Raw genomic sequence first — 117619 nt, forward strand, 5'->3', positions numbered from 1 at the left:
GCAGCTGCCCTCCACTTCAGTGAGACTCCTGAAGAATCCTGGATCAGATTATCATAGAATCATAGAATGGTTAGAGTTGGAAGGGACCTTAAAGATCATCGAGTTCCAACTCCCCTGCCATGGGCAGGGACACCTCCCACCAGACCAGGTTGCTCAAAGCCCCATCCAGCCTGGCCTTGAACACCTCCAGGGATGGGGCATCCACAGCTTCTCTGGGCAACCTGTTCCAGTGCCTCACCACCTTCCCAGGAAAGAATTTCTTCCTAATATCTAATCTAAATCTCCCCTCTTCCAATTTAAAACCATTACCCCTGGTCCTGTCACTACACCTCCTGACAAAGAGTCCCTCTCTGGCTCTCCTGTAGGCTCCCTTCAGATATTGGAAGGCTGCTATGAGGTCTCCCCGGAGCCTTCTCTTCTCCAGGCTGAACAACCCCAGCTCTCTCAGCCTGTCTTCATAGGGGAGGTGCTCCATCCCTCTGATCATCTTCATGGCCCTCCGCTGGACCCATTCCAACAGGTCCATGTCCTTCCTGTGTTGAGGACTCCAAAGCTGGACACACTATTGCAGGTGGGGTCTCACGAGCGCGGAGTAGAGGGGTAGAATCACCTCCTGTGACCTGCTGGCCACACTTCTCTTGATGCAGCCCAGAATCCGGTTGGCTTTCTGGGCTGCCAGTGGCTTTCTGGGCTGCCAGTTATTATCAACAAGGTTAATGAAATTATATGTTATGGTATTTAGGTGGTGCAGGTGGTGATCAGCTTTCACCATAGGCATTTTGCCCTTTCCAAGGAAGTTGTGTAATGGAGAAACAATGTGTATCACTCCAGGGAATGGTTCAGTTAAACAAAAACTAGTTTTCTGCTCTGTTCTCAAAAGCAGTTCAGAAGTCTCTCGTTTCAGTCAAGATTCGCTCAGAGAGAAGGACAGTTCTAAAATATTTAAGAAGAAAGATTCAGAGCTTTAAAGCTGTTTAAAGACATGACTTCCCATGCAGTGTAAGCCAGAATCCCTTTTGATGTCAGAGAGAATTGGGCTCTACCTATCTTCAAGTATCTTGGCTGAGTCACCTAAATGCACTCAGAAACCTGGCCTGAGCAGCTTTCATTAGTGTATTGGCAGGTCTCTGAGCACGGAGAACACATTGTCCCCCACATTGCAAATATTTGTTCGCAATGCACCTATTATGTTCCATTAGTTACAGCACGAAGCTTATTCTAACCATGTCTTGCACTCAGCCACTCCGTCCTCCCTGGAGGCACCTACCAGCCCAGTGCAGCCGCCATCCAAGTTTCACAACCTGCAAGTACAGCCCCAGGGCAAAACAGTGCCTCTGCCTGCATCAAAACAACAAAATCTTTTCCCTCCATCACAGCAGGCAGAAAGAAGGTCTGTGCCTGCTCCTCCTCGGCACTGCAGCAGCGGCAGTGAAGTCCCCTATGAAGTAATACCCACGGGCAAGAAGCGGAACGTCCTGTGCGCTGTTTGGAGAGGCAGCCATGCCAACTGACTGCCCGGTGCCTGCAGCCTGACTGTCTGCCTTTGGCCAGGACAGGCTAAGAATCAGCTGAAGCCTCCCAGATTTCCTTGACGTGGCATGCTCGCAGTGTGGTCTTGCGCTCTGTCCTCTCCCTCCTCCTCCTTAGCCCCAACACAGTCTGCTGTTGCCTTTCACCAAATCCACAGAAATACAATTATCATGGAGATGTCTGCCTCTAGCGATTTTTTCCTTTGGAAATAATTATAATTGGCTGTGGCAGTTAAAAACTTATCAGCGTAGACAGATGACAGACAGCACAATCACATAAGCTTGCCTCTGAGAAAATGAAGCTAAAACCCATTTATCATCCTAGTTGGGAACAAAAGGCCTTCCTCTGAAAAGCCAGGCTGTGAAAACAGAGAGAGAAGACTGTTATGCTCAGGGATTAAATCTGTGGTAGGTAACCAAGCACAAGCAGTCCACTTGGAGCAGGACGGTACTGTAGTAATTATAATAATATCACTTCTTTCGTCTGAGGAATACCTACCTGGCTAGGGACATACGACCCCGTTCAGAGGCAGTGACCAAGGTCCCAAGAGGTTAATTAAGTGGCTGGAAAACCCGTGGGCCTGAAGAGTGACTGCAGCATTGACACAGAAGAATGTAAGCATATCCCCATAGTGTCTATAAAGGGCTACTTGCATTGGAGTGCAAAGCTGGACATGGATCACTTATTCCTGGAGTAATCATTAATTGCCCTCTTTCAGAGAGCGGAAAAGTTTTGATTTCTAGGTGTGTCTCCAAGGCACAAAGTCTCCTGGAGACATCTTTCACGTGACAGCTTGCCTGCCATCCCCAGGAGGAGCCTGCGCCCTCTCCAGTCTGCTTCCCAGTGGAGCCTGGGCAAGGATTGTGCCCTCCCTTCCTCTTGGTTTAGCAGCTCTCATTCTCCAGCGGGCCAGGATAATCCAGCCACCCTGCCCACAGTCCAAATATACATTTTTTTTTCCAGATGATTTTTAACATCTGGCCACTCTTTGGGGTGAATGGGTTTCTGATGGCACATGGGCTGGGGGCGGTTGGGGAGGTGAGTGGGAGGGCTTCTCTTGGTACTAATTTAAAACATTTGAACAATTCATAACCATTCCTGAGGTATTTTAAGAAAATGAAAGCCAGGTGAGGAGAACGGTTGTCCCGTGGAAGTTGTTGACTACCCAGTATGTCCGAACAGATCATAGCCCTCAAATTCTGTGAGATATGCTTGGATCTAATGGTATTTGCACAGGCACAAAGAGAAATATTGTTAGCATGCAACCAGTTGTTGTACGGGGGAGGGCTGAGAGGGGACCCAGAGAGGGGGGAGGATGGGAGAGATAAGGAGAGAGGAACACCAGAAACAGAACTGCACAAGATGTTTTCTGTAGCTCTAGTTCCCGGGATTACAAACAACCCTCCAACAAATTCACTAATTGGCATGCCTCACGTGCAGCCATATTAATGTCGCCACTATTTCACTTGGCTCAGTGCATGCATTTCACTGACAAACTCTTCTGCCTTTGGATGAAATTGTGGATGGTTTCTACTTTTTTTTCACTTTTTTTTTTTTTTTTTTTTTTTTAATAGCCTTCTTGGCTCCCAACAGCTTTGCCTGGTTAGATTTCCCCTTCTAGCTAAAAAAAGAAATTAGTCTGATCTCTTTTGGCAGCTGTGAAATGGTTGCATATTGTGTATGTTTTCTTGATGAGCTTGCATGAAATGGAATTTGGTTTTCTTTTGATGGATACACCACTTTTAGCACAATGTCCCCACAAGATTAGCAAGTGTTTACTTTTTTTAGAGGAATTTTTATGTGCATGTAATGTCATGTATGCCATTTCTATACAGCATTATGAATAGCGGATAAAGCTGCTTGAACAGGGGAACGGAACTGACTGAGGAATGTTTCCCCAGTGAATGTGCAATATGATTACACACCAATGTGATGATGTGTAATTTGCTAATCACAAAGCTTCAGTCGATGGCAAAAACTCCATGAGATTCCGTTTTTTACTCTTACCGCTTCCCAGAGCCAAATTCAGGTGCTGTGTAAAATATGAAACTGGCTGTGCTGGGTCTGCCCTAAGAGCAGTTTAGCCCCCTGTCCTGTAATGCCAGTGCCCAGATGTGGATGCCTGGGGAAGAGGATAGATGTACACAGTAGTTCATTCTTTCTTGCTTCCTCAGCCTCCAGTCTTTTTTAGCTCAGACTCCCTGAGCTCCCAGTTTCTGCGTACTTTAGAGCTCACAATGAAGAAAGAGAGGAGGTGCAACTTCCACTGAAGACAACAGATACTACACTGAAAAGCACCGTGGGTGAATGTGATTGCTCTGTCATCTTGCATGGTTATGTGCACGAGCCTCAGTCTAGTCTGTGTTTCAGGGTAATGCTCTTACTAAGAATAATATCAATGAATGACAAAGGAGATGTTCCAAGACAACAGGGAAAAGGCCAAAATGAGTATAAAAGGGTAATAATATTATACGGGATCTTTATTATTATAATATTATGAAATAAAGTGGCTGGCATTCTGCCATACTCTTGTCCAATGTTTAATTTAGCCATGAAGGTCTTTTTTGAAATTAGATTCAAGAGAGTCTGGAGGGGAGCGGTGGGCAAGGAATCTATTCTCCCTTGAAATGAAAAGCTTTTGTGAGGTGGAGGTGGGATCACTTAATTGTTTCTCTGACAGGACTTCTCGAGGTCAAATTCAAATGTAAGAAACACTAAGTACCGGAATAATTAGCAAAGTGTTTTGATTTCAGTTATTATGTACTGTTGGTCTACCTGCTTGGTTAAACTCTTCAGTACTGGTAGGAGCCCATAATGGGGAATCACTGATTCTGGCCTTGTAGGCTGCAGCTAGACCACTGGCTGAAGCTGTTTTAACTGTGGATTGCCAACAAAAGACTCCCCCATGCCTTTCTTTCCTCTCTTTCCCATTCTGTGCCTTCCCAAGGGGCTGCTGAGCCGACTGCATGGGGTGGGCAGTGGTGCCTCCCACAGGATTAGTTTCCATCTGTGAGCTGTTCACAATGTGAACATTGCACTGCTTCACTTTGGAAACTTGTGCGGGGCAAGTGGCAGAAAGGTGCAGATGAGGAAACAAAACAGGGAACTGAACCTACCCGCAGCAGCTTCTTGTTAGATCACCTTAAGCCACACTAAAGCTGAAGTCCCAGGGCTGTATGTTTGGGTTTTTCCAACCCTGACTGCCGGCAGAGCGCTGCAGCTCCGGGCAGGCTTCATCAGCCTAGCGGCTGCCAAAGCTGGGACTTACGAGGCTTTGGATGCCAGTGTAGGCAGTCCACCAGGCATTGCTTTTTCCAGCTTGGTGGATCTCTGTGGAGCCAGGAGTCTTCCCAGGCAGACTGGCCCAGGCCCAGGGCATGGAGACATATGGTTGGTCTGTGGCTCTGGGGCAGGATGCCAGGGATGCAGGCAGCACTCCAGCTGAACCTAGCTTGAATTCTGCAACTGGCTTGTTTCAAGTAAAGCACTTTGGCCTCATCATGTGGGCATTTTTCCACCTGAATCTAGTTACACAGCTTGTAATCACAAGTCTTCAGCTTGGTGTAGGGACAAAAAAGAAACAAGGAAGAAGTTATTTTCTGAGTTAATGAGGCACTTTAAATTTAGCTTATGGCTCTCCTCAAGGAGCAGGTCTCCAATGGATGTTTTTCCAACTAAATTTTATTTAAATATAACTGCCTTTGAACCTGCCTGAAGTTATAATTGTGTGTTCTGCCCTTTGACATCCAATTTGAACTTGGAAACAGGAAAAAAGGAAGTGTTCAAGAGGAACTTCACTGGAGTTACCACTGGTGAACTGAAAAAACTGTAAAAGGGCTTCAGTTTTGTTTGAAATTTCCCTATTTCTTGTAAAAATTATGATGGACATAAAACATTAAAGAATGAATTTCTGTTTATCTACTGAGTAACAGTGGATAAATGCACTTCATCTCCAAAGAGGGAGGGAAAAAAAGCAAGAGGGGAAACATAGTGCCCTGGAAAGGGTTACTATAAGAATTTTTTTACCCTTTCCCCTCAGGGTAGTAGCCAAACTGTGACGATTTTATTAACTTGTAGCTGTTACAAGTAGGGTCTTACTTATACTCTTGCAGCAGTTTACACTGCTCTTAACTGTTTGTGGCTGCAGCAGATGATAATGTAGTATCTGCCTGCATAACAGCTGGAACAGCTCCAGCTATTCAGAGACTAAAACTGGAATAGCTGATAACAAAGGAGGTCTATGTGAAAACCAGCATTATTCCAGCGCATTTAGCATCCTGGGCTCTGCCTTCCACCTCCTCCCTCCTCCCTCCTTTTCTGCTTCCGTTTACAATTTCCTTTCCTCGTGTATCTGTTTCTGAAGTTGCCTAGCCTCTGTCCTCACCTAACCTTTTGACTTCCCCCTGTTTTTTCACCTCTCCTTATTTCCTTTGATTTCTCCTTGTGGCTTTTGGAACCAAAGGCAGATCTGGTAAATATAAGGTTGGTTGGTTGGTTGGTTGGTTGGTTTGTCTGGGGTGTTTGTGTGTGCACAAACGCTGGGGAAAGTGTACTGTGACTTATATTAAGGCTGTAGTGAACTCCAATTTCATACCAGTCTGTTCTCCCTGCCCTCAATGCCTCTTTTTCCCCTCTTCTTTTAAGCGAGCTGCTCCTTTTTCCTCTATCAATTGTCCTTTGCTCTTGCTGTTGGCTCTTGTAGCAAATACACTTGCTCCGGTGCTTCTGCTTCCTTGCTGGCTTCCTCTGCAGTTGCAGCTACCTTCTCCCCCTTTACATTGCAGAAACAGCTCATCTACATGATGACTTTTCCCATGCTGCAGCCTTCCTGTTTCTTTTCTGGGATTCTTTGCATGGGCACGTCCAATTGTTTCCCCGTGTTCACCAGCTTTTGTCCTCCAAGTCTGTCCTCTGTGGGAGGGATCACAACTACCATGTCCTTAACCTTGCCTTTCTTCACCCTGCACGCTGATACCGCTGCAGATGCCTGTAGGCTCTCGGTTCTGTTTTCAGCTCTCTCCAAGGCACTGGGTATGCGGTCTGTGATTTGGGCTGGCGACGAATGGCAGTGCCCTCTTTTGCCTGAAGCAACTTTTCATAGAAACCCACCGTCACTTCCTCCGGGCAGGGTGAAGCGCACGCCCAGGAATATGCTTTCTGGGGAAGAGCAACGTGCAGCTCAGTGATATGAGTGATATAACTGTCCTAGCTGGTCATGTGGTGGGAAGGGAGATCAGCAGGAAAGCTTAAACACTGTTCGTTGGTTCCTGGGTGTCCTGGTAAGTGTAATGCAAAACAGTCACTCAAAATAGCAATTGTCACTTGAAAAATATGACTCATTTTGACACTCTTGGCTGCTCTAACTGTATAAACCATTTGTAGGGCTCTAATGATTCAGTGTGAAAACTTGCCCGCACAGCTTGTGAAAGGCGAGGTCAGTGCTCGAATTAGCCCCAAACCGAGTCCACCACGACACTTCTTCTAGGGAGGTGGTCCTGAATGAAAGGGGACCCTGAGCGCTGGCAGCTGTATTCCAACGTGGGGTGAAAAGCACCAAGAAGTGACTTCCAGTACTAACCTGACCAGCCACTGAAAACAGACGCCTGTTTGTCTGGCTTTTGTTTTCAAATGGCCAATAAGAACAGATCAGCACTGGCACCATTGTCTATAATAAATGTGTTTTCACCCAGTGGAAGAGTGTAGTGTGTTGTAAACAATTATGGCACTGAATATAGCATAATTGATCACAGAAGTGCCACAAAGCATACATGACAAAGCATGGTTTAAAGATCAGGATCTGTATAATGAAGCTAGCACGCTTAAGACAGTGAAAAGGAGGTATCAGCATTCTTTGGAATGAAATATAAAATGGAGTGACATAAAAAGATTTGATAGCCCTTTACTGTTTCATTTTCTGCCTCACAGCAAAGCTCAATCTTCTGCTTGTCAGAAGGTCCCTCACTCTGGTAAAGTGGTATTTTATATTTTGAGTGACTAAAAAATAAATGCTGCGATTCTTCTCAGATGCAGACTTAGTTTACTGTTGCACAGTGAGAGATCTTTTTGTATGCTATGGGTCCTCTTCATTGCTATATTCTTGAAGCTTTATGTTGGGGTCACTCTGCTAGAATCAGGAATGGCAAATTGGGGTGTTCAGAGACACTTCACAATATGTGGCCACAGGATAAAAATCTGGGTCCTACGAGGAATATTATAGCTTTCTAGAGGCTACGTCCTGTGGCCATCTTCTCCATTTCTCCTTGTCTTCCACCCCTGCACAGAACATCCTTTTTCCACAAATGAAAGGTTCCCTCCTCCTAGTCAAACCTTATGCTGATACAGGTCAAGTTAAGCTGCTTTGAAACTCTGGGTAGCAATACAGCTCTTCAAGACGCAGGCAAGAAGGAAGTTTCCTTGCAGAAACAGATGTTTAAAATATAAGAGGTTTTGAAAGCTGCAACACAAAGATGTCTCTCCTCCAGACAAAGAGATAAGTGGATCCATCCAGAGTTCTGAAGCTTAAGGCATAAAGGTCACAGTGTATGAAGAGAGTAGGTGGTGAAGACCTGAAAGAAACAAGTGAGGTAGGAAAGCTAATCCTGACTTGGAAGAACATTTAGCCTGACCCCAAGAACAAGCCAAGAGATCAAGTCTACCAGAAGACTTGAATTTGGGAGCAGCTCATGTGTTTTACTTTCGGTTTTTTGTTTGATTCATTCTGGGCAAAGCAGTTACCACCTGGCTTCACCAATGTTTTCTCCTCCCCCTGATTAGAGATGAGTTTTGATTAACTGCTTTTTAGCGGTAGGGTGACAAGCACCATGGTGTTCACTTTCCTCTTGTATGTAGCTGTAATAGCAAATTCAGTCTGTCTGGCTTTCTAGTCTCCTACAGAGTTTACTTAAATACCCTGTAGAGAAGCTAAGGTTTATATGACAGGATAGGTGGGGACGCTTCCTGCTTCTGATCTCCTCTTCACACCCACGCTGAATCGATGTCAGCAGGGCTTCCCGGCAGTGACTGCTCACACATGGGACCCCACAGAGACACACCAGGTAGTTTCCACCCAGATTAGCAGAAGCTCAGACAGACTGACCGCATCATTTATATTCAGGTCATGTTGTCAAACTTTCAAGTATTTGGAGGGAAGCATCATCACAGAGGAGTAAACTATACACCTGAGAGGGGTGAGGACTAACCAGAAGCAATGAAGGGAATATGGCTAAGTGAGGCATGTTTTCTGTATTTAACCAAAGATAATATGGAAGAGCTTTTTAAAGGAAGCTTTTTCACTCTATCCGATTGAATTTGTTACCCATATATCAACCCTGTTCACAACTGAGAGAAAATGTAATTGACTTTCAATTGTTTATCTTCTGTGCCGTTACCTGCAATTCTGGTTTTCAATAGACATCTCACAAACCCAAACATAGTATTAAGTACATTCTTATTCAAACAGCAGGGTCAGAGTACTGGAGTACTTAGAGCAAAAAAACCTCTCCAAACCTGCCACACCTAGAGTATACCTTTCTGCCTCAGGAACAAAGTCTTCTCAGAACAGTATTTTTTATTCTTTATTGCCAGTATGATACAGCTGAAGATGATGAAAATCTTCAAGTATGTTTTACTCGAGCTTCTAACACAGGCACTCTGCAGAAGGCTGTAATGAAATGGCTGCTAGAGAGATTAGTACAAAATTAATGAATGACACTCTTAAGATCACAGTTTTCACTGGTTTTACTGTTGTTTGATAGCATTTGTGAAACTCGGCAGAAAGGGCCTGCCATCATACTGGGAACTTGTGTGCTTCCTGTAACAAAGGAAACTATAATCAACAGATGCTGTCAAACCCCTTGAAACCACCTGCACCATTTTCTGGCACTACTTTCCAGCAAAATTTCACAAAACGGCCTATTTCCCTTGGTCTGACTACTGGTTTGCATTCTTTCACAAATGGATTCTTTGAAAGGAGCTAAAATGCTCATAGACCAGCAATGCTGAGAGAAGGATAGAAAGAACTCTCTAAAACCTTACAAGAGCCCCCCTCTCAAGACACAGTGAGAAACTTCAGCCCTAAAACTGGCAGAGGGAGGGGAAAGTTTTGGTCCAGGGGATGCTTACAATCCACAGCTTAGTTCTTCCTGTTACTACTGAATAACACTAAGATGTCATTGCCATCCTTTGAAAGCCACAGAAACAGGAAAATATTTTGAATGAACAATTGCAATTAGTGAGTCATCAAGAGGAACATTATTGGAAATAATTATTCTGTACTTCTGACCTTAAAATATTAATCTTTGTTGATTTTTACAATAGGTAGGTAGGACATGTGACTAGCACGTCTCAGCCACTTCCAGAATGGAGTACTGAGATACAACCACTCTTAATTACTGAAGACCAGGAATGAAAAAGAACAGAGTAAAACTAACCAGTAAGTGAAAGACTAACATTATTCAAATTCCTACTTACTCTTAATAAAAAAAGCTCTCAACCCTGCTCATAACGGTGTTGCCTGGGAATAATTGCTAGGGATGCATCCCTGCATTTGCTACGGGAACATCCCAGCAAAATGCTAGGGATGTTACTAGGAGGCTGAAAGACAGACATTTCCAGCAACACCAAGCCCTGGAGCCATAGTTAAGTATTAGCTAATATCTGAGAAAGCCCTGGTAATGGTTTTTGCTGAAGGGAGAAATACATCGAAAGGAGGAAATGGCAGGCAAAAATAACTTTTGCAATCCCAGAGCCGCCTCCTTTGGAAACTCCCCACCTAGGAACGGTATTGACACAGAAAAGATAATGCTCATATCCTCTGTTTACTGTAGCTCACAGGCACTGATGTCATAGGGCGGGCTCTCCCCGAGTTTTATTCCAAGCCTTTGTCAGAAAACACCTAAACATTTCCTAAAGCGCTAATACATCAACGAGGAAGCGGAAAGCAGTGACGCTGTGGGAACTGGGACAGGGTATTCACAGGCAGGTTGTCACGTTGCCGAAGTGTACTGCTAGTTTCGGTCAAGCGGCGGGCGGGAGCGTGCGCACTGCGTGCGCGCATCCACGTGCGGCTGCCTCGTGGAGGCACACTGCGGCACTGACATTCAGGGAGCGGGCTGAGCGCCAGCGTGAAAAGAAACAGCCTCACACTAATTTCTTCTTTTTTTTTTTTTTTTTAATTAACATTTGTCAAACTTGGAGAGAAGCCCAGGCTGCAAAATTTGGATGCAAAATTCAAAGAGCTCAGAAGCTGGAAATGTTCACATACAGGCTCTTTATTTAAGCCTAGTCTTTTTCATAGGTCATGCAGAGATGACTTAATCGCTCTTACTGTACCTTACAATTAAAAATACAGTGATTTTTTTTTTGTATGTCATAGTGCACAGCAGAGCTATACTTCAAAAAAAAGTGGCAGTGTTTAAAAGTAGGCAGGAATTTGTTTTCCTTTTCAAGAAAGTATTTTCCCTGAAGTTCCTCTCTTCTGGGTGGAGGAAGAGGGGCGCTTAATGCCATCAGCAGAAAAGAGTGAGAATATTTTGTCCAGATCTGGGAGTTGCTTGTAACAGTGGTTTCTTGAATTCATGTGAACTTCCTGCACAGCACCCACTGATGCAAGTTCAAATGATTAACAATGATTAACTTGTGTCATTACTGAAATACTGAATTCTTGGCATATGACTGAAAGCCACTATTAAACTCTTGCAATTTCACTATTAAATCATTATCTCCGCAGAAGGTTCTCTATATGAGAATTGGATTAAAACGTAAAAATCCAGCCCTTCACACTTCCTACCAGCACAGCACATAATATTCAGCAAATTGTGCTGTCTGCTGACATTAGAAGAGAATGGGGACTGTAATATTATATTTGCATGTAACATCACTCTCAAACATCCTAAATGGCCTGAAAACAGGACCTATAATAGGGTACTAAGCACTAAGGCTACTTCCAGTTCCTAGCAGGGCACTTGCATCCATTAGATCCTAGCCTAGAGATAAGACAGCCCAGGGAAATAAGACATTGAGTCACATTACCAGGTTCAGAGGGATTTCAGAGCTGCAGGAACCCTAAGAAGTAGTATGCTGCCAGCGCTCCTTTTCTGGAGCTTTGCAGAGTACATGCAGGAGAGGTGAGCTGGCTACTGATGAGCCTTCCTCAGCCACACATTTCCAAGAGCCAAGTCTCAGCTCTCCCCGAGGCCACTATGAGACTGAACTATTGTAGTCCTCACCTCAAGGGCAAAACCCAGGGCTTCTCTGACCAGATTCAGCAAATGAAACTCCTTGTTTGTCCCTCTGTGCTACTTCTGGATCTGTCTACAGTGACTTTCCATTTGGCTTCTAGATGACATGTAACAGTGGCACTGTGCCTCCATGCTGATGTATTTCGGAGGACTGAAAATGTTAAGAGACCTTGCAAGAGGAGTGCTGTGTATGGAAGTTAACTCTTATGAATAGTCCTTCTGCCCCAAATGTTGTTCTTCAGAAGAGAGACTGTTCTATAGCACAGCACAGCTTCATGAGCATCCTACTAACTTAGGGACCTTTGTTTTGTAGGTCTTCAGTTCTGACGTTGCATTAGATAATAAGCAAAGTATGAAATCACGTGAATTGAGTGATTTAATTTTAATGTGGCTTCTGCTTCCTGCATTGATCCAGCAGTGCAATAATTACACAGATAATCGCTTTTTTTGAACTGCCTTTCAGGCTGCCCGTGACAGACCTCATTGCTCTCCTTGTGCTTTTAAGGCAGGTGGTGTGGCCACTTCCTAGATCAGTAAGATCACTTTCAGAGCAGGGTCAAGTAATTTTACTGTCTAAATGGGCAAATGGCTTTCTTTGCCAGATGACAATTAAGGGCCACGTATCACTCTTGAGACAACAGAAGTGTCCTGCTTAGATTAATGCAGTTTCAGACAGTGCCGTGAAAAATAATGTAGATTAATTACATATAATTAGCACACTATTTTAGAATTACTTTGGCATAAAGGAGGATAGCTTGTCTTCTGGAGATTTTTCTACCACATTAGAGGGCTTTTGGCCATGCTTGTCTCAACAGATTCACTTCTAATAGAATAAGAGGCTCTATTCTTAAGGGAGGATATTTGATTAATTGTGTTTGTTTTATTAGCATGAGGGAGGAGGAAAGTATTTACATAAACAGCATTTATACAGCACAACATTTGCAATCCAAAAGCGTCAGTGAGCTGCTCTGCAGGCAATGCAGAAGGGGATTGCTTTATCTTAAGTTGAAGTAAACCCACAGTTAAAGTAAATACGCAGTAGCAACACCACCTAACAAAGGGAACATGAATAACTTTTCTAATTTAAGATGAATGTGGGAGGATATAGGTAGGCAGCAAAAGAAGCTGGAAACCGATTTCCAGTGTGATTCATAGAGATTTTCAGCAGTTGCTTGCACAGGTAAATTATAATAGTTGACATTTACATACAGCTTTTCACTTATTAAAATCTGATGGGTTTAGGGCTGCTTCTTTTTGGCAAATGAAATACTGAAGAACAACAAAATTAAGAAACTGGCTCATGGTACTGACTGTGTCGAGTGTCTTGACTTTCAGACACAGAACCGATCCCCTGATTCTGCAGAATACTGCTCACCTTTAAGAGAGAAATTAATTGTAAGATGAATGGAGTTGCCGCCAGAAGTTAGGAGAGGATTTCACTGGAATTGTACCGATATTGTCCATGACTTATGAATAATTGTAACCAAAAGGATGTGCTAGTACTTTAATAAGGTTATTTCTTTGTTCCACGCTCCTTCATTACCAGTAACAGAATCACTCCCTACCTACGCATTTACCAAGACCAAGGGAGCTTCCTGTTGCCATTACATTTCCAGCCCCTTCCTCCTACATTTCGCTTCTCATTCCATATTACACAACTAGATTTGGTGACATTTTTCCTTAACACAAATCAAAATTAGGTGTTCTAACACAAGAACAGAAAACAAGAATAATCCAAATGATGTCCACAGAGCTCTACTACATACTATAAATTAAAGCAGCATTTGACCCAAAGCTAATATAAAGTGACTCTGAAACAGTGATGACACATGGAAAAAAAATTAGAAAGCCAACAGTAATTTCCAAACAGCACTTTCCACATTCTTTGGTCTTATGTATCATTGCTTCTGTTAGAGGCAATGTAAAAATAATTGCAAAAAATATCCATACCATCTAGAGGACCACCCTCCCTCCCCCCCTTTTCCCCTCCACCCCCCCAAAAAAGTGAGGAATAGGGTGGTTGTCCATTCACAAATTTGTGTAGGGATGCACTAGGAGCATGACAATATTACTGAAAGATTAGTTTATTGCTTAATTCATAAACTTCAGTTCAGAGCAACAATTTACTTTTACTTGCAGCTGATATTAATTTTGACCCAGCCTTTTAGAAGGGGTAATGCTGTATCATTTCAATATCAGCAATTAAATACTTCGTACTAAATGTATGTAAATGGCAATGACAGACATTAAATTCCTTTCAAGTCCTTCGCAAGCAATTTTCTTTCAGCACTGTAGCATATCAAGATTACAGGCTGTCAGCATCATTCTATAGACTTTCACAGTAAATAACATTCTCCAATGAAGTAGAGACATGTTCATTAATAACAATTTATTAGTACAATTGGAAGGGATCTGCAGTAAATCTTTACAGCAGAAAACTAAACGTGGCTCTATGTTGAGTCCAAAGTGTGCATGTTACTTCTTAAAAATGCACGACAAACATCTTGTTAAAAACAAACAAGAAAAAAGAACGTCCCCCTTTCCCAACAAAAAGGAAACCTCTAAACTAACAAAAAAGCAAATGGTAGAAAACTGTATTTTGGGCAAACCAAGTCAGCTCCAAATAATTTTAATAGGAACCTACTGTGGCTTCTGAAATCATCGTTGCATGCATATCTCTAGTCATATTGGATTTCTCTTTCAGCTTTGACTGGAGTAATGTGTGTTCCATTACACCAATTTGTATGTCCATCTGAATGGTTTCCTGCTTCAGTTTTGTTAAGGCCTGTTTAATCTTCACTAGAGGAGCTGTTCAAAAAAAAAAAAAAAAAGATAAACAGTGCAAGATAAACAGTGCAACTCTGTGTCAGCTACTTAACACAAAAGCATTATTTTCTATAATTCACTCCTTAAAATTGAACAGTTCAATGAACAAAAGGGCGTTCTAAAGACATGATTGTACTGATACATCATTTTTAATATGCAAGACACTTTAAAGATAGAAACAGGTGATGACAATTTTGCTGCCTTCTTGACATCTAAGATCTGCATCAACATTAAGATAGGTTTGTCAATGATGCATTTTGCTCAGCTGAAAGCCTCATCCCAATACCTGACTTTGGGTTTGGTAGAGAACTGAAGACACCTTCAGCAGGAGGTCATCTTTCCTGTGAAAAGCTAATAGTGTTTTGTGTTCTGTACTTTGTTTCTAATCCCTCACCTCCCACTAATATCACCCTAGTGATGCTGCTACTGCATCATACTGATCGTTATAATTCTGGGCTCCAGATTTTATCTTGACCCTTGGCCATGCTGTCATACAGAAAAGGTGCTGTGAGGCAGGTCAGTAGCTCCTTCACAGTGGAGCAAGGGTGCACAAAATTTCCCTGAACGATAACACTTAAAACTACTTGAGTAAATTAGCTGTAATGGTTACAGTTAAATATGGATACAGCTTGCATATTTAGCCCTACTGTAACATGCATCCATTTATTTCTGCATTCATACTCCTTATACATTTGCAACAGAATGCATTTATCAGCAAAAATCTCAAACAACCAGATCCCAAGTCTGAGACAAATTCAAATAGGAATGTACTTTTAAACATTAAAAAAAAGTCCAAACATCAAAACACCAAAATGAATTTTCTCACTGACTCCAGCCAGCGTTAGTCAGGGAATCTACCAGCTATTGCCAGCAACCATTTCAGAGTAAAAGGGGTTGAACCTGTAACGTGAATTTCTTCCAGTGAGTTGATAACTAGTGAAAGCAGAGACAAACCCACAAACACCGCCACCCCTTTTTTTTTTTTTTAATTTTACAGATAATTTACCAAAGGGGGAAATCCTGGAATCTCTACCTTCTGCAGACTTAAATAACCTTTTCAAAGAGGTTTAGACTCCTGATTTTCTTAGACACTTAAAAATTTTAATATTGGTATTTTAGACTAGTAACTCATTCTGGTCTTGTTTTATTTTTCTTTAATAAAGCACAAATTACGTGCCTGTCACTGAGGAAATGCAGGTGTGGTTTGAGGGAAAAACATACTTACCGCCATCAGTCATACTGCTTCCTTTCTCTTCTGTTTCCTGCTTTACTCTCTCCAATACTTCTGTAATCTTAAAATAGATATTTTTTTCTTAATGAAACCAGATGGATGTCAAGTTAAAAAAAAGAAAACAAACAAACAAACAAATCTGCTGAATACCTGCAGTACTTAAAAAAAAATGCACTAATCCTAGTTGCTGTATATGGAAGAACAATTTTTTTTCAAGCATTAAGAAAATTTTAATTTAACTAAATTAATGTTGTAAAAATTACAGCAAAAAGAGTAACAAGTTGGCCAAGCATCATGGTGTTACGGAGAATCTGCACATCCCAAACCAATAAAAACAACAGTGTAAGTGTTGCAGTATGATGGTGGATGGAAGGTAGGAACCAATGTCCCTGCAAACTAAGATTCGTCAAATGATCATGCCAGCTGCCCTCTGGGAGTGTCAGAATTTCAGCAGATGAAATCTGAGAAACAGCACTGGAGCAGAAGATGGTGCAGCAGTCAAGTCTGTTGGCACTGGCAGGGGCACAGGTGTGTAAAATGCATGTATGAAGAATAAAAGTGCATTTCAGCACTGACTATCGACAAGTTTGCCTTTGTAGACAATGAAGAAAAAGCAAAGACATGATTCTAAGGTGCAGTCTAGGTAATAATTTAGCATTTTTGTCTATATTATAAATATGGCCCTTCATTGAGGCTTCAATAAGCCTTTTCAGTAACAAAAAAGAAACACTGCTGCATTGTTATTGCATGCCTACAGTGGTACTGGTGTTGCCAAGTGGGCTAAGATTTGATTGCATGCCTCAAAGCAGATCAGTAGTAATATCCAATGTGTCGTTTATCTCAGATATGCACCACTGCATCTGCATCGTTTGAAGGCTGCCAACTACATGTTAATAATTACTAATCAGCCAATAATTTCCAAAGCACAAACACGTTATAAAACTGAAGTCATCATAAAGCACTCTTTTTTAAACTTACTTCCTTGAGAGCGAAATAGAAAGAAGCTCTAATTCTGCAAAATCCATATACTCAGAAATCTTTGTTAGAAAACTCTCGTTAAACTGCTGTGTTTATCACCTACTGCAGTTGGACTAGACGATCGTTCTGGTCCCTTCCAACTGAACTATTATATTCTATTCTAAAAAGACTCAAACCTGTTTTACAATTTCCAGCACATTCTTACTGTGTAATCTATTTTATGTGACTATTTCAGACACTTTATCATTTAATAAATAAAGTGGGTTTTTCAAACTTTAACAACAGAGGAGTTAAAAAAATTTCTGAATTGTAGCAAAGGTTGGAAATTTTGGAAATCAGGCAGTAATTATAAAAGAAATGCCATGAAACACTCAACATAATGAGGCAGTTAGGAGTCAGGGGATTTTTTTCTTTAAATTTGTCAGAACGCGGATTTAAAAAAAAAAAAAACACACCACAAAAAACCACCAAAAAAGCACAAACCCACCAAAAAACAGTTTTAGGTATTAACATAATTTGACTGGTATGGAAAGTTACTATTTAGTCAAATATTGTTTTTAAGTGCTTGGGAGATGAAAACTTCAAATTTTAATTTTAACTAAAATTAAGAGTTAAGCTTTTCTTCTTCCAAAGAATTTATGGACATAATTTGATTAGTCCTTAATAATTCTAGGACACAGGTTATAAAATACAGAACATTTACCCTCTTTTAGAAACAAAGGAAATTAGCTCACAATAGTTTGTCCAAATTCACAAGTTAAAAATAAATGGCAGCCTGGGTTTAAAATTTAGGGACTGGACTAGATCACCTCCACTAAACAAACAGATTAATCTTTAACAGGAGAACAAATTAGAAAGAACTGGCTTCGTAGAACCACAAACACTAAATGCCAACTCTCTGAATATTGTTTTAAAATAAGCAAAAGAAATTATGTGAAGATGTGTTTTACCTCAGAAAGCACTCTAATCCTTTCAGTTACTCCTCCACTCCCCTCCTGATACTTCTCTTTAGCCTGGAAAGAAACATGGTTTTTGCTGTAATGTCAAAGCTGAAGAGATGTATGCAGATAGCTCAGAGAGAACGTCAAAACTTGCTCTCACGTGTCCCAATTCCAGAAACACTCCCACAAAGTCCCAATTACGTTTATAGCACTACTCATATGAGGACAGGCTTGAAACATCAGCCCCTGTAATGACTATCATTCAAAAATTTAAAGCAGTTTTAAAAATTGTAATAGCCCTAATACATACACAATAAAAAGCATGTTTTCTAATTATTTACATGAGGAAAAAAACATAAAGAAAATTTACCAGAATGCAGACAGAATTGAATCCTGAAACCTAGACTATTTCTTTGTCAACAGTGAATTACTATCTTGCAGTTTCTTAAAGATTGATAGTAAACAGAAAGCACAGAGATCAAATCCTGTTAGTCTTATTTTAATGTCATGCCCACAAATAGGAGGACTAGCCAAATGGCAGCTGCTACAGGCCTCCTAACTAGGGGATCAAAAAGCTTCTCAAACAGCACTCTACTGGCATAAAAACTAAATGAAGTAAAGAATTAATCAGAGGCCTTCGTGCACGAGTTAGTCTTATATTAATCAATATAAGAGATTAGTGCTGGACTGAGACTGTAGCTTTTCCACTCATCACAGATGTGTGAACTTCACAGGGAAAGCAGAACTAGCGATTTACTAGCTGCTCAAGATTGGCAACAGATTTACATAATAGTCAGGCAAAAAACATTTACTTTCCTCTGTAGAACAGTTGAATAAAAATAGCTAGTTTAGCTTAAAAACTATGTAATTTGACAGCCAGTCAACATTTCCTCTGCTTTATCCATCAGCAGAATTCACAGATAACTCCTCTGAGTCTTCTTTGCTTTCATGCTCACTAAATAGCAAGTTAATATTAGAGAAGGCAACAACAAAAGATCAGTGCATTACCTCACTCAGCAAGGCTTGTGCTGAACGGTACTCTTGAACCAAGTGCTCCAACTGATTGTTGATGTACTTTTCCCTGCTATTGATCTTTTCCAATGTCCTGCTGATTTCATTATGGAGTTTGTCAAGGTAACCCTAGAAAATCATATTCTGTGGACTGATGGTATACCGGGAGTATGTAAAGAGTATTAAAATGGTGCTGTAATTAAGAAAGGATATGGAAGCCCACAAGTAAGAGAGAAAAATAGTACAGAAATGCTGTGTTTGGCCAACAAAAAATTATTCCTAATGTGTTCTGGTTTGCCCACCTCCAAAACACGTATTTCAAGCTTTACTGCTTCCATCACTCTCCCCTCCTAAATTAATTACAAACCTCAATGTCTGTAAGTTACTCTAGCAACAGTATTTGACGGTATTTTGGTTTTCAGATTGTATTATTGTATTATTCTATTTTGCCCTCTGTAGTCAGGATGTATTTATGGTAATATATACATTCATGAACCCTAATATCCCTGTTAATTCTCACATATACACCTCTTTCCCACAAGACATTTTACTAGTCCCACTGTCTCTAATCACTATTATCGTATATTTCCCTTTTTAGTTTTACAGCATTAGCACAAATAAAATTAAGGGAAAAAAATCAACTTGATTCTTAACGTATATCAAATAAAAGAGAAAATAAAAATGCTGACACATCAGTGAAATATTCTGTATATACAAGACATACCCTAGTTTCTTTCAAAGAAGATTCAATTCCGTCTTTATGTTGATGCATTTGATCTACATGAATCCTCCAATCCTAAAAAAGATGCCACAAAGTAAAACATAGGTAAGTACAACTTTTATCTTTCTCTGGTTACAAAGAACTGGTATGCAAGACAGGGTCAGTTCTCTTTTATACTATTATCATGTATCATTCTGTCACTGTCATGTTCATATCCAGAGGCACTTGCTTAACGTGACACAACTTGTAACTCCTAAATGTCACATGTGACACTCAGATCCATAAACAAACACTGACATCCTCACTGATACCACAGTAGCTAAAAAGTCTGCTTGATCTTCATGGAACTATTTCTGCTAGAAACCACTCTGGGCACAAATACTGAAAATATTGATTATAGCTGCACTAGCTCAGCTTATGCTTGGACAAAATGAGTGCTTCAAATGCCCAACACCTACCAGTTCCAGATTATCAGATCTTCCCTTTCTACTTAGTCCTTACCATTATCAGGAGAGGAACGGAAAGAAATGAAATAGGCAGAAATGCCTAAACTTGTTTTTGATAGTGGGACAAAATTAGAAGGGGGAAAAGTTATTGGCAGCTTCTAGGTCATAGGAAACGTATATGGACTCAGGGATGGGCGATGAGACAAGGTACTGTTTTAACTTGATAGGTAGGCATCTTTTACTTAGAAATCAATTCCAGTTCCCCGGCTTTATCACAGATTTTTCCTTATCAGTCCAAACTACTTACATCTCCCAGACCCAAAGCACAGCTGCAGACAGTGAGTTCAAAATGAAGCAGAGTAGCAGCACTGCATAATTATCGCTATTTCAGTACTGTGCTTTTGAACATGCTAAAAAATGTTTTTAAATAGTGGAGGCAGTAACAAGAAACAGACCTGGCCAGTTACACTAATGGATAAGAGCATGCAGAGTGAACGTTCACACGTTAGAATTATGTAATGGAGTACCTTGTCAAAATAGGATGATAAGGAAAAGGGGGAGGGAAACCCCGAAATCTATTGAGACACAGACCTGTCAGAAAAATGCTAATGGAGAAAAGGACAAGAAACAAAGCTCTGCTTCTGAACCTGCAGACAAGAAGCAGCAGCTGCATCCATCAGTCTGGGATGGGGACCCGCAGGTCCGCAGACACATGGGGCTGGGCTGCAGCACCTGAGCAAGAGGAATTCCCAATCCCAGAGCTCCTGGAGGATACAGTTACTTACAATGTCTCATAACAGGTACAGAACAAATCCTGGCTTAAAACAGCTGTACACTTAAACATGTGCCATCCTTTAATCACAGGCAGTGCCACTGATTTCAACTGAGGCTATCCCCCTGCATAGGACACGCACAGAGCTACCAATGGCCTGGTGCTTCTGTCCCACTATCTTGGAAGGGCACAGCCGAGTATCTGCAACAGCTGCTCAGCCCATGAGGTTCACCCGCTGTGTACAATTTTGCTGCTGCCCACTATTCCCTTCCAGAACAAAACAAAGGCTAGTAGAGAAAACATGCTTCTGTTGTATGTTGGGCTTTAAGTTTGCAGCAGACTCAAGGTTGGTCTGGTGACAAGTGTTCCCAATTTGTCAAACTTTGGAGTTTAAATAAAAAAAATTCCCACCCCTGCTCAGGATTTTACAAACAACTTGTAGTTTCTAATGCCACTGACCCTCTCCTAGTACTATGTATACATGTACTGCATAGAAAACAGAATATGACGCTTTTGTTGTAGAATGAAAAAACATCAAACACTTCTCTCCAGTTATTTAAGAAAGCATGATAGCACAGAAGCTAGAAGAATAATAATCCTCTTTTCACGTTCATTTTGACATATTCCTTAAAGCCAAGAAAGCATTAAACTGGAAGGTAGTAAACCCCAGTTCTTACAGTGGCTTTAATTTTCCATATATATATGTTTTAATTTCCTAGCGTGAGAATCAAGCATGATGTTCTCTGTAACAGATGGGCTTGCCAAGGATCGGAGAAAGGTGGCTCAAACCAGGCAATTCTTCACGTAGAAGAATGCAGTATAGCGTAAGACAGGCAAGCAATTTAACAGATAGTTTAGAGCTTATGCTATTTTTGGCAGGATAATTATCTTTCATTGAATTCTGTATCACTGCTACAGATTGCTCCAACAACCCAACTAGCTGGGTCACAACAAATGAGCAATTTCAATACTGCACTGATCTGTGAGTGCTATCCTAGAGAGGATGTTTATGGCAACTCCAGGAATACGTCCTAGGTTTGGACTTTGATTTGCCAAAGATAGACGTCTGTTTCTAAGCTGCTCATTCTAGACTCCTTGAAATAGATTATGGCGAGAGATACCCATGTCTAAGAAATGATGATTTTCATCTTGAGGTAGTTATCTGGATAGGTAAATAAAGTCAGTCAAAAAAGTACTCACTTCATTTTGGTAAACATAAGGAGAGCCTGTGGTGACTAGATCAGAGGTACAGACATACTTTATTGCCATTTAAAGTTCAGCAAGATGAATCCCATGCAAACAACCTTTCATGTGTTCGACAAATGGAACAGTTGAAAGACAAGAAGTTCCAGGAAGATGTTTTACTAGCTGCTAAACTGAGGGTATAATTTTTCAGAACTATGAATACATTGGAAACATTTAATGATTTAAGATGTTCTTAAGACGTCTGATTAAACATATAGAAATAAAAATATGGAAATAGGGTGCCTTGTAAGTAGCAGAAAAAAATTATTATTATTATATAATATTGGAAAAAAAACTACTGAAAATTATTGCTTCTAGGGTCAAAGTGACAAAGATTCATACAAGATAGTATTGGAGAGCCCATTATTCACAAATCTTGGCATGAAAAAAAGAAAAAAAGTTGTAAATTGAAAGTAAACAACACTGAAATGACACTTTAATCACCATGTGTACACATGCAAAGCCATTCTCACATACCTTATTGTCAGTCCTGACCGTAACTTTCAGCTGTGGAAGCACACGTTCCACTTCTAGATTCCACTCTGCTGCATCTATCGTGGACTGTAAAATTTCTTCTTGCTTTGCAGAGTCATTCATGTCCTGTGTAAAAATCACGAAGTTTGTATACGAAATATCATCATTATGCACAGTGAGAACTGTTAGAAATCATGTTACGATGGTTTACAAAGTTCATAGTCAGGAAAAAACTTATATCCAGAATGATCTAGACTACAGATATAGTAGATTTCTTTAATGGCTTTAATTCTTTGAATTCATAAAGACTAGGAATTAAAAAAAAAAAAAATATATCTACTCATCATACTTAGAATTGAAAAGAACAAAATGTGTATAATAAGAAATTATAATACATTCCAGAAATAGTAAGGGGCACAAAATTAAAATACATTCAAGAAACTAATACCATGTTTCCCTAAAAGTCTCTGCACAAATTTCTTGCAAATGTTTCCAGCAACCTTGCAGCGATAACAGTTTTAAAGCTGGATGCACGTTTTTGTTTTAAAATAAGCTGATTCATTTCTGGATCAAAACTGGGAGGGGTCGTTGACACGCCGGAGGGCTGTGCTGCCATCCAGCAAGACCTGGACAGGCTGAAGAGTTGGGCAGAGAGGAACCTGTCGTACATCAATAAAGGCAAGTGCAGGGTGCTGCACCTGGAGAGAAATAACCCCATGCACCAGTACAGGTTGGGGGCGGACTTGCTGGAGAGCACCTCTGAGGAGAAAGACCTAGGAATCCTGGTGGACAACAGGATGACCATGAGCTGCCAATGTGCCCTTGTGGCCAAGAAGGCCAATGGCATCCTGGGGTGCATCAAGAAGAGTGTGACCAGCAGGTCGAGAAAGGTTATCCTCCCCCTCTGCCCTGGTGAGGCCCCATCTGGAGTACTGTGTCCAGTTCTGGGCTCCCCAGTCCAAGAAGGACAGGCAACTGCTGGAGAGGGTACAGCAGAGGGCTACAAAGATGATTAGGGGCCTGGAGCATCTCCCTTATGAGGAAAGGCTGAGGGACTTGGGTCTTTTTAGTCTAGAGAAGAGAAGGCTGAAGGGGGATGTGATCAACACCTATAAATACTTAAGGGGTGGGTGTCAAGAGGAAGGCACCAGCCTTTTTTCAGTGGTGCCCAGGGACAGGACAAGAGGAAATGGGCACAAACTTGAATGTAAGAAGTTCCATCTAAACATGAGGAAGAACTTCTTTACTTTGAGGGCAGAAGAGCTCTGGAATAGGCTGCCCAGGGAGGTGGTGGAGTCTCCTTCTCTGGAGACATTCCAAACCCGCCTGGACAAATTCCTGTGCAACCTGCTCTAGGTGCACCTGCTTTGGCAGGGGGGGTTGGACTAGATGATCTTCAGAGGTCCTTTCCAATCCCATGTGATTCTGTGATTTCAGTTGGAACGTTTTTTCAAGTTTAGACTATAAAAGGACTTTCACACTTAAATCCAACAGAAATAAATGGCTGCTACAGATGTAAAAATATCTCAAGAGAGGACTGATGGGTAACAACTTACCGATCTGTACGTCTGTGCCTTTAGAACATTCAGGTCAATAAAATTTTCTTCATTGTCCGACTCTTCTTCCTTAAGGAAAGTTGCAAAGTAGGACTTCAGTAAGTATTGCACAATCTTTCTCCATAATTCTATTTTGCAGGAGCACAGGACAAGCAGTATTAAATTCAAAATTTCTGACATGGGAAGTTTATGATAATGGAGCTTGCATTTACTTAAAAATCTTATGAGGAGACACAATATCTGGGACAAGCTGAAAGATGAAATCTACTCCACATTTTCCTCAGGGTGCCGCAGTATTAAAAAACTAAACCAACCAGCCAAAAAAAACCCCCAAACCTAAGCCCCCTCGCATGAAATGGGCCATTATCAATAGCTGTACGGTAATTGTAATTTCTTACGTTTCCTAAAGCTTTGCATTAAAAGTAAAACCAAACCAAAACAAAAACCAAACCACAACCAGACCTGTACACAGTTTTCACGTTGTTCTTTGCACTACAGATTTGGAGCTGCACAATGATGCCACATTTTAAAAGTATGCAGAAAAATAGAATTCCAATTGAAGCAATTGATTTGTTTTCTTGCCCATGACACTACACAGTGGGCTGGTGGTTTTATAGAATTATCTATTACAGTCTCAAAATTGCACTTCTCAGTTACCATGAGCAGCTCAGAGCCCATCAATGCATAGGTCAAAGACGCTTTTGCCATATGTTACCCTCCATTTATCTACGCTAAATTTCACTTGCCATTTTATCACCATTTTATACACTTCATCCTTATACACCTTGTCATTCTGTCGCTTTTCTGTTAGCCATCATCTTTTCCACCAAAGTAAAATTTCATCATTTACCTCCTTTCTAGACAAATCATGAATGCTGCAATAACACGGGTCTCAGTGTAGAACCCTTCAAGACTTAGTGAAAACCTCTGGCCTTATTCCTGTACTTTACCTAGTTTTTAACTAATAGGGTCCACTTTATTTTATTCTGGCATGTTTGGCCCCTAGTCCCCTGAATACTTGCAAGAAATTAATGGTGACTATAGCGGGACTGTCTTTTGCTAGAAGGATAATATATATTTGTACAGCACTTAAAAGAACATACTACAACACTACTATGACAACAACATGCCTAGTTATCAGACCTGAGGAACCAAACTGTGCAGAATTCCTTGCACAGCCCGCCTTGCTGACTTCTATTCACCTAATTCCCCAAGATTTACAGAACTAGGCTTGCTTCTGTCTGCCTCATCAATTTTATTCAGAAGAATCAAAACCAGAAGAACGATCAATGAACCTCATCATTAGCATTTAACTACTGGAAATACCGCTAAATTCAATTATGGATACAGCTAATGCATACAAGACATATCAATACATTGGCAGCAACAATGGACTGGGGGAAAAAAACCAAAACCATAACATCAGCATATAGTTAATCCCTGTAGAACCATTAGGGGCTCTAAAAAGTGGTTATCCACTTGGTATAATCCTAGCTCAATGGTTTTATTAACACACAAACTCAGAATAGCTAATAAAACGTTAGTTGTGAAAATCATGGCCTCAGATACTACCTGAGAGCAAATCCAGAGGTTCTTTGAAGGGTTTCAACTGTGCTTTAGTTAAATGTTTCCTCCCCACTTCCCAATTTAACAGCTTAGACCTTAACGAGACACAGAAAAGAGCAGACAGCTGACTGTTTCCATATTTAAAGCTCTTAGCCAACAGCTTACATTTCTGAGGCTGGTCAAACATGCAATACAGAATGTCTCTTATTGTTCTCAGAATTATTCAAGACTTTTTCTGTGGTGACTTCAAAGCTGGTAAAAATGCAACCAGGCATCCACATCACAATAGCTGCATATTGTATGAAACTTGGGAATAAAAGTTTGGAATTTTTCTTGTCTAATAAAAATGAGAAAAATAATTCAATACTTAGGAAAACTATAAGAAGAGGTAGAAGAGAAACAAATTCTTCAACTATTACACTCTTATGGACTGTTATGGTATATAAATTGGGAGTATGATCAGAACCATATGACAACATTACTGGCACACTGTTTCAAACTTTTATGACCTTTAATTTTTCCCAAGCACTTGAAAAATGAGAAAACTAAAATGGGATAGTTGTGGCATTTTCTACCCAGTACTGCTGGGCTTTAACACTCCAGAAAATTGTTTTGTCCTCAAGTAATTTACTGACCCAGCAACTGAACGCTTCCATGCTCACAGCTTTCGATATTTTGGTTTTGATCTGCATTTATTTTGCACAGAATCATCAGTTTTTGGAGAAATCAGATGTGAAACTAACTTTTTGTAATTTTCATTTTGTCTTTACCTAACTTCCTTATCCAGAAAAATCTTGTTTAAGTCAGCAGTAAAAAGACTCACTTGAGGAGACTGACAGAGGCCTGTGAAAATGACAACATCTTATGATAACATTATGCTATTAGGTAACAGTGAGACTCCAACTCTCATAATCTTCTGAGAAAGTCAATCAGCAAGAAACAACTTCTGTTCAACATCCATCCATCAGTAAGTCCTAAAAGCATATTTGAACTTACAAGTGTATTTCATAGGCTGTTTCATAGACATGACACCTTCACCATAATTATTACAGTTAAAAAGCAGGATAAATAAACCAGTTTATCCTCAAACATTGCTGTCTTGTTGGTAAATGATATTTCAAAGCAGAAAGACTTCTGCAGTCAGAATGGATGACTGGATATTACCATTTCATTTGTAGAATATATAGCAATGAGCTGCCATGACCTTTCTCTACAGAAACAATTCTGCAACCTTTATTTAGGTCTTTGCTGGTGTTTTTAAACAAATGCTTGGTTTCCAGTTGTTCTTTTCCATCTACCCTGTTCCCAAATCTTAAGGTCAACTAAGTACCAAAGTTACTGTTCCTGATTTACAGTGAAATCCTAGTTACAATAGTAAGCCCTCTATTAATTAAGCACTGGGCAAATTTTAACCAAATATGAGCCAATTCCGTACATGGGGATTGAAGTTCCGTTTAAAATCAACAGCTTATATCAGCAGAAAACAAACAATTCTGAATCTATGCAATTTTAATGTATAGTTAAATTCCACTTCACTTTACATTGACTATAAACGCACGTAAGAACATAAGTTCTGTTGCAAAGAGTTAACAACCTTATCTGAAAGAAGACAAAAAACTCCACAGAGAAGCTGACGATGCAGGAAGCAGATGCAGGAAAAAAGGGCAATGGAACAGCTAGCAGAAAAGACTTCTTAAACAAAGCCAAATAAAATGAACAGTGAGAAAAATTTCCTCATAGCTGACCAATACTTATATAATCAAAACCAGTTAGGTAGATCTACCTCAACATCCTCTTCTAGTTTATTAAGCGTTAATTCTGCATCATCTTCTGTTATTTCTTCTTCTTCTAGCTCTTCTGTTGGATATGCTGGCCTGAAATTAGCACAAACAGCAGCAGAGCTTTTAAACACAGTAAATTGAAAATACATCTGTAAATTGTTCCTAAGCGAATGAAACAGTTCATGAGAAGTATGGATGATGTGGAATACGACTAGACAGTGTCTCACACACTTAAACAAATAAAAGTAACACTCAGCCTTAAAAGTCTTTGTTAAAGTCTGTCTTAAAAGTGAGAGTTAGTTATTATGCCAAGCAGTACAATACATTCATACTGCAAAGACATCTGGGGAATAAATTTGAGTCGTTTTCTGTTTTGGTCTACCCTCTTAAAATTTAAGTGCAAGTCACAACAGACTCATTTTCGGCTTATAGTGGAATTTGTGTACTAAATAGAAGTAACAGTAAAATAGTTCCAAGGTAGAAATTACTTCACTGTATCCATTTCAAAACCCATCAGAGGAAAGGAATGAAATAAAGAGTACTTTTAAACAAATTTTCATATTCTTGAAATTATCTGTCATCTAATTCCTCCTAAAATTTCCTTCGGATTAAATAGTTACTGTAGCCTACTTGTAACATTCTCACATACTATTCATACCTCCAACTGAAGAGACCAAGATTAATTGATAGGACCTAAAAGAATATTAGTATGTTTCAACTCACCTGTCAGACTAACAAGCAGTTATGCATAGGAAAACGACCAAAAAAAGGTCATCAGTCAAATCTTTACGAGTTAGCTACGTCTATTAATGGCCCAAACTCATCCTTGCTGGTAACAGACTAAATTGCATGAAATTGCATTAGGCATTAATTTGTCCCACTGCTTCAAGCCTAGTTGAATTTTGCATCCCATGAAACAGCAAGTAAAACATTTTTGGTAATTACTATGTTTTATCTTTACAAGTACAACTTACATTTGTTTGCTGGAAAACAAAGCATAAGGGAGGATGCCTAAGAGTATACTATACCTTTTCCAGCTAAAGCCAGTGTATTTCAAGGCTTCTTCAGCTAAACAATCAAGAACATAGCATGCTTGCTCTCCATAGCCTGCCTTTAATTTTGAGGGAGGAAAATCCACAGGCCTTCCCTAAAATAAAGAGATATACTGCTTATTAATGGCTACCCATCAATCAAGTTTCCTCTCAAGGAGGTAACAAGATTTACTACTCTAAAACCAAAGTGTCCACTGTGTATGAAGATTTTACCAATGTTAATTCATATTCTTCCCCTATGCAGCTCCAGTCAGGCAACAGAAGGGAAAACAGAACAACCCAAGGAACAGATGCAGTGTAGAAATCTGAAAGCACATGGTAATAGGATGCTCACAGGGAGCAGAAGAGTTGGAAGCTGCAAGGGAGCTAGATGGTCAAGCATACGGGTGACACACTGGCAAGGCAAGAACAGCTATGAAGGAACTCAGGTACTGAGACCTAACCACCAGCTTTTCACCATTGCCTTGTTTTTTCCAGATTTTATTTATAAAGTATTTTATTTTTATGTATTGCTGTCCTGCAGAATAAATATCTTAGTTTTTTTATCAAGTAACTCTTTCAGAGAACAGCGTTCTTAATATCATTCATAGCTGTACCACAGTATGATCCTCCATAAGTATGATCTTCCATAAGATCATACCTCCCATAAGCTGATACATTCTCCTGACCTTCAGAGGGGTGGGGTGTTAATATTGAAAAAAATCCCTGTAATTCCTGGCAGTTTATGCAACCTTTTAATCCTAAAAAAAAAAAAAAAAAAACCCAAAAAACCCCCAAGAACACAATTCTAAATCGTTTCCTTCACTGTGGATTATACTATTGACTTTGGCAGGAGCAGGATCACAAGCACTGTGTAAATTTTCAAGATAAAATCTTTGTAAATTCATAGAATGGTTTAGGTTGGAAGGGACCTTAAAGATCATCTTGTTCCAACCCTCCCACTAGACCAGGCTGCTCCAAGCCCCATCCAGCTGGTCTTGAACACATCCAGGGATAGGGCCCCAACAGCTTCTCTGGGGAACATGTTCCAGTGTCTCACCACCCTTATAGTGAAAATTTCTTCCTGATATCTAATCTAAATCTACCCTCTTCCAGTTTGAAGCCATTACCCTTCATCTTATCACTACGTGCTCTTGTAAAAAGTCCCTCTCCAGCTTTCTGAGAAGCCCCCTTTAGGTGCTGGAAGGCTGCTATAAGGTCTCCCCAGAGTCTTCTCCAAGCTAAAAAACCCCAACTCTCTCCGCCTGTCAAGAAATTATACTACTATAAATGAGCAACATATGTGGCACTATAAGAAGTAAGCCTCATTTAATCCATTTTAAAGATTGTGGAACAGACCTAAGTGGAATCATATATAATATTGTAAGACCATTTTCATAGTGCCAGAAAGTTAGCAAGTAGGTACACACAGTATAAACTTCCAATTAACTAATTAACATAGTACGAACTTATAGATAGGAAAAGTCTGTCCACTCCTTGGGGACATAATCAGACAGCAGAGAAAGTACGTCATTACTGTTATTTCTGAAGGTGATGCATGGGCTTGAAATACACGTGGGAAAACAGCATGTTCAACACTTACAAATGATCGCAGTTCTGAGAGTACATTTGATATTATTGCATTGGGGTCATCATATTCTTGTGGCTGTTCGAAGGGATGTCCCGCTTTAGTTATCAGCCAAGCAGCAAGTGTGCAAAACATAAAGAACTGCTCACCGGGATTAGTGGGCAGTGCAAAGTAGTGCCTGTTTAAAAAAGGGGAAAAAATGGTAAATATTTTGAGCTCCTGAAGCTCTTACTGCATTATAGGCCAGCATAGGCTAGAAAGCAGTTTCTTTAACTGACTTTCTCAATGTGTGATCAATCTCAACTAAATTCAGGATGTCTAGTTTCACACATAACCACAGTAGAGTAAGTTTTCTACGTGCAGCTCACCTGTTTCCCTCTTTGAGTAAGCTATTAATCAACACTGGGCTTCAAAGGAATCAAATGGGAACTGGATATTCCTCTCTCCTGCCAGCAGGATTATACAGTTTCAGTTAAACACCACCAAATTAACGTTTCCACATAAATCCAAGTTACTTCTCTTATTTCCCTGAGCAGTCTCAAATCATGATGAGCTCAATTCTGTTCCAAATTAATTTTAGGGATGGAGAATCCATCCCATCGCTTCATAAAATACCACCACTAACTAATTAAGAGCCTATGCGACAGATACGTTCAAATGTCCCTTGCATAACATAAAATACCTAAAAGCTCAAATGAATCAAAAGTCAAAGAGCAGAAATTACCAATAACTTGCAGGCCATGAATGAGCTCAGATTTTGCTAAATCTCAGGCATTTTTCACAGGACAAGTGATTTACAGTGCAAGACAAAATTTAAATTTGAAATCCATCCTCTGAATTGGTTAGTAAAAATGATTGGTAACTACTGTCAACATGATAAAGCAGTCTACTTCAAAAACAAAATTAAAATGATCTGTTGCTAAAGCTTTATACCTTTACCTATGACACTGGAAGCCAGGGTGTATATTTGTCTCATCTTTTATCTCCTTTAGAACACATTGAAAAATGCTTTAGAACCACATATTGCTCTCCATTAAAGACAGTTTAGACAAACAGCACAAAGAACGGTATCTGTATTCAGCTATATAATTATGCCTCTTTAAAAAAAGAGGCAGAAACCTCACCTTCTATTCACCTCTCAGAAACCTCACCTTTTGCTCCAAAGTTCCCCAAACCTCTTCCCTTTCCCGTATTCCTCAAGAGTGGCAAGAGGCTGGTGTAGTTAAATCAGTGCGCAAGCTCAGATCAGGAGCACATTTTTGAAGCCATCCTTCCAGCCATCCTCACCTACTGTGCTTTGGGTCACTTTAGAGAGCAAGGTACACAAACTGGCTCTATTTTAGATCATGCTGAATTGAAAGACGTGGCCCTAATGAGAATTTGGTCCGTAAAATCAGACCACAGTGAGTCCCTTGCAAAATCTAAATCGTGCACACTGGATACTCAGAACCAAGCACTTCCCCTTAGACACAGATGCTCGCTAAGGGGGACGAAGTTTTGCCCCCTTGCTCCAAATATACTGATGGTCAGACAGCTAGCTAAAACCAGCTTACAGCCACTGAGCTCATCTCAAGCCTCCTCCCCAATAAGAGAATAATACGGATAAGAGAATAACTACATTTTTCCCTCCCTATGAAATTGTTGCTTATAGAAAGCTCAACTGTGTGATACGCTACTGTGGAGCCTGGTTGAAACTGATGGATGGATTTGAAAGTTATTTGGGCAGGTGGATGTTGGGAACACGTTGGTCCCATTTCCCAAGTTTCCTGTCTCCCACCGAAATTAAAAAAAAAATATTGTTACATATTAAGCAAATAGGTATTAGATATGAAAAATTAGACTTAAAAACAATAGGTCCAAGCCCCCCTTACAAATACATTTCCTCCAACAAACAGTTACCCTGAACACCAGAAATTCATTTAGGGTGAAATTATTTTTTGCAGAGATAACTTGGGTTTGAACATCTGCAGGCCAGTGTATCTACTCCGGGGCAGGGAAGGTTAAGTGACTAGTGACTTAACACATCTCAGCCTTTAGAGGGACTTCTCATTTTGAAAGCTTCAGAATCACACGGGAAGTTAACTGTTTTTCACTTGACTCGGGCACCTCGTCATCCAAGAGCAAGCCAGCCTTCCTTCCCCAGTCCCCGACCGCAACGGCCTAACAGCCCGGCCGGAACTTCTCCCCGCCAGCACTCGGGGTTCGCACCGAGTTCGGCCCGTGTCCGGTGCCTCTCCCTGCAGCCGTGGCGGCTGCGGACCCCCACTTGTAGAGCTTCGTACCAGGCGGCGCGACCCTCCAGCCCCAGCCGCCCCTCCCCCCCCACCGCAGCCAGGCGAACGCCTCCCGGGCGAGGCCGCTACCGCCCTCCCCACAGCCTGCCGCGGCCCCCGCCGCCGCCATCCACCCGGCGGAGCGGGCGAGGGGCACCTGGAGAGCGGCCGCATGTTGTGGCGCCTCAGCGCCTCCTCCTCGTAGCTGAGCAGCTTCAGCTTGTCCAGCAGATCCTCCATCAGCACGAACATGTGATAGGCCGCGCCCGGGCCCCGCTCCGCCGCCGCCCCCTCCTCGTCCCGCTCCCCTGCTCCACGCCGGGTCCCGCCGCCGCCCCCAGCTTCATCCGCCATCTTGGAGCCCCGCCGCCGCCCGTAACCGAGGCAACCGAGCTCGACCAATCCCCGCCTGTCGCAGCCTTGAGACCCACCTCCTAACCCAATCACACGCCGAGAAGCCGCGCCTGCGGAGCGCGAGCCACCAATGGCGGTGAGGCATGCCGGGTCAACATCCAATCACCGGTTCATCGGCTTTGTCACTTCCGCTCGGTCACCATGGGGACGGCAGGCCGCGGGGAAGATGGCGCTGTTATTGTGCTCCGGGGGCTGTGCATGGGCCGGCAGGGTCCTGGCGAGCCCGGGACGGGCGACTTATAAACGGTGTGGGGCCTGGCCCGGCCTGCAATCACCCTTCAACCCGCGGGAGGTGTATTAAAGCTTTGCTGCTTCTCTCTGTCTGACGTGTGGCTCAACCTTGGGCTTGTGTGTGTAAGTTAAAAGTTTACGCGATTTAATACTAGCCTGTGAATGTTGTCCCAAAACTGGTGGGATCGTTTGCCTGGTGCACAAGCCAATAACACGCGGAGTCGAGGTGTTAGCTATTTATTAACAGTTCTGTGCAGAAAAGGGTGCTAGGGGGTATCTCTGCAAAGCTAGCACACCCAGTATTGAAACAGTTCATTAATTTATACATTGTAAATTAGCATGATTAACATAGTCATTGTTGATCAACCTTTTACTAGTGCTTATAATTCCTTATCTTTAAACTGACTGGTGTAAGATGTCCTCGCTTCAATTAAAGGTACAGCAGCTCTTAATTTTACTGCGCAGACTCAGTGGGTGAGGGTTTTCAAGTGGAGGCGGGTATCCTGACTTCTAGAGGAATGGTTTTCAGATTATAATTAGTCAAGCTCACCTAAAGGGCACATTTCCTGTGGTATAGCCAAGTTTGGGCAATCAGCCCACTAAAGTTTCCGGTACCTGGTTTTTGGTCCAATTGTTCCTTCTATCCCGTTGTCTTGTCAAGAATGATTTACAGAGTTACAATCATAGAGGTTTAGATGTCATGAATACGTTAAGCCATGTAGGCTGAGAGAAGGCAGCAGCTATACCTACCAGGAGCTGATAGTGTTACATGAAACAAAAGTTCTTGAAACCAGAAGCAGTTTAGAGAGGAGATACAGCTTTATTTGACGTCAGGTGCTAGGCGGAAATCCACAAATCTAGCACACCCTACCGGGGACATTCACCCATGGTATTTATACACAAAAGATTCTCATTATTCTGCCTATCCAATTCATAACTCCACCTAGTCTTACATATTCATTAGGATGACTGAATAGCCTTTTTGCACATGCGTATTAAATTTTGCAGTTTCTGCAAAACAGTTCTGCACTGGTGTGAGCTCCTTGGTGGTCATTTGGTTAAGGATACCCTTCCCCACATTATCCTTTTAAGGTATTGAGTCATCTCAGGGCAGTAAAAGTTTACTGTGAGTTTGCCAGCTTCTTGATGATGATAAGGATCTTCCTTGAAGTAGCCACAACTCTGTCCTAAACAGTATAGGAGTACATGTTTTGACATATGAGAGAACCTTGAAGTGACTAACTACTTCTTGTTACCCCATCCTTATCACTATCAGCTCAGCGACCAACTATTTTCTTACATAGTAAGAAGCTCAGTAATTAACTCATTTTAGTTAGCATATGCTTATAAACAAAGCAGAGCTCATGGCTTGAGGTGCAGTAGCTTACAGCTGGATGTATGGAAATATAAGTCTTGCGAGCAGTGGAGTTGTAGCTGGACATCAGTTGCAATTGCCAGTTTGAACTGCTGCAGGTGGAGAACAGTGTGTGGGAAAGCTGGTTCTCCCAGGAAAGCAGGAGGCGCAGGTCAGGTGTGTACTGCTAACACCACCTGGATCTTCTAGGACAGTCACTGTTTCCTTTCACTTCTTCCTGCATTTTGTTTGTTTTTTTCTAAGCTTTCTTCCCTAAAATACTTGAGTCATTCTATCAGTTTCTCCTGCTGGATAGCACATACACAGCTAGAACTGTTCAGTGAAAACTAAGCACTAGTGAAACACTGTTAAAGAGAAAATAGATTACCTAACCCCGCAGATAGCCCAAGGCTTCCACTATTCTTGTTTCAGGTCAGCAGCTTTCTGAGAAGAGTATCATGATAATTTGTATCTTAAATTATTTTTTTCCTGTGCCTGTACAGGATTTACCTTGCTTCTTGTGTCAGGTTTCTACAGTCTTGAGAATTGCCGGTCTCCACAGTGGCTGTGGTGCTTGTGCTCTTGTAATGCCCAAGCACAATCCCAAAGTGGCATTGCTGCTGCTGTAGAAATCATATTTCTGACAATAACTGATTTCTTCTGTTCCTCAGTTACAGTTTGCAGGAGTTATCAATAAAAAGTTTGTTCAACAAAGCCAGACAAAATAAATGGTTAAGAGAAAAGGCTTTTTAAGCCCAAAGAGAGAGCAGAGAACGCAAAAGGTGTGGAAGCTTCACTTGTATAGAAATGTGGTTCATGCTACAGAAACAAGCACTTTCATTTGTGGGACAGGAGTGAACTTGCAGGTCAAATAGTTAAGCTCTGTAGGTGTGGCTTGTGAAAGGAGAAGGAAAGGGAAAAAGTTCCATGGCTTCGGCAGAGCTGTATATTTGTTTTATTTTTATATATATAAACCCTGACTGCAAGAAACACGACGACTCTGAATTTTTTGGCTACTTGTGAAATCAGAACAGGTGAAAAAAACCCCAACATTCTTATAACTGCTCTATGGTTTTATAAATGTATGGGGTAGATGCCGGGGGGAGGAGGGGATATGTGGTATGTGTATATTGAGGTAAAACACAGTGGTTTTGGGCTATGTCCTGAGACAATTTTGCATGTTTAGAACGTGGCATCCTTCTTCCTTTTGGGGAGAGTATGGAGTTAGCATTTAAGTCGTAGGTGGTTTCACTGGGGGGAGGCGGAGAATTAATTATTTTCTACTACAGAAAACGCCTCCTGAAGATTCAGTGGGGAAATTCCGGAAAGCTAGTATCTTTGTGGCTAGTTTGGGATTTTAGCAGTATGTGATTAACATGGGGTTTTTTTGAACTTTACATATTTGGTTTTCTTGTTTGCTTGTTGATAAAACTTGAAATCCTCAGGCATTTCCAGTCCTTGTAGGTGGATGTGTCCTTGAAATGTGCTGTTGCTAAGTTACCTTGAAAAGGAATTAATCAGAATTGTTTTTACTAAGGAATAAATAACTTTTACTTTACAGCGTCAGAATAATATTTACAGGGTTAGGAGAATATCACAATACACATGGCTTCTCTCAGAATGGTTCACAGAGGAAAGTTCACTGAGCAGAGATCAATCCTGATGCCTGTGTGCTGGGGGAGTGCTCCAATGAGTGTTCAGATTGAATGGGAAGTTCCAAGGTGATTCAGGATGTAGTACATGTGATTTGGTCACTGACTAATAGAAGAAAAAGAAAGCATGTGCCTTTTGATGTTTGTTTAATATAGTGGCCAAAGCAAGTGCAGTGTTGTTCCTACTGCTATCTGAGCTGCAGTGCTTGACTTCTCTGTATGTCTTGGAAGATGCATTTTAGTGCTTTGCCTTGCTCTCAGAAACCCTGGCTGAGCTTCTGCTGCCCAATTGAGCCTGTGGTGGTTCTTTATGAAATAAGTGTTCTGCAAACTAGAGCGTCAGTAACTGACATAACTACAGTGATCTTAGTTCTAGTTGTATGCTGTGTAAATAATTTCGCAATGATATTTCACTATAAAGCCTTAGGGTGTAATTTCTTGGTTGTGCCACTTAGGTCTGTAACAACCAGGAGAAGCATGTTTCTTCAGTACTTTGCAGTGTGATTCTATCAGCGTACATATACTTTATGCCTTTAAGACCCCAGACCTGCTGAAAAGAAGACTGACCAGAGCCTGTACTCCTCAGGTTTTCCTACAGAACGTTTTTTTCAACACACTACGATGGGATGATCCAAAGGTAAGATTTATGCTGAACAGGAAAATTTTCAGCTAACTAGTTAATAGTTCTGTATTTCAGTACGGTGTTAATGGAGTACAGCTAGAAGAGGCGAGGCAGCCTGCACTGTCCAGGCTTCACTTGATGCAGCCCCCAAAGGCATTCAGAGGTACTGTTGGGACCATGTTACTCTCATAGCATCCCTGCCAAACTGCACAGGCTGTCTATTAAACATGACAGATCACCTGCTAAAGGAAATTTAGCATTGATTGCAGTTTCTGAAATTCAAACATTAAGCGCAATATATTATATTAATCAAGTTGGAAGTGATGGGCAAATGAGCAAAAAAATCCAATAAAAAATGATGCACACCACTTGCCAAGGCAAGGAGGAAAAGAAGGCAGATACTGCCAACATGGAACAAAACCATATATTGTGTTTGGTTTACTTTTGCATCACCTCTGTCTCAGGTCTAATGTTTTGGTGCCCCTCTGTTGTTCTTTTCCCAAATTGAAAAGTGAGAATACATATAATAATCACATCAGCTTTGCAAAATAAATAACATGCAAAAATCATTGGGACGTAAGATTTACATCCACCACAAATACAGTCATGCACACCAGTCAAAATTATTCACTAGTATTAAAAGAACTGGCTAGCAAGCCTGGCTAAACTTGTACCCTGTGTTTGTTAGGAATGGTACCAATAGCTGTCCTTTGGGGAGGGGAAAAGGACTAGAGGAAGCTTTTCAAACTCTTTTCAAGCTATTTGCTTCATGACATAATTTCTCCACCATGGTATGCTGTATTTTAGAGTACCATGCCTCGGTGGAGGAAGAGCGTGGTCTATGAGTTACAATAAGATTAGAGTTTTTTTCATTGTGCACAAGAGCTTCCAGTTCACTGTCATTTAACTGACAAACCAGAAGATATGATGGGACAACATCCTCCTCCTCCTTTGCATTCCTACCCTAGACTTCCATTCACACATTTTTGGAACATAAGCTGATGCCCTTTTGATCTAGTGAAGAGTAAAATGTGAAAAGTTCTTTATATCTCTAATATTTGCAAACACAGGCAAATTTCCCACCTCAGAAAGTCAAATGTTGCAGTAATCAGAAATGTATCTTAGGAAATAGAAAAATCTGGCTTGACAAGGGGCATCTTAGATCCTCTTGGAAATGGCACTTGACTATTTTTCCTGAGTGTCCTATTCATAAATGATGAAGATCAATGTTCCCTAGCCCTTTAAGAACACTGAAGGTAGGCACTTTCAATTCATTAAAAATAAAGTATCAATCTATGAAGGATTGCATGTTAATGAGAGGGCCTCAACCATTATGAAATGTGTAGTATTACATAATGACTTTAACACCAAAAATCTGGGCCAAGGCTATTGCAAACAAAAACCATGATATTAAGGCCTACAGTCCTTAATAAGCTATACAAAGGAGTAGAGTAAGTCTCTTACTGCGTTTAAACAGGTTTTTTTCTCCTCTTTTTATGTTGTCAGTTTGACATAAGTCTACTAAGAACCAAAGAAGACATGAAGAGACAGAAAATACCATCTCTTCTCATCTATTTATTTTACGTAGGTGCTACACTTTGGGGTAAGTTTTAGCTCTATTGTTTATTTAATATGATAAAGAAGACAATTATTACTAATTTTTTAATAGGGGGGAAATAATTAATTCAAACACTGCTTATTAATGGTGAAGAATTGATTTGGGGCAAGTAAGACACTCCTGAAGCACAAGATGACTGGAAGAGGGCTGCATGGGTGGCTGTGGCCATTGAGCATGTTGAGCACCCAAGCTATTACCTCCCAAATTTTCTGCTCTGCAGCTTGGCTGGTGGAGTGTGTCGTGTGACTGCTCAGCAGGCATTAATTGTCAGTTTGTACTAAAAATGGTTTGAAGTACATTGCTTGAATTTGCACTGGGATGGCTGAGGAAAAGTCATTGGATTACCCTGCTAGCTGAACTGGAGAGAGCATCAAAATTTCTGAGAAGATGGCTGCAGGTGGACACTGGCCACCAGCCTAACAGGTTGTGCTGCCTACCAGAGCATTTTTTTGTCAGGGATAAGGAGGGGCAGAAATATATGTGCAGACTAGATTTAATGTAACTTATTCATTTTTACTTACGGGCTTTAGGTTTTACAGAACAGGAAACGGTAACAGGGCTGTTTTCCAAGGATTGCATCCTCCCTTGTCTTTTCCCACCTGGGAATGATGTAGTAATTTACTGGAAGAAAGGGGACAAAAATGTGCACAGCTACTACTATCAGAGGGATCAGCTGGAAAGACAAGACCCAGATTATAGACACAGAACGCACCTTTTCCATGAGAACATTCCTGGTGGAAACGCCTCCTTGAAACTTAGTAACGTGACCTTGACTGATGAGGGCCCTTATAGTTGCTATGTGGGAACACAGCAAACTAAAACAGAAGTGGAAGTCACACTGCGTGTAAGAGGTCAGTAAGACATCAAAAGTGCTTGGATCATGACAGTGGAAATGGGATTATACCAACAGATTTTCTTGTGTTATTTCTCACATGAAAACAAAATCCTCAAACCCAGTAGACCACCTTTTGGGCCTGATGGTGTTATCAAGCAATTCATTTTTTCTGGTGAAACGTTTTAATGTGAGTTGAAAAATTACAGTGCAACACTTGTTCTCATAACCTACTGCACTGTGATTTCTAAGGGGTAATTAGGTAGTACTCTTGAGGTTTAAAACATTATGTGGCTTGTCAGAACAGTACAGATCCTGGCATTGCCAGTAAGTAATGCTATGTTTTCTTCTGAAATCAATCACAGATTAAATTTTGTTCTCAGTTATGTTTATTCTTTCCAATGTTATTTCAAAAGAATGATCACTGCAAGGCAAAAAGGATTTTGAAAGTCGTAGGATTGATTTTTTTAAATTTTTTTTTTTTTAAAATCTACAGTTTCCTCTTATTATGCCCTGGAATACCAAAAGACAGACACAGAAAGGATGCTGAAGTGCTATGCCTTTCTCACTTATCCAGCACCACGTATATCTTGGGTACAAGGCAATACATCCATCCAAGAAACAGATCAGGAGGAAGCCAGGGATGGACTTCTCTATTCTCTTAGAAGTGACCAGAGCATTACAAACACGGCTGATCCTTACTACTGTCATATTCATCTCCCTCATGAAGAGTGGTCTGCTGAATGGACGATGCAAGGTAGGAATGGATGGAAGTCTCTTCCTGTATCGTTACTGAATGTCACAGCTGGCTTCAGAGCCAAATTAAACACAGTATTTCTGCAGTGGGGTGACATGGATGAGTGATGCAAAAGGATGTGCCTTCCTCTTTGAAACTCATCTGTTACAATTACAAGGCAGCATAAGTGCAAGAACTAGGGATAAGAAGCTCACACTTGTGTAAGTTAACTTTACTCTGAACATTTTTTCCATATGAGTTTCAAGAGGTGCAAAATAATAAAACTTTACACTCTACCAAGAAAAGAATGAACTCAGACAAAATAAATGAAAACCTTAGTGAACCTGGGGTTATATGAGTGAGGGGTAGTTTGCCTGCTGCTCTGGATGTATATGCTCCTTACTCAGTCCATCCCCTATCTTTAGCAAGAGAGTTTTCAGTACTGTTTGAGGCTTTCGTTGTACTTCACTTCTCCTGTACTGGGTTGAGTGCTGGGACTGCATGGGAGTGGAGAGCAGCAAGCTGGCATTTGAGCAAACAGCAGCTTGTTTTGTCAGTTAAGGAAAAACGGGGCTACGAAATTTCAAATCTCCATTTTTTCCTCCTCCTGAATTTCACTAGAAAGTCAGTTCAAGTAAATAACTGGTACTTTTCAACCTCTCCTGTTTCTTAAGAAGTACTTTTTAATTAGATCAAGAGCAATGCAAGAGCAATTCCCTTGTGGGATGTACGTGGCTGCTTCCATTGCCCTGATTTTCTTCTAAAGTGGACCCAGACACTCTCAGTTCCTAATCCCCTGTATATGCTTCAGAATAAGAGTGCAGTTTCTAATTTACGTACAGTATGGAAGCTTTCAAGTATGGCATCATAGTAGGTAACAAGTACACTGTGTCTATTTTGTTAATCTGTCCTTCTGATTCACAAGAGAAAAAGGTGTATTTCATTACACTTTTGTTTGCATCCATCCATCCTCTCAGTGGAACATTTGGAAAATATACTGCTTTGATTTTCCTTTTGTAATAGCGGTGTGGGGTACAGTGTTGTTTTGTTTTGTCCTCATGGTTTTCAACCCCACACCTCTGTTCATTCAGCCCCACACAGAGAAACCAAGCATGGTGGTACCATGTCAAAATAACATATTAGTTGCCTCTCTGGCAGCCTGCCAGCCACCACAGCTTCCTCTGTTTTTCCTTCCTTTGCAGCAGATCCCTGCTGTCAAATTGATAGTTGTGCTATGATATAGTTTGTCTTATGTTAGTATTTTACACATTAGCTATTAGTTCCACTTACCTGCTCTTTCCTTCCCTTTCCTTTTTTTTAAAGCTATTTATTAATTGTAAATGTTCCGCACAGACAGGTAAAGTACTTAGGTCCACCATAGCTGAAAGCTATTTCTAACTAAATACGATCTTTTTATTCTTTTAATTAAATGATGTTGTAAGTTTTACCCTTTTGCTTTAAATGTGTAGGTATTCGGTTAGTTGCATTTTTTCTCGGTGCCAAACATGGAATTTCAAGCTACTTTACACAGTAACTTAGACTAGGTTGCGTCACTTTTATTAATGAGCCCTCCCAATTAGAGGAGAAATAGGCACATGAAAACAAAATAATTTTCATAAGTATAACTAAATACCAATTAGATATTTTTATTTTTTTAATGTAAGATAGGTTTGCTTTTAAAATCTTCAGATGCTTCTAGAAGCCTACTGTGGCATTTGAATATGATATCAAAATAGTGAGATATGTTTTTATTGTCCACAATAGTATCAAACTTCATAAAAAAAAATCAGAAAATTTCTAAATAACCTTCACAGTCTTTTCCAAAAAACTTGCAGAGGATTCTTCAATTATCTGTTTCAGACCAACTGTCTAATGTGGAAGGAAATAGCACTGCAATTCCCTGTGAATACAACAGTAACACTGCAAACACTGAAGGTTTCAATGTTGTCTGGACATTTAACAGAAATGCAGTGAGTTCAGTCCTGGCCTCCTTCAATGGTACATCTCGCTCTTACCAGCCTCGAGTCCAGATTAACCAAACTGACTTTTCACTGATGTTGCATGATCTTACTCCAAATGACAGTGGAGAATATCTGTGTAATATTTCAACACCTCACTACACAAAACTTACCGTGACAACTTTGCAAGTTGGTAAGTTGCTACTCTTTCCATTTTGGAGAATGGGGACCAGTGAGGGGAATGCAGAGCCAAAGGGTCAATCAAAAATGAAAAATATATTGAGAAAAATTATCTTGTATAATAAATACAGGTGAAGAGATATTTTATTATTTTTGTTCCAGAACTAAGATGTATTTATTTAAAGACTTGCAGTTTCTTTTTTTTTCAGTCAGCAGCTTGTGGCAAAGGTCTCAAAACTGGTGGCTGCCTCAGTTGCCACTGATGGCTCTCAGAGCTGAGGGCATAGGGAAACTCTCAGTCATGTCCTAAATGCTCCACTAATAGCCGACAGAGTAGGTCCTTAAAGGTAGCAGGGAGATGAAGGGAGCCCCAAAGACGTGGTATCAATTTGCCTGCAGAAGTAATCTTGTAGAGGAGGGTGCACAGTTGTTATTTTCAAAGCTTTAATTCTATACAGGAGGCCTTTTTTAGATCTGGGGATATATATGCTTATATGCATGTCTGCATTTTTATGAACTGTAGTAAATTTCCAGCTGCGAAGTCTTAGTTACAGTTATTCCCTTGTCTCCAGTTTCAAGCAGACTTACTGATTATCTTTTCTATCTGTTGAAAACTCCTACCAAAGGTTAAAAAAAAAATTTACTCCCATTTTCTAAAATAGTGCAAATGAATTACAGATTTGTTCAAAAATAGTATGCTGTTTGGGATGCAGCCTCCTTAAATCCCAGTCCAAAGGGAGGAGGAAGAAAAACAATTCAAACAGTAGCACAAAGGCATTTTATGCAATTAAATACAATATAAAAGACTGAAAACTAATATAAGGCACCTCATTTGTGGTTTTTGTTTATTTTTTTAAGAAAGAAGAGAACTTGAAAGAAGTGAAAAAAAGAGGCGGCATAGCAGAAAAGAGTCTAGAATAAGGGATATTAACTGCATATTCTTGTATTCCTTTGTCCCCCCTTCACCATGATAGCTTAGTTTCAGTCTGAAAACTGGATGCAGGGTGTGTGTAAAGTGGCAGTGGCTATATGCAATCTGAAGGAGGGGAGTTAGAGAAAACAGTTAAGTCAGACAAACACGCTTCCTTGCAGCTTGAATTCCAGCATGCTTTTCCTTATCCTGTAAACCTAATATCGTGCCTCCGAAGTGGAGAGCATTGAAAACCTCCAAGGAGTTACACACTTATGAGCATGAGTCCATCAGTCTCCCTGTACATTTACTGGAGACAGACACATGCACGTACCTATCCAGGCCAAATATGATCTGGATCATCCTCTACAAATGCCTTTCTCTAGCTGCTCTCTGCAGATGGATCTTACAATAGCCATAGGTGATACAAATCCCCTCTTTAGCAGCTAAATTACTGTGCCACTCACAGAATTTTCCTACTTGTGGACCAGAAATACATTATACAGAACAGAGAAGACACTTACCAGAGAGATTAGCATCTTTGTGGCAGCACAGGCTGAAAGCAGGTAAGCAGATAGAGACAGTAGGTCACAAGGGAGCAAGCTAGATCAGTATGTTGGATAGGGGTCATAGCACAGCAGCTGCTCAACCATCAAAAGATTTCCAAGCGCCACTGAATAGGAGACTTTAAAAGGGAAAAGTAAGATGAATTTGCAGTCATTTTGGAGGCCTTCTCCTGTGTAAAGAAAGGTTGCAGTTTAAAGCTGCTCTACCAGAGGAACAAAGATGTGAACATAGGTCGGCATGTGGGGACAGAGCTGAGCAAAAGGCAATGAGTAGATTAAATGCTCTGTTTTGGCAGTTCTCAGTTTTGAACTGTTTGCTAGCCATCCTGAGGAAGTTTCCAGTGGTGTGCAGATTTTTCAAATTCTTTGGATGAGACACAGCAGTGGAAAGGAAGCCTGAAGTAGAAAAATCATACTTAAAGGAATGAGTCCTCTGGGTCTGAGTGTTCTCATGTTGTTGAAATTGACTGGAGTAATGAGATGATTGGTGCCGTGCAGAGGTTTCTGTTAGATGGGCTTTTATCTCCTGTGGAATCTTGTTACCACCCACCTGAGTATCTGCTGCTTCTTGTGCCACCTGGATTGCATGGTTGCATCATGAAGTTGGGAAACATTTCAGATGAAAGTTGCAAAGTTTTCGCAACAGAAATCATGAAATCTGTGGTCTAGGCTGGGTTAACACTTACTGGGTTGTTCTGCTGGAGATCAGCAGTACCGTTAATGGCACCGAGCACTGCACCTGGAGACAGTGGTTACCATAGTGGGCAGTTGATTGTTTTTAAATGGGACTTATATTAAGAAGTCAACAAATCATATTACACCAGCATACATGGAATTTTATATCAGCACAGTTAAGTAAAATAGTCTGCTTTCAGCTATTCACACTTAAGTCATTAAAGTATCACTTTAAAAACTTATAGTATGGGTCAAGTAACTTGAACATTGTAGTATTAGTAACATCAAAGAGAAACTGAGACATTCTCCCAAAATCATAACTTTTAGATTATAAATAAGAGAAGAATCATAGCTTTGATATACTTATTGAACAATAGCGAACATTAATTTGCGATATAAAACACTTCTGTTAAACTTTTTGGAATTCGTATTTTTAAAGAACATTCAGGTAACACCACGCCCATTGTGCTAGGAGTGATCATTCCAGTGCTGGTAGCAGGAATCTGTTTGTGCATCTGGCTCAAGGTATGTACAATCAATAGGGGATTTATTTTTCAAGGTAATATTAAGCTTAAATCCAGATCTTGAATGTTTGACCAAAACATAAATCTTATTTTTATGGGTTAAAGCATGCAAAAAAGACTGAAAATGTAGGATTATAAGTCTCAGTGTAAATAAATTGTCTTCATTCTTCCTGTTTTCTATGCCCAGATGGCTCTTGTTGGTACATCTGTGCAATAGTGTTTTGGTTGTAACCATGTTAATATGACCTTCCCTTGACCAGATCCTCTCCTGTGCTCTGTAAAAGAATGAAAAAGTTGGTTACCCTTCACAAATACTTTCTGATAACTTGCTTTAAAAGCAATCAAACTGATTGGTTTTATCTCACTTGCGTTTAAGACCCAAAAAACCCCAAACCAAAACATGAAGTAAGTCCCTCAAACAATGCACATACCTAGTCTTAATTAGGGCTCAAATTACTATTCCAATCATATCCAATGTCAAAGCTCACCGAAACTTCAGTGTGAAAAGTTATACTACTTGCTTTGTTTAGGAGACTGTTGTAATTATATGGTGCCAGATCTGATCTCCCTACACATCACTCCTATTTACTAGCGTACAGCATCTTCTAAAGTGGATGCATTTTATTCTTGTACATTTGTAATAGGCTGGCTCTGTCTTACAGTATTCTGTTTCCTTCCTCTGCATTTGTGGGAGTATCCTTAAAAAATGAACTTTAGCTTATAGTCCTTGGGGTACATCTTTCTGTATCTGACAGTACATCCCTATCCATGGACCATACCTTCAAACTCCCTGAGCCTTAACGTTTTGTCATAGCCTGAATTTGATAGGCTTCAGGAGATGCTTTATGATGGTTACCATGAGGTTCAACAAGAACCCACCAGAACACAGCTCAATCTTTTTTCATTTTTCTCTCACTCAGACATTCACTTGCATGCTTCTTATTAGTCAATATTAATGCTAACATGCTTTAAAGATGATAACATACTTTTGAGGTGTGGCAGTTTAGTTTAAAGAATTTAAGCAAGATTCATTTATCTTGGGACCTGTTGAGACCTTCAACATATCATAATCAGAGGAAGTAGAACAGTTTACAGGTTAAGTCAGGTTACATTGATGGAGGACTAGATGGAAGAAACAGGAATGTTTCTGCCCTGTTATGTGAATGTTTATTTTACTCAGCTAATGTTAAAATCGAAAACACTGATTATCTTTACAGTCAATGATGTGTCCTGTTCTGTTCCCAATAGAGGATTAATTTTACACATCAGGAGCTCTTACAAACAGTTTTGTTTTCACTAGAAATGCAGAAGAAGAAGAAGAAGAAGAAGAAACCAACGAGCACCTTGACACACCGGAAATCCCTCTCTGCACAGACAGATGCTACTGAGATTGCTGCTGAAAAGAACAAAGAGTTCCTTCACCTCCTCTAATGAATCACACTAAGAGCCACATAGAACTATGACTATCTATCTGAGCAACAGTAACAAACAACTGAACTGATAGGAAAAAAACCCAAACAAGGCAATTGAGACTTGCATGTGAGGAGTCAGCATGAAAAAACTGGAACTTGAATATCCTAAAGGGACAATGAAGAAGTTTCCACAGAAGAAGATACAGTTTTGAGGGATTATTTTTTTTTCAGTATGAGGCAAAGAGAGAGCTTACTGTTTTGCACTTAATTTAGTGTTTTAAACAGAAACAACTTCCCTGTTTAAAAGTAGAAAAGATCTAAGAGAACATCCTTTTCTGAGCCACAGGCAGTCTTGATAGGACATGTCCCTCCACAGCATCTCCTATGTCTCTCCTGCAGCTGGTGAACAAAAGTCCTGGTAGTAGTAGTAGCTTCTAAACTGACTGTTCATATGAAAAAGTTTACTTTCTGCTCTCCTACAAAACTTGAGGGCTGTCCCCCTGCACAGGTTTCACTGAATTTCACTGAATTTTTTAGAGTTGGAAGGGACCATAAAGATCATCTAGTCCAACTCCCCTGCCGAAGCAGGATTGCCCAGAGCATGTCAGAGCATGTTACTCAGGACTGCATCCAGGCGGGTCTTGAAAATCTCCAAAGAAGGGGACTCCACAACCTCCCTGGGCAGCCTGTTCCAGGGCTCTGTCACCCTCACCGTAAAGAAGTTTCTTCTCATATTTGAGTGGAACCTCCTATGTTCCAGCTTGTGCCCGTTGCCCCTCATCCTCTCACTGACAACCACTGAAAAGAGTCTGGCTCCCTCCTCCTTCAACCCACCCTTCAGATACTTATAAGCATAGGTTTAATCTGTGCTGCTTTAACAATCTGCATATGAAATACATGAGGCTGTGAAGCATGACTGGATTTACCCTTGGTTTTGGTTTTGTCAGAGATCTGCCAATTAGGATTTGTTCCAACATAATGAAGTGGGCTGTTGGCAAATGTAATCTTTTATTGATCCCTGGGGCTTAGCAAAATAGAAATACAAAGAAATGAATGGAATACACTATACAGTCTTTTTGAATTTTCACTTGATGTTTATTTCTGTAAGTGCTTATTTTTTTCTACATCTGCTTTCAGTTGAGCCTGATTATATCAAGCATCTTCTTATGTCTGTCAGCTTGGACTGTACTTACTCCTCTTCATGAACCTGAAATGCAATTGAGAGAGTAAACAACTGTTAAAAATGGAACTGTTGAGGGAGTTTTAGAGTAAGTTCACAAGTAAATGACAAAAGCTTCTCTTCACTACTTCTTCTGCTCCCTGGTGTTTACTGGTGATACCAGTTTGTATCTGAAATAGACTAGCACCAGTCTAGCCAACCTTTGCCACCTTCAGCTAACAGTACAGGTTTCTTGTCCTTGTGCTAGAGAATATATCCCTTTGATAGCAGATGACTTTTATACAACCCTGTTTCAATAGGATGTGGTCATTTTGAATCACATACACTTCCCAGAGTTTCCAGGAACATGAGTACTAGTAGCAGTAGACAAGGTATTTCTAATGGTACACAATTAAAGTAGTATCTCCAGTGCCTTTCTCTCCACGAAGGAGATGTGTCATGACTTTTGGGACAGCACACGCTGCCTGGCCATGTTTCCTGACAGCTACTGCCATTACTGCCACAAGTTCCTTTTGGTGGAGATGACACCTCTGCGTGTACTGTTGAGCTTATCTTTTGACAGCACAATACTCTGCTTAAGCCAAAGCTGGAATTGGTGCTAGCAAACTAGCACCTGACTAACAAAAACAAGTATCTGCTTTTCTATTTGAGGCAGAAAGAGGGTACTCATAAGATACAGGGAATAAACAGCACTCTTAATAGCATTTAAAAAATAAATTACTCTTATGGTTTACCTATTTCAGTTGCTGTGTGATGCCATGGCTTTGTGAACTTATATATGAGTTTTTATTTTTTTTTGTAGGGCTGGAATAATTTAATGAACATTATGTGGAAATATTTTAAAAGCTGCAAAACTTTTTCTGAGCTCCAGTTACAGTACTGCTTCCATCATACATGTGAGAGACCAGATCTTCACGCAGTTTTAATGTAGCTCTGCTCTAGACAGTGGAGTTACAGCCATTTATATCAGTCAAAGGTGACTTTATTAGTCCAATATAAAAGCGGAAACTGGAGTGTTTCCTCCCACAGAACGGTGAATACAGATGAGAGAAGGAAGGTGTTGGGATCAAGTGTGATAAACAGAACAAAATTATACAGAAAGGTGGTTTTTTTTCCTTTTTCATGACTTGGGAGCTTCACCCCCATAAAACTTATATGGCATTAAGCATAGCAGTTTATGTTTGACTTGGAAATGAGATAGATAAAGCATTATCTTTCTATCATTGCTACAAGTAAAACAACCCCACTCTTACTTGCCCTGGTTGCCACAAGGCAAGCATAGACAAGCAAAGGTTTGCTTTCAGTGCCAGACCAAGTTCTTAGGCACCTTTTAGTTTCATCAATATTATTCTACTACCATTCTACTCAAGTGCAAAACACCACAAATATATTTCTAATGACTTCCCAGCACCTAAGTGACTAATCACTAATATTTTCTTTCCATCCAGCTCTTCAGATCAATACGAGTTCATTGAAAGAGCAATGTTAAAATGCCTGGCAATCTGCTAGTGCAGTAAACCCAAGGCTGTATTACATACATAGAAATCTACAACATCAAAGAGAGAAAAAGATAGAGCTTTTTAATATCCCTTGCAAAAAAAACCCCAAAATCACCAGTTCTGGACACCTCTGGCTGCTGAGCACAAAAGTTAAATGTTAACATCAAGAGGACAGAATTCATTTTGCCTAAACATCAGATTGCTGTTCTAAAGACTTACCTGAATGTTAAAATAAAGAGTAGATTAAAACTAAAAAATGTAGTAAACAAGAATTTATTCTAGTCCATGCTACTTTAAGAGATGTAACAGATCTTCCTGCACACATAGCATCCACTACTGTGTATTAAACAGTCACATGTATCTCATGTGGTGGAGCCATACCTTTTTCATGCCAATGTCTCTTGACTTGCTCCTCAGCTTATTAACTTGAGATTCAGCTATTTCAGCCCGTTCTTCAGCATCATCCAGATCATGTTGCTGTTTTCTGTACTTTGAAAGGTACAGGTTGGCTTGAGCTTCCTGGTAAGAGAAAGCAGTGCAGCTGATTTCCTCCTGTCCACATGAAACAAAGCTTTCCATTTCAAGTGGGATGGGAAGTGCTCAGCAAGACTATTTAACAGCTGTATGGGAACCAATTGCCTCCTGGAGAATTAAGATTGTTGTTTGCTACAGAGTAGATGTTTCCAGTGGCACTCTCCATGTTAGGTGATTTGGGAGGTTCTCAACATGCCGCCTGAGGGACTAGGAGGAAAAAATTCTTTCCTGTTCCTTCCCTTCCCCCCCTTCCCTTGCAAATTACACTGCAATCTTAAGATAAAATTGAATACCTTTTCTTAAATGTAATCCATACATATGCTACATATTTTATATAAATACATTTATACATACAGGGTTTATATGAATATAGCTATTAATACACACTCAAAATGTGTATTTGTAATAAAAGATTCTGTGGATTAAAGATTGTGGGTTTAGGACAATACATTTCTCAAAGGTAAAAGAACCCAAATAATTACTTACAGCTTCTTCTGCTTGGTGCTTGTAGCTCTTCACTTTTAATTGTAGCTTGTCAATCAGATCCTGCATCCTGGCCAGATTCTTCTTATCTTCCTCTGACTGCATCAAAACACCATTAATTGGGTTGAGAGTGTAAAAAGGCCTAATGCATCTTCCACAATGAAATAGGTATGGCTGCCATATATATAATATTAGAAACATATAGTTCAAAATACAAACAAGCCGTATTGTGATCATTCTGAGTATAGATGAGAAAACTTCTATAGTTTGATTGAAGATGTATGTAAGCTTGGAGGCTGAGGAATAAAGACAGTACCCTCCCCATTCATATGTATGTAAATACAGATACATATAAACACGGATATATACATGCACACACTTACAGAGGTATACACATAAATACACACAGAGTTCCTTACTCAGGGGTGAGGAGCACTCCTATTATTTAGTGAAACAGACTTATGGGCAGGCCTAAAAATATGTAATTTGCATACTGTAAAGTCTGTTTTGGAGGCATTTTTGGTAAAAGGAGCCAGGTTTAAGCTGTCACAATCCATAAGCAGAAGGACAACAATCTTCAGCCTCTCTCTGTTTTACTCTTAGTAAAACAACAGGTAGGAGGCTAAATGATCTCCTAAAGCAAAAGGATGGGATTATTTTAAGAATGCTGTTGAAAGCAAAATGATCAGTGCTCTGTGCTGAAGACCTTTTTTGGAAGATAAGCAGCAGCAGCAGCCGCCTTCAGGAAACCTGCGGGAGGCTCATGGCTGCTCAGCGATAGGTGACAGAGCCCTGGGACTGGGGAACCCTACACTGAGTGATGAATTAGAGTCAACCTAATCCTTCTGGCTCTTTTTAGCAACATCAGCACAGCTGAGAGACAGCTGGGCTCTTTCTTCTCTTGCAGTGTGAACAGTCATCTAATCCTGCTCCATATTAATACTGCACTAAAACTGTCCAGATCCCAGCAACAGAGGCTTTCTAACATTATTCACAGTGAGTCAGGCAAGATGATGGTTGCCCTAGGGAGAAGTTCCTCCTATCCCAAAAGCTTCCTGGGTAATATGCCATCCTTCATCCTTCACTGAAACACTGAGGCAATCTAAGACGCTGTTTGGGAGAACTCATTTCTTTCCAGTGACCTAGTGGTTACTTGAGTCCTCGGTGTACCTGGTAAGTCAGCTCTTTGATGCGTCTCTCAAACTTGCGGGCTCCTTTTTGGGCATCTGAATTGCGACGGAGTTCAGTCTCAAGTTCATTCTCCAGCTCACGAACCTGCAAACCAAGGAAAAGCCCTTGCTTTTATGCTACATATATATAAAGCAGCAGATAATTTAGTTGACAGTTCAAGAAATGCTCATTTTCTCAGCATCTCCAGAGTGTTGAATTTCAGGAAGAGATCAAAATGTAACCTTTCCATTCTGCTTTTCCATAAATGTATTTAAGCTGCACCAGCAGTCAAAGATGCAGACGTATGCAAAGGTCAAAAAAGTTTAACTGAAGCAAGCATTGCAGAGACTTCTGGTTTTAGATGTTGTGTCTTTTTTTGGTTTTCATGTTTTTTTTAAATCAAGGGCTTGGTCATCTGCTATGCTACAACAGCTCATTGTAACTGCATGCCTCCACTCTGCACTTTGTGAAACAGAGGAAAGCGATCATAGTATCCTTATTGGCCCCTGTGAACTTACCAGGCAGCCCTAGGGCAACTACTTGGTCTCAGTTCTACAAGGCAGGAGATAGGGGTCCATAGTTTGATCACAAACTTACCCTGGATTCCAGTTTCTGGATCTGCTTCTTGCCACCTTTCAGGGCTATTTGTTCTGCTTCATCCAGTCGCTTTTGGAGATCTTTAATGGTTTGCTCCATGTTCTTCTTCATTCTCTCCAAGTGAGCACTAGTATCTTGCTCCTTTTTAAGCTCCTCGGCCATCATTGCTGCCTGAAAAACAACCACATTTTACAGCAGCTGTCTTATACTATTTAGTTATGTCTCAGAAGAAATAATGGGAGATTGATCTTGGATTATCCATTACTTGGATCATTCACTGTATCCAAAGCTCTAGAGAGTATCTTGTATGTGCATATCTTGCTTGGACAGAGAAAACACAAAGACAGAATAGCCTTGGAATCCTTTTTTCCCCTCCATGTTCTAATGCTGTGATTTAAGATTTTTCCCCCCATCTTTTTTTCCTTTCCTTTCCTTTCCTTTCCTTTCCTTTCCTTTCCTTTCCTTTCCTTTCCTTTCCTTTCCTTTCCTTTCCTTTCCTTTCCTTTCCTTTCCTTTCCTTTCCTTTCCTTTCCTTTCCTTTCCTTTCCTTTCCTTTCCTTTCCTTTCCTTTCCTTTCCTTTCCTTTCCTTTCCTTTCCTTTCCTTTCCTTTCCTTTCCTTTCCTTTCCTTTCCTTTCCTTTCCTTTCCTTTCCTTTTCCTTTCCTTTCCTTTCCTTTCCTTTCCTTTCCTTTCCTTTCCTTTCCTTTCCTTTCCTTTCCTTTCCTTTCCTTTCCTTTCCTTTCCTTTCCTTTCCTTTCCTTTCCTTTCCTTTCCTTTCCTTTCCTTTCCTTTCCTTTCCTTTCCTTTCCTTTCCTTTCCTTTCCTTTCCTTTCCTTTCCTTTCCTTTCCTTTCCTTTCCTTTCCTTTCCTTTCCTTTCCTTTCCTTTCCTTTCTTCATTTATAAAGCCTACAAATAAGCCTGTGCCATTCACTAGAGACATTTTACCTAGAACTTGTTCAATATCTGGTGTTTGGAGCTCTGGAAGGTAGTAGATTAAAACATCTGGCAGACAAATTTCCCTGCACAGCCATAGGTGAGAACTGCCTGAGCAGCTGTAACAGCCGAGCAGTTCCTGCAGTCTGTGCTGGGATGGGAAGCTCAATTTCAACATCTTACATAGTCCCTGGCAGTTCTGTAAGACATGGTAACAGGGGTGCCAATTAGCTCATTGCTGCTTCAGCATTTGTCCCTGCCACCAAGAGCCGTTTACTGATATTGTTCCCATCACTGAGCAGCCATTGGAAGACAGCAGTCATTGCAATCCAGGCTGGAGCTGAATCAAGGACACTCAGCATCTTCTCGCTGGCAGGCAGTAATAGTGCTGTCAGCTGAGAAGCAGGAAAGACCATGGTACAGGAATAGCTTTGTTCAGGCACTCCAGACGTGTAACTCACAGAAACCTGCAGTTTTAGCTTCCATTTTATCTGTTGGTATGAAGTGATACATCAGCTGAACTCTGAGGACATGAATTTCTCCAGGTCTGTGGGAAATGAAACTATACCTGCCCAAATTGTGTCTTCCCTAGGGGAAGAATGCACTCCATCTCTCCTCCGAGGATTTTAGGTCTTGTGTTTTTCCAATAGACACCTAGTTTTAGAGTACCTCATTTGGTATGCAGTAATTTTATTTCTCACATCAGACTCTATGTACGTCGGGAGACTGGTTAGCGCTAGTTCAGTCTAAACTGGTTTCGCCTATCCAGGTGTATGATTTACCTGATTCAAAGATTACATGACCTGAGACTTTGAGGATCAGTGGAAACTTCATTCTTGGGGCAAAACCCCCCAAACAAAACAACCAAAACTCAAACATCAGGAAGAAGTTCTTCCTCTCTTTTTACCTCTAGCCTCTTTTATTTTGTAGTTTCATCAGTTACCTTCAGATAACTGTGGAGTGCTTTGGATGTGTGAGCTTTGAAACAAGCACGGAAACGGTGACTCAGGAATCACTTACTTGGTTGTCCTAAGATATTGCAGTGCTGAAAAGAAGTGAGCAAGGACCCAGCCTACTTACATCTGTGATTGCTTTCTTGGCTTTTTCCTCTGCATTCCGGCACTCCTGGATCGATTCCTCCACTTCATTCTGCATCTGGGAAATGTCACCCTCCAACTTCTTCTTTTGATTGATCAGGCTTGTGTTCTTTTATTAAGTTTTCCCCAAAGGAACAGTGGAAAAAGAGGAAAAGTAATGATTAGAGACATAACTTCTCTAAATACCATAGCACACCAAGGCTTACTGCTTTTTGCATCCTCTGTGTTACAGCAGTATTTGGGATGGGAGACCCAGGTATGTGGTAAGAGGTGGCCTTTACTATGTAGCTTACCTTCAGACTGAGGAAATATTGAAAATACTCTCAAAGCTGTAAATACTCAGCTTTTGATTCAGATAAAACAATAAGCCAGAGGTTGAAATAGAAGAATGAATAATGCAGTTCACCTTGGAAAACTAATGAGCCACAATAGGTTAGGTAGAGGTGATTAAGGCCCCATGTCATCAATGGGCTGGAGGAAACACTGCAAAACATTGCCAGCCTGTAGCACATTTTCATTTCCTTCTGACCATTATTTGTTGAAGAGAAGCTTTGGTTTTGCAGCAAAAATGCTGGTGTGTCAGGATATGCCCCTCCAAGACCATGCAAAAAATGCAGTGTGCATCGTGACAAAGTCCAAAGGCCTATCTTAATGAAGACCTGTAAGGTGATAGAGAGCACTTTGCTGCAGGGTAGTTTCCTGCCCTGCACAATACACCTATGGTTAGAACCCAGCCTCTGCAGTTTTTATTGCTGAGTAACATCAGCACCCTGCACAAGAACATGACCTGTGTCACTTATCCAAGGAAATGACTCACCATCCCAGCCACGGCTTAACTAAAGCAGAAAACTGGTTTTACAGCATGGAAGAAGGAAAAAAAAATAAAGTTTACTCTTGTTATCTTCCATCATCGCTCTTTCTGGAAACCATTTAAAGCAGTTGACTGAATGATCAATTCCAGATAACTCGAAGGGAATGAGGTGGCATATCTACAGAGTGACTTACTTCCTCCCCCTCATTTTCTGCCTTGAAGGAGAGGAAAGTGTGTCTGCCTTATGACAGCATGGAGAAACAGTGTCACTGCTTAATAGACAAAGCTCAGTTTAACCCAGTGAGTGAGAGAGCACAGAAAAAGCCAACCTGAGTATGAAGCAAGTTCACCCGTTCGGTGGCTTCCAGCAGCTCATGCTCTGCCAGCTTCCTTGCCCTTTCAGTCTGGTCCAGCAAAGCCCTCAGCTCATCCAGCTCCGACTGGAGAAGATTGTTCCTCCTATCAGAGACCGCCAGCTGCTCCTTCAGATCTTCATTAACATGTCCTGAGTCATCCAGCTGCACCTGAAGCTCCTATAACAAAACAGATGTTTGACTTTTTACCAATGCAGCTCCGTTTCAAGCTGCTCTGCTTACATAAGAGGACCCCGGATAGCATAGGTTGCATGGGACACACCTCAAGAATTTCAGTGCGTCTTTGTTGGAGGAAGGCTTCCTCCACACTGTAAGCTGAATAGCTTTGTGGTATGTGGTGCAACAGGGGAAAACCTGTGTGTTCAAATATGTCAGAGCTCACGGTTCTGCCCAAGGCAGAACTAGCTGCTTAGGCGTGGGAGAGGTGATGACTTAAAAGGTGTCTTAGCAAAGCACTTTTCTCTTTTCTTTTAAGCTATTATAAATGTTGAAGCAAACAACAAAGCTGAATATACACACACTCCTTGTACTCCAGCCAGCTGACTTGCTCTTCACTTTTAAAGGACTTGCAAGCTCACAAGAAAATCATAGGTTTTTAGTTCCTCATGCTGTAGCTCTCTGCCCCTTCAGGAGGCTGTAGCCAGCAAGGGTTTTATGACTGGATCTCATCCATCTTGTGTGCAAGTCTTGGAAGAAATCTGTATTTCAGTATTCTCTTATGCCAGACGTGATCACTAAGGGCTTTCCCCGCTCATCCTTGAGAGTAGTTTCTCTCTTAATTACCATCACCATGCTGTTTTGCTCTGCGCTAATGAAACCCAGCTTCCACCTACCACTGGGTGCTTGAGACTGACAGCTCTGAGTACCTTTATTTGTGTCTGCAAGACACGTGTTGACTTTGTTGCTTCTGCAGCATGCCTGTTAGCATGGCTGAGCTGGATTTCCATCTCGTTGAGGTCCCCTTCCATCTTCTTCTTCAGCCGGATGGCCTCATTTCTGCTCCGTGCTTCAGAATCAAGGGTGGACTGCAGTGAATCTATGGCGCGTTGCTGATTTCTCCTGAGAAGGACATAACCATTCTATGATTCTATGAATAGAGTCATTTTCCTTTCTGCACAGGAAATAGAACTACATGCAACAGTACTTCCTTTTCTGAAAGTGTCTCATTTCCAGAAATAGTATATTTCTGAATGACAAACGTAGTACAGGTTTCTAGTGCCTCGCTGCCATCTAAGTGGCTGGTGTGCTTCACACCCACAGCTAACTCCTGATCTGTAAGTCCCTATAGCATCCTTCTCCTGCATTTCCTTTGGCAACATTGGAGCAAGAAGTTCTCTCAGATCTCTTGTAAACTCAAGAAAGTACAGGTTGGAACCTAACAAGAAGCACTTCAAGCTTAGCAGTAACTCACCAAGATATTTACTGAAGCATTTACTGGGATGTTTTACATCTCAGCCATTTCATGAAGGCATTCGTGGAGAGGATTAATCAAACTGAAGGTAGGCAGCTGCATTCTAAGCTAACTACTCTGGTAGGTGTTCTTTATAGTAAATGGCATGTGTAAGCTACAATTTATTGTGTCTTAAAGTAGATGTTGAAAAACATTTTTTATGCTAATTATAAGGGGAATAATTCAGGAATAGAAATCTGTGTTATGGACATCTAAAGTCAGAAGAGATTAAGCCCACACAATTAGCAGCATGGTCACCCTGTGAAAGGCATCTTAGTGTCAATTTAAAGATGGCAAAACAGGTATAGCCAGGTGCTTAATTTTCTTGACTATAAAGTCAAATCCTACAATGAAAGATTTGCTCTCTTTCAACCAGAAGGTAACTCAAAGTACAGAATATGACTCACACAAGGAAACATTTATCTGGCCAAGTTTTGCTGATTGTGTAGTTCTGGGAAATCACCAAGTCAACAAGGAAAACCTTGAGGGCCTTATTGCTTCAGCAAGATACTGAACTGTGTCCCAGACTCCCAGGGAACACCACAGCATGTCTGCTAAACAACTTAGCAGCAAAACAGTCATAACAAAGCTGAGGCAGAAGACATGGATTAGGATAGTTTGTCCTGATATCTCTGTAATCCAGGCATCTGCAGGATATCAGAAAATAGTATCTGAAAGGGCTGAAACATTATTTGTTTTTGAAACAATTAAAATATCAATCCTTGTATCTACATTCACTAAAGTAAGCCTTGGACTTCCCCTTCCCTACACTTTACCAAGAAGCAATGACATAGGTCTTGGATTAATAGTGCTGCAACACTGACTAATTTAAGACCGGATTTTCTGAAGAACTGCATACACACATTGCTGAAAATCTGGCCCAGTGTAGCATCATTTTAAGAGTGTAAGTCTTCAGACTAGAGTTTGTGTTGGGTGGGAGGGGAGAGACAAAAGACATCATCCTCCTGTCATCTAATTGCTTGCCATTTTTCCTGTTTATCCCTTTCACCTGCAAGCTCCTCTTCTTTTTATAGTCATACTTTCTGTACCTCAGCAATTCTCACTGCTTACTCAAATGGTGTACACATAATGGTGAGCTCCTCACATCCTCCCACAATCAGTGTAGCTATAGCTGCATAAATTAACTAAATGCAGAGGTAAAGATTGTCTTCAGGTAACATAGGTTTGAGCACCACTGAGGTAGTACTGCTGATTTTGCCTGTGGTTCCCCTTGCAAGGGCAGCCATCCTAGAGGATTAGAAGAAGGCAGCTCACTAGACCTGCTTGTCTCCATACTGTAAACATATAAACTTGGCAGCCTTTGCTCTGCTGCGGCTTTGGTTATGCCAGTCAGTTGTGTTATGGCTGCTATGTGATATACGTGATAGACATGCATATGCTGGCAGAGGCTGAACTGACAGGAATATTTGAACTAAAAAATAGTAAGGTGGTAGGACTACCCTTTGGCAAATAATCAGGGCTGTCTTGGTTTCTAGTATGGACAGTATCTGCTTGTCCTGGTATTACTACCTGTGGTGCATTTGACTGGCTTGGGTCTTGAGAATATTTCTGGTCTTTTGAGATTTTCCCCTTAAAAATATGCTGCTTCCTGCACAGTACCTTATATTTTCCATTTCTTCCTCCTTTTCTGTCAGTTTCCTTTCAAACTCTGCTTTAAGCTGAGAAAGTTCAAGCTGAAAACGAAGGGTCTTACTTTCTTCATGCTCCAAAGCTCCCTGAAATAGAAAGCACCCAGAGCTTACAGTGCAAGAGTCCCTATTTTTTTATTTTTTCAAACCACAAACTGCTGCACAAAGACGATCCCTTCACACTTTTCTTCCCGTTCCCAATAGCACTGCTTCCTCCCTGCCTCTCCCTCTAGTCAAGGACATGAGTGGCTTACATAGCAAAACAATGCATTTATTTGCCTTCTAATGCAACTTGGCAGCTGGAAAACTCAGCAGCAAGCTCCTCAGAGGACAAATCGTCAAACAGGCTGCTGAGTAAAAAAAAACAAACCTTAGGCCCTGCCTGTGTGGTTTTGATATCAACAGACATTCCTCGCTCCACACCCTTGGAAATTCACCCACTTCCAAACACCCTCTGGAAATTCACGGGCTTGTAAGGGATAGGCAAAAGCTAAAGCAGGATTATTGTTGGGAGGGTGAAGGGGGCCACACTTTCCCCAGCTCACAGAGACGTCTCCAAATCATGAAGTGTTGAAAGCCTCCCAATTATACAACCTTATTAGGCAAAATGACTTCAAGGAAAGAAATAACAGACATCAGCTCTATATGACAAAATGTAAAAATACTCTGTCCGCTCTTTCCAATTAACATGAAGACAAGTCTATGAAACAAGGGAGATTTGTTCCTATGTCTTTGTTCTTACATTTCTCTCATATATGGAAGTCAAGAACTAAGCTGACAACAGCACGTAGTGAAATAACAGGGCCTCTGACTTCCAGGCTCAGTCATAAACCAGGCTCAGTGGCATTCTGTCTCCTTGTTGCTCACATCAAACAGGGAAGGAAAAACCAGAATTGAATACCATATATTTTGGAAGTGCTCTCTGAAGGGTAGAATTGTACAGGCTTAGCTATGCTTCTTGTGAGAGATGATGGAAACAGCATGGAGGTTCTGAAGACAAAGCTGTACAAAATCCTTGCTAATCTCTGGCCATCATGCAGCAGCTACAGGTCAGTCCAACACACACTTCATGCCAAGGAGTCACAATGTATAAAAGGGAACAGTACACAGAAGTACGGTGCCACCAGTCGTGACTGTCAGTGACCCAAATTCACAAGGAAGGGAGAAAATCTGCATTAAACCATTTCTTTCGCAATTAAAATAAGATACATCACCACTTTACTTTCGTTAGCTCCTAATATCACTGAGCTTTAGGAAGCCATTCCACACGGTCCAGGAAAGTAAAGTGTGCCCCTTAGATCCCACAAGTACTGATGTATTCTCTCTAGCAAGAGAAGTTTACTGACAGCATATAATCACTCTCCACATCTCAGAGCTGTGGAAGGCAGGCATGCTCTTTCCTCTGCTCTGATCACGACACCTGTTTGTTTGGCTGTGAAATCCCTGCAAAGTATAAAGCATCCTGTAACAGACAAAAGAAGTTGCACAGCAGTTAAGGTATTAACAGATCCGTGTCACTGGGTGATGCCCATTTTAGCAGATACTATTTGGAGTACAATTCAAAGGAAATGCAGCCTTCACTAAAAATCCCTTGCTATGTGCTGTGTTGCTTCTAGCCAGCAACGCCTACAACCCTTCTTAGCTCTGCAATGCACCACAGTTTCAAAAAAACTGACAACCAAGCCCTTTAAGTGAATAACCAGGATTTCCAGTTGGCTTGTTCCGTATTGTTGATCTGTTTCTGGAAACTGGGATGAGGCACCCCTCTTGGGTACATGCATACTTGTCACTGTAGAAATTAATGCAGTGATACTGAATGTCTTTGCCAAACTCCTATTGGGAGTCAAAGATTTTCTAAACGGCCTGTTTTCATTTGATTTCTGAGACTGCTACCATTTTTTTTTTTAAGCAGGTTGCAATATCCAACACAATATCTGAGACCTTATAAAATTTAAAGTCATCACAAGATTTGTTTTCTCTTATTCTCAAAAACAGGAAATGGTGAATTTGCTGTTGGAAACTAGACCCTAGAAATATCTGATAATGCTCAGCATAATGCTCAGAAGTTCCTGTTTCCTGTAAGACTGAAATATTCTATGCCGAAGTGAGCAAGGGCTGGATTTTCAGGAGGTGGGCAGAAGATTTCTGAGCTTCCTGAAAGGAAAAAACCCAAACCCAACAATAAAAAACCCAAACCTACAAGGCACCTCCTTTGAAAGGGCCTCCACTGATGATCTGAGACCTAACATCTCCAAAAGTCACCAGTCAGTCTTGAAAACACTGGCTAGCAAGGCCGGATGCAGAGACCTAACAATCAACACATTGGCTGTGTTGCTGAGAGGATGAAAAAGGAAGGAGAATAATGATAAAGACACCCTTTCCTCTTCCCTTGAGCTTTAGTTCCTTACTTCTGCTTCTTCCAGAGCCAGCTGAACTTCTGACTTCTCTTGTTCAACCTGTTTCTTGATTTTTTCTATTTCATGGAGGCTCTTGTTTCCTTCACTAATCTGATTGGTCAGATCAGAAATTTCCTCTGAAACAAAAAGGATGGACAGATTTAGTGACCAGAGTGCCCCAAACATACTGCAATTCACAGAGTATGAATACAGGACCCATACCTCAAACTGCTACCTCAAGGGCTCGTCTGTACACAAGTGCTGCCTTACTTTCAATTACAGCAACTTTTTTTACGTGACCAAGTTGAGGGCACACACTTTCTTGTAAATGCTTTTCGAAGTGGTCACGGCAGTTTAGTTTCTATCTGTTATCTGCAGGGTAGCAACACTACGCTCTGCTTTGGGAGCTATCTTGACTTCATCCACTGCACCTTTGTCAACTTTCTTGTTCCTCCCCTGAGACTGGCACCTCTGCCAGTGAGATTCATTGGCAGGTGAGCAAAGGGAAGCCTGCTCTCCTCTGGCCATAACAATTTCTGTGTTTAAAACTTTCATTGCCAGCATCAGTCAGTGTCTCCAAACAAATCAGAAAGTTAATCTCAAGGATGAGATAAATGCCTTTCCCCACAGCTGGTACAGGGCACCCGCATCCTGTCCAGTGGTGTGGATCTTGCACTGGACGTGGGTCCTGAATGTAGCCTACCTTGGAGGTTCTTGTTTTCCCGTTTCAACGTCTCCAGATGGTCCAGCGTCTCCTCATAGGCATTCTTCAGCTTGAAGAGCTCAGTGCTGAGGCCACGGGCCTCCTTCTGGGAAGCCTCCAGCTCAGCCTGTGATTCTTCGTACTTCTGCTTCCAGTCATTGATGATCTTGTCAAACCCACGCTGCTTCTTGTCCAGGGAGGCAGCTGCTGAGTTGGCCTTCTCCAGGTCAATCATCATGTCTTCCAGCTCATTCTGCAGCCTGTGCTTTGTCTTTTCCAGAGAAGAGCACTTGGCATTGGCCGCCTCGATTGCTTCCTCAGCTTCTTGCAGGCGAGCCGCAAGCTTCTTCCTACCAGGTAGGAAGAGACAGTGAAATGACGGAGTGCCACCACTGCCATGTTATCCAGAAAAACTGACACTAAAGCAGTACCCTCAATAAATCAGTTTTGAAATGGAAAATTGGGGGTGGGGTGGGGGGTGGGTGGACGGGACACAAGGGAAAGGGAGGGGAAAATCAAGCCTATAGAGAGAAGGGGCTATAATATGCAAAAAACTAGCTTAAATTATGAATGCTGACATACGGCAGATAATTTTGTGCATGTCTGCGTGTATGTGAATACTTGAAATTGAACTTTTGAACTCTCAAGCAGCAGCTTGCTACTTGCTAGTTGTAACCAGTATGAGCTGGTTGTAAATTTTGATAAGACCTGGTCTAAATGAAACCATCATGTTCCTCCAATTAAGAGACAGGAGACAGAACCACCAATTAGGAGGTTCATCACACCCTGGGCTTTTGTCATAGACTATTTAGATTGGGAAAACGGGGCTGGGAGTCCTGGCAAGAAGAGGTCCTGGAAAGAAAAGAGGGAACACAAAGAAGAATGTTAAAATGCTAGATAGAGAAAATACACTAGAAGTGGGGGAAGATCCTGCAGATCGGAGATGCACAAGGCAGATGCTGGAGATGCTCAGAGACCTTGCCCAACAACGCCTGAGACTGGTAACTGGGAGCAGCTGCACAGCATGAGCTAACATGACTTTCTGCCCTACCTTCCCAGGGCAGCCATCATCTCCCTGCTCGGAAGGGAAGTCAAGCCCAGGGAACGTAGCACTGGACTGGGACAAAGGAATTGAGTGTGTGAGATAAACAAGTCAGCTAATCTAATCTTCTTAGTTCTTAAACCCCAGAATCCACATCCACTACCCCATGGTCAAGGGCTCAACAGAAACATTGACATGCTCAAGCAATGAAAAGAACAGGACAGCCACAAATGACAGCAATGAACCAGAGGGATTTTTCCAACCGGATTGCCCTGTTTCCTTAGTGCTCTAACAAGTCCCAGGGAGGACAGTCTTGCCAGCCAAGGGCACGGAGCCCATGTAACCCACTTACTTGGCATCTTCTAGCTCCTCAGTTCTCTGAATGGCATCAGTCTCATACTTTGTTCTCCACTGTGCCACTTCAGCATTTCCCTTGGAGAGAGCCCGCTGCAGCTCTGCCTTGGCTTCTTGCTCCTCCTCATACTGCTCCCGCAAGAGATCACAGTCATGCCTGGCCGCTTGCAGGGCATGAGCCAGGGCATTTTTGGACTGCAGGGATAGAAAGGCCACAGCATTGCAGGGTTACCTCCAGTAAACCCAAACAAACAGCCCCTAGCAATTCAGACAGAGGCTTAAGCCTTTTTTCCTTCTTTCCTCTGGCCTTGATATTCCAGGTCAAGTGAGGTAAGAAGTGTTTGAAGTCATCCCTAACTGGTGATATGCTGAGGAAGCTATCAAGACCGAAGATAATCTAACACCTTTGGAGAAGCATCCAAACTTTTAAGACGCAAGATCTGAGATTTTGGCCATCCTACTGGCTAAGTTTTATTTAACAGTTATGGATGCTAATTATTTTCCCAAACTCTTCTCCTGTGATTTGCCTCAGTCAGGGGCAAGAACTTATATCCGTACAATTACCAGGAAGCATTCTCACTCCTATGTCTCCTTTCCTTTTTCCAGCCTTTTTTCCAGGCTACAAGTGAACATGAACAGTTTTCCCCTTCCATCTTAATGAATGGGACACAGTCAAAGCATTACCTTGGTTTCCTCTTCTAGCTGTCTCCTAAGTTCTTCAATCTGTTGTGTAAATGATGTTTTCCCCCGGGACAGCTGACTTATCAGTGACTCCTTCTCTTCAAGTTGTCTTACAAATTCACCTGTCACAGGATTTAACAAAAAAAAGTAAGATGATGACAAAGTCCCAGCCAAAATCAAAGTCCCACCTGGCCAATTCTGCTGAGGAAAAGAACTAACAGTGATTGTGGCTGACCTTTTGTGAAGCTGCTTATAAAGTTGTAACAATCAAACATTTCACTAGGATAGTTTTCCTTAGGGCTTTTGATTGTTTGTTGGGGGGGGTGTGTTTGGTGGGTTTTGTGGTTTTGGTTCGTTTTTTCAGTTTTTTGTTCTGCCAATACCTTGATTCATTAATTTTAGTTCAGCTCATGGATCAGACTAGACTGATGCTTACTTCCACGTGCAGTTGTAGCTGGTTTTATTTATACTTTTCTTCACTACTTTACATCATTTTTTCACAGACTTCTTTTCAGAGGGCTGCAAAGCACCCTGAGAACCTCCAAATGACCAGCATACGGAACAGACGGATACATAAGCAAAGCTTCATTTATCACAAGAAGGGCGTCACTGCAGGGTGGAAACTGCAGCCTTATAGGAGTACATAGAACTAACAAGAAAACATGCAGGAAATCAAACATATGTCTTTGAAAATACATAACTCAGTCGTATCTGATGAGGATGCAGATATTTAATACTACTACAGACATTTAACTACTCTGGCTAAAAACATAGCAAGCACTTAGAAGATATGTGGCATTTTTGGTTGGATGTGAGCATCTTCTAGAGTGCAATGCCCAAGGTCACGCTAAGGAAGATGGTATTCACACAGACAGCAGCAGTATGCCAACTCCTTCATCTTCCCTCCAGCATTACAAGATAGATGTGCATGTCCTTGTTCCTGAAACTGGGTACCTAGCCAGCACATACATTTCAGCTCACTAGATGGTATCACAGTATGCTGGAAAATATGGTTACACATTTGTTTTAAAAGCCAGTCAAAGGCAAGGTTGTAAAAATATTGAAAATAGGAAAGTCAAAAGACACAAAGTCACTGCTTCTTTCAGCAATCCTAGTCCAGCCACCTTCAAGCAGATGCCATTGCATAATACATCTCACTGACGTACTGCTGAGACACACTTGATGATAGACTGTTTCCAGGTAACTTATTTTAGGCTGAACACACACATACCATTCTCACTCTGGAGTTTTGTCTTCTGAGTAGTGAGGTCATTCATGAGGCGAGTCATTTCCTCCAGTTTAGTTTTTGTCTCATTCAGATGGTCTTCATAAGTGCGGCAAAGTTTCTCTGCATTTGCCTAACAGGAACCAGGAGACAAGACACACAAAGCTGTAGCCTCCAGGCAGCAGTTTGGAAGCAGTAGCCTTCCAAATGTATCCTTTTTTTTTGTTTGCCTTTCAGAGAAATGGCAGATAGCAAAGACACAAATAGCACTGCAGTAGAGCAGGGAATAGTAGCCCTGTGTCTACAGTCCCAGGGGTCTTCCCAACAGACCACTTTCCCCATTTGTTGTCCCTGAATTGTGTTCTGAACTGAAGCACCAGCATAAAAAGACTCTGCAAGAACTTTAGAAGCAATCACATGCCTATGAAGTTCAGGCATAAGCCTCCTCATAATTGCTAGATGGGAAAATCACCTCCAATGAAAATTGCTTTACTGATTCTGCTTTAATTGCCATTTATCATAAACTGAGTTTGATGACAGCTTTCTAACTCTCAGAACACTGAAATTTCTTTTCTTCACTTGCACAGAAAGAACTCTAAAGAGTGCTCTGAAAGCTACCAAGATTATCTACTCAAAAAACAAAAGCTATAATTCCGCCATAGGAAGTAAAAACACACATGATAGTCATGCAAGCCTTTGCTTTGCACTTCTTGCCAACATGGGTGAAAACTGAACCAAGGGCAGGATCTGAGAGGACTCTGCTTAGGATAGGAAATATCCAGCCTTGGATGGCATCACCCCAGTCATCACCAGCCTGGGGAAGAACAATTTAAGTGACACAGTTTTATGCTCCGAGATCTACGGATAAACAATATGCCTACAACTGGGGATACACTATACGTTTTAGACAGGCCATCTTAATTACTGTCCCATCTCCAGGTAAGAAGTGTTACACCACTTGGGAAGGGGGGATGCTATGCATATAAGCATCCTCAGAGTGCAAGACACCACCTTCTAAAACACTTCAGCCCTACCAGGTGTCCTGGGAAACCTTCAGACCAGCCTTATCTACATGTCCTTTGCAGGTTGGGGAAGCCTCAGCACCCTTACCTTTCCCTTAACCACCTGCTCCATGTTGGATGACAGATCATCGACTTCCATCTTCAGCTCACTTTTCTCCTTTTCCAGTTTCTGCTTGACCCGCTGCAGGTTGTCCAGTTGCTCCCCCATCTCAGCCACACTGTCTGCATGCTTCTTCCTCAGGGTGGCAGCTGTGGCTTCGTAGTGCAGTGTGGCCTCCTCAAGGTCCCGCCGCAGCTTCAGGAACTCCGCCTCACGTTTCTTGTTCATCTCCAGCTGGGCAGCTGTGGCTCCCCCAGCCTCCTCAAGTCGCTCACTTAATTCCTCCAGCTCTCGGGACAAATCGGATCTCTGCTTTTCCACCTTGGCTCGAGCAGCTCTTTCTGCTTCCAACTCCTCTTCTAGTTCTTCTATACGAGCCTAACAAAGAGACATGAGCACCTTTGGGTCACCTTCATGATGATTCCCATTGGAATACCTTGAAGCACCTTACAAATTCTTAAACCCTCTGCCAGCCCACACTTTACAACACAGGTGGAAGGACAGCAACTTGGCCATTTGTGCCAATAAATCAGCTCTTGAGCTAGAGTAAGAACGATGAGTCACATCTTTCTCACAGCAGATTTCTCTCCAAGTTTGAGTTTGAGACATTTAGGTCAGGTGCACTGACCTTATACTCATGTACTTGACATTCAGTTGAAGTACATGAGAGAAGTTACTTGATGTAGGAGTAGCAGCAACAAATTGTCATTGAAGAGGATGCACTCTTTGTTCCCATTTTAAGAGCTCTGTGCCTGAAGTAACCCCTCTCTAGGAGTGTTAAGACAGGATTTTAAATACAGCAGTGTGTAGAATTGCGTGAATAATGAATATTCATTGGGAGCAGTCTTTTTTATGAAACAGTTATGTTGACCAATCTACACTTCTTGTCCAAGGTCTGCAAATGCTTCATTTCCAAAAAAAGCAGAGCTGATGTTTTGGGTTAAGACATTTTTGTTTTGACTGTGCTGACTTTCTCTGGCCTTTTTGTTTCTGTTGAAAATTTCCTGTGCATTTGAGCCCTTCCCCTAAATTTCAAATCCGTGCTTATCACTGCTGAACTCCTCCCCAGCATCCACCCTCAGCTCCATGGTTTGGAACAATATTATTTGCTTAAAACAAAACACCAAAGCCTTCCTGCCTTGCCTGAAACCACTAGTATTCTGTGGTCATATGTCCTGATACTGTGAAGGAATCAGTATAGAACAAGCATCCTGAGGGGAAAAGGGATCAGTCTGGGAAGCTACAGATTGGCACTTTGGGTCTCAAAGCCGAACTGCTTATCCTAGGACACATGAGAAAAAAGCAAGCTAACCTGAAGCTCCTTGATCTTCTTCTGCAGCTGCATCACTATAGCTTGTTCATCTTCTATCTTGGAATTCAGCTGGCTCATTTCAAATTCTTTCCTGCCACGGAAAGGAAAATCCGACTGTTACAATTTTGCCCATAGCTTCAAGTTAGGCTTTTGCAATATTTAAAGAATTGTTCAATAAAACTTCTAACGTATCTAAAAATGAAAGCAATCCTCATGTACTGCTATTTGCATGAAAATACATCTTCCTCTGAGCAATGGTTTCCAAGTCAAGACTGCATGAATTTGTGCAATTACAATTCAGGTTCTTTGTATCATACAAAAGTAACATTATTTTCAGACTCAATGGAAAAATATATTTAAGAGTCAGGCCTTTCAACAATAGTGCCATAGCTAGCTAGGATGGACAACTTTTTAGAGACTTGTTTCAGCTTTCTCCTCTAAGCAGTGAAAAACATAAATAACTTTTTAAAAAAAAAATGCTGGAAAGTGTAATGATTTCTAATGTTTCAGGTATACCGTACACAAGTAAGAGTGATTTTCCCTCCCTCCTTGGCTACACACTCTCTCCTCATGGAATTTCCTTTTAGCCACAATTAGAGCAGGATAACACACTTGAAGGCTCTGAAATAACAGTGGTAATGGTGCTGCTTTATTTTGTACAACAGGATCAGTCTCTTACTTTTTTAGCTTTTCTTCCATCTGCAGCTTATCGTTTTCCAAGTCCATGACACTCTCTTGAGTCAGCTTCAAATCCCCTTCCAGTTTGCGTTTTGCCCTTTCCAGATCCATCCTCACTTTCTTCTCTTGTTCAAGTGAGCCCTCAAGCTTTAGGATCAAAGTCACTTATTAAATATATTGAACACAGATGGTTTACAAAGTCAGATGTATGCTGAGCTATAGCAAGTTGCAAAGCAGAAGTACTTAAGTACACGCATCCCATTTTACCTTTTTTTTTTCTAGAAGCCAGTGGGCGTATGGGCTAAAAAAATATAACGTAAGGGTTAGCCCATGTTTTACATTTGTGCAAGCATTACAGTTCTTGTAGTGGCAAAGTTCTGTTTGACTTCATGCCAGTTACCTTGTGAATTCAAACAGAGTGGATTTTCCTTTGTTAATGCACTCCTTTCAAAGGCTGAACGACACAGATAAAGTTTTATAGTGTTCCTGTAATTATACCTTTCTCAGACAGTACAAAGACTGTATTTCTAACTCCGTGATCATTTCTAAAATGACAGGAATACATTTCAAAGCTTTGCAACATTTCAGACTCATGAAAACTGTAAGTGGTGGACAAATAACCCTGGGGAAACATGAAGGCAGAGCCAGCTTACATCATCCACTTGCTGTTCCAGTTTCACTTTAGCTTTGCTCAGTGTGTTGACCTTGTCCTCCTCTGCTTGTAGGTCATCCAGAACTTGCTGATGAGCTTCCTGCAAGGACTTTTTCTCTTTAGTAAGTTTGCTGATATTCTCATCAAGAGTCGCCATTTCTTCTGTCAGATTTTTGACCTGTGTGAGAAAGGAAGATGTATTTGTAAGACTTTGAAGCAAGGGTTTATCATAATCTGGCTCAAATGGCTGTCTGTACCGAATTTTTATGCAGGAAGACAACGGAAAGAAAGGGATCTCTCCCCACCCCCGCCCCCATGTGGCTTTTTGAGTAAAATTGCCATCAAGGGAGCCAATGTGTGCCAGTTCTTGTGTGTGTTTAGTACATTCTTTCAAAGGTACTAAATTCTTTTCAACGGATGATGGTGGACTCCATCTTCTGATTCTGCCTGGGAGAAGTAGGAGATGGGCTTTACATTTACAGGCTCTAAGAAGAAGAGCTGGAAGAACTCATGGTTACAGCAGAAAAGTGTTTACTTAAAAATGCCCAAACTAGACATAATTCTTTAGCTGAAGTGCAGCAAAACTCACTTCAGAAAAAGGGAAACTTAGGCTCAGAGTTAAAATTTTTTCCCTCATAAAGCCAAATAACTCTGTATATACTGATCCTTTGGTGTGTAACAGACAGCGTAAAACCATCAGAAGGCCAGTAGCTCTTGTCATAAAGGTAATCCATGCCCAATCTCTTTTGAATATATGGTGAAGTTCTAAAAGTACCTTATTTTCCGTAGCATGCTTCTCTTTCTCTACTTTTGCAAGTGTTATTTCAAGATCATCAATGTCCTTCTTGAGTTCAGAGCACTCATCTTCCAATTTTCTCTTCTTAGAAGTAAGCTCAGAATTCATCTCCTCCTCGTCCTCAACCCGCTCTGTCAGTTCTTTGACTTTGGCCTCCAGCTGAATCTTGGATTTAATCAACAAGTCGCATCGTTCCTCAGCATCTGCCAGAGTGTCTTGCTCCTGGTGTGGCACAAGAAAGAGGACAGCAATGACTGCCTGGCCTTTTTAATTCCTCACTTGTCCCCTATCCTCTAAGTGGTCAGAGAGCCTGATCCTATTTCCTACTCCTGATTTCAGAAGACAAGACCAACAAGTAATTATCGGAGCAGGATGCGAAGTGGTGAGCATGATTAGTACCATATAAAACTACTTCCACATCTGACACGGACATTGCCTTTGACAGAACCTGCTAGGATTTGCATTGCTAGCCCATCTAGTTATATGCTAGAACATGAGAATTTATATCCACTCTCATTTTTTGCAAGACTGACAAGACCAACAGCTTATTTTAACTGAATTGCACTAACAGTCCAGTCTGTAAGTCCTTGAGTTTCAAAGAACATCTAACAAATATATGAATATATGTGTCTGCTCACAGCTTGGAGTTGGAGAAGCAAATCATTTTTTTCCTGAACTAGAGAGACTTGTTTTTCTTCGAGTTCCTTTCTCCTGGCTTCAGATTTTTCCAGGGCCTCCTTCAGTTTCAAGAACTCTTCCTTCATATTGGCCATCTCCTTTTCAGTTTCTGCAGACTTCAGAAGAGGTTTGATCTTAAAGAAAAGCTTCATCCAGGGCCAGTTCTTCACAGCCATAAAAGCACGGATGTTCCACTGAATTACAAGAAGGGCATCCCTGGTTTGAGAAGAAAACAAGCAAAATTCTCTAAAGCTTAGCCTGAATTGAGAAAGTGAGATTTATTTATTTTTTCATTCTCAGTCAGTTTTGTGGCTTTGTTCTCAGTAATATTAGGAACTTGTACTGGGTTCCAAGATATACAAGAAACTTCCTCCACATCCCTTGATTTTCATGGACATGAAAAATTTCCAAATCTGATTTTTACCAGAGCTGCAGGCAACTAATATACAGTTGCTACTATTTTTATCATACACCCACTTTAAACCTTACATTTAGGGTTAGCTATAGCCTTAGGGAATGTAATAATGGCTCTATTCAAGATATAATTAAATGGTAATGACTATTATCTGCTAAGATTTAAGGGAATGCCTTCATACCTGCGCTCCACTATCTTCTGAAACTCAATCCTCATCAGTCTTCCACGTGCTCTTGCCTGGATCATCGTTAAGATTTTCGCAAGTCTCTCATCCCTCATTTCTTCTAGATGGCCCAAGAGACCAGCCTTGAAGAACACCTGGTACATGCACAGATGTCATTTCACCATAACAAATTATTTTATTCCAGAGTTACACTGACCTTATTGAAATCGTTCAGAAGAATGGTATTTTTATTGACACATTATAAAGTAAAAGAGTATAGAGGGCCAAATACTACTTGCATCAGGGACTGCACTGCACAGTTCTGAAGTTGTTTTAAAATGGGGTCTCATCTCTCCAGTTTTGAATAGGCCAAACTATTTTATTGCCACATTTTTATTGCCACAGTACTTTTCAACTGCGGCAGGGTTCAAAGCAGGTCAGCTGAACCACAGCTCCCAACTCTCAGCGACCCCTGCTAATGGGATCATGTCATAATTGCACATGGCCTCATTTCAAAAGCTGCAGCTGATCCTGTGGTCCATATATGTTTGAGTGTACCTATATTATATTAAATAAGGTATTGTTTTACTGGGGGGCATAGAGCATCAGCTGCTGCTGTGTCCACTTCTAGTGTTGCTGTAATAAAAGCTTTGTGGGAGCTTGAGCCAGAGAAATAAAATTCCTCTAGCACAGCTTAAAAATTAATGTTACTTTGCTGCTATATTGCTGGTTCCTTGTATTATTAACTCTTCACTAATTGCCACCACCAGAAATTGCATAATGTCCTACTCTGCAAATCAGATATTAGATGCAATACTTTTCTCTTTATATGAGCAGTGATGGTCTTTTCTGGTTACCTTGGTGTGTCCAAAACGGTACTGGTTATGGTCAACATCTAAAGATGCCAGCAGTTTTTCAGCAGCTTTTCTGCTATCCACAAATGTATCCTCTGGGATTGCGCCTGGATTCAGAATGCGGTACCTGTTAATAACAGATGAGCAATGAGTAAAATTGACCTAGATTCTGCCTCCCCCCCCACCCCCAACTTAAAGAAACTAAAGTAAAAAGTCACCTAGGGTAATTTCTTACTTTGCCTCTACACAGACACAAGCAAGAGCAGAATTCTGCCTCCCATGTTCAGGCAGACTGAATGGAAAATAAACTTGAATGGAATAATGTACCTCAAATTAAAATGAGAAGACATACTTTGCTTATTTTGACTGATGGGTTAGGACAGGAGACAACACAGCTCTGCATTACCTTTGTTTAAAGTCAGCGTAAAGCACCCTGTTTGGGAAACCCTTACGGCAAATGCGGATGCCTTCCAGGACACCATTACAGCGGAGCTGATGCAAAACAAGGAAAGCATCCATTTCACCTATAAGGGAAAAACAAGACTAAATTAAAAGGAGGTTCTCTGTAGGGCTCAATCTTTGTTTCACCAAGGGAACTGGAAAATATGAGGTGTCGTGTCCTGAAAGAGCAACACCATTGGATAAGGTGAACAACACAGACAGTATTTAAGTACAATCCGGTGACTTGGAAGTAAGTATTGGAATGACATAGTTCAAATATACTAAAATTTTAAGACTGTTGTGTTTTCCATACCTGGAGTTTTTGATTCATTGGGGATAATGCATCGTACAAAGTGAGGGGCTGTAGATTTTAGGTTAGTCATCAGCTTATTTAAATTTTCCTAGAACAGACATATTGAAAAAACAATTAGTTTTAGCAGTTTAGTGGAATTCCCATCACTTATTTCTTTGGTTTGTCAGCTGTTAAGTTTATTAAAGTCATCTCTCTAAATAGTCTCCAACAAAATTATAAGCTTACCAAAAGTATTACAGAGAAATGTGTTCAAATAAACCAAAGTATGAATTAACTTTATTATAGGAATCCACATCAGTTTTAGCAAAGTCTTAAGAAGATACATGTTTTACTTACAACCCCAGAAATGTCAGAAACAAGATGAACAGCCAGCAAGATGCGGTATCATCCTGTGGAGCATTTCTGTAGAGCCAAATGCTTTTTTGCCTGGTCACTTTCCCGCTCAGTGAGGATAGTTCACCTTTCCCATCTGTTCCTCCTAAAAGTTAGGCTTTTGTCCTACTGGCCCCTGTCCTACTGGTTTTTCCTTTATTGATCTTAACGAGACATCTCCCAGGCAGGCAGCAAGCTAACTCAGAAGAAGCCAACCATTCAGTGCCTACCAATGATCACCAAGCTCTGCGGAAAGTGTTTTGTCTAGTAAGCAGAAAATGGAGACTGTTGGAGGTGGAATAATAACGTCATCAGCACAACTTTCAAACTGAAAATTTCTCTTGTGCCAGTCAGGACAAGAAGTGAGACAATCTGGTCTGAGTACTGAGCAGCTCCTTGTGTGCTGGAAAGTGGGCTTCTGTTTGTGGGTTATTAAAGTACTGTCTGAGTGATCCTTCAGCTATCTTTACACTTCTTCAGCAGGTAAGATACAGCTCATGATTTCCTTTCATGAGGAGTACTTCCAAACAAGATAAAATGACATGACTAGTGGCAGATAACTGTTTCTTTCCCTACCTGAAGTTTTCCTACATTACAGCTTCCTCAATGCTACCCAGGATAAATTGTACTAATGGTAAATTAAAGCTCCCATTTTTCCCCAGGGATGATCCTAGTGACAGCTTCCATCAGAAGCACATGCCAGTCCCAGTTGAAGGGAATTACTTCAGGAAAAAAGAGGCCATATGAGACTCCATTCAACAACTTTTGTTCTCCATGACTGCTCTAACCCTAGGATCCAATTACAAAGAGCAATCAGATCGGGACTAGCAAATTACTTGCAATCAGTTCCTGTTCCACAGACATGCATGAAGCAATAAGTGATAAAGGTTGGTCACAATATTTTGTGATACTTTCTCAAATAAAATTGAAAACACTTCATCTCCTGAATGTTCAAAGAAGATAAAATGGAGCAGCCCCTCACACGTGTAGTTTTAATAACAATATATTCACTTAGCCAAGGGCAACAACCCAAGCCCCGAATCAAATTCTGATGTTGGATTTCAATTCTTTTTGTCCAATCAATCATTAACATTCCTCTTCAATGTATTGTCTTAACTCAAACCATCACGTGAGGAGAGGCAAACAAACCTTGTGCAATGAGGACACCGTTTGAAAAGAAGCACCTTTCTTGCGTTTCTTTTCTCCACCCTGGTCAGCTAAGAAAAAAAAATAAAATAAAAAAATAAAAAATAACAATCTGTATCTTAGTAAGGGGTACAGGCAGGGCATGGGAGACAGACAAACTGTTTCAATAGTACAACTTCCTTTGAATGAAAGGCATAGCTAATGACTTGATGGCTCTGCTCAAATATTATACATTATAATATTATTCTAAACATCGTGTGATATATCACAAGTTGCAGCTCTCTGTCCATGCTTAGGATTTTTGTCAAAGATCACTGTAAGCTTTCTGGATTGCATTTGCATTTCAGATCTACACAACATCACTTGTTATGCAGAAAGTTCATAAATATGAAAAGGGCAGAAAAATAACTTTTAACAAAATAGAATCACTTGTAGTTCACTAAAAAGCCTATAGGCTTGGGTGAGACGATGAAGAAAAGTAATGCTTAGGGAAAATTTATACTTTACATTGTACTGTATAGACACCGATTCTTGTGTCTGCTATGCAGTCACTGAACTTGAGCAAGTAATATTTGTCCAGAATAGAGGGAAATTAATATTTATTTTGAAATTTTAGATATAGTAGCTTTGCACACCCTGAATCTTGCTTAAAGCTTCGGAGTCAAAATCATTCAGATCCTCCAAAGGAATGCTAGTTTCTGACATGACCTTTATGAAGTTTCACAAGCGCCAAACATGACCCAAAAATGTACGACAATAGCTGCAGCTTTCTAAACACCGGACCATTAGATCATTCCCAGGAGGTCTGGCATTCTGTCACCTGTCAACAACAGTCAACATAAAAGGAGAAGTGAAGAGTGCAATGTGCTTCATGCAATTATCCACAGCCTTTCCTTCTTTTGAAAGTGACACTGTTGAGACTGAAAGAATCTAATCTGGACAGACTGTTCTTTTCTACTGACACTGAGGAAAAGCAAGGTAGTATTCTGACTGACAGGAATATCCACAGGCAAATAGGCAGTTGGTAACTTGCAGGAATTTGCTAGTGGCAGAATTTTTGTTATTTACATTCAGCTCCATCTTTTATTCACATTATGAAGTCTGCAGCCTGCTTGCTTCCTCAGAAAGGGCCTTACGATTCATGACAACCACATCTATAGAAATAAGGTTACTAATAAATAGGCTGTAAGTGATTGCAACTTCAGGACATAAGAGCTACATCTTTGTAATGAATGCCAGTCTTATTTACTTAAGATCAACTTTCTGGATGCTTGCTACTTGCCTTCTCACAAATAAAACAATTCTGTGGAATGCATACAGCTTAAGTACGTCCTCAGACATACATTAGTCTTGCTAAACAAAAAACCCCCTCACAACCCAGCAAGCAAAAAAGGAAGATGTGTTGGCAAAATCATCTGCTTTGGACAATGTGGAATGGTCTTCAGGTGCATTCAGTGCCTATTTGCCACCAATCCAACAAAACATTCCCAAACTCTCTCTTAAGCTTTATATTTCTTATTTAATTCAGGATGGCTAGCAAGGAGGACTACAGTGTGGGTAACAAGAGCTGTTCTTGTTCATAGGTATTTATGTACCCAATTTTTTGCGCAACACTTGTGTGCATATCTGGACACTTGCATGCTCAAACTCCCACTGGAGTGTTCACAACATGCAGATTTCCTTGCCAAAACTGCTCAGAGGTATTAGGCATTCAACCTAGCTGAGTTAATGGCCTCTCTGTATAACTGGCAAACTCCTACAGATGCTGTGCACATCTAAATAATTAGTCACTGCCTCATTTAGCGTTGAGTCAATTGCAGTTGAGAGAATTGTTTTGTTTCTAAAATTCATTGCCAAGCACACATCCCAGAAATGAAAGAAAACCCATGTGAGCTGATTCTGCTTACCGCTGTCAGCACCGACGTAGCTTTCAAACAAGCTTGCCAGGAGTTTGTTGGATGATTTTTGGAAAATACCTACTACAGTTTCATTAAGTGGGTCTTTGTTCTTCTCAAGCCACCCAATGATGTTATAGGGAACCTACAGCAAGACATTGAAAACAAACCAGAGGTTGCAAATATTCCCCTTCAGAGCAGCCAGTAGTCCTTTATGGTTTGCCTTGAAACCAGTGACCTTTTGTAAAGTGCTGCTCTCAGAGCAGTACCAGCCACCCAGTTTTTCATCACTTCCCCTCCAATTCTCTGCTTCCTAATTCCCAAAACTCTCTTCCTAATAATTACCTTCTGATTCCTGCACACCCCGTCCAAACTATCTGGTCCCTACAGCTTCTCATGGACTCCATGTGGTTGACTGTAGAGATACCACATGTCACCGGTGTTCTAGGAAGCCTACTAATAAGTGCTGAACTACAAAATGTGCAAGTAATAATTTCACTTCACAATAGCAGGCTACACTGGAGTAATCAAGATTTTCTCACAGAAATTTAATCATTAAAATTAAATCTAACTCCTGGACTTTGCCACAGCTCTTAGTGGGAAAATATGTTTCATTATTAGTACCACGAGGGGACAGAAATTCTAATTTTCTTTGCTGAATACATTAACAACTACAGATAAAGAGCAAGTTGGGCATTATTTATCTTAATACATACAAAATTAGCTTAATGTTCAATTATAATTTGAAATTAACAGCATCAGGTAGGTTCCAGCTCAGCTGTGCTGAGGCTTCATATCAACTCTAGTTTGATAACAGATTTCCTATGTCCCTCTCAAATTCTTTTTGTCCATCTGGTCTGAAAACAGAGCTTTGAAATTGGGCATGTTTTGGCTGAGGTGTCACAGTACTGGATTGTATTCCCTTTCACCCCATCATCAGCAGACTTGTTAACTAAACCTTCACAGCAGAATTAGCCACATTTCTCTTGGCTACCTTGACACGTTGGTCCTAATGTGAGTAAAAAGTGATGCCAAATCTTTTTTTAAAAAAAAATCCCTGAAAGTTGGGCAGAAATTACTCAGTTCACTTGTACAGAGAACCAAGATAGAAAGTTAGATGCTGTTACTGTTTAATCACTAGTCTGAGTCCGATTGTTGGAAAAGTGATAAAGGCAAGGCATATTTTCAGCAAAAGCACTATTAACCTGCCTCAGCTTATTTCATTTTTTTTTTGTGTATCCAACAACCAGATGTTCTGGAGTCCGGTGGCATCTTACTGTATTACAATACTTGTGCAGAGAGGGTAGATATCTGCTTTTACTCCTCACTGTTCCTTTCTTCCCCTCTTCATCCTTCCTGCCCTCCCTTGTTGCGTGCTACAGGCTAAACCCCACCTGGAAGACCTCTAATACAAAGCCTACCCGCCAGCAGGGGAACTTACTGCACCAGCATAATGAAGAAGTTCAAAGTGAGCTTCATATTTCCTTTTCTTATCAGGCCTGGGCTTCTGTAAGTTAGGTGACTTGCCAAGATGATTATCGTAGAGTTTGGCTTTGAATGTCATATCTGTAGCTTTTGGGAACATACATTCCTCTTCAAGGATAGACAGAATTCCCAATGGCTGTGGATTTAAGAACATCTTTGTTGTAAAATGCATAGGCTGCTTGATTTCAGTGGCTGTGCCGCCTTTAAGTTTGATCTGATGGAATTTTAAACCTGCAGAATTTCTTCTCGTCCTGAGGAGGAAGCCTTTGACTATTCTGTTAAAATAGTAACCACACCTTTGACCATTCAGTATGTCACCTATGCCTTAGGAAGCTTTATAATGACTTCCAAAAAGGGTTTGATTTACCTTTCAAGGCAGGTGGACCAAGTAGCATTTTACTATTTGTGCCTCAGTAAAAGATGAACTAACATCCTAGCACTGGACAGATTGAGGGACTAGGATCATGTGCAGACATCCTACCCCATGCTGGGGAAGCAATAGCTCCAGGCTAGGAAGAGCATTAAGGACTTCACACATCAATGTGTAAAGTAAGAAACAGGAGCCTCATGGGGAGAGGTACAGGGCATGTGACTGAAACTTACTATTTGCCCCGAAAAGCTGACAAGTAAGTTTGATGTTAAGCATTTGTGGACCAAAGTAAATGGCAGAGCAGTAGGGATAGAGGAAGAATTAAAAACCAAGGAAAATTATGCAGTCATACAAGTTAACAGTTACAGCTTGTGGTTACTGTTGCCTCCATAAGGTAAACTTATGGAGGTCAAGCCAAGTAGCCACAAATGCTACAAATACTGATTTTCCTTTGATTCTGTATTGCATGTAGAAAGGCAAGAAACATGTCCTGCTGTTTGTCCTGTTCTGTTCGCTGGGACACGAGGACATATCCAAAGGACCATCATGAATAAAGCCAATTCAGTAAATACACCTTAGCACTCCTGTACATACCTTCTCAATTAAATCAATGCAGGCTTGCAAGTCCATGCCAAAATCAATGAATACCCAATCAATGCCTTCCTTCTTATACTCTTCTTGTTCCAGGACAAACATGTGATGATTGAAAAACTGTTGCAGTTTCTCATTAGTGTAATTGATGCAGAGTTGCTCAAAGCTGTTAAACTGCAAAAGGAGATAAAAAAGAAGCATTTGCACCACAGTTGGCTAGGGTAAGTCTTGGTGGAATAGCAAGAAGGAAACCGTTTACATCTAAAACCTTCTAAACAGTAACTGGTTGAGAAACTACTGAGCATAACACTGAAGGCAAAGGAGGGGGAAGTTCAGTAACAGGCTGCTGGCTGCCTCATGTGCCCTCCTCTGAAGTGTGAGGATGCCCAGATTTGTTCAAGTCTCTCAAGATGCATGAGAGACTTTCCTTCAGCAGCATGCCACACCAGTCCTGTAAAGCAGAGCCAATGTTCTCTTTGCTCTGCTGCATAGAGAGAGCAACACATAGCAGCAGCAGCATTAGGCACTTATTTTCAGGAATGGATTCTGAGAAACAGAAGTTGTGACGTGCTTTTCTTACATACACTTGTTGACAACCATGATAGAATCACAGAACAGGCCAGGTTGGAAGGCATCTTGAAAGATCCAACCTTTTGTGGGAGAGGGAGTCTGGATGAGATTGTCTAGCACCCCGTCCAATCGCATCTTGGAAGATCTCCAGTGATGGGGGCTCTACCACATCCCTGGGGAGGTTGTTCTAGTGAGTGATTTTTCTCACTGTGAAAAATTTCTTTCTTTTATTGAGATGAAGATATATCTCATATTGAGATATAAAGAGCAGGAAATATCATACCCTGTAAGTGATGCTTTCTCTAAAGAGAAAGAGTGGGAACAATGCATTCTCCTAAAACACAGCCCAAAGAATGTGAGATGTCTTTGCTAAAGATTGCCACCTTCTTCCTCCACAGGAACTATCAGCATGTCCAGCTGTGCTAAATGGTGAGCGTTTTCTACATCTATTAATGGAAAAACCTTGTAGAATCATGTATACTATTTGCTTTACAACTTTCTCAGCACTTTGCTTTCTGTTCCTTTAGAAAAAGAAATACCCACCCGAGAGCTATCACTTGTTATCTTTTATGTCCTTCCACCAAATCCTCACATATTAATACTCACATCAAAGATTTCAAACCCAGCAATATCCAGGACTCCGATGAAGAACTGTCTTGGCAGTTTAGTGTCCAAGGTCTTGTTGATACGGACCACCAGCCACTTGAACATTCGATCATACACTGCCTTAGATAAGGCTCCAACAGCATACAAAACCTAGAACACATGTTTCAAAATACCACTGTGTGGAACAGAATTCACTGTGGAACACAAGGATTTCAGTGCAGTAGCCAGTTTCAATCCCTACTCATGGTTTTTCATCATGGTTCTCAAATCATACTTAATACATCACCCAGCTTCTCCCATTATCTATGCTGAATTTTCTTCAAATTTTAGTCATGTATATGTGTGTATACTAACATGTACATAAAGTGCTAGTAAAGTGCCTCTTGGGAAACAGCTGGACAGTGAGTTGCAACTGTTTTAATCCCTTACGTTGCCGTGGAAGTTAAGTACCAGAAAGCTCACGGGCTGGATGCCAGCCATGATGTCCAGAGCTATTGCTGGAATATAGGAGGTCTGTGGTCAAGTTGCTCGTTGCCACTTGCTTCTAATTTTTGAGGGATGCTACAGCATCAGCAGGCGATAGGAAGTCTGTCAAAAGTCTCTTTAGTGTATGCGTGACTACACCACTAGGACAGACCTCTCTTCAGCAGTTTTCTAGTTTTTGAGACTGTACCACATCCTGTCTTTGAACAACAATTTTCATTGTAACCAAATTGCTTCAGTATCTTCTACAATACTACTACAATACTGCTAGCAGTGCTAACCCAAGGACTTTTGTTTCTTAAATTAAGACATACCTTTAAGTGGATATTGCCTTTAGCTGATTGAGGTCACACAGAGCTTAAAATTACATGAATAATGAATGAGTGAATAAATTATCCATGACTCAACTCTTCTAGGTAACTATTCTCATCCAGAATTACATATCAACCCCCCCTGTGGTTTTACTGCACCTGGTTTCCTTGAGTAGCTGCTACTAACACATCATAAAAACAATCCTATCAAAGGCAGTGACGGCCATCATTCCTTTGTCAGTCTCTAGCAATTCCCTGCACTTCACTGTCTATTCCCTCAAGTTTGGGGATATAAAATGAGAACAACTACTAGAGGTACATGTTAATATTTCTAGCAGCTGTCTGTCTCTCTGAGATGTTACAGATGAATGCTCAAGGCTTGCGGGACAGGTATCCGTATACCCTAAGAGCTTCTCCTTACCTGTTCAACACTTTGACCTTTGGTCACATACTCATTGCCAACCTTCACTCTAGGGTGCAATAAACCCTTAATCAAATCAGAGGAGTTGATTCCCATTAGGTAGGCAGCTTTGTCAGCACCTGATCAAAAGAAACAAGGTTTCAACTGGCTTTGAGCTTCTACATGGAAACATGCCTTGCCAATAAAAAAAATATTTAGTACATCCACTTCCAAAGAGAAACTGGATAAAGACTTTTTCTTTTGATGATTCGTGCTAGGGGTGTCTGTACTATGTCTTGTGGAAGAGAAGGCCATCTAGCTACCTTAGACACCAATTGCGGCAAGAATCACACTTGAGAAACTCTTCAGCTATAGGGAAAAGAACATATCTCCACACTGGTTATAGACAGTTTCAGGTGCAAGAGGAAGCATAGAAGCAAGACATGAAGACATGAAAGAGAAAGCTAAGGCAACAACTTTTTACAACCATTTTGTTCAAATGGTCACAAAAATGGAATGTCATTGGGTTACTCTGGCTGTGTCTATTCACCTTCTACTAAATAATGTTACCCACCACTGACCAAGCCACTGCTACAAATAAAGCACAGCACTCTTGGCTGAGCAGGAGCTACATTGCACAAGATCAAAGCAAACAGGTTGCTTCTTCCTCTACACAGTGCATGACGCATGCCAGACTTTTGAAGGTAAGGAATTATTCTTACTTTCAGTGCCATCAGCCTCTGCCTGCTCTTCTCTGGGTCTTTGTTTGAATTTCATATTCCCAAAGTGCATGATGGCACCTGTGAGCTTGTAGGAACCAGACTTCTCATCGGGCACAAATCCCAAGATGTCCATGGCTTGCTGTGAAAAGGAAACGCAGATATTTTGTCACTTCCCTATTCGAAAGCAATGGCATTTTGCAGCCCCACAATCACAATGCTTTGCATGGCTGCTATTACTAACCTGCTGAGGGTTACATCTCACAAAGCAGTGACTGGAAGACCATGAAGACCCAGCAGTGGCTGGGGAGCAGGAGGAGAGCTCCCTTTGTCTAGCATTTTATATATCAAAATTATAAGAACATTGTGCCTGTGGGCATTACATGGAGCAAGGCCAGATTCAAAAGTATAATAGTTTATCAGGCCTCGTGCTTCATAGTATGAATGCAATTTAGACCCATTTCTACTTTCACGTCAGTCCAATAGTTTCAGTGACAGAAGTTAGGCTCCTGCCAGCATTTTCTCTCCCCACATGCATCCAACCTATGCAGCACGAAATCAAATCAATACAGGCTTACATCTGTTGCCAACAATTCTTCTCCATCATCCAAGTTGTCCACTGTAACTACTCCTTGGGAGCAAAAGTGGTAGTCATATGGGTTGGTAGATACCAGTAGCATATCTGTAAAAGAACTGCCAAGGTCAAAACTGCCATCCATTCAGGATATAAAAAAAAAAATGGAGATCAAAAGATCAACTCTGACATAGATTTGTCTCTGCACAACTGTGTGTAAAGTTTTTTTCTGTTGTGTTTTGGTTTTTTTTTAACAACAACTGGGTGGCAACCAACTCTCTCATTCTACTATTCCAGTCTGAAGACCAAGATTTAGAGAGAGTATAACTAAAAAGAATGTAGGAATACTGCATAAACATCTATTAAGCATGAATTGCAGTACACTGAGTTCATAATTTCCTGTATAGCCCTACTTTCTGCCTTGCATACCTGTAGGGGTAAAAATCCCATCTAAGTACAGAGGAGAAAAAGAGTTTGGTATGATCCAAGACAGGGACAATGGGCATGGTTCCCCTCTCTTATAACAGACTCACAAAACAGCAACTTCCAGGACTCTTTGCAGGTGATACTTGACTCTTGATGAACAAGTCTGAATGTGTCTCTCACTTTCTCTCCTCTTTCCTTTTCCTTCACATCAAACCCCCCAAAATACAGAGTTGCTTTCTAAAAAGCTATCTGGCTCCAAAACTACAGGGAGAGTCCTGCTTCCCTAAAACAACACAAAAGTTTCACCCACATTCAGCAGACCAAGGTGTCGTCTAGATGTCAATCTTTTATATACATACACATATACCTACATGTTCTAAATATGTATGTAAATATATACATGTCTATCAATATATGTGTATATAAAATCATATTCTCTCTCTGTGGTACTTTGCTATGTAGGTACTATGTTATCTATTCATTTACCTACATTTATATTTTTCTATATTTATACTTATTTATATTTAGATATGTGTGTGTTTATATACAAACGCATACATGTCTTGTCTACAAAACAGAAGTCCCCATTGGTTTCAGCCTCTTCAAGAGCCTGCAGACATGCTCCTGCTGGCCAGAAAGGTGTGTGTTGTTGTAGAGTACACAGACAGACAGTTTATGAGAAAGGGCATATTTTTCCAGCACAAGGATTCACACAGGAATCTCAGTGCAATTCTTCCTTGAAATCTTTCCCGTAATTGTCATTAATTAGGCCACGTAAAAGCTAAGAGGGTTAAAGACTTTACCACGCACTATCAGGATAATAAGACTTCAAACCAGCTTATGATTGCTATGGCTTAGTGGCAGTTTAGTGCAGCAATAAAGTGACTCTTCAATGTATTTTATAAAGTGTGTTTCTTCAGAGCACAAATTAAAGTCAGCAAACCACATCACTTAAATAATTACTGAAGGTTTTATTCAAAGCATTTGGAGATGGGGGCAGAGAGACCTCATCTGCTCTCTGCTCTTCTCCGGCAGGTCTATGGGACCACGTTCAGCCAGGGAAAACTTGAAAGGGGTAAACACCACACAACCAGTGGCAGGCAGCTTTGAATATTCTGCCTTGCTACAGAACATGCCAGGATGTCAGTTTTGGCATTTGTGGCAGAAAGAGGAAACTAGCTTTTCTTCATGGACATATAAGCAAATCTCCTCATATGTGAAAATCTGGATAATTAAAGTTTTATCATCACAAATGCTCTTGGAGGTGTAGCATTTTCCAGATGTTTCGAGACCTTGGATTACACAAATTCATGGTGACATTTCTTGCCTTTATAACGTTATGTTTTAAAAGTCCTGTTTGAGTCTCATTTCCTTAATCTAATTGGTAATATCGCTTCACTTTATAGGGTACCTGCATCAGTATATCACAGAAAAATGGTCTCTGTTGCTGCATTGGAACAGCATCTTTAATAGAGAGTATTTGATAGTGGAAGCTCAGTTTTCTCAAGAGGAAGCATAGGGGCCTTTCTGAACACAGGTTTTCCCCCTGCCCCCTCCTCAACCACTGTCTATTCAGCTAATGGTTGGTTCTTAAAAGTTGTAGACCCATGTAATGCTTACCCAGTAACTCTGGTTTCTTTCCTGACAGGATTTGGTAGAAGATGTGATAGTCTCTTTCACCCGGTTGCTGGAAAATCACTCGGGATTTCTCCAGTAAATCTAGTTGCACAAAGACAAATTCAGTGAGAAAGGCTCTCCGAGCTTTCAGATGAGCAATTGTACTTTTTTAAAAAGGAGAGAGTTTGCTGCTTACAAATCTCAATATCAGCAGATGACAGCTTGCCTGTGGTTCCAAAATGGATTCGGATAAATTTACCCTAATTCACACAGAAGAATATTCTAATTAGTGCATATAGTATACACAGAGGGAAACAAAGGATACTGCTTGAAGGCAATCATTTGGCCCAAAGAATCAGTTTATGCTAACTCCTTGACTTTGGAGAGGCAGATTTTCAATGAGAAATACCAAACAATGATATTACAGTTTTCCAAGCCTAAATCTCTACATACCACTATGTAATCAGCTTGTGGGAGAAGGATAACTGTGTACTTATCTGCTAGGCTAAGATACGGGAATGCGTATGGCTTCCAGTTTCATGATGTGGGTTTAGTGTAATGCAGGACTTAGAGCAATAAGCCTGGGCATGAGACACACAAGCTCCTTTTTTGACGACTCCTTTATTTGCAGTCCTGTCTTACACGGACTACTTGTGTCAGACGGGTGCTGTGAGTTTACACTGCTTTGCCCATTTAACTTGCATATTCATCCCACCAAATTTCATAAAAATTGAGTAGGTTTAATTTAGTTTATTATATTCAAACACATTGGATTTTTTAAGTAATTAATTTCCATTCCAGCTGACAAACTCCTTATACAATTGTGTAGCTTTCCACAGTTGCTTACAACCTCTTACCCTCTCCACCCCTTCCAATTTAATTTCTAACTGGATATGTTAGGGAAGCATGGGCTACAAACTCAGGCTGTCATCCTCATGCTGTTCCTTTTGGACCTCGGAGCCAACATCAACCAGATGTGGCAGAGGCAGAGCTTCTGAGGGGATTGCTCTCCTGCAAGCCTAATGGAAATGAGGAGAGGCCCAAAGACATGTCAGCACTGAGGGACAACCAGGGACCGCTTACTCACCCCAAAAGGTAGATATGTTATAGATCAAAGGTAGGAGTACTGCTGCATGTGTGGATCTGAGAGGGGGAAGATGTGGGAGGGAGCAGGGACTGTGGTGTATTTCTGACACTTAGTGACAAAGCAGAGCTATTATAGGGAGGGGGAATGACTTAGGCTAGTGGAAAACATGGTAGGAAAATAAGGCTATGCGGCAGAGGCAGCCTGGGGAAAGATCTGCCATTGCTGTTCAAAGGGCTTCATAAAGCTAGGCTTTGCTTGTCTCCTGATCATATACAGTTTAAACAATTATTCAAGGTGGATCGTTCTTTGTTTCTTTTTATCTTTAATCCTTCCAGTAGTTTTTTCCTGGTTAGATCCTACTTTATTACTCTTCCACTGTGTGGAGGTCCAACCATTTTAATGGACAAAACGAGAAGCGATTTATGAAAGGATTATTATGCAGATGTTATTAACTGGCCATTGTTGAAAAGGACATCATTGTGTCATGTTACAGACTTACAAAACGTGAGGAGTTGTCGTTTCTCAGGGTTTTGGCATTTCCAAAAGCTTCTAGGGCTGGGTTTGCTTGAATGATTTGATCCTCCAAGGTTCCCTAGAAATCAAAGTTGAAATACTATTGAGAAACCTACGGGCCACAAACTCAGCTGTCAACTATAACTCGTTATGCATTCACTTATAGAGAGAAGCCTCTATAGCAAAGTGATTTAGCTCCACCCTAGGGGTGGCACTGCGTGAACAGCATAACAGCAAGATTGTGAGTCAAAAATCAGTGATTAAAGGGCCTAAAACATTCTGCTGCTCTCTACTGTTTTGCTTTGATATTTTATGCCGCCTGCATATGAAAGAAATCACCATATCTTCCCATGTACTGTGAAGCATGTGAGGGCATCCAAGTGGATGCGTGTAAGAGAGGGGCTATTGAAGACAGTGACAAGCAGGAAGATGCATTAGATTTGAAAGCACTCGGAGCTCGTAATATTTGGGATTTTTGTAGTTGAGAAAAGCATTAACTGTCACTCGCACCCACTTCAGTTTGCTGAAGCAAACTACTTTAACTGCTTGGGCTCCAGGGATCCTTCACTGGGAGAACCACACAAAGTGAAATGCTGAGGTTTGTGACACGGGCTGACAGAGCCCACTATCATTTTCACGTGGAAAAGATAAAATAGCAAAGCTGATGACTTACCCCAGTTTTGGTAGCTGGTTGCTGTCAAAAGAGGAACACGATGGAGTGAAAAAAAAAAAAAAAAAAAAAAAGAGAGAGAATGTGAATACTAATGTGAAAGACATCAAAAAAGATACAGATTAGAAAGGTTAGATGTCTAGTGGGCACCAACACACCAGAAGGACTTTTTGAAAAGTCCTTCAAAAAGCACATGACCGTTACTTTGCGTTCACCATACATCACAAAATACCTAAGTTCTGTTCCTCAGAACAGAACAGCCCATTGTTTTAACCCCTGCTCCAAACATCTACCTGATTTTGCTAAAAGACTAACTAACACGACAGAGAAAAGAGACTGGTGCCAGGTGGTAAGAATAAAAGGATGTAAATGCAAAGAGACAAGTTTTAGATAACTAGATCATGCTGCACTTCAACTGTTGGATTATTTGAAAAGAAAGGGTGATGATAATGAAGATAAAATGCCACCTGAGCTGATAAATTACATGGAATATCTTCCAACTGCAGTATCCATTATTTGCAGAATTGTTCCATGAGCAAACCAGGTTTCAGAGACCATTATGGGCACCAGTCTCATTGCACGTAGAGACCTGGCTCTGGACCATTCAGTCATTTGTTAAAAGAGCCTTGCAGGCCTCAGTTGAATCTATATTAGATTTTGGTGTTGTGAGTTATGTGTACAGAATCCAAGCCTGGCTGAAATTTCGGCCTCAGAAATAGTTCATAGGAATCAGTTAATTCACCACGAAGAGTGCTGAGCCTTCAAGTGCAATGAAGCTCATAGCAACACAAGATAAAAAGCAGCATGAATAGAGTATTCACTGTAACCTTAGAGAACACTTATAAGCAGAACAGCACTTATGAAAAGAGAAATACAGAAAAGCTGATTTAAAAAAAATCTTTTGTCAAAACATTCCTTTTTTGTGAACAAAAAAGCTTTCAACAAAACAGATATTTTGACGAGAAATGATAATCCTAGTCCTCTTGAAGACTATTTTCTAGACTAAAGAAGACTAAAGACTATTTTGAAGACTGAATCAAATTTCTTAATCTTCAGTCTCCCCGTCCTTTTACCAGCTTTAACACAATCAGAAACTTACTTAACACACATGAAAACTAAAACTCCTAGGAAAAAAGCAGAAGCAACAAAACTGCTCAGAACCAGGAGTGGTTTTGCTGCTCCATTTGGAGCATGGCAAGTTCAAATGAGCGTTGCCTTTCTACCTTCAGAACAGCATGCTTGTAGTAATGCCATGAAGAAGTGTCAGTATCTTTTCCCAACAGTTTCTTTTCTTAACCATGCCTGTTGAGGTCTAGCACATGGTTTAGTGTTCAGGATGTAGACTTGTGAGGTTGGTTGTACACAACAGAAAAACCCTGGGAGTCTGAAATGAAACAGACTTACGCTCTTTTTACCAGGTTCACCCAAGGCTGCCACTGTGGCAAAGTACTGGATGACACGTTTCGTGTTGACAGTCTTGCCAGCACCAGATTCTCCACTAAAGGAAAGAAGAAGATAACACAGGCATTGTTCAAACAGCTGTAACTCATCCTTTCACCCTCCTGTCCTGTCAGCTCCTCCTCACACACAGGCTGCTCTCAGAATCACTAACTCTGATTTCTGCAGCCTGTTTTTTGGCCATTTCAGTGGAAATCACATTAAAGTGACTGAATGAAGAGGTGAATGTCTATGATAGCACCAACTAATTCTTCACGTGACTGGGCTCAGAAATCTGGTACGCTACACTGAGCTTCCTTTGAGGGCATGAAGTTTTATTACAAATATCCAGACTGGGGATCTGAGGTATACCTATATACAACTAACGCGTTAGAAAATGTACAGAAAAGCTGCAGTAATTTGCTGGCATTATTCAGGAGCACGTGACCTGTGTAGAGAGACACCCAACTCTCCATCTTTCATACTTGTCAGTAAATGATGTGCCACTTTTCTGCCTTGGTTATCTCCTTCCGTTTAGATGTGTCTACACAACATTCATAAATATAATTTGCAGCAGGAGCAACCACATTGAAAAGACGGAGTTTTCCCTATCCAAAGTGGGCAGCCACAGCAAGGCTAACCCTGGAAGAAGCTTCTTTAACTGCCTGCTGAGTTGTTTTCATGCCTACTCGGAACAAATACCAGATGGGGATCAGAAATGGGTCAGCCTCCATCAAACCCTCAGCTACTCCTTTCCCATGGGGCTCAAGGCAGGCATCAGATGGCCTAATTGCCAGTTATGTGGCTTGGATCAAGTTCCAGACAATTTAGTTGAGTTTTCAACTTGTATTTCAGTAGGATCTTTTTCTTCTAAGTTTTTCACAGCAACAGAGTCTTAATTCAGTCAAAAAAGAAGCACTTACGTGATCAGCATAGACTGATTCTCCCGATCTGTGGAGGGGGAAAAAAAAAAAAGAGACAATTTTAGTAGGCTGTACAAATTGCTTATTATAATTGCAAATGTGTACCAACTATTCTAGAATGAGTCCTGAAAGGACAGGAGAGAATCACATGAAGCAGAGATGGAAAGATAAAATCTAGTATCATCTACTCCAACCTCCAGCAGTGAAAGATCCAGCCCTGCCCTGAATCCTCCTCTAGTGCTTTGTTCAAGTTGGTGTTAAAGACCTGTCAGTCATGCACTTTCTCCCTGTGTCTGGGAAACTATAATAAAGAATGTAATTTCCTGTCATCAAAATGTTTTTTTTTTCTTACGCCTGAGTACATCTTTGCCCACATCTGACCCTTCTGCTCCTGCAAGACGAGATCAGCCCAAGTAATTTTGCTGCTTGTTCACATGCCGTTCCTTACTATGCATACGTACTCTTCTTCAGTTGGCCATGCTGCTGGAATGAAGTTTTATGGTGTCCCTGCTATTAATGGCCTGACCATTTATTAGAAACACTTTCCATTTATAAGAACACTTTGCAACCTTAATATATTATTAACCAAGTTCAGCAAATGCTAAATCATAGCAGCTTCCCAAGCTATTGAGCCTAAAATCCTATTTTGCTTTTTAATTCCAGTCATCATAATAGGCTACATACTGGTCAGCCTGGCCATATTTCACCCAATCTGATAAAAGAGCATCTCTTCGCAGCCACACCCACACCTTCCCCCCGCCTTTTCTCAGCGCCCCTCTGCCCAGTGCCTTCTGTCCCCTCGCAGCTGTGGCACTTTCCATTTTATTAAAACCAGGTGACAGCAGGATGTGTTCCCACCGAGCCTCTTTGGGATTTACCCTGTTGCCTCGCAGGACCTGGTGTGAGTACATCACTGCTGCCCTCTGCTGATAAACTTTTTTTTTCTCCCAGTAACTTGAGAGTCAGGGTGAGAAAATTTCACAGGAAAATCAGGACCGTTGCCACAGGGTTGGTGCCCAGACCCACAGCAGACAGTGCAACACTGACCCACCGCAGGTTCACGCAAGCGATGTGCACGCAGCACCCGAGATAGCTGGCCTTCGCTACCCTTTGAGTGCACACATCTTATAAGCATTAGAATACTGAGCATAAACTGACAGTAAGTTTGTTTTTGGGGCTGGGAAAATGCTTAAAGACCTTTGGGGCATGGCCCTGGTTTTTGTTACAAACTGATGGATTCACCCAGTTCAGACAGCTAAATTTGTGCACCTTACAGATAGTTCATATACAGAGCTTACTGTTGCCAGAAGTACTGGGACAGTCAGGGAAGTTTAAAAAAATAAATTTTTTATATATATATATATGTAAATAAAAAAATTACACAGACTGCCAAGCCCCTGTTACTTGTAGAGTATTTGCACATTTGTTGCACACTGCAAAATCTCTCACAAACTTCCATCCAGTACCAATCACATCAGCTAAATAAAGCAAAATGAAATTTGAAAGCAAACAGTGCCACTTACTACGCAGCATGTCGTGGTACGCGTTATCAGCAATGGAGAAGATGTGGGGAGGAGCCTCCGAGCGCCTCTTGCCTTTGTATGCAGCAACAACCTCCGGCTTGTAGACAGGCAACCACTTGTAGGGATTTATAGTCACGCAGAATAAACCGGAATAGGTCTAGGGAGGAACACAAAAGAAGAGTGAAAAAAACCACTCAAGGAATAAAGAAAAAAGTCTTAGTTAACCAAGTAGTGTTGCCAGCTTCTGATTTGATTTTGAATTCTGACTTCAATTTCAGCCTTTGATCTGAATTTCTGAAGCTACTGGTCTGCTAAGTGATTTCCTACTGGTAATTGGTATCAAAACTAGAGATATTGAACAGTTTTCCAAAGGGGGGAACGTATTTTCAGGATGACAACCAGAAACAGCCCCTTCAGCAAAACGAAGTAGCAGCAAATAGACCTACATCTGACTTTTTGCCTTGCTGTCCCATGAGAGTTGGTTCCTTTTGGAAACAGTCATTGACAAGGAAAGAAAAGTTACAGCTTTCCTGTTTGAACTCCAGTATTAGGAGGAGAAACAATCTCCCACTATTAATTTGATGTGAGCACTTTGGGTGACTTCTGGTGGGTGTTCAAAGAGAAAACAACTTCATACTGTATTTCCAAAGCAATAGAGCTTTTTTTCAGCTTTGGGAGAAACACAGTTGGTAAAAAAAATCTATCTTTATAGTCACTCTTTGGGCTATCTACATCAGTTAGCTGGGGCCTGGTGGTTCTGAGGAAGAACAAGTTTTCAATTGTAACCCCAGGGAATCGGTGTTAGCTGGTAACTTTTCAGGTACTCAGTCCAGGTTGAAGCAAAAACTTTCGAAGAAACCCAGTTATTCTATGGACATGAGCACTATGCACACATAGATTTAATGAGCTCAATTTCATGTGAAGTTTCCTATGTTTCATGTGAAATCCAGGTGTCTTCCCCTAAAAGTAGCATTAAGACGTGCTCCAGAATGGCCTTGGCATGAGTCATCAGTCCTATTTTCTACAACGAGAAGAAAAACCCCAACCAATAAATAGATTAAGGCAAGATGACAGATTTCATTTTCTACCTATACTGATCTGCAGGCAAAGCCATGGTTTAGGCCATACATGTCCGTACAGAGGTTATTAGAGAAATGCATAAAATGCTTAACAATCAGAATTTAAACGGGAAAAAGTTGGATTCACTCTTCTGATGAACACCAAAAACCAGAACAGGGACTGGCTAGAAAAATCTATAGGTTCCCCTGACTGCTTTCAGACAAAATTGAATGCAACAAACAGAGCAAAAGTTTGGCCTCATAAAATTAGATGCTACTGAAGCTTGTTCTAGTGCTCACAGAAATTATGTTCATGATGTCATGGGGAAGATATAGAGCAAGGGAGAAAGCCAAGTCTGATGTCATCACTGAAAATGAAGGGAATAAAATTACTGAACTAAAGATAGAAAGGCTTATGCTTAAAAATGTTATATGTGGGCTTTAAGCCTGAGGCATTGTTTCTTAACAAGGAAATCTCCATGGCTGGTATTGACATGGATTAATATTAGGAGAGGAGAAATAAAGTAGGTCTCCCCAATGCCTTGATTGCTGAAAATATGTCCCATGACACCCCAACTAGACACCATCTCATTCATTCGGCTTTGTCTGTCTGTATTGAGACACAAGCCAGCTCCAAGCAACCTCTTTCCTGAAAAGATGAGCAAGACCCTCAGTTTTGTGGCTTATCAAAGTTGTAAACTGCATATGAAGAGCACAACATGTTCAAACATGAAATCTGCACTTGAAACTCAGATTTCTAAATGTACCCGTATAATGACCCTTACATAGATCATCCAGTTCTTGTAGCGCTTTCTCAGATTGTACAACACAGACGCCTCGTTCAGATGGGTCAGCATAGCCATGTCCTCGATCATGTCAAATTTGGGAGGGTTCATTGACTGCACATCGTCTTCTTTTATAGTCATGGTCTGCAAAGACAAATCAGTATGGCACCACTGGAAAGCACTGGCATTTTCTGTTGCTTCACACATCTTACAGGAGAACATATTTTTCCCTCCCCCTATTGATAGAAGTCCTTAAGCTCAAAACAAATACCGTTTGTTTTCACAGTGGTCAGAAGAATGGGGGAAGGCTGAGATGTTAAAAGCAAGGAGCGTGGTGGCGTGGCTGTGAAAAAAACCGTAGGATTTAGCTGCAGCCTGGGCTTTGACCTCTGGGGGCCAATGCAGACCTGGCTGGTTGCACACCTCTGCTCACAGACCGCCTGCTGCTGTGCGGTGGGGCTGGTGCTCGCTTACCCACCACCACATTTTCCCCTTGGTGGGTTTTTGTGTGTCATTCTGATACGGCATCAGTTACCGGAGCTTCCTGTTCGCAGCCCATTTCACGCAACGGGCAACTGAGCTTAAACCGGGACAGGTAATTTCTGGAGCTTGCTGCTCTGGCCTTGCTAGTCACGGGGTGAGACAAAACCAGTTTTGTACCCTCCCATCTGTCGTCTCCACGGTCACTTTGCCACCGCTGGTTTCTGTAATTTCAGCTTCAACGTAGGCGAGCTTCTCATCGGGAACCCAACATTTCTTCTTCCCTGTGAAATTAAGGAGACCGAGGGCTCACCGCCTTGCGTCAAACTTAGATGATCTTAAAGGGTCCCTTCCAACCTAGGTGATTCTGTGATTCTGTAAAAACAGTAACACCGTGCCTCGCTAAGGGAGACGGCTGCGGCTGCTTTTTCCACACAAGTGACACAAAACCTCTGGGACGGCAGCAGATCGGCAGCGCCGGGGAGCTGCCTGCCAAAGCAGGAGGCATAGGGCTCCCAAGTGTTGTCTCCCCTTTGAAGATACCACTTTGGCTTCCTCTAGATCCTTCCAGCACAAGGTGTCAAAATATTGCACAAATGCTGGCTAAGCCTCAGCCTCCACAGGAAATCCATAATCATTATTGCCAGGGTGCAGATGGAGGAACTGAGATCCAAGCCCAAATTAAGGCGTTTGCTAAAAAGTCACACAGAAAATTGCACTCTGAGTGAGGAATTCAGCCCACAGTGCTTGCCTGCCAGTGATCAGATTTAATCTTACCCCTGCATATTCTTCTGATGTTTGTCTTGAAAAACAAATTGAAAAACTCATTGAGGGATGTATGTGGCTTTTTAGAAGTTTGGAGTAGCTGCACTAGACTTTAGGTCTTCAGTTACAGCAACTAATCTGAATAGCATATTGGTATGGTTATTGGCATATGTATATTTACTGCTGCACCTCAGGACTCGTGTAAATCGATTTAATGAAAAATAAATTATGGGAAACTAAAAGCTAACATCAGATTGTCACGCAGCCTGCAAATCAAACAGATGTACAAGTACAACATAAAGAGACATCTTGTCAGGCTGCAGAATCTCTCTCATTACAGGAACATCAATGTGTGGTGTTTTTCTTTCAAATGGACAAAGTGATCCCCCCTTTAGCAGAGCAGTACAAAAAAGCCCTACTTCTAAATCTAGTTAATTACTTACTTAATATAAGTTGATAGATTATTTCTATTTAGTACTACCTGGAGGCTTCTTATAGCTTTGCAGAATAAAGAAACTAAAATGTGGTTGAACCAGCTACCTCAAAGAGCAGCAGCAGCAAGGGAAGCTTTGCCTCCTGCTTTGCTCTGCATTCCCACAGCTACACTTGGATACAACCCTCATCCCACTTACTCGGCCACTGGCAGCATAAAGGGTCCCACAACTCACCATCAAAGGCAACGGTCTGTGCCATCATCAGCTCCTTCTCGCTCTTTCGGAGGAAGGGAGCAGCCTCCCCGAATTCCGACATGTCCATCATCTTGGCAAAGGTTTAAGGTGGCACAGCTCAAAGAGGAGAAAAGAAAGGGACCTGGTCTACCAAAGAGAAGGGGGAAAAGAATTCTATTTCTTGGACAATCTGAGACAATATAAAACACTCAGCACAATGTGGCAGGTAGCTGATCAAAGTGATGATTAATTTGAAACACAAATATCTAACACAGACTTGGGGCTATACTGCCCCCTTAGTTAAATCCTTCCCTGGCTCAGCTTATTTAAAGCCAGCCAGATCCTGTGTGGTTCAAAACCTCAACTTGGGCCACAGTTATCTCCACAGGAGAATTTAATCTCTTCTTTGTGGCACAAATGGTGCTTAAGAGCTGGAGATAAAACGGACCACTTGAAACTGTGATTTTAAAAACCACTTAGTGGGCGCCTCCTCTGGCCCTGTCAAATTCACTTGGATTTCTCCAGCACACCTCCCTGGCGCCATGCCACTCAGCCACTCCAAGCATGGTCCCAGGCAGACATTTTCTGGGAACCATGGAGCAAGACGCCGCTGCTGCAAACTGAGAACTGCTGCAAGGCTGTGCGTTACACACACCCCCGGTGCGCCTCCAGGGACGCATGCCCATGCTCCTGCTGGAGAAAGCCAGCACTGGAGCTGGACACAGCTCTGCTACCTGCAGCACACTCCTCTCATCGCACAAATTAGCATGTCGGAAAAAACAGGACTAACGTGGCTTGGGGAGGTCCTGTGCTGGTGCCCCTTCCCAAGTTGCTGGTAACTCCAAATTCACCAGCTTGGGTATCCCCCTGCAGCAAGGCACGGCAGTGTACCTTCGGTATTGGTGCAAGGGAGTAATAGATTTTTAGGTGGATTTGAGCTTATTAGTCCATCTGAATACCTACATTTTTTTCTCAAATGACAAGGCCACGGTGTTTAGGAGCCTTTCATCATGAAAGAGAGGGCAGGGGACATGGGTGTAAGAACAATTTGTTGGGTTTGTGCTGCCAAGCAATTAAGTTTATTGTTATGTACTCTCTAAAGTGATCGTACAGATATGGTTTTATTTATTAATTTTTTTTATACACACCACATACATACTTCCACACACATAGTATATAAAATACACAGGGTGCTGTCCAGAGAATGTCTAAAAGAAGTTCTGCTGCAGGGTGTTCACACACACACACTTTAAGAATTTCAGATTTTTTTTTTCCTTTGAAGTCGAGACACCATTTAATTACTATTTGAAGTTGTACAAGTGACCCTCAGATATTACCTCTTCCCTTATTTTATTTACCGTGCAATATCCAGAGCAGCTAGACAAATTTTCAAGAGCCCTATCAAGACAGACACTGTAGTCTTTCAAAATTTAACTCAATTTCTTTCTAGCAAAATCCTGATAGGGATAAAAACTCTTCATCAGCCAAGGCAGGTTTTTTTGAACACATTCCTCTTGGGGAATGTAAAGCCCTAAGAGAGCAGAGCTGCCAAACGTTTTACATTCAGCCCTCTCCCACTGCTGCAGTACAACTCGAGACCTTCTGTCTTATTGCTGTAGAGCAAAAAGTTTCTTCCTCAGAACTAGCCTTAACTTTTTTCCTTTTTAAAGATTAAGGGCCTACATAAGCACAACTATCGCTAATTATTTTAACATCATCTGAGCTGACCAAAATTCCCAACTGGAGACCCAACTTCCAACTAGCATGGCAAAGTCTCTGTCCCATGAGGAGCATGTCTTAGATCCGGTGGAACAATGAGATTACATCAGTTCATACATTTAAACAGAACAGCATCAGAGCATGTAAGTGTCATTTCACATTAAACGTGCAAATATCAGTGTTAATCTCTAGGACTCAGGACAGATTCTCACAAGTCCTAAGATACACTAAAGTACTCTAAACCACTTCTGTGAAACCTGGCTCCATTTGCAGACCTCTTAGGGACAGTTACTCAGCTATCACCTTCTTATCTAATTTTTTTTTTCATATGGCAAACAAGCTATGGTGTAAAGCAGCACGACAGTAGCTGGGTGGGAAGCCCTTTTTCTTCAGCAGTCTCATGTGACTGGAGTTACAACAGAGGTCCAAGCCCAGGCAGCATACACCTTGCAGGTGCAGAGAACTCAGTGAGGCAAACCTGTTGCCAGATATGAGAAACTGGAAATGTGGTTTGGTTTATGGTCATAGGATAATTCTTAAAAGGCAGTATAGTCGGGAAAAACAAGGCAGAGCTAAAGATGTTTGCTTTCCTTTTAGTCTGTTCCAGCTAACAACAAAAAGAGCTGGCCCTCGTATATGAACTTCGGAAGATCCTTGAAAACACCTATTCCCTGTAGAAAGCAAGTATTGTTAAAAGTTAAGTGGCACGCGCAGACCCACCAACAATTTGGTGGTGCGTTCAGACTTGGAAAGGAGGGACCTCATCTTTCTTTGCTGGGGCTGCTGGAAGAGCTGTTGTAGTGCTAAGGGCTTGTCTGCAATAGCAACGAGAGCAGGCATCGCCTGTCTTTGAAAGGGAACCCAGTAATTCTCCAAGGGTTGTAACTAACGTTAGATTAAAGAACTCCTTGGACCAACAAGCTGCTTAAAATTGCAAACTGCATAAGCCATCACCTCTTGCAGATGACAGAGAAGACAGAAAATATGACTTGCAGGTACTGGCTAATCACTCCACCCAGACACATAATTACAAGGTACCTGAGACTTTCCTGAGCGGTTATTCTAGCTGGCTAAACAAACGTGCTGATGTTAGAGAAGAAACGTGTATTTGCCATCCTAGCATTCAAGCAGCATCCGAGGATGACTAACGTAGTGCTATACGTTTAGCGATGTTACTACAAAAACCTGAAGCCTCATGAAAACCTTAGTCACACCAAAACCGCGGTACAGTGTTAGAGCACAGCTGGCTACCCGCATTTAGAAGTGAGAGAGGTTGGTACTCACCCTGGAGAGCACACAGAAAGTGTCACGGCTCCGCCTGGTCCAGGCTTTATATGCCCCTATCTCAAGGTCACTGGTGATAACTGTTTAAAGGCATCAGCAGTTTTCCTTCATGCCTATATTTGTCTGCTGGATCCTGGGTGAGGAGACAATGCCCGAGGAGGGGACACGTGTGGCTGCGCCCTAGCGAAGGGAAGGGGGGGCAGGAATGTCAGCGGGGAGCAGCGTGCTCCTCGCCGCCTGCCCCTCACCACACCATTCTTGCTCCATGACTTCATGGAAGAGGCTTTTCCTGCCTCTATGTTTTCACAGGGGCAAGTATTGCTTTTCCAAGTGCCTCAGAACTTAATTACCATGGGCTTGGGGGGGTGTGTGTGTTCGGGTACATGTGTAGAAATTAAGACTATTCAGATGTAATTTCCCAAGAATATGAAAATCAAAGCACAAGGGACAAGTGATTTTAAAGGGAATTTGGTTACATGAGCCAAAAATGCCTTCAAGGAACAAGGCTAGGATATGTTCTCACATCTCAGTCAAGCACTTTAAACCCCCTCTTTAGAGAACAAAAGCCAAGCCTTTAGGCTCAGGTTTGGGATACACAGGTATTTCTCAGTTTATGAACAAGGCAAAACGGTGAAGAAATTTAAGAATATATTCATTCTGCCTGGAATGACAGATAATGAACAAAGTAGGCATCAATTTTAGTGAGTGCTTTGCTTCAGGAAACTCGTTTATGAGACTGAGTTTAGGCAATGTCTGGCCTTATTGTAAACTCATTTTTCCTGTAAAACAAGCGCCATAAGTAACTCAAGTCTCATTTCACTTCAACCATAAATAGCAAAACAACTGACACATCCAGACTGATTTGCTTTTACCAGCATGGGTAGATATATAGGTTTCCTTTGGTTCCAGCATAAACTGAATATAAAAGCACAAAGGAAAATAAATATTGTGGATAATGTTTGTTGGCCATAAGAGAAGACAATATCTTAGGGCTTTAGAAAACTCAGTTCCAAGGAAGCAAGGGGGAGCAGGGAGGGAGCTTATCCACAGCTTCATCAAATTCTTAGATACCCGCAGGAGCAAGTGGTTTCATTTGTGACCAGGCAAGAAGAAAAATGTTTGCATACTGAGTTGGCTATTTTTAAAGCTGTTGTCCTGATGACTGGACAGTGACAGGTTGCACAGACAAAGCAGGTTTGTAAGAAATGGAGGGATTTATGGAAGCGATAGACTCCAAGACGGGAGATTGATGTGGCAGGTCTGAGGATCTTAGGGCTTTAGTGGCCTGGTATTTTTAGCATTTGGGGAATGCAACCAAGAGACAGAGAATCACTACTGCTTTGCTAGAGGCATGCCCACCTCCAGGCAGACTTAAGTTGAGGAGAGGGCCCTCTGTAAAAGCTATGGCTGAGGCTTTCAGTCCTGGTCTGTATGCATCGTAAAAGGAATGAGCTGAAAACAAGCGGTGTGTGTCATGCTCCAGCACTCCACCGGCTCTCATGCTCTTCTCATTCTTCCCCTGAACCAGAATCACTTCCCGCTGGTCCCAGCCTGCTGCTTTAGAGGTGCTCAGTGACCTGCAGCATGGACGTATGTCGATGTCAAATCTAACTCATCACCTTTTTCTTTTATATCTGGCAAAAAGAATATAAAGCTAGTGATCTCAGTGGCCTAGGTGAACAGTGAAACAGTGAGTGAATGTGTAAAGCTCAAGCAGATGCTACTGATCACGTAATTTGAAACAAGCTAAATTGCCTGCATCACCAGGATTTACAGATGCTGTTAATCTGCTGTGAAGACTAAGAATACGATTATTTCCTGCCGTGAGGGTACAATGCACTGATAGTATCTGTCTCTTGCTCCTTTTTCACGTTGCCAGTAGCTTTACTTCTAAACACGGTATTCCCATTACCACCTACTTTGCTTAGAAGAAGGCATCTTTTTACAAATACGCTGTTATCACTTACATTTTTTCCTGTTCTGCAAATATTCAGCTTTCATCAGTCCTGCGCGAACACTACAATTTCGCTCCCACGCCTCCCTTTTCTTTTTTGGGGCTGCAAACAACTGTTTCCGTAGCTGATGCCAATGCAATTTCAATGCTCATGTCGCTTAAAAAGGGACACAGCCAGTACTGGTTCAAACATGATCAACTTATTTTCCTTGCTAGCCTGATGTGAATTGATACTGGACATGTTATTCCTGCCTTTCTGGAGTTTATTTGCTTTCTTTTAATATGTACCAGAATTTGCAGCACATTTCCCCTAGATTAAAATTGTAGGAGTGACAACCAAAGACATTTGTCTCTTGCAGGGGCTACTTTTAGAAAGGTTAATGCTGGTCACTGTTTCTAGGGAAACAAGGGACTTTGATAAGAAGCCCTTGTGACTAACCTATTTTTACTAACATTACATATTGGAAAGGAATGCAATAACGTTTATCAGCTTGAGACATAGATAGTGTCAATATTGTGGTCTTATATAGAAAAGTTGGCATCTGGGATCTGTAAAAGCACAGTTATGAACCCTCTCTATTTTCTTAGAAGAAAAATATCAACCAGCCAGCCGTGTTTTGACAAAAGCTGGCCTTTAGACTACTCTTAATAAGATGTGCACTGTAATAACCTGGCACTCCTAAAAAGCAAGATCAATGAGATAAAAGGACACTAATCCAAGGTACAGCTGCTTGGAGAAAGTGTCTTCCGAGTCAGGATCCTCTGGACTGCCCCATAAGCAAGTAGAAAGACTATCCCTCCACGAGATGCATCTAAGTGTCTGTATCTAAAGAGATTGAGAACCTATTATTTACCTCAGGGGTTTTTTGGCTAATGATCCCTGCTGCTGTTGCAGTCTCCATTTAAAGGAAAAATGGGAAAGAGCCAAAATGATCTAGTCAGATGCTCTTTGAAAGAAAAAGGCCATCCACATAGGAATAGTTTCAGCAGAAGAAAAATGTGGATGTTGTACCAAGCAGCAAATCCTGGCTTATTCTGTACAACTGGATGTGTTTTCTCTGGTGAGGAATTATGGTTTAATTCTTCAAGCTGTTGATGCCCCAAAGGAAATTGGAGGGGAAGAAAAGCTTAGCTTTAAAAATAGTTGCACTCTGCTACAACTCTGAAGGATGAGAAAATTGGCACTAAACAGTACATTTAAAGTGTGTTTATGACAGTTAGATTTGCTTATTAGAACTGGAGATTTTCAGGTTTCTGCAAGCCTTTGTGCTCCCCCTGCTGCAGTGCACACGCTCAGCAGCGGACACAAGTGTCTGCAACCTGAGGAGGTGTCAGGAGCTTCTGTTCATGCTTCTTTCAGAATATCTTTTTAAATCGTTTCTTCCACTTAATTCTTTGCTGATATACTATTGCACCACACAGTAGCTAAAGGAAATTTAAATTTCTCTATAGAAAGCATCTGCTTTCATGCAAACATGCCTGGGGAAACAATTCCTAAGCCACCAAAAATGTTTTAAGTGCCTTTTAAGCCACTGAAATCCATGACCTATTGCCACCAGTATGCAGGCTCCTGGAACAGAATACCTCTTCCCGCTTTGAACAATTTGAAATCGCCAGTGACTGTGGAGAATTAACAAACAGAACCACAAGAGGAGAGCAGCTGATCTTACTAGCTTGGTAGCTCACGGCAGCGTCGGAGTCCATCCGTCCCTTGGCCCCGCTGCCAGCAGGCCCCCGCCTCTCATCCCCTGCCAAGCTCCGGCTGCATCGGCACGCTCCCCTCCTAACCCGGGCTAGGATAATAAACATTTCAGAGCTGTCACTGCTGCCTCTCCCCCGCTGACATTCGATCATTACGGTATCTTAAGAACGTTTAAATAGGTCAGGGTTTTAATGGGAGAGCTCGGCTTCTGGGAGCGAGACTGACAGCGCTTTGAGAGCAGATTAACAGCGCTGATAAATCAATCTCAAACTGACTCACAGCCCGAACACTGATAGAGAGGTGAAAACAGTAAGAAGTACGCCTAATGAACTAAACGGTCTCAGCTCTTCTGCTGTGGAGATGTACCAGGGAAGGGAAAGGAGGTTTTTGTCATATGCCTTCTCACTCTTCTCTCTCTAAAAGCTGATGTGCCCCATCCCCTCTGAGAAAAGTTTTCAGTCTCCAATAATCTTGAGCATCCCACCTTGCCAGTCAGGTCAGAGAGTACATAATGGCATGTTTTCAGAACTATTGCACATCCTTTTCCAAACTTTCACATATTTTAATTGCCACTAGCAAGTTCTGGGGTTTTCCACCCCACATTTTAAACTGCTCTGCATTTTCCATAACCACTGGGAGAAGGCAGGGAGTTAAAAGCCCTGATAATGCATGTAAGTAGTTCAGGTTAATCTTTTCAGTATTCCTTAATTAAGCATTTATTTGCACAGCACATCATTTGAATTACTGTGGTCCATTCACCAACTTTATTATGCCCTTCTGAAGTTAATAGTAGGAAGTACTTTAGCCTCGATCAATGCAGAAAAGAAAAAAAAAAAAATAAAAAAATCCATAAATGTCTCTCTAGGGTTTGTATTGCGCAATCTGTCTTCAAAGACAGGGTACTTCATTACCCCTGTTCCAGCCTGTGCCTGTGACGCACTCACTCTGCTCAAGCAGCCTGAAAAACACATTTCCATTTCAATAGGCAGCACTGCCCTGAAATGCTCCTAGGCCTTCACACACAACACGTTCTAGCTCCCGGTGCCAATGGCTTGCCTGTCTTCGCCTCTTTTGCATTTCAGCTTCAAGGATTGAGAGCCTACCTTTCAGGTACGGGCAGAAGCGGGTACTCTCCTTGCTGATGGCCTGGTTTTGCTGCTGTGGAGGTTTATTTTTGAGAGGAGGTGAGGGGGAAACAAAGGAAAATATTCACGCCTTTTTAGACACAAGAGATTTTTTTTAAAATATTTTGCTTCTGTAACTCTCCGAGTTGTAACTCGCCTTCCTGTCGAGGATTGTTTGCTGTCTTGTGTTTACTTTATGCCAACTGCAAACTATGCTAAAAAAATGCAGTGACAATTTAATTGGTGAAATAATTGCCATGGCGGGATACCTTATTAACATTGCAAGCGCTGACAGAATAAGCCTGATGTGATCGACACGACACTAAATAGCAAGAAGGCGCTGCAGGAAGCAGACTGGGTGAGGTTTTTTCAGCACTTACATTCTATAAGCAAAGACAAGACACTATTCCTCTACAAGCACAGCTACACCGAGCTGGTCACCTCCACCAGGAAACTCAGTCAGCTAAGGTCCTTGAAGAAATAAGGCCATTTTTTTAAAGAAAGTCCATTTCCAGAGATATTACTTTCTGCCATGAGCCCAAAAAAGCACAAGCCTGGGCTTTTCACATGGTCTAACGACCTGATGCTTCTTGTCAGTTGAATTTAAACACCTTCAGAAATGGACATGACATCCTTCTCTCCAGCAGCAATGTTCTGGAGCAACTGGTGTGTGCATATAAGTATATATATAAACACACACATATATATATATTTATATGTCTGTGTATATATCTAAACACATATATATATACATACATACATATTTATATATGTGAAAACAAGTTTATTTTCTAACCTCTCCTCTCACAGCTATGATGCTCCACGCTTAGAGCTTAATACCAGGTAAAATGAACCTTTTTCCCCGGAGACCTGCTGAACTGATCCTACAAATTGGCGCTGCACTGCAGCTGGACCCTGGTGGGCTCCATCGCCACTGCACTCCTTCCCCCCCCTCCCCTTTCCCTACGCCAGGCTACTGCTGTCCAGGCTCAGCACCAGCGAGACACAGAGGCTGATGCTAGAGCTGAAATCCTGCCACCAGCAAAATCCCTGCAGCGCTTTAGGCTCAGTCTCTTTTCTGCACGGGGCATTTCCATTTTGCTGGATGAGCATATCACGTCTAACCCCAGGTTAGTTTCTGAAAAGGCGAGGCAGGGCAATATCAGAAAGGGCTGAGCCGCAGCATGCCGGGCTGCTGCAGACTCCCACTGCTTCAGCGATGCTTGGGGAGAACAGAGAAGGGAGTGCTGAGACACCAAGACAGGAGAGAGGGTCAGGGAGACCACGGTGAGAAAAGGCCATGCTGGACCACCCAGAGAAAACCACGGAGCCCTTCGGAGAAAGGCTGCACTATGTTTCTAGATCAAAACCCACTAAGAGACTATTGCCAAGGTTGGCCAGGCATTGTCTTTGTGGGGGAGGACTGCCTTTGCCACAACAGTGAGCAGCAGCTGAGATTTCCAGGGAGGTTACAGGCGCAACTCCTTTAGAACCACACCGGCTCACCAGCAGCAGCTGATCTGGTCATAACAGAATTGATTTTAAATATCTTTTTTTGTAATTCAAATACACATTTTTTTCTTTACAGGGAAAAAAAATAATGAAGGCAATGGGGAAGAAAAAAAAACAACAGGTTATACGCTTGAGGCTTAATGCACAAAACCAAAGTACCTGCCACATACACGGTTTTAGGCACTTCAGTCTCACACAACGGTCTAGAAAAGGGAAAGAAGAAAACAAATAATGTATCTGGTGTGATGATGCTATAAAAACACTGAGCAAGAATGGGAAATATGCCCTGCCTCAGTGGGGGCCTCTGAAACTTCACTTTAAATACCAGTAGCTCAGTGGAATGAAAACACCAGACAACTCATTTTACAGGACTACCAGCCCAGTTGAATAACTTGTTAAATTTTCAGCAAAACTCACTCAACAGAAAATCTCAGGTTTTGATCTATCCAGGCCATCCTACAGACACTCCTCACCAGCAGCTCCATCTATTCAAACTTGTTCACCAAAATAGCATTTTGGAATAGTCTTGATTGAAGAGCTGTTGCTGTACTGCCCTGTAGATGCAGATGGTTATTCATCTCACCTCTCTAAACACTGTTCTGCAGGTCTGGTGTCTGTGCCTTCTGTCTGCTAGAGGAGAAAATGGGATCCTAACAATAAATGCAGCAAGGTAAAAAAATAACATTTTTCTTTATATAGGTATAGAAAGATGTATATTTTTAAAAAAAACTTCAATGATGTTTTTCAGAGACTCCAAATTTACAGCAGAAGGCTTAGCTGCAAAATTTAACACAGAACTTTGACAAAAATATGGGCTATTTTGGGGTATGAAAATATGCTAGAGGAAAAAAAGAAAAGGAAGCTTTATTTTTTAAATTGGATTATTCTGCCTCTTGCCTGTCAGGATATACTGGCCCTGGTGGAAACTTTGGCCCTTCTTGTTGTACTGCAGTTGGTGAACAGGGATTTTCCAAAGCAGAAAATCCTCTTCACCCATCCTCACCCAAATGTGCACCAGAAGCGCAGAGAAGGAATTGCAGGGCTTAAGTGCAGATGATTTCCATTGCATTGCCAGCATGGTCTGGATAGCCATAGTCATCTATTACTGACACACCTTCATACTTCAAGATCTGCAATGTATCCATCATCAGAAAAAAAAAAATAATAAAAAAAAATCACTGTGATAGAGAAATTGCTGACACCTTTCTAGGAAAGGGAAGCCGATTGAGACAAAGGTAGGGGCTACATCCGTATAAGCAACAAGGCATTTAATTTCCACTGCTTTCTTTGTGTGGAGTGTCCTGGTTTGAGGTAAAACAGAACTCATTTTTTGTTCAGTATTTTTACTTTTTCAGCCAGGCCTCTTTTAACTAACTGAACTCTGAAATTAACAGCATGTTGTTCAGGAACTGTTCACTCTCACAGTGGTAAGACCTGATTATACCAAGGAATGGGATGCAGAGAGGCCCTTGCCTATACTTATTGCTATAGCAACCAAGATCAGGTAAATTTGTTATTTACCCTGTTGGAGGGTCAGAAGCGGAAAAGCGTAGAGGGGTCACACCTGTAGGGAGGAGCGGACAGGACAGGTGACCCAAAAGTGACCAACAGGGTATTCCATCCCATCTGCATCACACTCAGTATAAAAGCTGAGGGATCAAAGGGTCAACTCTCTTCCTTCAATGGCCAACGTCTGAGGAGGACCCTGTCTGTTCATCTGCCTTTGATCCCGACGCGAGTAATCCTGACTCCAGATCCGGAATCCAGCTCCTGTCCATCACCGAGTCCAGCCTGGGACTTTCCCCTGTGCCTGCTGGTGACGTGATCATCATCCTGGGAGCTCGATACGGTTTTGTATATACTGTATACTTTTTTTTTCTTTTTGTTCTTTTCTTATTATTATTATTTCATTATTTATTAATATTTTCATTAAAGTAGTTTAGTTTGTTCTAAACTCATAAATCTCTTTTATCTCTTCCTCTCCTCTCTTTTCCTTAGGGGGGGGGGGGGCATCTGTCCTTCTGATTGGTCAATCTGGTCAAAACCACGACATGGAGTTACAAAGCTGATTACCTTCAAAGAAGCAGCCTGTTCATGATCACGCTGTTGGATCAGGAAAAATCACTGGGCAATAGGGCTGTAAGAATTTGACAGAACCCTGGGGGTTGGAGTCCCACTCTTCTCCATGGGGAGACAGGCTTCTCAACCAGGTGTGTCGTCTCTTTCACTCTTACTTGGTTTAAAAAGTAGGAAGTTTACCCCTGTAAAAACTAGTGACAAATTGTTCTTGCCTGACTAGTTTATTCAGAATCAAGAACAAAAGGGGCAGATTTTAGATACAGAAAGTATAAGGAGCAATAGCACTAAGTAGCACTATATTTGAAAACAGAATAGCTAGATACACTCAAAGATAATAGCAATGTTCCAAGTTACATCTCAGGGAAGTTTGTCTCACCCTTCATTAGACACACAGACTTGAATTTTAGCTACTTGCAGCAATCAGAAAACTATCCTGAATACACCTGAACTACCTACAGTTTTCTATTGCCACACTGGGTGTCTCTGCCTTGGTGTGAAAAAAGCATGCAAATTGCAGTATGAGACCAATCAGTAAAATTTATTTCAATGAGAGAAAGAATTGGAAAGCAGACATACAGATCCATTCTCCAGAAATAACAAAGCAAATGCCGCTTAAGACTGAGTCCAACAGTGGGCATCAGCTCTATCCCATACCCATGCAATGCAGACAGGTCTTACTGATTTGATCACAGTGTACACATAAAGTTCAAAGAAAAAAAACTCCAAATACTCCCTTAATCAGAAAGGACATGGTCCCTCAGACTACAGCTTCAAGATCTGTTTTAGTTAGTGTGAAAAAACTCAAGTATGAATGAGCACTTTTGTACAGCTTATGGAAAGGGGGTTGCAAAGGGACTAATGGAATGAAATCTTTCACTCTTCCTGTTCCCCACGCCACAGCCTGTTTGTTAGCAGTAACAACGTGTGACATGTCATGGGGCTCTGCTGAGCTGAGCTCCAGACCTCTGACACTAAATCACTGATAAAGTCATAACATGGAAAAAAGGGCCATCCAAGTCCCTTGACAATAGCCAAGCTCTGGGAGTCAGCAATGCTCGCCTGAATCCAGCTATCTCCATTAAGTGTCTCCCACCACCGTTATCAGAACCAGAAGTGAAAAGGTGTTAGCAAAGGAAAGATATTTTTGCACAGTGCTCTTTCACTGGGTAGGGTTTGTGCCTGACTTCCACTGCCCAGCTCAACAGCAATGGGCTGAGCAAGGAGAGCGTGCGTGCAAGGATGGCTGCTCATAACAGCATGCATTCAAACAACAAGTCAAGTGACAATCATTCAGCCATGCCTTAACATATTCACATAATTTAGTTTTCCTTAGCATCACCTCCTTTCTCTCCCTGCCCTCAACTAAGGACAAGATGTTTTAGGAGCCCACCCGTCATCGCCCTCCACACTGCTCTCTTTCTGGACTTGGGGGAAGTGCACAGCAGGAGGAGAGCACCAGGAGAGCTCATCGCTTGTGGCTCTGCACTTACAAAACAGAAGACAACCATATATGGTCAAGAAGGAATAATTAGCAGATATTGTTTCAATCTTATTCCTGCTTTATTCATTACTGTCTTCAAAGACACCCCCTTCTTCCTCCCAGAATATCCCCCCTCATTGAAACAAAAAGATGGACACATCACCTTGGATGTTTTTACCACCTGACAAAACATACCAAGCACTGACAACTAATTCATCATTCTCAAGATTCAGCACTTGTCACGTCTATCAGAATTTCTTTAGAGATCTGAAATACCAAAACTGGAATCCAGCACTTGCTAAGAGTGTGTCTTCCTCGCCATAAAGGATTAGGGCCTTTAAATAAAAGAAAAGCTGAAAAAGCTGGAAATTCTGCGTGAACTGATGCTAGGAACAGATCATTAGTATTAAAAAATGCAAATACACAGAGGATATACCATCCTCCTGCACCAATAGTATTTCTGATCAGCCAGTCTAAGGAAATCCTGCCCGGTATTTATGCATTCAACTTGAAGAAAAATACAAAAGGCAGAATCACAGTTAGGAATATGACAACAATGCTGCTATTAGCCTCCAACCAAGCATCACTGATCCAGGAAATTAAGAGATCAGACAAAAAGAAACCCAACTAAATTGCAATAAGAAACATATTAGTTAGGCAGTTCAGAAAGTCTTAATTTGTGCTGTATAGCGAGGACAACCTGTGACTAAGGCATCTAAGTGTTTGTATTCCTACAAGCTTTTTTAAAGCTGATTCCACCTTTCCGAAGTCATTGAATGAGTAATCACTAGCATTCATTCACTTTATCAGGCTTTTTTCTTTCCTGCCCTTCAGGAAGATCCCATTTCAAAAACGACTACGAGCAGAACCGAACGAGGAGCACCAGCTGGGGCTCCTGCACAAGATTTCTGGCCTTCTGGAGGAGCAGACCACCAAACAGCAGAACGCTATTTTAAGTGCGGAGCTACTGGAGAAGCAGAAGACAACCAGTGGTCGCCAGCCTTCCAGACTAGCACCGATTTTGCATGCCTGGAGCCTCACAAAGCAGCCCGTTCCACTCACAGGTTTGGCTTTTAGCTTGCAGCAGAAGAACTGGCTTAGGGATTTTATTTTAAAATGGAGAGCACATACAAAGAAATGATGTGAAGATCCTACTTCCCAAGTCCTTCCAGCACAAAACTTCTGGTGTTCTCTTCGGTTCTGCCTCATTCCCACCAGCAGGCAAGGTTCCAGTGGTATGGGGGACATTTCAAGCAGAAACACGCAAGCCACTCAGCCATTGAGCCATTTAAACTTTAAAGATAAGTGACATAGTTAATCCACCAGTGAAAGCCTGTGTGTGCCCTGTCTCCCCCGTAAGAGTGGCATTTCAGCCGCTGCAGAAGACTGATAATAAATTGCATTATCTCTGATACCGTGATGGACCTATTTAAGAATTTTTAGCCTGGCTGTATTCTATATGTAACATTAAATACAGCCATTGCTAATAACTTGGCTTAATTATTAGCTAATTTCTTCATACACATGCAGGCAGAAGATTTAAATTATTTTTAATTATATGGAAAGTTCCAAGTGTCTGTTTTATTCCATTAAGATCATTCAGAACTCAGTAAAACCAGCAAACGCTGAATTCTTTAAATGACAATTTTTAATTAATTTGAACTCAGGCTAATTAAGAGATTTGCAGATTGCAACATTCTAGTCCATTTTCAGAAGGCAAGCCTTTACCTCTGCGGCAAATATGCTCTATTTTCCATTCAGATTAAAGATTCAGCTCCTCCTTTAAGTGCAAAAACCTCTTCAGCCTTAACAGTGGAATTACAACTGACAGCAGGTAATAGAAGTGCTCCAAGCTACAAACAGCCCCTGAAAACACCGAAGTCCAGTGCTCCAACTTGCATGAAAATCTGGGCACTGGAGACAGGAACAAGAGACTTAGCTAGAGCCTTAGGTGGTAACAGCCTTTGCTTAATCCTTCTCACCTACCAAACACTTACCTGTTTGTGCAGCACCCTATAAAGGGGGAAACCAATGCCCTGCACTGACAGCCGCCCTGCAACAAAGTAAGGGAAGCTGTATTTGCCGGGTGCCCCACAGAAACACTAGCTTCAGTGGGTAACTTCAAAAAGGGAAGATATTTTACTTTAAGTTTGTAGCCAATGAAAATAAGGCTTGTGGTTTTGCTATAGATGTCTCCGCACCCACAGTTACTTTTATCCTCACTGATCAATTCTAATGACATTTGACAACGGGAAAGTGACTGTGGTGACAGTCCTACAAGTCAGTAGCTGGCTAGAAGCTGGACTCTGAAGCCAACATGGGCAGAAGTTGTTTTTCCTCATATTGTGTACATCAGAGCCTGGGCCAGCTAGTGTCTCCATGATTTCCAAGGCAGCATCATGACATGTGTCTCCATCCCAGTGGAACAACCTCCCCAAGGACCTGGTAGAGCCCCCATCAATGGAGGTTTTAAACATGTGATTGGACAGGGTGCTAGATAATCTCATCCAGGCTCCCTCTCCCACAAAAGGTTGGACCAGACGATCTTTCAAGATCCCTTCCAACCTGGGCTGTTCTACAATCACTAGGGGCACAGAGGTGAGAAAACTGAGGTCGCTTTCACATAGAGGAAAGCGAGGGCTTAAGGAGAACAGAGACCCGATCCCACAGCATGTAAGTTTTGCTGCTTTCAGTACACACTGCTTTAAATGTATGAAAGTCATTAAGTCCTTGACTGGCATGAGCAAAGTTGGATTTTCAGCACAACACCTTCACACAGCTGCTGGCAATGAGCTGCCTTCATATACAAATATAGTTAATGTATACAGCGATTGTTGGCTTGATTTCTCCATTTAGAGTGAGTAATGCATATAGCCATAGTAACCAGCTCCTGCCACTGAGTCTTCCTTCTCTTCTGAAGTCAATCTATTTATGCATGGATCTGTGAAGAGGAGTTTGCATTTTTCCCAGTCGGAAGCGTAAGTCGGGGAGACCTGGCTGCGCAGTTCTGCCACACCGCCAAAATGACATGGAGTGACCTTGGCTGTTGTTCTGTAAGTGGTTTTCCAGCATGTCACATGCATCTGCTACCCACTTATCGACCCACTTGAGTCTGTATAAACTAGCCAATATTCTCTTTGCCAGATAGGGTTATTAAAAAATGTAACATTGCATGCAGTAATATCTCCATACAAATTTCCCAGTCAAGACGTTAATAGTTTTAAGGTTGGAAAACCATTTTCAATGAGTTCATGGAGTTTCATAGGAAAAGAGGTTTGCAGCTAGCATTCACATTATCATTTTGCCTGCCTAAAGGATCTTGATTCTGAGGACATTTAGCTTTTAATGTTTTAAAGATACAAGCATGTCAGAGCCTTTAACACAAGATAACAAAATCCAATTTCACTTGCCTACATCAGCCTTTGTAAGTGTTACTACCTGAGTGCTGAACTCAAGTCCCAGATCTGATCTAAGTTTTATCCCTTTCTAACTGGGTAAAAATAAACACGTCCTTCCTTACCCTTTATGGAGGCAAAAGCATTGCAAAGAAGGAAGTACATGTGCACTGTGAAGAATTGAGCCAAGCAGCAAAGATTACCCCAAAAGGACACGTACCAAGTGCTATTTTAGTTGTCGAGCTCTTTATAATAAAGTGGTATTTATAGACATCAAATGGTAGCTTAAACTACAGACCTGTGCCTGGAAGAAGGCAAAATCCAGAAAGCGTTAAAGAGATTACAGAGACCTTTCATAGAGGAATAATATGTAGAGACTAAGAAAAAACTCAAAGTTATTGTGGTTTTTCCCCCCCCCCCCCCATCACACAGCACCTTACTGAATGAAAGAGAAGCTGGCCATGTGCATGAACTGTGGAAAGCAACTTATTTTAGACATCAGTAAAACAGGTTTGACCTAAATTGCTGAGTTTAACTTTACCTTGGGCTATGCACAAGTGCAGAAGTTACCAGAGCCCAGCTGGCATCAGTAAACCCACTGAACCCCTTCGCTTATCCCTAAGTTGTGAAGCATCATTGTATCTATCTAGCAAAAAATTACCGGTTCCTATCAGTGGTTTGAACGGTCATTGTTTAATATTTCAGTTCTCAACCAAGAACACATCCTTGTTAGATTTGCCTGGGCCTGACAATATTTAACAAGTCTGGGAGAAATCCAGGAAAATGTTATCGCTGAACAACAGACAGAGACTAATGCCAGACTTCAGCTACTTGATTTAAAATTTTTATCACACTTCAACACCGCAATGAATGGAAAATACTTCCCAAAGTATTAGTGCCACCCCTATCTCTCCTCTCATCACTTTCTACCTTAAGTTCTGAGAAATGGAAGAATTTTGGGGAGGTGATGGTGGAGGGGACACTCCAGTTTCTGTAACACAAGCCACCCCACGCTTCTTGCCTTGTGGGGCAAAAGACACTTGTATGTCCTGCCTATCCATGACTTAAGTCTAATAGGTTTTTTTAATTGCATACATCACACATGATGGTAAAATTCCTACAGAATTTAAACACCGACATTTTAAAGACTTTCCCTCTAGCCTGAGACTTACTGACATAAAACACCCGTTATCTCAATACCAGGATATTAAGAACAGATAGAGGAGACTTAACAAGTATCACCCTCCTCATCAAACAGTGACGTCGTCTCCTGGAGAACCTCTGCACCTCAGGACTTGCAGCCACTTGGGATCAGCCAAAAGGCTTTTCACCCTTGGTCGTTTGCAATCCTCCTTGTGTGCAGACTTGGCAAGCTAATAAAACTGTATCTGCAGCTTCAGTCTAGCTTCTATCCTTTCTTCTCACCAACTCATGAATAAACATGAGAATTTATCATCAGGCTTTGAGTAGTTAGATTTATAATAAACAAGGCCTGGGAGCAGGATGGAAAGGGAGAAGGAAAAAAAAATGTCATTTGAGTACTCCAGGCTTCAGAAATAGAACTAAAATTGGAGGCTGTGCGACCTCGCTTCAGCACCTGCGTGCGTAAGCGCTCTGCTTCCAGTGATGTGATTAGATGCTATTTTTCCCCTGGGGGCTCTGCCTCATTCTGCATATGAGATAGGCCTGCGTGGGGAGGAAGGCAAAGTCAGGTGGTGAAGGAGACACTGCTGTCTGCCTGTCCCTTTTCACTCTGTTGCAGAAGCTGCCTTCTGTGTGAGTCAGAAGTGGGAAAAGAAAGATGATCTTAAGATTCAAGTAATTGCTGCATTAGAATGCCAGGAGGCTTCACCACCAAGTACCTATGTGATGGCAAGCAAGCCATTTACACCAACCTTTAGACTGGCAACCACCAAAACTGGTTTTATTTTCTATGTGACTGGGTTGAAATCCCCTGATTTGTATGGTAATGCTGAGTGGAAGCACATGAAAGTACCCCGTGACTTTCATGCAGCCAAAGCCACCAAGAATCAGCCTTTGGAGCTATAGAAAAAAATATCTGTACACACATGTATGAAGTGTTATGGACTAACAAATGGAGGCTTTCAACTTTTCACATAAACACCCCCCAGATCAGCAGCTGACCCCAGTTTGCATCTTGATTCTCTCTTGGTAGCGCGAAGGTAATGGTAAGCACCATACAGAAATGAATGAGCGAGAAAGGGGCTACACGTTAGATTATTTTATCTTCATCTGTCTAACAGCTACGTATTGGCAAAGGTTCTTCACAAGTAGAGGAGCACAGTCTAAGCGGCAGCACGTGTCTGAGCAGTTAGAAGCTGCAGCCGTGTTCCGCTCACACAGGGGGAGGCAGGAGCACCCTCTCTCTGTCCTGGCACTTCACACAGCTGAGCGGCCCCTTACCTCTCTGGGGGAAAAGAGTCACCTTGGAGTGATCAGCCAGCCCGAAGACCGCGCTCTCGAGGAGCACCATGCCTAAAAATATACAGCACTTCAGCCACAGACATTAAACAGGTGAAGGAGTGACAATAGCCTCACCCAGACAGGATGCTGTTCCCCAGCGTATTAACACCCCCAGTAAAAAAGACTTCTGCTCTTGTCAGTGAAAGGCATAAAGGCCTTTACTCGGTCTCTGCAGAACACAAGCAAGGCGACAGCACAATACCTTGAAGCACGTTCTGAGGAGGCTTCTCAGCGTTGAAGCAAACCGTTAAGCTCATACTGAAACGAACACAATAGCTCTCTGAGATTTCCTGCTGCCTTCGAAAGCCACAACAAAGAAGTTATATTCAGGATGAGGTGAATCAATAGAAGGAAGAAAATTAAAGGCTTCTTTTAAAACCTACATTCACTTCCAGTTGCTAGATACATGATAAAAATAAACCAATGATATTTTTCTAAGCTTTATCCTCAAGAGATTAAAAAAGAAACAATTAAGGTACTTGATATGACACATAAGCAAGCAGAAATGGCTCCTGATCATGGTCCCCACCCTCCAACCAAGATTAAACAAAATATCTTGTAACTGAGCAGTATTGGATTTTATTTTTTCCCCTGGGGCTCATCATAAGCCTCTGGATTTTTAAATTACAATTGCCTTATATTTCCTTCAAAGGTTATAGGACATTCTGGCTGTACTGTAAAACACAATTGAAATGCAACACTTGAGTATCAATATAAGCAAATAATACACCCAGACAGATTATTCTGAAGTAAAACTGAGCCAAAACAACAGCTGCTTACTTACAAAATTAGTTTTTAATAACTTAATACAGTGCAAAACCCTAAAACGCATTGATAGCTCTGTTACTCTGAAGAAAAATTTAACCAAGAGTATTCGATCTCTTGTGTAAAGGTTTAACTATGTGTGGGGAAATCAAGGGCTAGCCGTCCCTGCTGTGTATGAGATCCCAGCAGAACGAGGTGCTTGCTCTCCATGCTGAGGTAACCTTTTCAAAGATGTATTTTGGCCCAAAGGAATAGGGTCCTACAGAATTTAATCAGCATGCGTTAAGTGACAACCCACAGGCTGGAGTTAGAAATGCTGTATCACGAGCCGACCACATTAAAAGAAAACTGCAGTCAACTATACTATTACAGTAGCTAAGACAAGGAAGTCTGGGATTTTTCCGCTCCTATCAATCTTTTTAGAATCTGGTGACACAATCCTCCCCTTGCCCTGCACTCTCCTTTCCTCATCCCAGAGCATAAGCAGTGCCGGGAACTTCCCACAGACAAAGAGAGAAACCAACCAACCAATTGCACTGGCCATCTCCCTAGGCTCCCCATGTTGCAAAGAGGAACGCGAAGCCACCTTCATCACATATCTCAAACACTGAAGAGTCCATTTCTGATGCAGAGCTTTAGAAGGAGATGTTTCAAAGCCCTGCAAGCCAGCAGTGCTTTCAGAGTCCACCCAAGCAGCAAGAGCTACTACGCCCGCTCCTGAGGAACACAGGTTTTCCTTGTTTTTCTCTCTGCTTCCTTTAAAGGCCCCAGAGGTTTGTATCACACACACACACACACACACACATAGTATGCTGTGGTCAGGACTGGGATTGTGTACTGACTGAAAAGATACTTCAGACCATTCCCAAATATGCTGCTTTGTACCTTCTTCCTTCCTTGCCCCATAAATTAAACAAAGCTTTTCATTACCTGCTTTCCTCAAGGCCATGTAAAGGCTCAGCCATCAGCCTAACAGCTTTGGATTGAGTTTTACAAGTGTAACACTACGTGTGTTTGATACAACTAGGTTGAACGCTTCCTATTGCCATTAAGACTTCTTGCCTAGACCATGGCCAGTTTTGTCCATTCAAGTCCATTTTTCAAGCTAGGCCAGAGCCTGCACTGCGATGCTGAAGTTCTGTGCTAGGTGAATCCAGATTTCATTCCTCCCAGCCGGGTGCCTTGTCCCCAACACCATCTTTTTTTTTTTTTTTTTTTTCTTTTTGTTTGCTTCCCCAGTCATGATTGGGAATTTATAAGGCTAAAGGAGAAAGTTGTTGTCCCACTAGCTTTGTCACTTTGTTTTCCCTTTATAGCGGTTTCTCCACAAGCCTTCTGTTTAGAAGGGAAGATACTAGCAGAAGGAAGAAAGCAACATGTAGTGATGCTCTTACACATTCCTCCTGGAAAGATGGGGTAGTGGGGCAAACACCACATAAGTTTTAATAGAGATACACCATTGCACAGACTTGCGTATTTTCTATTTCCAAAGACATTCTCATTAAAAAAAAATATCTATTGTTATGAGCAAAGCGGCTGCAACATTTGCTCAAAACCCAACATAGCCCAACAATAACGGGCTAGGAAGACAGGCTATAAATACATTAATGGTAGCAACATATCATATAAGGGGTCCCATAATTCCTGAGCTTCCATTTTCAGACAAAAGCTAGGGGCCATAAAAAACCCTCAACCAACCAAAAAAACCCTAGACCAAACCAAGCCCACCTTCTTAGACTCAAGCTTGCATTTGAGCACTTGTTTAGTTTGGAGAAGAGGAGGCTGTGGGGGGACCACATTGTCCTCTACAACTACCTGAAAGGAGGTTGTAGAGAGGTGGATGTTGGCCTCTTCTCCCAAGTGAATAATGGCAGGACCAGAGGAAATGGTCTGAAGTTGCAGCAGGGGAGGTTTAGATTAGGTATTAGGAAGAATTACTTTACTGAGAGGGTGGTCAGGCACTGGAACAGCCTGCCCAGGGAGGTGGTGGAGTCGCCATCCCCGGAGGTATTTAAGAAACATGTAAACATGGCACTTCAGGGCATGCTCTAGTGCCCGAAATTGTTGGTTTGTGTCTGTGTGTGGGTGGGTGTGGGGTGTGGTTGTGGGTGGGTTCTTTTTGGCTTTTTTTTTTTTTTTTTTTTTTTTTTTTTGTGGTTGGACTCAGTCTCAAAGGTCTTTTCCAATCATGAAGATTCTGTGATTTATAGATCAGTTAGAAAGCCATGAAGGCATAAGAGGAGACATGGAGAGTTTCTAATCACATACACATGACACTAATGCTGAGCATGGAGCACATGAATGGATCCAGCTGGCCCTTCTTACTCATTCCGCTTTACAAGAATCACTCCTAGTAAGACAAGATATTCCAGCTGGTCACCAGCTCTTCAGCCAAGACCATCAGTTAATCCCAGGTCAAAGGGCAACATGTCAGAAGGGACACAAGGTCCTCCCTTAAGAAGGGTATAACACGTTGCAACTGTGAGAACCTCAGGCATAGGAGGTTCGAACAGAAGCTGGACATAAAAAAAAAAAAAAAAAGAGGATCATACTACCTTATTATTTCTGTTCTGAAATGGATACCCTCTTTGATAAAGGTACCAAGTTTTTCCAGCAGTGACCAGAACAATCCAGACCACCATTCAGGAGGTGGGGAAGCACCTTGCCCTGGTAGTCAGGCATGGTCCAGGTATTTATATCAACAGGATATTTATGGTCAGGATATTTACATCAACACCTATATAGTTTTCAGTGTGGCATAATTCATCCTAATTAGTTATGCCTCATTTCTATGTACTCCTAGGAAAGTAGCCAATTTAGATTGGACTGGGGTAGAGACATGAACGTGTCACTGGGGATATAAAGCTAGCAGACTGTTCCCAATTTCATCATGCTGCAGGAGGAATTGGAAAGGAAGCCTGGTTCAGATAGTGAAAAAGAATCTGAAGATTTCAAAATTAACCAGATGGGAATGCATGGAGGAGTTTATTTATATATAAGCCAACTTTGCAAGGTTGAAAGCATTTTTTTGTGAAATAAGTACTCGCCTAAAAATACTTGATCTTTGGCTGCTAACAATAAACTCTAAGAAAAAGGAACAGAGAACCTCTCCTTACATCTTCACAAGAACACTTAAACCAAACCTGCAAAGCTGAGTGTCACAGTTTCTGTGGAGTTTGTCCCATTTTTGACCTACACTTATTCCAGAAAATTGCACTGCTAGAGATTTCCTGGGGAACTAGACATGCACCTTTGAGTCAAGAAAACTGTAAGCATAAACAAGACATAAATCCTGACCAGCAGTTAACACTTTTGGCGCTGCTGAATCCGTAGCATAAGTGGATTTTAGGCTTCTTTACTCAGAATTTTATATTTTGTTTACACCATCTCTAAATATATCCTACTACTCACAATCACTACTAAATACTTACTGAAAAACCTATCAGAGATCATATTGGCTGTTCATGATACTGCTTGTTTTAAACAGGCTTACTTACCAGCGCTTACATTTAGGATGACTTCTACAGCAAGGCCGTGCTTTCAGTTTGTAAGGCTCAAAAGTCCTACTGTTTGTGTAGGATGTTAACTTCATCCTGAAGTTCACAAAATTCCAGCCGAAGTTTCACAAACCTGGGAGGAAAGGCGGTTTTGCCTACATTACGTTGCATAAGCTAGCACAAATACCACACCATAGATATTTTGACCACACCAATTAAAAAAAAAATAAATTAAAAATGCTCTGTCTTGTTTATAACAGGGATAAGAATAGGGGCAGGACAATGACAATGTGGAATAGGTTCCGGAAGAGCTTTGTGTTTCATCTTCTGTGCAGGCAAGGATGATCAATCGCTCTTAATTCAAAAGTCAGAGTTCAATTCCACAGCCTGTTTTACCCCAGAAGAGGGAAAGACTCCACTACTAGATCCAAACAGCACACAAGAAAAGCTTCCTAATTTGAATACAAGACAGACTTCAGCAGGGAAGAGCAAGCGGTAGGCAGCGTCACTTGGAATCAGTGGTGGAGATATGCAGAAGTAGGGGAAAGTGAAAGCCTAAAATAAACCATTAGCAGGGAAGTAGAAAAAGATCAAAGAACGCAGAGACGAGACCAAAGAGAAGGGGAGTGGTAAGAGGAAGACAACATACAACAGATGCCAAGTTAGGAGCATCAACTCCGAACTGTTTACCATCTTGTTATCCCCCAAAAAGTACACCAAAAATGAACTAGAGAGCACAGAAAACACACTACAGAAAAAGAAATACTGTTTTTACGGCAGGACTGAAATAAGCTATGTAGAACCACATGCTGTATGGAAAACCTTCTCCAGATTGTGTAGAATAAAAGGCAGCTACTTTCAGATAAGAACTACTAGAGTGCCCGATTATTGAGACGTGAGGCTGCTCTGAACTAAGACTGCTCAAGAGTCTCTGCACTTGTAAACCAGGCAACTGACAACCTGACATAACACACAGATAATTAAAAATCGACTCTATTGAAGAGCTATTCGTTGTGCTGGTGCCAGCTACTCTCTGCACTAAATGAGGAAGCCTGTGGGGAAAGAAAAAGAGTCCAGCAGCATATTGGATACAGCATGTAGCAAGAATATTAAACTGCACAGGGAACCTTATTACAGAACTGTTTTCAACACTGATAATATCAGGACACCTAGAAGCAAATCCCCAGAACACAGCTATTTCTCTGCATGAATTCAGTGTAAAGATCTACTTTTTTTTTTTTGGTGAAGAGTGCTATGTTTTGATCAGAATTTTAAACAGACATCAATTTATTTGCTAGTTCCATTAGCTACTATTCATTACCAAGGGGGAAAAGCACTGCCAGGAAAGAACGCCGAAATGCTGTCAAAGCAGCTTGATGTGTCCATGCGTTTATTTGGCTATGCAACCCAACAGAGTTGACCAACGCTGGGCTTACAACAACATACTGAAGCAGCACATTTTTTCCATGGGAAAAAAAACAGTCAATATTTATACACCATGCTTATTACTGTGGATTCTAGCACGTAAACTCCCAACAATTCATTTACCATTTCCCGGGGACATGAACCTTATTACTGCATAACCTTACTCTGGTGAGCAGCTTGACTTTTTGCCCTCCCATTCCACCATTTGAAAACAAAGTCAGACCAGCATT

General features: G+C 41.4%; 3 protein-coding genes across 3 annotated transcripts; 1 reads left to right on the forward strand and 2 right to left on the reverse strand.

The window, feature by feature from the left end:
- Nucleotides 1-14144: 14144 nt before the first annotated feature.
- IFT57 (intraflagellar transport 57) lies at nucleotides 14145-32562 on the reverse strand. Its single transcript, XM_074156025.1, has 11 exons — nucleotides 32366-32562; nucleotides 29951-30113; nucleotides 28345-28463; nucleotides 27319-27409; nucleotides 23970-24038; nucleotides 22417-22539; nucleotides 19480-19551; nucleotides 18753-18884; nucleotides 17754-17816; nucleotides 15820-15886; nucleotides 14145-14576 (listed from the first exon to the last, which is right to left on the reverse strand). The coding sequence occupies exons 1-11, from the start codon at nucleotides 32560-32562 to the stop codon at nucleotides 14398-14400; spliced, it is 1275 nt and encodes a 424-aa protein (XP_074012126.1). The 3' UTR covers nucleotides 14145-14397.
- A 5431-nt stretch (nucleotides 32563-37993) lies between these two features.
- On the forward strand, nucleotides 37994-63493 carry HHLA2 (HHLA2 member of B7 family). Its single transcript, XM_074156035.1, has 6 exons — nucleotides 37994-38084; nucleotides 38630-38950; nucleotides 39428-39688; nucleotides 41528-41818; nucleotides 44396-44481; nucleotides 63350-63493. Exons 1-6 carry the CDS (start codon nucleotides 38021-38023, stop codon nucleotides 63491-63493), a joined length of 1167 nt encoding a protein of 388 aa, XP_074012136.1. The 5' UTR covers nucleotides 37994-38020.
- Nucleotides 45630-95996, reverse strand: MYH15 (myosin heavy chain 15). The gene is made up of 43 exons (XM_074156017.1): nucleotides 95973-95996; nucleotides 92970-93116; nucleotides 91717-91820; nucleotides 91057-91200; nucleotides 89214-89370; nucleotides 87691-87718; nucleotides 86735-86828; nucleotides 85334-85354; nucleotides 84647-84739; nucleotides 83257-83320; nucleotides 83064-83162; nucleotides 81022-81125; nucleotides 80447-80585; nucleotides 79746-79864; nucleotides 78531-78680; nucleotides 77358-77528; nucleotides 76350-76529; nucleotides 74921-75053; nucleotides 73017-73084; nucleotides 71496-71583; nucleotides 71148-71265; nucleotides 70745-70868; nucleotides 69906-70042; nucleotides 69270-69525; nucleotides 68611-68853; nucleotides 67837-68013; nucleotides 67185-67330; nucleotides 66506-66596; nucleotides 65182-65571; nucleotides 64078-64204; nucleotides 62850-62968; nucleotides 62164-62360; nucleotides 60770-61119; nucleotides 60079-60203; nucleotides 57642-57757; nucleotides 55438-55630; nucleotides 54527-54730; nucleotides 53370-53495; nucleotides 51356-51526; nucleotides 50759-50863; nucleotides 49592-49687; nucleotides 48953-49090; nucleotides 45630-47099 (listed from the first exon to the last, which is right to left on the reverse strand). The coding sequence occupies exons 2-43, from the start codon at nucleotides 93058-93060 to the stop codon at nucleotides 47082-47084; spliced, it is 5814 nt and encodes a 1937-aa protein (XP_074012118.1). The 5' UTR covers nucleotides 93061-93116; nucleotides 95973-95996; the 3' UTR covers nucleotides 45630-47081.
- Between the last annotated feature and the right edge of the window lie 21623 nt (nucleotides 95997-117619).

Source organism: Numenius arquata, chromosome 1 (assembly GCF_964106895.1).
Source record: "Numenius arquata chromosome 1, bNumArq3.hap1.1, whole genome shotgun sequence".
Lineage (NCBI taxonomy): Eukaryota > Metazoa > Chordata > Aves > Charadriiformes > Scolopacidae > Numenius > Numenius arquata.

Excerpts from the sequence above, each read along its gene's own strand:
- IFT57 (XM_074156025.1), bottom strand. The coding sequence starts at position 32,562 with ATGGCGGATGAAGCTGGGGGCGGCGGCGGGACCCGGCGTGGAGCAGGG. Across the intron at positions 28,464-29,950 it reads TCTCAGAACTGCGATCATTT|GGAAGGCCTGTGGATTTTCC; the intron begins GTAAGTGTTGAA and ends TCTTTATTTTAG. Across the intron at positions 17,817-18,752 it reads CACAAGCCTTGCTGAGTGAG|GCTAAAGAGAAGTATCAGGA; the intron begins GTAATGCACTGA and ends GTTTCTTTCCAG.
- HHLA2 (XM_074156035.1), top strand. The coding sequence starts at position 38,021 with ATGAAGAGACAGAAAATACCATCTCTTCTCATCTATTTATTTTACGTA. Across the intron at positions 38,085-38,629 it reads CGTAGGTGCTACACTTTGGG|GTTTTACAGAACAGGAAACG; the intron begins GTAAGTTTTAGC and ends TACGGGCTTTAG. Across the intron at positions 39,689-41,527 it reads TGCTGAATGGACGATGCAAG|ACCAACTGTCTAATGTGGAA; the intron begins GTAGGAATGGAT and ends TATCTGTTTCAG.
- MYH15 (XM_074156017.1), bottom strand. The coding sequence starts at position 93,060 with ATGATGGACATGTCGGAATTCGGGGAGGCTGCTCCCTTCCTCCGAAAG. Across the intron at positions 81,126-83,063 it reads AAAGAAACCAGAGTTACTGG|ATATGCTACTGGTATCTACC; the intron begins GTAAGCATTACA and ends GTTCTTTTACAG. Across the intron at positions 54,731-55,437 it reads TCTTGCAGACACAAATAAAG|GAGCTTCAGGTGCAGCTGGA; the intron begins GTACTCAGAGCT and ends GTTTTGTTATAG.